This window comes from Tinamus guttatus, unplaced genomic scaffold, assembly GCF_059628265.1.
Source record: "Tinamus guttatus ecotype Peru unplaced genomic scaffold, ASM5962826v1 Tinamus_guttatus_pri_ptg000131l, whole genome shotgun sequence".
Taxonomy (NCBI): domain Eukaryota; kingdom Metazoa; phylum Chordata; class Aves; order Tinamiformes; family Tinamidae; genus Tinamus; species Tinamus guttatus.
Genome location: NW_028288665.1, coordinates 1,312,573 through 1,427,346, shown reverse-complemented (window position 1 = coordinate 1,427,346; position 114,774 = coordinate 1,312,573). Strand labels below are relative to the sequence as shown.

The window sequence follows — 114,774 nt, the reverse complement described above, 5'->3', positions numbered from 1 at the left end:
TGAGCATCTCTGCATATCCCACTTCTTCCCAGCAAACATTAATGTGCATCTGTGTCTGAAGGAGTCTGCCTCCAGTTTCTTAGGGAGCATTTGATTACACGCAAACCCTCCCTTAAGGAACTATAAAACTTCTTTACCAACATTCATTCTGTTTCTTGTGGACCTGTTTATGTTTCTGCAGTTGCAATACTCTAAAAACAAAACATTTCTGGCAATTGGGAGGCCTGCCATCTATTTACATCCCGCTATTAATATGATCTGACATAATTGTCCATGATGAATCAGAGGAGGGAACTGACCTGCCTGAAAACTAACCTGCTAAAGAAAACTCAGGCTAACCATGCGGGAACAGCCCTTCTGTGTCTCGTGCAGCCACACGAAACGTGACGCTGCCCTGGCGCAGCCACGCTGCGGAGTGCTCTGCGGTTCCCCCCGCTGAACGGAGCCACTGAGGGAGGTATAAAGCACTGCTTCTCTTAGGCACAGCAGCGCTTTGTAACAGCCCCTGCCCCAGCAAACTCCTCATCCCAGAGGGGAACAGTAAGGAGCGTTTAACATTTTTCTGATTAATATTTATGGCTCTGAGCCACCCGTTGGTTTTACTCCATAATCAGTAGGGCCTCTGGAAAACTGCACAACAGGCTGGTGAAACATGAAAAGTTGTGATTCTTCAAAAACCAAAGAAAATGGCAGGAGGTTTTCCTCTCACCTAAGTTTCTGCAGTTTTTTTTCAAAAGAGAACTCTCACTTGTGTTCATAAATAGAGACTTAAGGATCTGTCTATGTCGTGACCCACATTTGAAAATGTTTACCTTAGCATTTATATAGCCTCATTAGTGTGGCATTTTACAACCAGATTTGCGCTTACCTCTACAGTCTGGATTGTGCACCATTAACCCTGGAGAGTCCCTGGCTTTCTTTCACAGTAATTTGTCCTCTAAGTGCTGCCTTACAATGAATCCTGTATTTTAGTTTTTGAAATGGAAGTAAGCCTGGTTTTACTATGAGGTTGATGATAAGGATCTGAAAACTCTGTTTTTATTTCACCGGATAATGCCTTAGTTGAAGACACTGACCTGGAAGAACAGAGATGCTGGTGGGGAGGTGGGTTCCACCTCACAAAATACAAGTGTGAAGAAAAATGACTGACCGCGGGGATCACAGACTTTTATGTCTTTATTTGCCATTTAAGATCCTTTTATTCCATCGATGCAAATATGCAGAACAGCAGGAAACCATGTTTTAAGCAGCACATACCAGTTGGCTGAGAATAAACTAGCTACATTCCTCAAGCAATGTAAAACAGCATCTTCCCGGAGAAGAGACAGACAAATATTGCAGCCGAGAGGCACAGCAGGCAGCTTCCGTACAAAGTAGTTTGGCTATTTAAAATGCTAGAACCAGCCCTTGTCCGTGTCTCCAAACCCCAACCCCCGTCCCCAAAAGTCCTATGATAATTTAAACACTTTTTTCCTTTTTTTTTTTTTTTTTGCTATCTACATTATATATAAAATATAGACTCTGGTTACTTATAACACTTATTTTTCTTGATAAATAGCTCTTTAAAATATCTACTGTACATATGTCCATGCGTTGACTTTTATATATATATATATAGCATTTATATATATGTATGTATGAAAAACAATAAATATATACTTAATATTGACACAGCAACAAACTGAACGTATTCTCATTTTTGAAAGCAACACAAAAGAAAGGCAGTACAGAGAGAAACCAGGAGGGTCAGGCCAAGCAGAGCAGGGTGCTCTGCTTCCCGCCCTGCTCCCGCTCCGCCTGGGCCAGCCCCTGAAGTCCTTGTGCTGTTAACATGTTCTGTAGTGACCTGGTGTCACAGGTCACTTCAAGTCAAACGTTAGCCGCCCTGTACGCCACGTGTAACACAGGCTGACAGCAACGCAACAGAGACCTTGCAACGGAATGAAGCACATGGGGACGCAAGTGAGTTTGAAGGACGGTGTAAGAAGAAAATGAAGTCTTTGCTAGCACATGGCTGGGAGGTCACAAATAATCATGGTAAACATGTCCATAGATTTAAGTGCTTTAAAAGACGATGGCTGGCACTGCCGCGTAAAGAATCCTGATTATCTCTAGCTGATGCCGTTGAATGAACCGGTTGTCGCCACATCGCAAGGCAGAACTGAAATCCAGCTGGGCAGGTTCAGAGGCTGGACCAGCCTCCCTGAACGGCACCGTGAGGCCCTGCTCTGAACCTGCCGAAGGCAGCTGAGCTAAACGGGCGCGTTTGAACCTCCCGGTGGGACTCCGCAGAGCGTGAACCTCAAAAACAGCAATGAAAAATCCCAGCGCCTTTCACAAATACCAAAGCACATAAAAAGTGGAATTTTCTCAACTTTCATTTCAAGATAGCATTCTTTAAAATGAAAAAAAAACTTCATTCAAAAAGTCTTTCAATTAATTGAAAATACAAATAAAACCTGTTGCAGTTTGACCTAAGTTGATGCCCTTCATTCCCCCACCCCCATGCTCGGATTTGAAGTGTTCCAAGAAGTCAATCCTTGTCTTGGCCCTGGCTTCCCACACTCAGTAAGTGCAGCAGTCATGAGGTTATGACATCAGTTCATGAATGCAGCATTATGTATGGTCCTGTCTCCTTAAAATTCCTTCTTCTAATGAGCAAATGGAATGGGGCAGTTGTTGTTAGGGGAAATTATTTATACTGGATGGACTTCATTCAGCAGCTCAAGAAAGAGGGAATTATAACGCTGACAGGACTGGCAATTATTACTCAGTCATACTTCATCTCTAAAATGTACAAACTTCGCTTCCCAAATGTAACTTTGACAACAACAACGACGACAACACGAAGAAACTGCTGTCCTGAACAAGCCTGCCATTTCACAACTAGTCCTAAATACCCATAGAGCACTGCAGAGTTCAAACAGGCAAGTGCTGAGTTTCAAATATGCTGAATATCTGCACAAATCCAATAGTTTGATGCGTGCTTTTCAAAAAATGAACAAAAAAACATATCATTTGTGATGCTTTATACTAGGGAAAATAGATAAAAACTAAGTTTCCAGTAACAAGAACTTCTGTCATTAGCAGTTTCAGGATGTCCACAAAGACATCATCAAGCTACTAAATTTATCTTTGACTGCACTGCCAAGACCCCTGTTCCCTCGTGCCATCGCTGTGATTCCAAAGTCATCCAAAAGAAGGAAACATTAAGTCTAAAGTGGAGAGTGCCTCTGATTGCCCTGTCCCATGAGGAATCCAGGCAGGATTCCTCGTGCTTTCAGCCAAAGCAAGGGATGAACTCCACAGCAGTGCATCCTGCACCTAAACTCCTTACGCATGCCCTGATTCTCTGCCGCACTGGCTGCAAGGGTAAGGACGTATTACCTCTACCAGCTATTTGCCAACTATACAACTAAAATGCTACTAACCTGACACATGCATGACATTAGATACAGGAAACCCCGCAGCTCTTACCGAGTTTGCAGGCATCTATGCAGGACTGCAGTGAGCCCAGTTTTGACGACCCACCTGCGTGTGGCGGGAGCGCAGGACGGATGCTGCTCCCCAGGACAGGGCTGCCCCGTGGGCTCCTGAAAACGGAGGCAGAAGCGTCCCCACGGCCGGGGCAGCCCCTGCCCCTTGGGCAAGCAGCTTGTTCTGCCTGTGGGTGCGCGTGGGCAGACTTGCCTGCGGACAGAGCTGCTTTCCCCTCACCGCTGCTGCTGCTGTTCCCCTTTGAGAACATGGAAGGATTTCAGTTGCGCCCTGCTGTGGCACAGGGACATGGTGAAGGGTTGCCCTCACCTTGGCCTGGAGCCCAACCCAATTCCTACTGAAAATCAGACAGTATCTCTCTCAGCTCAATGCCCTGTTGTCTCTGCCCTTTTTGTCTTTGGTAACGGGCCATTACGTTGAGTATCCCAGATGCACCGGTATGTGGCAAAGGAAAGAGCCTCTCCAACATTCCCCTAGGAAGAGGAAGGAACACTTCTTATCTAGTGTATGAACCAGTTCGTTTTGGGGCCACTGGAAATTCCAGCAGTAGCCTCTGCTTGGCTATTAGGCCTACACCCACTCTAGCAGTATTCATCTCAGATCTTGTGGCACAGCATTGAAGAACAGCATTAAAAGTGCAGTTCCAAATATATGTTGCCTGGTATGGTGCCACTTTTGATTTCATCTCTTTTAGCTGCTGCCTAAATTCGTAAACCCAGCGTGATCTCCAGAGGCTACTTAGAGTAATTCAATGTACTTCCAGCTGTACCAGAAGAGCAGAGACCTCGATAATGCCAAAAAGATCCTAGAGCATAAGGTAGCACGTTATCAGAATAGTAATACACATTCTAAAAATAAACCAGTTCCTCCTCTTCTGCACCAGGTGGAAATTTAGTGTCTTTACATCTGACACTTCACCGGCTTTATGCCCTAGAGAATGGAAAAACTGTCATGCAATCCTCAATGTATGCAGTTCCTGCTGCTGTCCCAGTTACATCTCCTCCTGAACCCAGCATAAGGTCTACACTGCTGCCAAAAGAGGAGGTCCCACCCTACCCCTTCTCATCCTGGCTGCCTCTCTGGGGCCAGCACTGCTGTCACCCAGTGAGCTGCAAGGGCGATGACCCATTTGGAAGGTGGCACTTATACTGGCATCAGATGCAAGTGTTAGGTTATCTTTGCACTAAGCAGCAAAATCTGCATCAGTAGGTTTGCACAGAACCTAAGCCTTGTGGATCTGGGGCAGCAAGGTGGAGGTGAGCAGCAGCAGCAGCGCTTTACACCACGTTTCACCCAGGCAATGCGCACCGCAACTGCACGAGCGGGTTCGGTTCCAGCACAGCTTCTGCCCGATGAGCTGGCATCACAAAGAAACAGAAGGATAGAGGGGAAAAAATGAAAATACACATGGGGAAAACTGTCAATGTTTGTGAAGCAAAATGAGGTCTGAGGGCATGAACAGCAATTCCTGGCACAGTGGCCAAATTGCTCATCTGCATGACACTCAGAAATGCTTCAGTCCACATTTAGTTCCAGTTTTGAAAGATGTTTAACTAGACATGGTTAATTATCTACTGGACATGCAGTCATGATTTGAACTTGCCACTGTTGTCAATAACGGGTTTTGCCTTACAATATGAAGTCCCCTTGATCCCTCTGGGGCTAATGCCATTTGTCGAGATGAATGACTTCTTGATCAAACTCTCTTCTGTAGCTATCCATGTGTTTTTTCAGGGCACAAACTGCATCTCACTGTATGCCATTACAGTTGTAACACACCCATAAATTAGGGGAAGGATTCTATTTTCCTAGTTTTAGCTGTCTATATATTTAAAAGCCATCTCAAGCAAGCACCCAAGATCCTTTATACAACTAAAAGAGAAGGGCTGACATTTCCAATGGATACTTCCTTCTGAGTCAACCCTTGAAGATTTCTCCTTGCATTGACTAGTGTGTCATTGCACAAATACTGGGGATGAGATACTTGACTTTCAGCTGGCTCAAGCCAAATGAGATTAACCACAATACTGATGACTGCCCATTCAGAAACATGCAGCACTCAAATGGGGAGTGCCACAGACAGGAGCACACAACAATCTGATGGCACCATTTGCAGGAGCTCTACAGAAGCCCTTAGGGCTCCTAAAAATAGAAGAACTAAAAGTGCTGTACAAAAAAAATCTGAAATATTCTGCTTGTTTTCTTTCTAACCTGAAATGACCACAGTAATCTGATGGCCTCAAGAAAGAAGGTTATATTTTCTCTCTTAATAGCTACTGCTCAGTCAAATGTTTTCTTCTTGCCTCTAGTCAAAATTAACATCAACAAAAAAAAGTTTTGCTCAAGTTTAACAGAATTGAGTGCTATATGCTTGACGTACTATTTTCCGTGCGATTTTTGTATCTGAGAACCTAACGCTGTAAACATTTAAGCATAGCAGCAGCTTTATGCAGAAAAGCAATATCCCAGTTTACTGGCATAATTCATGTGACTTTCACTATATTCTTTCAAGACTGCAATCTAAAATATTAGAAAGAAGGACAAGAAAAAAACATACCAAAAGGATTTTTGCCACCCTTGCACAGATGACAGGGAACAATAAGCACAGTACCAGTAGTCATTTAAAGTAGGTAGAGGTGGGGATCTTTTTTTTTTTCCTCTGTGAGTAGATAGGAAGTTTTCTCATCCCTTGCTTTTCTTTTTTTAATCACACTCACCTCTTGTGGGAGGTGGAAGCTTTTGGGTTGAGATATATGAAATAAGGTGTTGGTGGGTATCAAGTGTAAGTTCATAAAGATTTAAGGGAACACCGACTGTCTAAGCATCGTATTGTTTGGTGGGATTTCTACTGGTTTTGGTTTTCCACTAAAAAGCAGAACGCGAGATGAATTCACTCAAAAGTCAGTCCCAGACACATAGTAAATTGTGTAAACTTTCAAAAGACTAACCTGAGTTCAGCTGTGTAGTAAAACCCCATCATTGTGACTGCATCCTTCCACCTGCTGTTCGTGAAGGTTTTACACAAGCCATTTTAATCAGCAAATCTGTACAGTTAACATTGCAGCTTACCATGAGCTGGTAGGGAACCCTCCCTCCCCCAGTAAGAGGGCAAATGTGCTGTGGTTGAGGGCTGCTTCCTTTGTAAAAGCCACATTTTTTCCAATGTAATTGTGCTTTAAAAAAAAAAAAGAAGAAAAAAAGAAGATAACTAAACCAACACACAGAAGCTCCTCACAAGCTATATGAAAAGTGAGCTGCCAAGATTTTCTGTATCACACCACACACTTACACTAAGTCCTATTATTCTGAGTGTTGGTTAAAGATGTAGTAGCATAGCATGGTGGTGTCAGCTGTCATGGTAGGAACCATTCATGTCAGACACTACAGAAAACCTGATGACATGACAGTACCTTCACAGCCCTCTGGTAGGTTAAGGAAAATCTAAAAGGATCTTCCCAACCTTTCACAGTAAACACAATTGGATAATCTAAAGCACCTGCAAGCAGGAGACGAGTCCATGATATATCTTGCTAATCAGCCGGTTAATACTGTTATTAAAACAGTTAATGTCAGCTCTTAACTCTCCTATCTATTCTGGGCATCTCTTAGAACGTCACCACTTTGGTATTTAGCTGTCAACAGATTTAGTTGATGCAAACACCGAATTTCCTCCTCAGGTGATTTTGAGATGCTCAAGCGCTTCCCAAGGGCTGCGTTACCCTTTCCCATAAGAGCTTTCTGGTTCCTGTTCTCTCCGAGGAGCCGAGTGGAGCTAGCAGTACAGAGACATCCTGCTCTTACGCATGGCTTCGCTGATCAAGTACGCAGGGCTCAGCTCGGGCTCCTCAGTCATTATTGAAATGTTCTGCCACTCCCCCAGCTGGTTGGACTTTTTAATGGTGTCCACCACACACAGGGCATACAGACAGTCGTCAAAGGTGGCGGCCATTGTGAGGGGCCTCCCGTCCCAGGTCCTCCTGTCGTCCTGGTCCTCAAATGCCTGCCGGACGGCTTGAACCATCTTGATGGTGCCACGGAGGTATGGCGACGGGATGTCACTGAAGGCTTTCTCTGGAAGTAAAGAGTTACTGACTGGCGTGGAGTCCTTCAGCAGGAGCTCCCTCTGAGGAGAGCTGTTGCTCTGCCCGTAGAGATCAGTGCCTATCACAGTCAGCCGGCCCGCCGAACCGACCACAATAATGTCTTGTTTGAACTCTCCGGGCACGTTGAAATTGAGCGTCACCGTGCAGCACACGCCGCCTTCCAGAACCATCTGAAACGTACAGAAGTCATCGCTGGTGATCTGCCGTATCCCCTTGATGTGGTCCGTCTGCTTGACGAAGGTCTTGAGCAACCCATGCACTTTCACGGCCTTCTGACTGGTGAGGAAGGTCAAGAGATCGATGATGTAGGTGCCAACCGAGTGCAAGCCCCCGCCGCCCATCAGGTCGTCACAGCTCCAGTTGTACTTCTTGCCCAAGAGGCTTCCACTGTGAACCTGCACCTCACACACCAAGAGCTCCCCCACGTAACCCTCCTGGATCAGCTGCTTCATCTTCACAAAAGCAGGCAGGAAGCGCAAGACGTTCCCCATGATACTCATGAGCTTCGGGTAATAGTGAGCTGCGGTCATCATCCTAAAGGCATCCAGGGGAGTCGCTGTTCGGTCACAGATGACATTTTTTCCAATGCCTGAAAAACAGTTAAAATAAGAATCAATTACAGCAATACATTGACTGAGTAAGCTCAAAGCCTCAAGGCTATTCTTAAAGACTAAAAGGAGAAAAGTTGCTGAAAGAAGAAAATATTTCAATATGGTGTTGCAGGCACAAAAGATGCCCTCTAGCAAAATGTACAGAACTCCCTGGAGAACCGCAGTGAAAATGTGTCCCTTCTCATTGGAGAAATGCACCTAAGCCTAGAAGCTACCATGAAAGCGAGGGCTTCGGCAGAGCAGAAAACAAGCTGAGGTGGGAACAGGCACAAAAGCAACCCCCATGACTCAGCCATCCTGCTGTCATGTTTCTTCTGTGATGACTTGTCTGTGTGAGGACAATGTGTAACGTGCAAGAGTTGAAGCCGAGCTCCAGATTCAGCTTCCTGAATGAGTAACACAAGCTCCCAGCAGCAGTAATTTCACCTAAGTGCACTGAGAAGTCTGGGATTCTCTTGTTCCTTCACCCTTCCCATCCAGACCTTTTAACAGGTTCTGAGCGGGGACTGGATTTGTTGCATGACTTTTTATCCTTAAGAGTCATGTTATTCTCACAGAGGCAGAAATTGCATTCGAAGGAGCTCTGCTGAAGCTGAAATGTCAACAGCATATCAAGAGTATCAAGGGAGAGGCACGACCGCTCTAAAACATCAAACACGCAGCTGTGGGGACCGGTTCCACACGGTATTGACTGTGTGTGCGCGCTGCCTGCCCAAGCTGCTGTTTCATCAGGCCAACAAGGTGTGCAAGTGAATGCAGTGGAGGCTGCCACACCTCCTAATGGTTTTGTTATTGATTCCTCCTTGACAAATACTTTGGTTCTCTATCCCTGCGCACATATAGTGACAGAAAAGCCAACCAGCCAAGTCCTATAAAAGCCACCGGTCTGCATGGAGCAACAGAGTGTGACAACACAGCAAATTAGTTCCCACCTTTGAGGTTTAGCATTAGTTATGCGAGACATCTGTCACTAGCACGAAGGAGTGGTGACAGAGGATAAAAGAAAAAGACATAATTTTATAGTTGTATAGATTTCTTATGCCTGCTGAGCAGTATCCGGTGACCTATTCAGCACCCTGTAACACTAAATACGCCCTTTGCTTGAAAGCGCAGGGCTACAGCTGGCCGTAGCACTCAAAGGATCTGCATCTGGATCCTGTCTCCGCTGGAGTCTAGATGAATACATCCAGCTAAACTCACTAAATCTCTGTGTGTTTTGATTCCCTTTCCTTTAAGATAGATGACTAATTCCGTTTTTTTCTTAAAGGGCTGTTTTCGGAGATAAAATTTTACATGTTTCAGAGCTCTCAGAAAAAGTCACATAAATACAGACAGATGGCAGGGATCTGCCTGAGACCACTTGCATGAATATTTAACAGTCTGACTGCGGGAAGAAGGAGGTCACAGTGCAAACATTCACTAACGAGTTTCTACACACTTTCTATTCATAGTCTTTGTCTGCTGCTATTTGAGTAGCTGAAACTGGAGGGAGGGCTGGCACCATTGAAAAGCAGTTGCAACTAGTACCAGACTAGAAGTGAAAGATCTTCCTTCAACTTGCTCCTATTCACCTTCTACATAATCACTTAAGCAGAGACACACTCATTTTCCTCATATATTAGGCAGGCATCCTCTATTCAGTAGCCATAGTTCTCCTTTCTATTGTTTCTTTTTTGTCTTTACAGATTGATACTGTGACTGAGCCAACATTTTCGACCTCATAGCCCTTCTTTTTCTGCTCCTGAGTAGTTTTTTTTTTCTGCGTTTGTTTGATATCAGAGAATGTATTAATCCACCTGCCCTATATTACCTCAATTGGTAGCCCTCACTATGCTACTTGGTATAGATCCTAATATCTATACCAAGATCCTTGCAGAGTTATATAGGTGCTTTGCAAAGAGATTCTGGCTTAGCAAACTAATTCGCTAAGTACAACAAATGTCTTTGAGGACAAATACCCAAACAGTTAGACATAACAAGACGTTTTTTAGGGCAGCTAAATCCTCAAGCTATGCTGCAGCATGGGAATGTGAAAAGAAATTCTAGATATTTCTCAGTTTCTTATTTCTTGCGCTCACGTTTTCTTTACTCTTTTCTAGAGGTTAAGGAGGTGCTGTTACATACTCAGAGTTCTGCTTTTCTCTCCATTTGTGCCTGCAGTCCAATCTCCCCTGAAATACCCATTTCCGCCCAAATAATCCATATGTGCGATGCCATCATCTGCTCTGCTCACCACTGAGCCAGAAGGGAAAGTTTCTGCTCCAGTTCAGCCTTTAGCCCTGTGCCTCACAGATGCCTTTTGCATTTTATCCGGGGTCCGTGCAGGCAGCAATGTCTCGGCATGTGCAGCTCTCCATCGTGCTGTGCTTTCCCTGGGAAGTGTCTGGAGCCTGGGATGTCCTTCCTGTCATGGGCCCAGCGCCGAGCACCGCAGCTGCTCTGCCACTGCCCGGGGGTGGCAGGGGACACTTGGTCCTTTCAGAGCCACCACTGTGGGTTTTCACGCTGCTTACGCTCCAGAAAAAAAACGCCACCAGGATCAGCGCAAGCCAGGCATATACACAGCAAAAATGGAGGAGCCCTGAATATTTGCATAAAGAGGGCGAAAAGGCAAAGCCTTCTATTTACTCCTTCCCCCATTTCAACCTTCACAGAGACGCTGGAACCTTTTAATGATGGAAAATCCAAAATGCAAATGTCCTACGAGCCTTCCCATCTCTGGGCACCTGCTGATAGTGCATGCTGTGCTCTCATCTCGGTCGGGGATTTAAGCAGATTTTTGCTTAGTGCCCTGAAAGCTTTTATACCCGATTAGAGCTTGTGCAGGTTCTTTCAGCATGACACTATTCAGCACCCGAGCCTGTGCACACTGCAGATCTTTGTCCTCTCTGTAGCTGCAGATCTGCAAGCAGCCAAATTAGCTTCCTCAGAACAGGGAGAGTACATGAAAGGTTTGCATAAATTAATTTAGAGAAATGCTCTGGCATGTTTATGCAACTAGAATAAGAAAACAGGAGGATGAAAATATCATCATTTTCTGCTCTCCTCCCTGTGGTCCCTTCTCAAGGAACACAACAAAAAAAGGCACCAGCCCTTTGACCAAAGCAGCTCCAGGCAGTGTGTGGCCTCTTTCCATATCGGCGGACTCATGCGAACATGTGTCTCTGACTGCAAGCTCTGAAGCGGGACCCCTTGGGAATTAATCCAGGCACAGTATCGGTTTCCTGTTCCCCCTGGCCTAGGGTTAAGGTCTAATCTGGTCCAATTTTAGACAAGATTCTCTGCTAAAGGGGCAACTGCTACTGCTTGTCATTTTAGTAACATGTGTTCCTGAACTGGTACCAGTTTGATCCACACTCCTTTGAAAACCACAGCACATAACGGGAACTTCACTGACTACATAAAAACAGGAAAAGGCAGTCGTCTTGTTTCAGCAAACAGTGCAATTTTTACTGATGATGATAAGCAACAGACTCAAACACATCTTGTTGTATGAAAAGCTACTTATCCCTCCCAGATTCATCAAGAAATCCAGCCTAAGATGCTACAGATCTCAGCTGAGCAAGTTCTGAGTCTTTTCTTCTTGAGTTCTTCAGTAAAATGACAAACAATAAGTTTTAAATTTAAATAAATTATGCTCTCTTTAAGTGCTCAGCACAGCCTTCACCCTAATCTCTGTGACTGGCTGTGCTCCAAATCAAGTGGCAGCCGTGGGGTAAACAGTATGGCACAGGAATAGGGGAGGGCTCACCCCAGGCTAGCCCCAAGCCAAAGCTGAAGCCAGGACAAAACTCCACAGAATGCAATTTAACTCTCTCAAGCCTCTCAAGCTGCCACACAGGGCATCCATGACCTATAATGTCCTTGTGGTGGGTGTAGTAAGCACAATTCCTGGGCCTACAGCTCAGGCAATGTGCAGTTGTTGTAAGGGGGGGAGGCTTCGGCAGTGTTGAAATCTGCAGCGTCAGCTTTTTTCCACTTGGTCTAATTACTTTAAGCAAGGACAGCCGCTCTTTAATTGAAAGAATAATTAAAAAGGACACCCAGACTGGAGCAAGACTAGTCCGCTATCTGTTGCTCAGGCCAAAAAGTGCCAATATGTTATTTTCTCCTCCTTCTATTCACAAGAAAATCAAAACGGGCTTTATCTGGAGTCTGGGCATATCATCAAAAACTTCGCTGTCACCATAAAGCTTCATCAGTTACCAGTCACCACCTAGTGCTCTTGCTAGGAGTGAGAGTGAGAGAAAGGAGAAAGTGAGGTTTTGATGAAAAACTGCTGAATTCGTCAGTAGGAAAATGCATTTTTAAAGCTGAAGAGGATCTGTTAATGCTCAAAGAATACTCTGAGAGTTTCAGCAATTACAGGAATGGTGGAAGAAAATGTGTAACAGGTTATTTCAAGTGGATTATTTTAGACATATCAGATGATCGTATCTTTTAAAAACCCATTTTTATTTTAAAAAAGGAAGCTAATAAAAATTACCTTCCAAATGGTGTCTATTCACATCCTGGTTGTTATGAACTACTAATACAATTCCAATAAATATGGACAAAGATTCCTTCTTATATTACAGTCATTACAGCAGCTTTTGTTGCATTTGGATCCTATGCAGAATCAGTGAGAAAATCATCACTGACACTGGGTTCTGTCCAAGGCTTGCAAACTGCGCTGCAATGAGATGTGCTGCATTATTGCTGTACATATTATTGGTTGTAATCAGATATGTAACGTATGCAACCAGACCACAGTTTCAATTCCAATGCAATTGGACATGAACTGCAAATAAACCCAGTAGCATATACCACATGAATGAGATACTTCTCCTGCATTTTTTTTGTTGTTCAGAATTACAAATCTGAAAAAATAGGATGAGATATACACCTGCTTTTACAAATGTGCACAAGTCTACACACAAAAATACCAAATTTACTTAAAAGGCCAGACCTCACTGCAAATCTGTGGTTTTGGCTATACTGATAATAGACTTTTCTTTGAGAGAATATTAAAAAAACGGACAAAATAAACGGCTTTTATCAAAAATCCCTTCTTGCTGATTAAATGTAGTCCAACTCATTCAGGTAGTTGATTTGCAACAGTTTCCTCTCCTGCAGGAATGTACACTGCATTGTGAGACAAACCTTCGGTGCGGCACAGAAGCCATCTTCAGAAGCTACATAAGGCACCTGGCGCCAGTCTACAGTCCCCTGCAGTTAAATGAACGTTTGATATAACTTCAGGATCACTAGAAGTCTCCACTTTGCCTGTTCCCAATCTAGACAGAACAGTTTGCAGTATTAACCATGTCAGTGGATATGAACTCCAGTGGACAGTACATGGACTGTACTTCTGCAACCCCTTTGCCAATGCGGAAAATGTCCTTCCCTTTCCAACTTGCATAAACACGGAATTCTGATGTATACCTATATTTGACAGCATACAGAGGATTTTTCCAGGAACTGATTAGTGCATTGAGAATGTAGTACTAGTACTAGTCAGTGCTGCCGCTGTTATCTATACTGTGGTGCAGCACCAATTCAAGGACCATCACCAACAGTGGTTGCATGATCAGTCTGTGTGACTTGAAAAACATATTCCTTTTAATCAGCAGATCTGCCAGGAGAAAACTCATGGCAAGATTTCCTGGAAGAAATCTTATTTAACAAAACTTTTGATAAGAGATCACTCTCTAAGATGAATGCCTGACAAGCTGGCGATTAGTCCTGACTTTAAATGTTAAATAAAATATAAATATTAAATAAATATATACCAAAATATTTTAAAGTACTTCTACATTCAGCTGTGACAAGATGCACTTCGCAAGTACTACATGAAAAACTGTATATAGGACATAAACTTATGTTCAAACGTAATACTGCCAAAGCAAGGATTTCAGTTCATGCCTTCGCTTCTAGGCTTGGGGTATTATGCCAAGACATCAGCTTTTAGCCTGATGCAATTTTCCGTTTTCCCACAGAACTGCTTTGAAAATAAATACTTAAGCATTCAAATAAACAGAAAAACATCTGAGTGCCTCAGCTTTGAGGTAAACGAGCATCGTCAAAGCAGAACGAAGATAGTTCAGCAGGGTGAGGAAGGAGCGCATTGATGAAATCAATTCTCATTACATACTGATATTTTATTTGCACTGAGATGCTGTTTAGGGCTATGGATAGAGGCCATCCTTATGCTGCTGCTGTTACATGTGCTGCTGTAGCTATATTTAGGGCACTTTGGAAGAGCTGTAGTTCCTTCCTGTGCTTCGTGTTGCACACACGCAGTACAGATTTGTGCCTTCTGCTCCAAAGAACTCCTGTGTCAATATGGGTTTTAGGAGGAGATTGTTTTTCGAGTCAATCCATACTAATTATGGGTTGCTTGTTCTGTTCATTTGGTTTGCCATGGCCTTTTCGAGCTGCAGTCTTTGATTTAGATGCATAAAGCACGTGTCTCACTGACACAGGGTCTCTCTCGGCAAAGTAAAACTCCCTGGCTCTTTTGTAACACGGGCCAGAGTTTCGTGCTTGGTTTGTGGCCTCCTACCTGGCGCGTCACTGTGATCACTTCTCTGCGGTCATTTACACAAACAGCAACGCAGGAGACTGCAATAAATGAGGCACTGTTAGAGTGAAACTATATATAAAATCCGGAACTGCGGGGAAAGCTGGAGAAGGTGTGAATATCCCCTGAGTAGCTGCACTGCACAGGGAAACGTGCCAAAGATCCCAGCCTGAGAATATCTGTTCAGGCAGCCGAAACACGCGCAGACTTACATCCTCCAAGCCCTACTTGGATGCCTTCCGTCTCCTGTGCACCCGGGACAAACCATGTTGGCTTTCCCAAACTTCCATTCAATCTTTATGTATTCAAATACCTACTGGAATTACAGGATCACTGCTTTGCTGAGTGTTCCCTGTGCAAAATAAAATAAAATAAAATACAAAATCCCCTACATATAGAGATAAGCTGAGAAACAAAAATCATTTTACTTGGACCTTATTCAAACAAACACTCACTAATTTCAATGGGACTTTAACGAAGACTAAATAAACACTCAGTCAAGACATCTGTATTTCTTTCTTGATTTATCCCAATTACTGTCAATTCCTCTACTCACCTTCCAGAGCAAAATGCATGCCATCAGTTCCGTACATTACAACAACCCCCACTTCCGTAGTAATGAAATCACATGGCAATCAGCACCTATGGTGAATCTCTGTTCTCCTGAGGCAGTATTATCCACCTTTAAATATGTTTCTTTTTATATTAGCCGACAACAACCAAAGGCCCAGCTGTGGTACGGGCTTTGGGACGATTAGGAAAGCGGGCAGTTGAGCTTGCTCTCAGCCTGCCTTTCCATCACCCAACTGTTTATGCTTCGTGAGTCGCATAAATTTATGGCCGATAATTAGAGTCAATTTTCTTTATGTTTCTCTTGCCTACCACTTCTACACCCATTAAAACTAGCAAGTTGTAATCTGGTACTAAATAAGAGCCTGACAAAGCAGAAACATCAGACCAATGTTTCTGAGTAATTAACATAGCCCTTATTTTGGCAGATTTGCACAGAATTCATGAAGCCTTCTAAACATTAAAAAAAAAAAGTCTCGACAGCCAAGTAATAGAGAAAGCGAGAGGAAATAAAACCCTACTCGCTGCACTGCCAGGTCACTGTCTGTATTGCACATATCTCGCATCGCTGTGCAGCACGGCAAGCCCTGTATTCTTGCACTTCATATTTTAGGATTGCTTTTCTCCAGTAAACATTCGGTGCTACCATCTGTTTCTGCAAGATGCGCTGCAGCCTCCAGTATGACCCTTGTTACATGATGATTATACGAAGCATCAGCTCCGCTGCCAGTTTGCCCCAACCTCCACTCCAGACATTTTGCTTAATCTTATTTCTCTCCAGTAATTTTAACTGCAGGATTTCTACTTTTTTTTCCTCGAAGGATCTCTGTGCTGAAGCAAATGTGTGTCAGTCCCGCAGTGCTTGGTGGATGGGGCATCCATGTGTCCTAGTTCTGTGATTTGAGTGGCTAAAATAAATTCTAAAATCAGCACTCGCTTTCCCAAATACTGTGCTATGGAAACCTAAGCACCCAGCTGTAAAAGGGGCCATGCTAACTTAACTGGACACATTTGCAAACTGCACCCACTCATACCCTTCCAGTCTTTACCTTCCAGTATAGAACTACAGACATCGAAAACGGCAGTTTATGATTACTGGCCAAACGCTACCGGGACGTGGCCCGAGTGAGCCCAGCAGACGGTGCCTGGCCGTGGAAGGGCCCTTTCTGGGGCGGTCTGACGTGAGGCTGGCTGGGCGCCAGCCGGGCCGCACAACAGGCCTCGGGGGGAGCCCGCTCTGCCGCTCGCCTCGGCCTCCTCGGCCTCCTCGTGTCTGCGGCTCCTCCCGCTGCTCGCAGAGCCCGGGAGGGCGGCCAGGATTGCTCCATGGGCAAGAAAATCCCTCAGCCACAGTGCCGAGGTGCTCATAGAGGACTCGGGGAAGCGTCCACCTCTCCGAGCCCACACTAGGGAGGCTCCCTCTGCCCAGGCTCGCTGCCATCTTGAAGCGAATGACGATTCAGAAGGGGAGTTTTTGGTGGAGTTAGCGCCAGCTCTTAGCAAGCTTCAGGGCAAATTCATCTCAGCTCTGATTCCACTAATTTAAGCAGTGACACAGACCACAGGTTTGGCTCTTTAAGCAGCACAGTCCGTGGAACAACAGTGAACAGATTACCAGCAACCCGCGGTTTAAACAAACCACACCTTGATTAACTTTGCAGCCAAAACTACTTCATAATTTAATAGCCAAGTTCTCTGAGACACTGCTAAATAAATTAAAGGCCAAAAACCAAGCAGTAGCCTTAGAGATGGTGCATTTTCTTGCTTACTATTTTATTCTCGCCAGAGAGAGCTAAGTGCCGTTAAACAAGAGCCATAAACCTATTTGGAAAATTAGCGGTGAGGATGGATCAAAGTGAATCAGCAATTCTAAATATGTGAGACGCTGACACTGTTTTTCCTTGGCTCCAGCTCTGGATCCATAAGGAAGATTGATGCTTGATTAATTACTCCCCAGACTGCAGAGCTTACACAGGGCCCGAGGACTCTGCCGCAGCCCCACCAGCTGCCTCAGACAGAAATAACTCGTTAGGCTCAATCTGCCTGGGTTCCCGACTGCCCTGTCTGCAGGCAATCCGCACGCTAATCCCCTGAAAGGGCTTCTTGGAAAATGCCGTTCATGTTCACGAAGGTTGTGTGTGCCCTGGCCAAGACACAGCTGAGCTACCGTAGGAGCTGAAGCCACATTCGACTGCACTTTCCCATGGCCGGAGAACGCTTTGCCACCACTGGAAAGCTGCTGAAAACAGCGTCGCTCAACACTGGAACATTTTCTCGTCGCATTCGGTAGGCTGGATCTAGTCACTTAGGGTAGTCCCGCACTGCCATTGTGTTCATCATCAGTCAACCTGATCATCATCACCATGATCTCTTTTTAATGTATTGCTTTATAATCCCAGGACCTTTTCATGCTAGATATGCTACAAACACACAGTGAAAAAAGAAACCTTGTTTACAAGAGCTTTGGCTGGATACCCTTGCCAAAAACAAGGGTGAATGCAGATAGTTCCCGCTGCTGCACCATGCTCAGACAGACTTTCCCACGCAGGAGAACAGCAACCCAGGTGCTGAATCTTAGGCTGCTCTCTGAGCTTGCCGCAGGGAAACTGTTCAGCCTGGACCCCAGGCATTGCCTCGGGAGCCCCAGCAGAACGTAAATTTGAAGTAAGACGCTGTGGGTCGAAACTTAGAGGGAAAAGCACTCCTACAGTTCGCCTGTGCTGTTCCTATACCTATAAAGTTGGCTAGTAGTTTCTTAAAAAGACTCTATACTTGCATTTCTCGGTGATCTTCAGGGAAAAAGAAGGAAGGAAGGACAATTCCTTTTCAAGCAGATTAGAATCACTTCATTTCTGCAGGAGAGTATATGTTCAGAAGCCTAAAGCTCTCCAGCTAGCATATTTCCGGATTTTGCCATTTTGACTTAAGATTCCAATGAAAACCAAGTCTAGAAAGATTTAAAAACTAATAACATTTAATTAAACAATAATGTTTTCCCCCAAATACATGCTGTTTTCTTGCCATAGTCCCTGCAGTGGAACAAAAGCTCATGAGCTCATGAGGACAGTCTTCACAGTAGGCACCAACAGCTTTCACATTAGTCCTATTGACATGTTCACTCCAAGTGATCTTTTCACAGAGCATCTTGCAACTCAAACATAACAACTTGCCATGACTAGGAAGCCCAGGGCTGGGATACTAAGAAGGAACTTAAGCTAATTAATCACATTTCTTTTTCTGACTGCTCTGTTTATCTGCTGGATACTCCAGGCCCAGCACTGGCTCCTCTGGCTAGCAGTACCACATCAGGAAACCACAAGAAAAGCTGCAGGCTAACGAAAGCTAGATTTCTGTTAGCACGGATTTGCTCTTGGCAAATAATTAGAATTGACAATGTTAAAAAGGGATTATGAATTAGCTGCAGCAGACATAAAAAAAATACATTCGAAAAAAAGCTTTCAATAATTACAGTGCATATGTCAAATGGAAATGAGGCCAATTTGCATAGCTCTGCAGACACTCTGTGCAATATCTGAAGTGGCTTCATAATAACCTGCTTATATCCTTAAAATAATTAAATATAACTCGAGTTTTAATAGAAGACACTCCAGTAAGTGCAGGCGGAAACTTAGTCCGAAATTCTTCATTTAGGCATGTCTACATACAGTTCATTATCATTTCCTAATGACACATTAAGAAACATACCAACCCCACCCCTGCATAATTTTACTGATATAAAGTGCTTTATAGTGGTTTGGCTCATTCCTGCAGGTCATCTTTATATCAGTATAACCAGTCACATTAGAAGCCATACTACCTTACCTATGTATGCAAAATATCCTACCCCGCATCTTACAACAGGACATGCCAGGCAGGCAGCTGGCTCCTTTGGGAGATTTGAATGATCTGCAACATGCTTCAATTTAGGTGAAGTTCCCAGTGTGGGTGGATTTAGTTAAGAGCTTTTCTCACTATTCCAGCAGAGGAACATGAGCTCGTGGGGGTGATGTTTTGTGGCCAAGGGTCCCACTTAGGTTTTGTGCATTGAGGAGCCGATTACAAATTCACATACTTGTTGGAAAAGGGAGGGAAAAGCATTAAAACCACTCTCTTATTTTCCCCTTCAGTTTATGACTCCAGCCTTTCTAAACTTCAACAGGGAATCCACAGATTTAAGACAACAGGTTCCCTGGGATGCATCAGAGTAGAGTTGTTTGACCTTCCAGTGTCATCACCAACTCTCACCACCACGGAGAGTTTGTTCTTATACCTGTCACAGAGAAAGCTAGGGTCAAATGATCCCTCTGAAGGAGCAAGCATAACCAACAAGGAGCCTCAATGCTACCCAGAGTAATCACGTGTCAGTAACGCACGATCGTTCATCCACAGATCTCAGGTCATGTCACAAAGCTGAGCAGACACCATTCCCTCAATTGCAAAGAAAGTGGAAAGAGTAATCAAGAAGTCTGATTTCTCATGGCAAAACTACTGTGACAGTGGCAAAAGTAGCAATCTTATTCAGCATCTTCCTCTTCTGGTAAACCTTCTGAATCAGGCAGGTATCATGCCATCCTACCCAGTCTCACAATTTTATCAGTGTACCTGATTCTCTTCTAAAAAGACAAAATCTACTTTTAGAAGATTGATTGAGTATCTCCACTTTTTGTGTTAGAAGTTAGTTTCTAGACTTGCAGTTGCGGAGAAAAAAAAGTTTACAATGTGAAGCCAGCATTTTAGAGAAAGTTGAAAAACAGACACTATTTCTAAAGGGGAAACTTTTATGATATTTTAATCATTTCGATACATCATTTTTGAACATCTTGGAGTCAGATTACTGCAGTAGGAGGAGGAGGTAGTAGTGTATCTCTGAGTCACATTAACAGAAAAATGCATTAAAAACATGCTGACCAATAAACTGGTCCACCCTAACTCATTCCTTATAGAAAACATATTTTCTAACATTTAGTACTACAGCATACTTCTTTCCTCCCTCTGTAGACTCCTCCATAGCCAAAGGACACGTGATGTCTCTGCAGACAGAGGCAATGTCCTGCAGAAGGGCCAGCACAGGAGTCGCAGTGAATCGCAGCAGCAGCGCAGATCCAAGGCACTGAACATCCCTTGCCCATCAGTGCAGCAACATCCGATGCTGTCACGTTGCTGAAGGGGGATTACCACGTCCCAGCAGTGGGGGTGCTGGTCTAACTGAAAAAGGGCAGAGATTTTCCATGGTGTGTACCAGAATCACAAGGATCGAGTTCTTGATTGCAGATGCCATGCAGGTCAGGAAAAATACCTACTTTAGGCCATCCCCAGCTATTTTCCTATATGCGGGAGTATAGGGAGAAGCAGGGAGGATCCAGAGGGGAAGGAGACAGGCTCTCATAGTGGAAAGTCTGGATGGAGGAAGCTGTGGGACACTGGCAAGCTGATACAACTGTTTTTAGTGAGGCAGAAGAAAGGTGGCATGGTCCAAAAGAAGGAGGGGATGTCTCTGTCCTGCAATAACAGGCCTCCCGTGGCCTGTCAAGGTAAGATTCTTTCTTACATTGCTGTAGAAAAGCCCCTCAGAGTGAAGTGGCAAAAACTCCCTACAAACATAACGGAAGCAGTACGTGGTTGTGGTCATTCCCACTGGTAATGACACACCTTGACTACAGGCAACCCTGGACTCTGCAGTAAATAATCCCTCATCCCTCTTTCACTCGTTTGTTTTGAATTATGAGAAAGGTGGGGAAAGAGGTCACCTCATGACTGGCTGGCACACAGCAAGCCCACTGCACAAGGGGCAGCAGAAGCACCTGAGAAGCTCTCTGGAGAGCACAGTGGTCACGCACTGCAGTCTCCGCTGTGCCGGCAGGCCTGGCCAAGGGTAACCACTGCAGAAAGCGAGGCGGAGGGTGCAAGAGGTTGTTTGCAGCCCATCTTCTGTTCATCTGTCTTCTCTGTCTAGCTAGGGAGCTAATATTTACCCCACCTATCCAGAAGCAAACAGAGCACCAAAGGCACACGACAAAGGCACACGAGGCTGATTTCTGTACGGGCAGCTCCCTGCCAGCAAAAGTTCACCCAGCAGCTCCGGGCACCGGGAGATGGATGCCAGAACAACTGTTTGTGATTTTTCACTGAAGAAGCTTCATTCAGGAAGCAAGGCTCGAAGGAGCTGTTCAGGAGGATCTGTGTGCTAATACCAGTGCTCAGTAATACCTGACTGAGTGTGCCTAGGTCTGACACACGCTTGGTGGTCGGACTGAAATGCAAAGCTCACCTGCTCTCCCGCTGCCTGTGAGGAATCACCCGCACCACCAAACCTGCCACCCGCTCTAGTCAGTGGTCCCGGTGCCAATGCGGTAGGTAGGCCAGGCCTGAAGGACAGCCAAGCAGCCTCTCCAGAGCCAGGGCACGCTGACGGAAAGGCACATTTTGGACACGCACTCTGCCATGTGCCACACCACACAGGCTGTCCCGACCAAGAGCATTGTGGTTTCTCAGGTTGCTCAGTCTTTGAGCAAACCTTTTACACGTCGTGACATGTACTGAAGAGGCATTTCAATTACAGCAGTAAGTACCTCTTACCAAATAGTGCATTGCCTGGGCAAACCTATACATTTCTGTCAGGAACACTACAAGCACTAGGTTTGCCCCCAACACTATGCATGCTGGAAGTCAAGGAAAGCACCCAAAAAGTCAGTTAGTTCTCCAAAGCATGGACCATCTGAGCTCTTAAAAGACTTCCAAGTGCGTATCAACACAAAGCAACATAAATGCATCTCTTCTCTTCCTTTTTTTGGAGAAATATCTGCACATAGGTCTCCATTTTCTTGAAAGATGATTCAAGAATGAATCAGCAAAACCAGATTCAGAAGACTATGATCATGTGCTGCTCTCTTCTTCAAAAGCTCAGACTACAAGGAGCTTGCTGGATCTTTAGGGACTTCATGGACATCTTGCTAAAAAGCTGCATGCACTCTCTGTGCTGAGGGAATATATAGATTCCTCAAGTGAGTTTTTGATCATTCACTGCAAATATGTTGAGTTTCAAAAACGCCCTGACAGGACATAGGATGTGGCAACATGCTGGAACAGCCTTTCTCTTGCAGGCTCCACTTTGCACTAAAGCAATGCATTTAACAGAGGAGCCTTCCATTCCTATAGCATGTCATCACACCAATATAAGTTTCTCTAGCCTGGACAAGCCCGAACTTTACAGTTATGTTACTGCTATGGCTTCCCTTTAAAAAAAAGGCTTGAAGGTGGGCAAGACACATGCCTATGCTGATGCCAGTGTTTTTACCACAGTAGGTTTCAGTTGGCCCTGTGACATTGAAAAAAATGGCTGGGGCTTCACAGAAAATTGGATGGTTCCCTTCAGTCACATCCAGTTGGGCTATCCTTTGGAAACAAAAAAAAATGTACTGTTTGTTCTCCACAAAACTGGCCCTCTCCCAAGTCTACAGAGTATATTTTGCTCTCCAACTGTATGGTTTCAGGACTTCTGTTGCTGTCACCGTTGTTTTGGCTCATCTAAAATTATCCCTTTCAGAGAATGAATCAACAAACAGAGACATCTGGTCACCTGGTCCCAGTATTCTCGCTGGCAGGAGGCGATGCTGGCTCCAGCTCATCGCTCGCTCTTCTGCTTCCATTCCAGAGAAGACTCTAACGCAACCCCTTCATTTGCAGGGAGCAAACATTCCCAGCGTGTGTGTGCACTGCTTTACTGAAGGGTTCTGGTTGCCATGCAAATAACCCTCCACAGCACAACAAGCAAGGAACATATCCAGACAAAACATCAGCTGCAATGTGTCTTCATTCATCTGCATCTGCTTCCCTAGTTAATTGAGGCACTTGCCCAGGGAAATTTGAGGGTAGGCAGTGCAACTTTGATTTTGGAGGAAGAAGAAAGCTGATTCATAGGCTTTGAGCTTTGCTGTACAAAGCCAGCAAAAGGTGATGGCATTACACAGGATAAAGAAAATGAAGAAGGATCTGCTGAGGAAAAGGAAGAGTGGTAATTCATACAAGCTGTAACCTAAAGAGTTTTTTTTTTTTTTCCAATAAGCCTCTGACAATTTCACTAATCACTGAGAAAAGCTAAAATCAGGAGACACATCAAGCAAGACCTGTCATGCTTTGCAGGAGCCTATCACAGATTTAGCATTTCCCAGTGACAAATACGGAGGCCTCCGCACCACGACATTTCATATGGAAATAATCATTACTGTGAAAACAGCTCATCCTGGGAGGAAACGCATGAGCCTTATGCACGGCCTGCTGAACGACTGCTCCCATGTAGATACGTAAATAACCACATTGTTGCTACCTTAGCCTAGCAAGATTTTAAAGTTACTTATCATTAGTCACTTGTTTACACTTTTCTGATAAGTACTGGAATTATGGAGGGGATCTGGCCTCACATTTAGAAGCCTGAGAGTGTCTGCAGGAGTGCGGAGCTCTGCTGCCCAGTTCCCCACTGTAGCTCTATTAAAATGCAGTATCTTTCAGGTTTCTTTTCTACTTGGAATATGGGATCTATTTATTCTCTCCAACCCAAAGAGTAGCTAAAAAGAATGCTGCTGCCTTCTATACAGAGAATATGTGAGGCGGTTTCCACCTCAAAATATTCCAAATGCACTTAAGAAAAATGACCTCCTATTGATTACAACTACAGGAGAGATCTCTGCAAGGACTGTGTGTCCTGCTGCCTCTGGGCTGGCTGTATGCAGAGAAAATCTTGTGCACACAAGGAGGAAGTGGAATTTGTGCCCCCTGAAGTGGGACAGGCAAAGTTTTCCATTGAGGTACCTAAGAGTAGGAAGCAAGTGTGCTGCTGTGTTCTGAGGAGGAGGTGCAAGTTTCAGAAGTCCTTGTGTAATAAGCCTATATCCTGCAGGTTCAGATCATCCCTTTGAGTATCCAAAGGAGCAGTGTGGGTACCTCCACTGCATGCTGAAAATAGATTTAATTTTATAACCCTCCTTTTTAGCTCAGGTTTGGATGTGTGTGGTGGGAAATATGGCTGGTGATACTGGTTAGAGTTTCAATCCCACTCTTCTATGGGCCAGAATAGCAAAGACATGAGATCATCCTCCAACACCCTTCTGCAAAATGCCCCCAAAGGACAAACAAATTCTCCACTAGTTGTCAGAACTGCCTGGAAAAAATCCTGGAATACACCAGCACAAGGAGCATAGTACATGGACGCGTTACGAAGAGATTAACATGTTAGCAAGGCAGATGCAAGCAGCTGGGCATGGTTTTGCAGTGAGAACTTTTCTACCCCATGACTTGGGTCTGAGCACCAAATAGCTGGTTTTGTTGTAAAATACTGACACAGCTGGGGTGCATTAAGAAGAGCATCTCCAGCAGGTCGAGGGAGGTGATCTTGCCCCTCTACTCAGCCCTGGTGAGGCCACATCTGGAGTATTGTGTCCAGTTCTGGGCCCCACAGTACAAGAGGGATGTGGAGCTGCTGGAGAGAGTCCAGCGCAGGGCTACAAGGATGATCAGGGGCCTGGAACATCTGCCCTATGAGGAGAGGCTGAGGGAGCTGGGCCTGTTCAGCCTGGAGAAGAGAAGGCTGAGAGGGGATCTAATCAGTGTCTATAAGTACCTCAAGGGAGGCAGTGAGGAGGATGGTGCTGGCCTCTTTTCAGTGGTGGCCACCGACAGAACTAGAGGAAATGGCCACAAACTGAAGCACCAAAAGTTCCACAGGAACTTAAGGAAAAATTTCTTGACAGTGAGGGTGACAGAGCACTGGAACAGGCTGCCCAGAGAGGTTGTGGAGTCTCCTTCCCTGGAGATCTTCAAAACCCGCTTGGACGCAGTCCTGTGCCACGTGCTCTAGGTGACCCTGCGTGTGCAGGGGGGTTGGACTAGATGACCTGTAGAGGTCCCTTCCAACCTTAAGCATTCTATGATTCTATGATTTTACAGCCAGTCTGCATAAGCAGCAGCCCCCTACGCTTGCTATGAAAGGAAGAGAAAAGGAATACTGTATCCAATTAAAACTGAAACAACTTTGTCTCCCTGAGTGACCACAGGCAACTTCCTACCAATTTGGTTCAACTAAGGCTTCTCAGTCATTAATCTACATTCCCTTAAGGTCCCACTGGATCGACATTGAGAGCTCTTTGTATTTCCCCCGAAGGAATTGCACGATTAAGTCTTGTCTTTGATGCAGGGCTTTTTCTCTCCATAGAGCATTTCAGTAGCACCGCGGCAGCCCTTATCTAGTCTGCGGCTGTTCATTTACCACAGCAGCCCCTGTGCTCCCAAGGAGGACCACCTCAGCAAAACTGCCCACGTGCTCAAGGAGAAAACGAGCCATGGGGTGGCAGGAGCTGGCTCTCCGCTCCTCAGGCAAGACCCGCTCCAGTTGCCTCGCTTGGGCTTCATTTAATTTTCCATAAAACGTCATGCCCAGCTTCTCCTCTTCGCTTGCCTCAGGAAGCTCTGCTTGTCCCCGTTTGCCCCTCCACTGTCACTCTGGAGCAGGGCTAGAAAGCAGCGATGACGAGAGAAATCTGATATATACAAATGTGAAGAAATTAATGGAAGAATATATGAGAGGGGAATAAAAATTGGCATTTCTTAGCAGCCTGCAAAAAAAAAAAAAAAAAAAAAAAAGTGCTAATAGCAAGGCCCCAAGAAAACTTCAGCAATTCCAGTCTGTATATTCTTGTAGGACAGAGTAAGCTGGGACTGGCCAGAGCATCATAGCCTAAAATAAAAAAAGGCTATTAAAGAAACAAAATGCATGGGATCATGTTTTATATGAGTGTGTGTGTAGTTATGTGAATACACTTGTCCATCTGACCCCTACTGAATGAGGTTTCCCTCTTTTCTACAAAACACAGTTGTTACGATTTTGGGGGGTTAGACGCAGCTTGCAGAGGTGTCGGTCAGTGCAGAAGGTGCCAAGCAGAAAGAGAAAACTACATTCACATCTTCCCTGATCTGTCCTGAGTAACACAAGAAGGGCTTAACAGCAGCCAGAAAGCAGAGCTTGTTGGAGGAAGTTGGTGAGCAGGGTCTGGCTGCAGGGAGCTGGCCCGTGCATTTGGATGCGACACTCAAACCCTGCTTCCAGGCACCACGGTAAGCCAGACCTGCTCAGATGAAAAGAAAGAGTTGGCAGCCACTGCATCCTGGCAGGAGAACTCACACAATCAGCCAATACAAGATACTGACCCTTGAGTTAAAGAGGAAGAAGTGTCACTAAATATTTAAAGAAGGACTTTTTAAAAAGAGTCCAAGTTGCATAAAACAAAATCAATGACATGTAATAGTAATTCTTTTCAGCTTGTCCTAAATTCTCTTTCAGAATTGCTTGTCTCCTTATATATGACTGCATCAGGAATACAATAAACAATAAAACAAAAAAATGTCAATTAGAAGCCAAAATCTAGAAGTGATTTATTCAGCCACAGGGTCACAGAGGGCCTCAAAAGGTTTCGGATTATGGCCAAACTCCAAAGCACATGTTGCATCAGTCCAGCGCAGGCAGGGAAGCAGAAGGAAACTCAGGGCTCAGAGTTCACGTTCATCAGCTCCCCACCCAAGATAAAGACCCACTTCTGTTAAAATAGTAAAATGCATAACAGAAAAAAAAAACCCAGATAAGTGTATGCAATAAGGGTATGCTTTGTGAGACCAGATCTAGTAATGCTTTACAACTTTAATGAATATAAAGGTCTAAGGTGTTTCTAGAAACTGTATGTATGTGAGATGCAAAGATGAATGAGTTCAAAAATAATGGGTTTTATTCAACAAGTACCAGACTGCCTACTCACCCCGCATGCAATGGGTGTTGTTGTACGGGGTAGAGTTGTCTAGAGGTAGGTAGCACTGCAAAAACCTAACAGTAACACACCTGGAGGTCTCTCATGTACTCTACTCAGCTTCAAAACAAACCCAGCTATGCCGAAGGCGGCCATAAAATCAGTGAGCCTCTTTAATGGCAGCTGTTGCAGCGCAAGCACAACATGCACGTAGGAGGGAAAACGCTCCTCTCTCCTGGTCATGTAGCACACAGTGGGGATGTGTCACCAGGAAGGTAAATCGGAGTAAACGAGAATGGTCACGTCTCCCAGTTACTGCGAGGAAGGCAGCACTGGTCATGGGATAAAGACCGTGCCGTGTATAAACCCTCTGCTGGGTGCTAAAAGCCAGTGTGGCAGCTCTCCATGGAGGAGCGCTAGGAGCTGGGCCGCACTTCTGCCCAGAGGTTGTTCCAGCAGCCATCAGAAGGGCGGGTGGCGCAGAGAGCGTGACGGTGATTGCTTTAACTGGGGGAATGAGGTTCAGATGAGGTTCAGGCAGAGTTACCCGAAGCCAATGGCAGTACGGCCATCCCGCTGCTCTGTTCTCCACCGCATCCACATCTGATTTATTATCACAGGGCAGCTGGTGCAAAAATTGAAGCTGTGCTGAAATGACAACCCTGCTAAAGAGGCAGATGGTCCTAGGAGCAAACGTTTCATTGAGGACTAGAGAGATACCATCAAACTCATTTCCCAATGACAGCTGATGTCCCAAGAGGTGAAGAGTGTTACTGTCCTGTGTAGCCAGTGGGCCAGGAGTATTCCTGAAAATGACTTGCCTTAAAAGTATAATGAAGATGTTGAAAGGCAAGTCTGTCAGTAAAGTTAGAATACTTGATAGCAGCTTTTATAACAGTCATGGATGAAATGTGCCATTTCGGGAAGGCAGCCAAACTGCTTGGACACGGAGTGCGGCTGCACAGTAAAGCCACTGCAGTGGACTATCATTCATAATGCAGGGGGAAAAGGCAAAAAAAAAAAAAAAAAAAGAAGAAGGCGCCAAAGCAGACCATACTTCTACTAGAAAGTGTGCTGCTCTTCTTAAAACACTAGAAATCAGACTCCTAAGCCAGACTTCAGGCTGTCCAGCTTCACTGGACAGTGTTGACTGTAAATGAGATCTCCGATTATCTTGATAGAAAATTGGAAATTCAAACTAAATATTGATTTGTACTGTCATTTCTCCCTATACATGAAGGACAGAGAATGCCTACAAGTAATGTGATACCTTTCACAATGCTTTTTCCAATTTTCCTCTTTCCAAATAATAGATCAAACTAGGTATACTTAGTTGTTTATATCTTCCAATAAAAAGGTGGAGATTCTTGAAGCACAGGTGAAGGGGGCAAAACTTCACAGCTGATCTCTGCCCAGAGCTCTGGGCTCAAAGGCTTTCAAGAAAATATCTGCCAAATCCAGCATACCAGTAACCTGGTTCAAAGTGTGCAAACAACCTTCAGAGGACACAGGGATTAAAATTCACACATAGATGACCATCACCCTCTAAGAACACAGAATATTCCTTTACTGTTCCAACCAGCAATGCCAAAGTTGGCAGTGGCTTTCCTTGCTGTGCAACCTTAGCCCTTCCCTTTGTCAACAGTGGCATAAATACCTAGACCAATAGTAAAAATAATTCTCACTACAAAACTCATCACTAAATTAAAAAAAAAAAAAATTACCCATACAGTTAAGCTCAGGACTTCAGATCCTACTCATAAACTGTGTAAAATATTACCTCAACCAAGCTATTTTGTACGTGAAGAAGAAATTCCTGAAAACCTCCCAAAGGGGCCAGCCAGCCTTTATTTAGTCTCTTAGGGAACTGACACACTAACAAAATACAAAAAGCTTAAAAAAATGCATAGGTATATGCTCATATGTATGTACATACATAAGTGCCATGGGTCCAGATGCAATGCTGCTGCTTATTGCCATGGATAGCTGCTGTAAATACACGGATTTGCTCTTGGCAACTCTACAGCTGGAAACAACTGCAGGGTTGGGACCGTGTGTTAAAGCATTTTGTTCAGAAACCATGAGGTAGTGCTGGATTACTTGGACCCGCCCTGCCCGGGTGCTTTCTGTAATGCACCATTCATAGGCACATTATATCAAATATATTATGAGTAGCTCTTGTTTTTTCATGCTTTAAAGATTTATTTCCATCTCTGTGGTCAGTGAATATTCAAACTGGCAGCGTTGGGGGCTCTTCCGTGAAGCGACTACTGCAGCGTTTCAGTTCCACTTGGAACACGAAGACAACCCTGCATCTCTTCAGAAGCCTAGGGAGGAAAAGGCTGAGGGGGCATATGGTCAAGGTTTACAAAATTGTGAAGGCAGTGGATAGAGTACTGTATAAATCCAGTAATGTTAGGCCAAGGAGTCGGTCACTAAAGCTAGTAGGAAGTCATTCAAAATTGATAAAAGAATGCACGTTTTTACTGAGAGGGTGGTGAACTCTTGGAATTTGCTGCTACAGCAGTGGCCTGTAATGTCTGTCACAGGCAGCCTGTATCAGGAGGGACAACAGATCCATACACAAACATTAAAGGGAACACGCAGGGATGAAGCCACTAACATCCCTAATGCAATAGCTGTGGATGCAGGAGACTGCAAGGCAGCAAAGCGCAGAGAGCAGCCAGCTAGCAGCCAAGCGACCCACTTGGGCACTGCTTGTCTTTTTATGCCTGACTGCTAAGCAGCTGCTCATCTGGGGCACTTAATTTGGGGCTGATTTCCACACTATTGACTTCACTTGCAGCTGTGGGTGCTTTAAAATCTCCAGGAATGGGCATCCAAAAAAGGCAGTAGACAATATTCATGAACCCCACTGAAAAATGAGGCCAGAAAGTCTTGTCTCCGTTTACCCCGTCCTAGAGAAAGGGAAATCCCCAGCAGCTGAGCCGTCTTTTGCATGACCTCGCACCCGAGGTTATCCCACTTTCACAGCATTAAGAGCCCTGGCAAACTCCCTTTGCGGCCTCCCCCGGACAGGCTGACATCCCTCCTGCTTCCAGGCCGCTTTTCCTCCCAGCATCCCAGGTGCCGCCGCTCCCCAGGAAGGCTTCCTTGCATTATTCGGCACGGAGACAGGCTAATAACGGAGCAGTGTGAGGAAAGTTCAGCGCTGCCCTAGAGCGCTCCGCGTGACAGCCGCCTTCCCGGGAACACATGCCCTCCGTGGCAGAGCGAGCAGCACCAGGATGACGCTGCACACAGGGACTGCAAACAGCCCTGCCAGGGCTGGAAGTCGTGTGTTCTGAAGAGCAAGAGCCCGAGGGCACCAAGAAGGGACTTCAGCACATGTCGGATGATGTGGAGAAGAGGGTCTCCTGCTGGCTCCTTCTCCTCTGTTCCTCATGCACAGCCCTCGTGAACGCAGCATGGAAACCTAGCGTGCTCCATGCATTAAGGAGCTATTTTACGTTTAGTGGCTGTCTAGTGACAACTCCGACATCAGTGACTGCAACTAGAATTAAGTGTGGCTCTCTATTTTCATTTCAGGTGTCTTTGACCTGCATTTAATCTTTTGGCATATAAGATATATCATCACAATGCCCCTCCTCTTTGCACAATATTAGGGGCACAGAAATAGGTCAGCAGGAGTCTAATTGACCGCAAAAAGCAGTAAGTCAAGAAACCTTCAGCTTATATTTGACTAAAATCATCTTTGAATGTGACCTCTTGCTTTCCGTCTGTCTATTAAATAGATTTTAAAACTGCTTCGTGTATAACATGGTCATATGAATGTTCATGTAAAGTCAATTTGTTAGCACTGAAGAATTCACTGTAAAATCCAGTAAGATCTCAAGCCTCAGCAAAAGGCAAGACTGACTTCTGAGTCATCTGTGAAACGTGTGACCTATATAACTTGAAAACTCTGATTCATCCTATTTTGAACCATCTGAAACCTCAGTGGTTTACTAGCTCGTGCTTGTTCCCATGTGTCTCAGTTAGAATTAATAAACACACACCTTATGGTTTGGAGGGACAGAGATTATTTTAAATTGAATCAGCAGCCTTAGTCTGCAATGCAGGAGTGAATGAGTTTGAAGACCTAGGAAGGTTTATGACTTGCCAAACAGCTAAAAACTCTGTGATCCAGCTCAAATCCACTTGCAAAGCCAGTCTGATTCATTTAATGGGATTTTTGCTTCAAGGAGTTCAGAACTTTCAGCACCCAAACCAAGGCCAAGTTCCTCGCATTTACTCTCTCCTTGGTCACATCACTGTCCCCTCACCAGTGTCCCTAGCAAAGAAGAACGAGGTCGTATGCTCCCTTCAAAATTAACTTACAACACCCTGCTTAATTAGTCCCTTACATTCCTGAGCTGTTGGGACACCAGGGAAACACACATGACCTCCATGGGATTATTACTCATTTATACCCCAAAAAAAAAAAAAAAAACAGGGCTGACTGTATCTTCACATTGTAGAAAATCAGCCCATTATTATTACAAGACAATAAAATGGGGAAAGGGAATGTAGTTTGTTTATATTAGAAACTTTTTTACACTGCTTGTGGCACATGAACTTTAGGTTTTCCATCCATGGGAGGTCTGGTTGCAGCAAACATCCTCATTCTCAAGTCAGCTGTAACCTACCAAGCGAGGCTGGGTAGTGAAAAAATTTACCACGGTTTCTCCAGTGAGGGCTGTTGCAGCCTCTCTCTACCACCATTCACTTTTCAGTGCAGACATCCTCTTTGCAGCGTGCCTGGACCTCATGCAGGCACCTGCACACAGGCTATGGGAGCAGCAGGCTCCAGCACGGGCAGCAGCAGCAGCACAGACCTGCTGGGTGCCTCGTTACACGTCTGCTATCCCGTACCCTGTGCTGGATGCAGCCAACGCTGCTGTGTCTTCGCTGATGCTACTGCCTGTACTGACTAGGTTAGTGCCAGCATCCATCAGGCCGTATAATCATGGAATCATAGAATGCTTAATCATAGCTTCCCAGAGGAAAAAAGAAGAGGGGAAAAGATTTAAGAGTTTTCTTTTTTTCTTTTTTTTTCCCTCCCAGTTCCTCAGTTTCTGCATCGGAGGCCCACTGCATGCATCATCAGCCTGTCGCCCTTATGCAGCTTATGCTGCATTTTCACACAGCAGTTCTGGCAAGAAAGGCATCTTACGAGCACGGAGATGTGACAAATAAGATGGTGAGCTCCCTGAGGAAGGAGTTGTTTTCTTGTTCTGTGTTTGTGGAGTACATAGAGTTCATGCTGAGTTCCCATGTGCTAACACAGTGCAAACATAATAGTTGGAAACCCAAAAGCACCAGCCAAGGGCAAGGCTTTTAAAACTTTTTTTTCCAAGTTGACTCTATTCCAGGGAGCTCGGGCCCTTTTAATAACAGAGACCCTTCTCCTTCCTTCAGAGGAGGAGGTGTGGGGTGTAAAAAGGGCTGCTATCCACTCATACCATGTGAAGATTTACCACCCACTCTACCCATCTCACAGCTCCTCAAGCCGCTCATTGCTGTTCCCAGAATACATATTCCAGGCAGAATCAAAAGTGATTTACATCTCAGCGGGAAGCCTGAGTCGTTCCAGACACCACTGGCTTGGTTCCTTTTGTTTAAACAAAACATTTTCCCCAAAAGCTGCATGGAAAAAGGGGCTCTTTAGCTGCTTTGTTCTGCGGCTTGCTTGCAGAAACTTCTCTTGCTGGAAGCGTGTGAAGTTCACACTGAGGCACTCGAGTTGAAAATGCAGTCTGAAAGTATCTCCTTAAACTTAGTATGTGCTGTTTGAAAAGATATGAGGTGGTACATAATTCAGTCTGTCTGCCTTGTTTTGCACAGTCTTCCTAATGCAATGCCCCCTGAAATGATGTAATGATAAACTATGCCACTGCAAAACCTGAAAAGTTTCCAATTTCTTTCTCCCAGAATCAGAATATGTGTCTCTGCACTAAGACGTTATTGATTTACAACTTCTTCCTGGCCTGTCTTTGTAACCCATAAGGTCATAAGTTTTCAGAGAAAGCAATCTACATTGCTACATACTTCAAATATAGTTTGTCTTTGAAAAGAACCTAAAGACACTATGGAAACATAAATAACAAAACTGTTTAGATCATTGACCTTCTGAATTCACTCTCGTCTCATCTCATCTGCAGCAGATACCCCTGTGCCTTACAACCATGGAAGGCAAAAGAATGAATTCTACTCGACGCTAAAATGCCCTACAAAAGACACCATAATCCGTGGCTGACTGTGTCATAGGCTTCTACATCCTCCCAGCCTTTGCATTATAGAAAACGCTTCCAAAGAAGAAGCAAACATCAAAAGAAATGGGGCCAAATACGACAGTCTGAAATATTCCTGTTCTCTAAGTTCACAAAAGACCTCTAAAAGTCATGTCTTGGATGCAGAGAAGGTGTGCACCAGAGAAGAAAGCAGCACCCTGAGACGTGAAGGGTCTAGCTACAGTCTCCTTGAAGAAATGAACGCACCCCCTTCTTCCCCCAAAAAAAGGCTGTCCCAGACACATCAGAACTGCAGACATGGATGTAAATCTCAGGCCTCTCCCCACCCAGCACTTACTGTGGTACCTGGGTCAAAAGGAGGCAGGTCAAAGGAAACAGAATAAAAAAATTCTTCACTGGGAAGAGAGCACTGCTCTTCAAGCTAAGGAAGTGTCAAGCTGATTTCTCAAACAACAATTTGAAGTGTCAGTAACAGAACAGTAACATTCTTAATGAAGTACATAAAGTGATTACTACCAGAAATCAGAAAGCCTGAAGGTGGCATTTTCATTCCAGCACCTTGATGACACGGAGATACTGGTAACACTTAAGGAAGCAAAAAGCAGGAACAGCAGCAAAGAGATCACTGTGATTTCGTTTTCCCACTTTGTTTCCTGACGGATCTCTGAGGGATCAAAGCATTATGTCTGGTAAAAACTCTGCAGTCTTTTTATTCAAAAGAAATGAAAACTTAGTTTCCTGTGCCAAATTCTGGTTCGGAAAACTAGCATTTACTTCCCCATTAATTTCCCCATAATGACAGCCGGGGTACTACTCTCCTACTTGACTTAACTACAGGATAACATTTCTTTGTGCTGTTCAACAAGTGGCATCTTTCAGTTCTGAACAGCCAGCATTGCAGAAATTGGTGAATGCACCCCTGCTGTCTCTGAGAAAAATCAACGATCAGAAATGCCCTTGTAAACTAACTTACACTTTACTAAATCCGTGCATACAAGATCTAAATGAATTACGAGAAGGATTCATACTGAAAACAGTTTCCAGAACTGTGAATTGTAACTGCAGGATATATTCATTTTGTGCTGTAGATGGTATAGAGAAGGTAGAGAGCAGGGCAGTGGTTTTCCCAGGTTGCTGAGGTGCTGCTGGTGGGACACCTCACAGCGTCAGGCTCCCTATCGCAAACAGCAGCACGCGCTGTTGGACCCCGATGGGCTCCCAGCACCATTTCTCTCAACCACAGCTCGTCTGGGCCTCTGCCTTCACCTGGGAACCGCTGTCTGAGGGAACTGCAAATAGCAGTGGATGGAAAAACGACAGCCTCTGAGGCCCGCGGCAGCGGCAGGGCCCAGCCTGCACCGGCGCTCACGTGAGCCCCACGTACTTCCCCGGAGAACCGCAGACAGCGGTGGCTGCGCAAGCTACGTGGGGGCTGCAGCCACCTCAGTTCCCCTTCCTCCCTCTCTGAACTGGGGCCCTTTGAAAGGCCGCTAGAGAAGGTGGTTTAAGGTGTGAAACCACCCAAGCCAAAGCCAGTGCGCGTGGGTGCAGCTTGCTCCCCTCTTTAGTGCTTCGCCAGAAAAGCCTGCGTGGGCACTGCAGTCCATGGGGCCAGGACCACCATCCTCTCCTCCCACTCTCTTCTGGATGGCAAAGACTCACAAGGGTGAAGGACATTCACCAGAATTCCCCTAGACAGGAAAAAAAAAAAAAGAGAAGAAAAAGGGATCTGGCAGAAGAAATAAAAGCAGATTGGCTGGTAGGCTTACAGGTGGAATGAGAGATTTAAAAGGAATTTAAAAAAAAATAAAAAAAAAAGGTTTCTTCTTGAAGCTTCAGACTTCTCGGCTTACCAGCCAAAACAAAGCTAATTGCTATTTAGAAACCTGTGATAGCTGGATATAAAGACAGGTCTTAGCATTCCTATTTGTGAAGCATTTGACAATGAAATCTGCTCCCCGTTCACCTAATATGTCTTTCCCTCCTCACAGCTCAAACAGCAGCATTTCTGTCAAAATGCAGCAGAGCAGAAAGGTATTTTGGGTATTGGTAGATAAATGAACATGTTAATTAGTTCAGTCTGATGATTCCGGGCCAGGTTTGGAAGTGAAAAATTGCTTTCACAGCCTTCCACATGACTAGCAGACATGGCAGGGGGAGGTTGGGAAGTCCAAAGTGGCACCCAGCAAATGTCCCCTGGTTACAGTGCTGCTGTCGGCACTGTGGAGTTCTGCACTCTCTAGATGATCTGCTCCCTTGGCCACCTTGAAAAGCAGGGGCCTAAGAGTGGTCTCCTCTCTGTATTTCTACCTCCAAAGGTTGGAAGAGAACCATCCTCTCTGCATGGTGGTTACTGTTTGGCCTCAAAGATTGGTTTGAACTATAAAATCACACAGCTATTTTGAGAGTTAGCATGACTCCAGGATGGTTACTAAAGATGCAGCAATTAAAGTAAGAGAAAGCACAGTTATAATTGATGGAAGGATAGTTGTTAGGACAATTCTTTATTGAAAAGACTGCACTATTAGTTCTTTTGCCCTAAAGAATGCTACTGACTACTATACAGGGTCCAAAGACTGGATCGTATCTTATTTATTCTATCTTGAATATCCTTTGCTCCTAACAACATACCTTTTTCTAATAATGGAAAACTGTAATGTTAAAATCAACACTTTCAGGAGTGGCCACTGATATTGGATGACCCTGACTGCATCTACCTTCTTGTGGGAAGTACTCAAGCACTCCATGATTGGCAGCAGTATGCAAGCCTACGGATCAAAAGACAGACAGACGCAGTCATGTCTGCAAGACTAGTCCATGCGTAACAAAATTCCTGACCCCAAATTACTGACCCTAACTATGAGACTATATCTTCCTTTTTGTTGATTTGCTAAAATTAAGTCATGCTATATTATTATCAGTGACGGATGAGATGTCATATTCTCACTGATTCACCAAGGTCTGAAGTGACTCAGATGCTGTAGTTTATATGTGCAGGGACACTTTCTATGACTATATTTAGTTTTAGAAGGGGTCTGGAAAAGTGATATCACCACTGGAATGTGGAAGTGTTTAACCCCCGCTGGAGACACATGATGATGATGTAAAGCAGCTATTTGGGGAGGTCTATTTATATTGTTGTTTCCTGAACCTACCGTGACTCAGAGAATCTCAGGACATAATGTGGTGTCACTACTGTATTCTGCAGGAATCACTGCCAGAGTTTCACAAAAGCTAACACCAACTTACCACTGCACAATGAAGCAAGGCAGAGTTATGCTGAAATTTAGAGCAAGCCTCATCCTTTCTGAGAATATGCGGTTCCCGGGCAAAAAATAGCATTTAATTTGGTTGTTTTTCCCTTTGACTGAAAGCCTCCTGAAACACAAATCAAGTATCTTCTGTGGAATGAAACAATGCAAAGCATGTAGGCATAAACAGAAGCTAAAAACTCTTTTTTTGCTACAGTGAATTCTCCATCAGTGACTTGGCTTTATTATAACAGAATTTAAACTCTATGTTGTTATTGGTGGACAAGTGACAGTATTACACGGGAACCAGCCAATACTGCAATATAATAAGTATGCAAGCACAAACAGTGCGGAGTGGAATTTAATTTTACTAATTATTGCTTGTTGTGCTTGTTCTGTTTTACAGTTCAGTAATTGATTTCTCAAAACCATTTCCTCTTGCTTCTCGACCAGTCAGGAATTTCCATGACAGTCAAGTGTTTAGAAGTACTTTCTGTAAGTTTACCAGGGCTGAGGAGATGCAGCTGCAGAACAAGTTCCCAGGCGCAAATCCAGTGGTTTCAGTCTGAATATTTTTCAGAAGGACTGCAAAGCTTTTCACTTGGACAACATTATGTCTCCACTAAAGGGAATGGCATTCAACCACTTTGCTTTCTTTTTACCCTTAAAAAATTAAGCCACAACTGAGTTGTCTACACTCTGAGAGAAAATAGCTGGAAGCTCTAAGACTATGACCAGTCTGTCTGATGTGGAACACCGAGGAAAAACACCAGGGGAGCTCTTAGAAGGAAGGAGAAAAATAAGAATCAAAATTCCACATCTGTGAGTGCCAACGATCTGCACTGAATTATGCCAGGCCAGTTAAAAACAATGCCAGTTATCAGCTGGCTTTAGCATTCCTAGTCTGGTATTTGTGTACATGACAGACCTTAATCACTCCAGGAAAACAAGAAAAAATAATCAGTGATCACTGGGTCATCTGAGCCGTGAAGTTCCTTGAGGAACTCATAACCTAACTTTGGTAGGCCACAGGGCTCTCTTTCTAAACATGATCTTTGTGCCTGCCTTGTTTCTGGAACTCATCCAGAGCTGTCTTGTCAAGAGCTGCAATTAAAACCCCACAGAGTCCTCTGAAAACTGTGAATTTTAGAAGGGGAAATCGGGAGCAGCTACAAACAATTCCTCCTGTTGCCACTCCAGTGAGGAGCCTGCAGTAACTGCATGCAGCCAATGAGCCACATGGCCCCAGGTTCCCCAGAGCCTCCACAAAGATGCAGAGTTCCCATCACAGCCCAGAACGGTCTAACATTTCTGCTGCCACACAAGAGCTCCCCTGCCAGCCCCCCACTCCCTTGCAGGGCTACCTGGCTACCTTTTCTCTTTCTTACCCTTCAAATACCCCAGCCACCAGGAGGAAGGCAGGATCAGGGTTGCTCGATGGCCCTCTAATGCAGTCCCATGCAAAGATACAAATCCTGGCTGCAGGCAGCACCAGAGGCACAGCCGATACCTGCATCAGCGCCTTATGGCTTAGCCTGGTCAGAGAAGTAAATCCAAGGTCGTACTTTAGTAGGGTGTAGGCTGACTGAAAAATGTTTTTGAAACATCTGCTTATTTACTTTTTCAGCACGAAATACGGCTTTTCCATTAAAATTGAATCCCCTCAGCATAAGACTGCTTTCAGTAAAAGTATTCAGGGTTTCACACTGAGGAACCAAGCTGCATATGTTTCAGTCTTCAGCAAACAGCTTTCTTGCTCCTACTCCCTTTCCTTGTCCTTTTTTAAAAAAGTTTCCAATTATGGCAACCAAAAATTTCAGCTAGTCAGAAGACATCTGCAATACAACCAGAACCAGAAGTGCCCCTTTAGCCATATTTTGGCTGCTGCAAACAGTCAGAAAAACAGATTGGGAGGCCAGAAAAAAAAAAACATTTACAAGATCATACACGTTTTTGTTGTTGGAATCTTTCACAAAAGAAAACATTGCACTCTGCACTAACTGAGCAGCAATCAGTCAACAAGCAGGGAGCAATCAATCAGCCTATGATGCCCTTGTCTTATTACTGTGGCACGCAGTATCAATTCAATTGTTTGCCTCAATTAGAATGCTAATCTATGCACTGATTGCTTATATTCCATATTTCACAAACAATGTAAGAGTATCAGTCGTAGCATCTAGCATCACTCATATAACCTTATAATACTACATCAGTATTAGTGCAGTTGTTTAGGTTGTCTGTGCAAAAGCCATGATTTTAACAACCTGAAATCTGATTTCTCCTGCTTCTTTCCACACTCTCCAATATTCTGCGGTCCTGTTCTGTACAAGATTCAAACCCACTCTTCCCCCCACACTGCTTCTTATCTCTCAGTAATCTTATCAGCAGACACAGTTTTAGCTGTGTCTAAACTGATGACTCGCAGATGTACAACTGTGGCAGGCTTCTCACTTTTGGTACAAAGTACATTCTCGGTTCGTTTTTGGGACAGCTCATCCAGGCAAGCCTGGAGACAACCCAGCTCAGCCCCGTATTACAAGCCGTCACCTTAAACAGGCACTTCCTCTAGGTCAGCACATCCAGACTATGAAGAAGGTCCTTCTCAGACCTTCCGAAAAATGGAACTGTTGCTCCTGGACAGAGCTACCCTCACGTGGAGTACTTAGTAACAGAAAACACACCTTAAATTCACAACTCATTCTAGCCTGTGTTAACATGCAGGGATAGACAAGACATCCTGCAGGTTCCTTTTACACAGCATCTGTGCAGTACTTCCCTTCTAAGGCTTCCAGCGTCTAACATCTCAATTACTCCCACTTTTTTCAAGCTCCCTGAAGGGAAGTTTGCTCTCTCCCACCCTCCAAGCTTCTGCAAAGACCATTTGCTAGGCCTGTCACTCTGCTTACCTCACTCACTGCTGCCTGCTGCCTGCACCAGCTCGCTCCCCACACTCGTGCATCAAATACAGGCTCCTTATCTTTGCTTTCAAGGCTTTCCATCACTTATCTTCCCCCATCTATCATTTCTTACTTGCTACCCTGGTGTCGATTTCTGCTTCTGATCATCCCATGAAACCTTCTGTTATCACCCAGCTATCAGATTTTCCAACAAGCATTTTCTTGCTTTCCTCCATCCTGTCTTTCCTATCCCTACTGTTTTGCGTCTCGATTTTTCCTGTGACAACTTTTCAGTGCCACCTACGCCAGAACTCATGCCCGGCATGTGAAATCCCTTCTCGCAGACTGCTGTTGACTTCTCTGTACTCCCTCGTGTAGCTGTCTATGCCCATCTGCTAGGTCTTGGTTTCTATTAAGATTAAAAGCTCTTCAGACAAAACCACCTTGCTGCTCCACGCTGCTGCAGTGCCGAGCACTGCGGAGTCCTGGTCCTGTGCCAGGCATTGCGGCCCAATTGCACGGGAATGCGTGGCACAGTAATGTGTGGTAATGCAGGATAACACTGCACAGGTCTGATTTCCCACCCTGTGTTTCTTTGGTTCGTTCTGGATATAAGGAGTCTGAGCACCAAAGCCATTTCTCTGCTCATTATCTCCTTGCTCTCCTTGCAAGCAGGCAGAAAATGATTTCAGAATTATGTGTATCATAGGAAGAAGTGACGTGATCATTCCCCTGCTTTTTAATAGAGTAGTCCCCACCCTGTTGCATGGGAAGATTTTACACAACTCTGTTGTGTAAAACCTGAAGTCACTTCCACCCTTCGCCTTTAAAGCAGAAGCAGCATTGAGATATAGAAGCGAGCAAACCAAATATGTCATTACTATGATTGTTATTTTTGGCCTCCTAAGTGTAAATCTGCAATTTTAACGTAAATATTTTAGAATAAAAGCATCCTCACTTAATTAATTTCTTAGTAGCCACCCACAGAAATGGGGAAACAATCACAGTCTAACCTGGAGCCCTTCCAAACACTCAGAGGTTTCCCCTTTGTTGTGAAAACAGCTACACCGGCATCAAGGGCTTTGCTTTCCTATAGCCTATTGCTATAGGAAAATCTCTTCTTACAGAAGCCCAGTGCACTCGTGTAAACCGCTTTTGTATCCAGAAAGCCGAAAGCTGAGGTGAGGGCTGCCCAGGCAGACAGCTTGAAATGTATGAGGCTTTTTTTCCTGATCGAAATACAGACAGAGCCTTCCTGGTCTTCTGCTTGCGCTGAGAGGAGGTGACCAGATTTGAATGTGGTCGTGGGGTACGAGAAGGTCCTAAAACAAGGCAAGGACACACACCCCAGAGGCTTAACAACCACCTACAAAACCGTTCTGCTTTTCCAGACATGCAGACCAAGCACATGTTAAGCAGGACTGTGCAAGGGATTTTAAACCCAGGCTCTTGGGTGACTTAGCAACTTTGGCAAAAAACTAGTTGGGGAAAAAAAAAAAAAGGTTCAGAAAGGAATCATATGGCAGTGTTTGCTCAGAACCACAGAAGCTCTCAGTTACACTTGTCCAGTGTGCACCAGTGCAGTGGAAAGGGCCTTAACGTGGTTCACTGGCCAGGATGCAAAACAAAATGAGAGACCAGAAAGTCTGCTGAAGTCTCAACATATCTATATCTCACCCATTAAAGCTCCTGTGATAATCACATAACACAAGAAAACAAACTTGAAGAAAGCCTTGTGTGCTCGGAAGCTTGCTTTTCCCAAGACCATCAGTTGTTCAACTAGGTGACACAAGATGTTTTTCTATAATAAAGTTTAGGTCACCTTGGACCACCATAACTGCACACTGCCAATAAAAGCATTTTCATTTAAATACTGCCATTCTAGACCTTTTTTTTTTTGTACAATAAACTCAAAAGTGAAAGGCATTCGTGGAAAATGCTTCACTTTCTGCACGCACACACAAACATAAATGTATGTATATTTTTATTTTCTAGAGAGAGGGGACAAAGTTACTGTTACTAAACACATCTTTGTGCCAAATTAGCTGCACTATAGCTGAAAGTCACTGTGCTGATTTCAGCATGAAGCCCTTATGAATCTATGTGTGAAAAGCAACTGTCAATATATGTAATTTTAGGGTCATGATGAAAAACATGTTGGCAACAGAAGAGAATATTAAAAATTAGCTTCTCTCTTTCCCTGAAAATTACAGGGTAAATTCCTTTTGAGCAGCCACAGCAGGTTGAGCAAGGCACCAAGCAAGCACCCACCTGCAATGCATCCTATATCCTTTTACTAATCACCTAATCCCGTGTTTAACCATGAAGCAATAAGCATTTATGTGCTGCAGCCGTGAAAACAGCAACCATTTACTGGATGCACTTTGTTAACATGGGAGTGAGGCCACGCATGTGGCAGAGTCCACACAGAGCAGGAAAACGAGCTGGATCGCATGTTGCACTTGAACTAAGCAGCGGCAATGAATGCAGAAATGACCTAAAAATGAACTCAAAACCTGAGCTCTGCCAAGGCTCTCAGGATTGTCCTGGAAGGCGAAGATGGCAGAAGTGGGAAGGAGGCTGTAGCACTAACTGTGGACCTTCTTCCTGTAACTTCACCCAGCTGACCATCTAACTTAAAACGCTAACTGAACAACACGTTTCCTAAAAAGGGGAACATATTTTTCAGATGCCAATAACACAGCTTCAAAATATTCTGGGCTTGATTCTTCTTTACAAAAAGACTCCTTCACTCCATTTTTAGGGTGTTTATTTACTATGTGTTTATTTACTATGCACTTTTAAAGCATTTTGACAAGAGGAAGTACAGAAGCATAATTGATAATCCTGTCCTCACGGTCTACCTGCTTCAGGCAGATAATCACCAGCAAAAATCATGGGGCGTTTTGAGCAAAAGTGCTAAGAAGCAGAGTCAGTGACCAAAACATCCATCACACGTCCCCCTCCAGAGCTCAGTGTTGGCTCCAACACAGACTTCCACTTGGAAGAGGAACCAAGAATTTCACGTTATGTTGTTGCTACAGTTGGTGTTCTCTGCCGAGGGCCCAGCAGAAGGAATTGATGGCATGGCTGGTTGTCTCTGACAGGAATTAAGTGTGCACATCTCCACAGGGCGAAAACATATAGGTGCGGCGAGAGACAAGATTGGCATTTTGTAAAATTCAGTAGGCCTGAGCTTGCAAACCTAAAATTGCATAGTCAAAAATATAACCTTCCTATTTTATCAAGTGACTATAAAACTTCCCTGATTCCATGAAATTTGAGGATGCTTTCACATGATGTATTCACTTGGCTACCACGAGCCACGTGCCTAGACTCAAAGTTAGACCTGTAAATGTTTTGCCCAGATCTGATTTCCCTGCGTGTTTTTTTTTCAGTGTTTCATCATTAGGCTCACACATGGCTCTTAGTGATTATTTTGCAGCAGCAAAGCAGGATCACAGTATTTATTTTGCCACGCACATTTGGACCTCTCATCAGTACTGGCTGCCAGGACCACTCCTGGCACTTACTTTATCTGGGTTTTCAGTGGCACTTCCAGTCTTGAGGTCAGGAGTGAATGTCAAACCAACACCACATAGAAATGCCACAACTATGAGGACCCAGTTGCTCAAAAGGGAGCAGCAGTCGCGAGTTAGGCTCAGGCTGTAGATACTACAGAGCTCTGCTAGGCTCCATGGGCACACAGCTTGAAAGGACTATCAAGAGACTTGAGGCAGGAATGGGGACAATCGTAATATCCTGCCACCCGACCCAGCTCGCACAGGACATGTTTTTAGGACATTTTAGTTTTTAGGTAGCACAGTAACACCCTATCTCTTATTTTTGCATTCACAGGTCCTAACACATTTTAACTGAGCTGTTAATTACATTGTAACCTAAGTGGATATGTTTAAACAAGAGGAGGTGTTTGCACACGTTTATGAGCACATGGTAAAATCCCCTAGTGCAGGTGGAACTAAGCTGTAGTTTTAGCACATGCAAGTTGATTACAGCAAAACTTACCAAGTTGTCTCAGGTAAGCTTGAGAATTTGTACTCATTATAAAGGTTTATTTAGTTTGTTTGTTTTGAATTCATTATTTTAAGTATGTTTGTATTGTTTTCTAGTCTGATACATTTCGAAGGCTGGGACCATGTCAGTCCTCAAGAGAAAAATCAGTGATTTAGCTCAGAACAAAAGGTCACTTCTTACCACCTCATGAAGATAATGCACTTACTTACTTCCATCCCAGACCAAGCTAGTCTGCTCCAAGGCAAGTGCACTTCTGCAAATGAGGTCACTTTTTGCGGTCCATCAAGTCTATTGTTTCCAAAAGTAAATAGCCATTATCCTTAATGATTGTATAATCATTCTCTTTCCTTAAATCAACGACTTTAAAGATGAAAGGGGAAAGGCTGTCTGGTTCAGATAGCCTCAGTGAGAAAGAACAGCCAGTTTTCATGTTCTTGTACTTGCAGGAAGACTTGCGCTTGTTTTTGTTATTATTGAAAGCTTTTGTTTTGTTTCCTAATGAGAAAAATTCTAAGCATTCAGAACAGAATGAAGAGCAGGGGAGCCACACTGATCAGAGTAGACAGTCTGGTAGAAATAAAAGACAAACATCTTTTCTACACAAGATCACCCATTCTTACTACATTTCGCAGCTCTACCTGGCAGAGACTCAGCCTTATTTTTGCTGAGAGTAGTGGCACCTTGGAGTGCTCAACATGGGACTGTTCTCAGTCCTGCTCCGTACGATGGTTGCCACACTGCTCTTACTGGCTTTTAAAACTTCGTAAATGGCAATCCAAAGACAGCAGAAACAACCAGAGCTCAAGAAGGACTCGTATGACAGAGGCTCATACCACGGCAGCTGATGCAGCAGTGAGGAGACACATGTTTTTTACACAAACCCATTGGCCAGCAGAGAGATGGAGGAAGAAAGGTGCCCTGGGAGGGTTTCCAGATGTTAGGATCTCCTTCGATAGCTCCTTCCTTACAGACAACCATTTCTTTCCCCAAGTGGGCTGTAAGCTCCAGCCAAAAAACCTATATGCAGTAAGGCAGACTCAGCTTTCATTGCCAATGGTTTGGCACATCTCTGTGGAGGAAAAAAAATCACATGGATCGTGTGGTAAAAGGAAAGTTTTAAAGCCAAGCTTTTCAAATCATTTGTACAACCAGTTCTAGAGAGAGATATACACTCTATCTGACTTGATATATATTTTTTTTCCTTTCAAGGCTTTTAAATTACCCCCAAAAGTGTTAGGACAAACAGGCTGGGATAGCTCTGCCACTGTTTTCTCTCTGTTCCAACTGGAGACAGGGTCAATGGAGCTGAGCACCACCGAGTGCTTCCAAAAATCTCATCCAAAGAACAAGTCGAAAGCAAGCTACATTCACTAGAAAACTCCTTTAGCCTCCCTTGGACTTTGGCTCCCAGACTATCTTAGCATCCTATGGACCAGTGTGCTTTAGTAATTTAATGCCTTCAGCTCTCCAAGTTTTAAGCCTCTGTCTGAGCCAGAGTCAGATGTGTTTTGTTTAACATTATTTTCATAGTACCTGTGGTAAATTTGGGACTTAGGCTTTGAGATTTTTCTTCTTCTCTAAGCAGCAGTGGCTGAAATAGGATGTTGCTTTCCTTGGACCATTTCAAAGAAGAACTCATGAACTTCCACGAGTTTGACACCACGTGCAGTTCAGTTCAGGAAAATAGACCCACATCATTCTAGCTTCCAACAGCCTTGGGACAAGGCAAATTCCTATGATGTGTGCAATGTCATGTATTAGCAAGTGACTCCTATTCAGCAGCATGCATGCAAAGCTACAGTCTAGAGGTCATACATATTAACTAAACCATAAATAAATGTGTGGAAGAGCAATCAGATTGCTACCAGCTTTGGCCCACCAGAGGCATGGAAGGCCACGCACTGTGTGGCAGGGAAGGATAATCAAAGCTTGGTGCCAATGTACATGCCTAGATGAAACTCTACACTACTGAAAAGCTAAAGGGCTTTTGGCATCATAATAAGCTGAAAATTTAAAAATGTATAAAGGGGGGAAAAAAGCTTAGATTATATTCTTTTTCCTAATGAAATGAAAACTAATTATTAATCACTAATGTTCATCATCAGAGTTCAGCACTATTTGTCACACAGTTCAGGGTCTGGTTTCAGAAGCTTTCAGGTTTGACTAATCCAAGGGAGAAGGAGCCTCAGTGATAGGTGCCAGAGAGGTATTAAACTGACATATTTACAAAGGCTGTGAATTATGCATGAGTTTCTGTATGAACCAGATGGGTTTAATGTACTGCACACTCTTCATGTACTACATTTGGGTGTCATAATACAACAACTGCACTTCATTGTTCTGTGAATTTAAGGCTGGTGGAAGTGTAAGATTGACTTCCCTGAAGGCTCATACTCTGTGCTCCTGCACAGAGTCACTGCAATTTCTTCCACAGTACTTTAACATCAGCCTGTCCTATCCGGAAAGGGCCAAATACCTGAAAGTCCAGGGATTTCTCTCTCCTTATTCACTCAACTTGCAATCTCCCTTCAGAAGAGCAGAAGAGTTGCCAGCTGAGGTGGGCTGGGTTGCTTGAGTGTTAACTAAATTACGAGATTGGTCTCCCACAGCCTCTCACGGAGACAAGGGAGAGACTCTCCCCACAGCTCAGCGCAGTGTTCGGGGCAGGCTCTTCCGAGGAAACCTCTCACCCCATGGGCAGTCAGGGAGCCAAGGGTGACCGAGCTCCTCACGCGGACACTTGAGCAGAGGGCCCAGTACCAGATTATCCCTCCTAGCAGCAATGCAGGTGAGAAGTCCTACGGCGGGAGCCTTTCTCCCTGGTGAAATGGATGGAGAGGAATCAGCTGGATTCACACAAGCGCAGAGATGTTCGCAAACTCATCAGACACAGCCAACATACAGTCTAGTTCTAGCAGCACCACCTCCTCAGCTGCAACCTTCCACATATTTCATAATGTGCAATATAACTTGGAGTATTCTCCCATCCCGCACATTCTCAGTGTGTAACGCTAAAATACTAACACATTTAACAAAATTCCCTGTACTGTAGCGATATTTCTGCAGCACCCTTAAAGTGTTCACTGACACAGTCTCTGTATTCAAAATACCACGTCTTAATGCACAGCCTACAGGCCCTCTCCATATGTCTATAATGCAAGTAAGCTTTACAAAAAGGGTAGTATCCCTGTAAATTGATATTTGCAGCACTGTTTTTGCAGGTTTTAGAACAGTTTAAATCCTCTGACCAATCTTCATCTTCATGGCACATCAGAATGGTCTGTGACCACACGCTCAGACTCTGAGAAGTCTCACTGAATTATGCAGGCAGCTTTCCCGCTCTATAATACATCATTTGGATGTGCCTTAGATTGGAATTTAGTCCGAGGGATTATGTAACTCGGCTTTTCTGTTCTGACGGCCTAACCCCCTGACCCATTTTAATGCCATCTGAACACAGTTCAAAAGATGACGTGAGTCATTAGTAGCTTGGCATAACTTCAGCAATTAGGCTGAAGACAGGTATGACACACTAATCCAGAAATCTCACTAAAAAGAAGCAATAACTGATAGACTTAATCTTGAATCTGAAAAATGAAGCATTAAGGATGAAAGGAAACTAAGCACTAGAAGTTAGAGTTACATGGAAATAGTGTGATTGAATTAGAAAAGGATAATATTGCCCGACTACAAATGTACCCATTTCAGCAGAGACCAATTTGAACTCCAGTCTAGAGAAGAGGATTCTCACCAGTGAGATTTTTTTTTAAATCAAATGTATGACAAAAATACACTGCAGGGAAAACTGCATTCTCTGCAGGAAATTGCCTAGATGACCTCAACAGTTTTGTCTGTCTCAAATGGCTATGAATTTATGAAGCAACAGGAGTTTATGGGAGAAGTATCACTGTGGTTGGTTTGTTTGTGCGAGGCAAATCCAAACCTGACTAGCTGCTGTCATCATGAAAGCACAGCAGATTATTCCAAAGATGTAACACAACCAGTTTTTCCGGTATGTCTGATTCTGTCATCTCTCCAAACACTCTTATTTCTTTCTAATGAACAGCGATCATTACAAGAACAGAGCAGTCCTGGGACCAAGAGTGTTATTGCACGTCTGTGCCTGCTAACATATCCACCACTACCCAAGTAACGCTAAATACAACCGAGTAGAATACATTCAAATGACAATGTTAATCTAATCTCTGTATGATCAGAGTAGTTTGGAAGTTTTGCTGTACTACAGCATAAATTAATAGGTAAACCTGCTGAAACCTCTGTGCCTAGGTAGCAAAATAAGTAATGGATGCTGGGAAAGGAAGAAATTGTCATTTTAGCACTGTTGCTGGGTTAAAAGCAGACAGAAGCATAACCAGCAAGGAAGAGAGCAGAAGAGGATCTCGCAGGAAGGATGAACACGGGGTGAAGAAAGCAGTTTTTCTTTGTGGTCACTTTAGCTGCTGCTAGCCCACATTTCTGTATCTGCTTCACTTCTTTGTGGCAAGACGCTTCGACGCACAGCACTGAGTTCTTCCACAACCATTTTCCATGCTAACGTCATGGCTACCAGCAGTCCTCTGCCTCTGCTCTCAGGCCAGGTTACGCTCGGCTGAGCTGAAACATCTCACACTAGATCCAGCTTCATAAGGCTGTTAATGGGTTTATTAATTCCTATGGGGTGAGGTATGCTCTCTGCACGGGTATGATTCAGAAGCATGCAGGAGCAGGTCACAAACAACAGCTTCTCATGAAAATTAACATTATTCTTGTTTTCCACGGGTGAGATGCAGGAGGTACAGGGATAAGATGCGTTCGAGCACATGGGGATGGCACACAGGTACACTCCTGTGCCAAGGCAGTCCTTCCTTTCTGCTTTTGCGTGCTTCAAACTTAATGTCCCCGTTGATCATTGTCTTACAAAAACAGCATTAACAGGTCATTAGTGAATTCACATGGACTTTCCCTAACTGCTGCTAAGTCACAGTGCAAACACAGGGTAATCATTTTAATTATATCAGCAGCCTTCCCTGGTGGACTCTGCATTTACTCCTGGTGTAGATCCTGCTGTGACAGAGCGAGGCTCCAAGACGGTTTAACAGAATACCTGGATGTACCAGCAAGTCAGAAACGAGTCAGGAGGAGATCAAGCTGCATGTAATATCATCAGTGCCTTCAATGGCAGATGGTTAAGCAGAAAGAACTAGAGCAAGGGTTAAAACTGCCTTTTATTGCATGTTGTAGAAGCCGAATGCTAAATAATGAACAAGTAGCAAAGGGGGAGATGGGGAAGGAAACTCATAGCGGGTGAAATGAGAAAATATTCCTCTACCCTTCAAAAAAATCTTTTCTCAGTGCTGGCTCTCAGCCCAGAGGTTTGAGCCCAGGGAATATGATGTCAGCAAACCAGTGCAATAGCAGAAGCAAACCTTGAAATGTAATGTCAACTCCTCCTTGTAAATCTTATCTAATCCCAAATATTTCACCTGAGCAAAAAAATGCATAGAAAAGAAACTAGGAGAAGAAAAGCATTGTTCAACTTTACAAAATCATGCAAACTCTAGAAATAGTCATGTTAGAAAAAAGGCTAAGCTGTTCGTTAGGCCAAGTTAAGCACGTCACAGTGACACAGTGACACAGTGACAGTTCCCTTGGCTTTCTGATTCAAGCCCAAGGTTCAGAAATGTGTGACTGTGAGCTCTGAAAAGGGAAATGGGAAGCAATCAGTTAGTCATAACTTGCATGAGTTCTCAAGATTTTTCAATCCATGGTCTGTCAAGCTTTCTGATGACTCCAAACATATGGAGTCATCATGTATCTTGTTCCTCATATGACATTTGCAACTATATAAATACCAAGTTATATACAGAATATTTATTTACTGCATTTCCTCAGCTTATGGATTACCTGTATTTACAGGAGGTTATGTATTTGCAGACTGTGCTTTGATACCTCGCACACCTCAGCCTGAGTAACACTGCTGTCCTGCACCTTTGATTCTTTATTTTTAAGATGAAGCATCACTCACATCTTCACAGCTCTGTTTTTGCTCTATATTTTTGGCTCAAATTATTCCCTGTAATTCACAAAGCTGAAAGACTGCCCCAAGAAAAGAGAAAGCAAAGGGGTTTTGTCATGCATTCCTACACAGGACAGTGATAATAAACAAGAGCTCCAAGAAGGATTCATTAGGACCTAAACATCCTTCTTCCTTCCCCTTCCTCCCCCTCCAGCAATGCAGTCCTGTGCAAGCAGCAAGGGAATAATCTTAAGCCTTGTCTGACCCAGAAGAAATAAGGCCGAGCAAATAAAGCACCACTTATTTTGCTCTCCCTCTCCAGTTGGGCCCTGGCAGAACCACAGCTAACGCTGAAGGCTCCCAGGAGCGACTCGCTGCCTCCCAGCCATGGGCTGGGGGCTGCTGTGGCTCCAGGAACACACTCAGCTGTGGGAACAGCACGGGAAACACCAGCCAATGCCCCAGCCATAAAGAACACGGCAGAGATGCTACTAACAGCATTTCATCGTTGGGGCTTTTTTCTGTGTGCTCAGCTAGGGTGGCGAAGCAGCGTGTGGCTTGGAGCACAGCTGAAATACAGCGTGGTGAGCCCCAGGCAAAGCCGGGCAGCACCTTGCTGCTGGACCAGCTCACACGTCCCTGTGAGCATCCTCGCTGGCAGGAGCTGGGCCACACCAGCAGAACAGAGCCAAGTTCAGCACCAAGATGAAGCCTTGAAGACCAAGCGTCTTCCCGCAGCGTCCCTCCTGCTTCACCCGTCCTTGGTGCAGCTCAAACCCCACTCTAGCTCCTGCCCCAGTCATTCCACCCGCTTCCAGGCACCCTCCATCCCTGCATCCCAGGGCACCTAATGCCCAGGGATGCAGAGAGCAAGGAGGGCTGCGAGCCGGGCACAATTGGGCGCTGACGAGAGGGACAGCGGAGGAGCAGTTTGAGGAACGCTGTCGCCAGCCACACGCTCGCAGCGGCAGCCACCCAGCTGCACCGCTTCCCCCTTCCGCCTCGTGTGAGCCCCTCACAGCAGCACAACCCGCTGCTCCGAACCCCCCTCTCCATCAGTCCGCCCGCCTGGGCTGCCTCCCACCCCCCGCCTGGCAGCCTTGGCTTCCCTGGCCAAACTTGTCAATGTTGCAGCTCCCTTTCAGCTTTCTGTCCCCATCCAGGCTTCTGCCCCCAACAAGGGAGTTGTCCCCAAGAACCTCCTGTCCCCTCTTATGGGTTTGCTGAAAGACATCCTCCTCTCCCAGGCAAACAGTATCTGATGCTCTCTTGCTCTGGGCAAGCGGTGCTTTCCAAGACAAGCAATGCCAAAGAGCGCTTTGCCTCTGTGCCACGTCGCACATGATGCCTCTGGTTCCTCCACCCTCACTTTGCACACAAGGAAGCTGCAGAAGGGTCCTCACTCCTGCAAAAGGGGGCAAAAGGAGGGCTAAAACCCTCCTGTTTTGACTCCTAACCCAAGCCTTTGACCACCGAGCAGGCCACACTCTTTCCCCTAAAGTTCCCCCTTTTTTTTGGACTTCTTCCAAATGAAGGTGACAAGCCAAACGCAAGCCCCTGAATATTAGAAAGCCAGCCACAAAGACAGCATTACAGTAACCTCTGCCTTGTCCAACGCTTGCTGTATCGCCACGCGGCACGGCCACCGCTGCACATACCCATCACCAATTCCACACGCTTCGTGCTCTTGCCAGTGTTTACCCTTTGGCCACAAAAATTACTCTGGATGTGAAACTTAGCAACAAGGCGCCAGCCCTAAAGCAAACACTGCACTACAGGGAGAGAAAAAAGAAAAAAGGCATTTGTTTAAAACATTTGGTCTGGATATTTTTCATCTTGTGGAAGCGCCATGACAAAGCAAATGAATGCTCTGCCTTTCCATTTTATGCAATGCTGTGTTCACTAGAGGACCGGTTTCTTTGGGAGTTTGGGCAAAACAATAACTGCTGGAAAGAGAGCAACTTCAAACGAAGGACTTTCTGCCAACAATGAAATTTTAAGTCCTTCAGGCATGTGAAAGTTCATTTAAGGTCATGCCTGGATGTCCAGACATGCTTGAAACATTGATCAAACTCCAGAGTGGGTCAAATTTGGAAGATTCAAAATGATTAAATGTCAGCAGAGATGATGAGTTCTTCAGGGCTCTGCATCTTTGAAAAGTGAATCTATTAGGGTCTTCCCAATTGACCTCAACTAAAAGTCACCTTTGCACTGATGACTAATGCAAGGCCTATATACCACTCTAATTCGCTTAAATTCTACTTAGGCAGCTGAACTGACTGTCTTCAGGACAATCCTACCTACCCTATTGCTTTCCGCCAAAAGAGATACGAAAGAGCAGGATAGGGGTCAAAAAAAAAAACCCAAAAAACACAGAGATCAGCAACACATGGCATTTGAATGAATTATTCTCCATTCTATTCTTTCTTATTCTCCATTCTATTCTTTCTTTAAATAAAGCATATAAGTCATCCTCTTACTGACACAATCCATGGTATTTTCATTCATATCGCAGCTACTGCCCACCTCAATCCATCTTTGGTAGCCTTTAATTACAGGTGTGGAGACTGGGATAAGACAAGTGTATTAAGCTGGAGCTGAGGCCTGTGGTAAACAATTTCCCAGTCAGAGGGGTACAGACTCTGTCTTAATCTGAAGCTAATTTTATGACTTCTTTTTCAGGGGTCATGCCCATGGTTGGTTGCCAGCAAATCAAAGTAGCAAAATTTATACGCAGCTTTAATTTCCTAATGTTGATTTTAGGACATTGTAAGTAGACATTTTTAATACATGCAATGTACAGGCATGTACAGCATGCATGTACAGCTTCTAAAGCACAGAAATATCTGTCATTCCTGCACTTGCCCAGGACTGCAGTGCAAACACCTGAACTTCCACACGGGAGACCTGAGCAGCCCAGGCTCTAGGATGAAAATACACAGCCCTCTGGAATTCAGGGTGAAAGCAACATACTGCTCCTGTGAGTATCAAGCAAAGGGAATATTTTTAAACATTCTGCCTATTTACTGCCTTGGTGAAATGCATTGAAATGCAAATGCAATCAGAAAGGGAAAGTGGCTCCTCACGGCGCGGTCCCACCTGGTGCACGCCAGTTGTCACACAGTGGCACCGCACGTGGCAGCTCCAGGTGCTTCCACACAGCTTCCCATGCTCTGCCCAGTGCAGGAAGCTCTAGGCAAGTGGAGGATTAAAAAATGCCCTGGCCTTATATTTGGTATCTTTTTTTTACACTTGAACACCTCTCAACAGCAGCTCCAGATCTGAAATTGCTTGCACTGACTTCAGCATGTTCTCAAGGTTGCATTTACAAGCAACCTTACACACGTCTCCTATTGTCTGTCTTCCAAAAAAAGCACTTGCTCCAGTCAGCCCTGGAAGGTCCTACCTAAAGAAATGGCCTTCCTAGTGTGCAGAGAGCCATAACAGAAAAGAAACTCCAGATTTCATTAAAAATAATTACACAAATCTCACTGCTCATAGCAAACTGACTTGATAACAGCTTGGTCATTTCTATTAAATAAAGCTCCAGCATCAAAAGGATGATTACTTGCAATAATAAAAAAAAAAGCATATCCAATGTCAGACATAATCCCAAAAATCAGTGCAGCTTCAGGTCACTCTAAATTTTATTTTGATACTCCTGCTTTCCTCCAAAGTGGCATCCTTCACTCTTGAGGATCTTCCTCCATCTCTTCTACATCCTAGTTATGGTTTTCCTCTGAAGAAAAAGTCCTTCAAAAGCTGTCCCAGAAGCATTATAAAGGGATACCAACCAGAGAAGTCCAGAGCTTATTTTCAACTATCAGAAAAACAGGAATTAGGTTCCCTTGCTCTCCACTTCCCTTTTCCCACGCTGGCTTTATCCCACCTGCAAAACCACCCAGGGAAAAGACGTGACACAAAACCTGCCCCCTTTCAGCAGCCCAAACGCGTTTGTAATCAACACTTTGTACTGAAATGGTGTTCAGTCATTGAAGAAAGCGGGTCCTGTGGTTAAATAACAGGACAGAAGTCAGAAGACCTGGATTCCTGCCTCTGCTACCAGTTTCCTGCACAAACTTCAGCAAGTCTCTGAGTTTCCCTGTGCTTCCACACCCAATCTTTTATTCTGGAAGTCGTGAAAGGCGCAATCAGATCAGCTTCAGGACACGGGTAACTCCCACCTAGTTAAACTACACAATCTGCACTATGGAGAATGAAAGCTCTGGGCAACGGCAGCGGGCCCCATGCCCGTTCTCACCGTGCCATTCTCACTAGGAGCTGCGAGGAGCCGTTTCTTAAGGGCACCCACCGCGAGGACAACACAACCGTTTTCTGCACATCTCACCCCTAAGGCTCAGGTCTCAACACCAAGACCAGAGCAGGTGCAGCTCCAGGGCCGCTGAGATGTCTCTGCCTATCGGGTCTTATGCAAGATCACTGACATCCCTGAACAGATCTGTAATTCCAACAATGACAACAACAGCACCGAGTATAATTAAATTTATATGAAGAGCCGTGAGACAGACAGCCTTATAATCAAAGGCATAAACAAATCTGCCAGCTAACACTGACTCTCGCAGGCAAACATACCAATTTCTGTGAGATGCAAGGGAGACGTCTTCTGTGCATAGCATTTCCTCTTACTTTTGACAAACAGCATGTCAAAATATTTTCTCCAAATAGTTAGATGATGCAGTGTATAAAATTATGGCCAGTTACATTTCAGGTTCACAGTTATTTCAAGCCATGCCAATAGCCATGTGCTATGTCCAAATGCACTTTGGCTGGTCTGGCAATGTAAGATGTTACCCCTACCATACAGGCCATCTCATAACACTGATTTCTAAGTGCCAGTCCTCCCCTACATCAATAACGAGTTCTGCCTCGTAATCCAGGATTCAGGACATCTTCTCATGCACCTGAATAGCACTGTGTCTTGTTTACAGAGCAGAAGCACATCCAAGCTGTGCAGTTGCACAGATGTAGCTCTATCTTCGTTTTCTGCTACAGGGGTGCGAAAGCGGTTTGCAGGCAGGTTTCCCCTTACATGAGTTATAATGCCTGCCATGTATTCTCTGCAAGGAAGCAGGAATTTTGTCTTCAAAGAGACTGCTGAACTAAGTAAGATTTGAAGAACCATGCCCCAACACTCCCTCCATCACTTTCTACATTGACACAAATGCCTTTGCTCAGAAGAGCCAGTTCTGCAAGGCCAAACTCCTCTGCCCTGTTGTGCATCAGACTGTAACGTGTTCCCAGTAACACCAAAGAAAACCTCAAATATTTCCTTGGATCCAGTAGAGTTTTACTTGCAAACGAGTGCAAACGAGATCGGAATCTGGTCTCGTAAACGTGTCGTTCAGAGGGTGTTTCTGGAATGTATGTGAATGTGCACTGGCTTGGCTGGAGCTGCCGCGGACAGCTACGCACTTTCCAGATGTTCCCTATGCTATTCCCTCTCCCCCTTCCTATCCTCCCATAACACAGCAACAATTGCATTGTCTTTTATGGACTAAGGAAGTGAAGGAAGGGGAGGGACTTCCAGGAATTTTTAATACATATATTTTTCACCTTAATGTAACTTCATTTTTATACACACATACATAGAGAACAATGAATACATAAAGGGCATATGTAAAGATATGAAAATAACAAACGCTGAGTGTTCATTCCACTCTTTTGTTTCACATTTTTCAGCAATGTCACTTCAGCACAGCAAGGGTAACTGCTGTTTCACAGTTATCTGTCCTTGTTTGACTCCACTGGCATTTTGAAAAGCTCTCTCTAATAAGGGTTTCTCATTAGCTATGTGAAGCCCAGGACCCCAGAGACTGCATTTAATTCAACCGTGACCTCCCTTCTGGGCATTTCCTGGCAAATAATGACCAGATGGAAGATGTAAAGACAGCCAAACATTCACTGCAAGGAAGTGCCAAAACAGGGGTCTTTATTGCTGATAAAAGCCATGGAAACACAAGAAAGCAAAACAAAGTTACTACCTCTCATCTCCCCCTACACACACACATGCTTCATTAAAGCTGTGATTGCTACCGCTACAGAGTTGCAGGCACCAACTTTCACCTTGCCATTAAGCATTGGCACAGCAGCAAATGACAAAAATAATTTCACTCCCTGTGTTAAATGATTATGTTTATGCCTTTATTGCCACCAGTCATTACTGCCATTCACTGGCCTCATTTGCAAGTTCTTCACACTGTGTATACATTTTCTATGCTCAACACCATGCTTGGACCTAGGCATTAGGTCCGACGAACAACTTTTATCATTAGCGCCGGCTGTGCTAAAATGAAGGACGTTGTCATCTGCTTCCAGACGAAACCAGGGGGCAAGTCTCATCTCCACCTAGATCTTGTCCCAGTTCTGGTTTTGCAGAGCAGTGAGACTGAGCCGCCTCTGCTCCTGCACGTCACAGACATTCATACAAATTCATGGGCCGTTTCGCAAATTAACAGTATGGCCATCTCTGTGCAGCTGGAGCGGGACTACATCCTCACCAATAGCTGCATTTATACCAGCTGAACACTTAAATGTAATGTGCAATTCTCATGTGCAAATGACAGCTTATTTCTGCATGGGAAAAGGAATCACCAGGACCAGGACAGACTCCACTACACTGCAGGACAGCACTCGTATCAGCAGTCACCAGCTGGACCTCTAATGGCTACACTGCAATTATTACATTAAAGAAATCATACCCCTTGCAGTCATAATTATACTGGCACAAAATATATGTGCAGACCAGGCCTTAAATCAATTTATAGAATCTACACAGGGGATTTCTCCAGTTTAATTACATGTCCATTTAAATCAAATTGTTTAAATCAAGACTGAAGACCTGGAACCACTTTGCGTACGGGCTGTGTTCCTGTCGCATGCACGCACAGAGGCCTTGGAAATGAAGCCCCTGACTTTGAGAGCTGACTCATGAGCTACTATAATATGAATAATAAGTTAAAAAATAGTAGGGTACATGCTGCTACTTTTGTCGTTTGAAGGAACCAGAACAATTCTTAGCAACTCCGGATAATGCTGTGGCAAACTGATATCAACAGTTAAGGGTGTTGTTGCATCACACTGGCCAGTGGAAAATACCAGTCTTGGCTGTCTGCTTTTCATACAGAAGCAGAGAGCACGCTCTGTTTTGCATCTTATAGAGTTTCTACCCTCCCTGTATTAGTGGCTGTCATGTGGCTAACCGTGTCCAGAGTCAGACAGCAAATCTTCTCTATCAGTTATGCAGGACCCCAGCACCAACTTTAATCATGAAAGGGCTTATAAAAGAAAGAGACAGAAGAGACAATAGCAGGAAGTTTGAAAGTCTTGGATTTTTATTTGCCCGATATAATTTCTTCTCCTATATTTACCTAGACATCCTTCCTTAATTCCTCTGTTATTTATTATTCTTTCCAAACCTTAAATAGCAGGGAAAGGACACAAGTCCTTCACCTTCAGAGTTCTCTTTCACCATCATTTATCTCTACCTCTGAGCACTCAGCAACAAATGTTTCCAAAACCAGCAACACCAAAGAAAATCCCCAAGGAAGAACTTCTGAAGAGGGATCAGACAATTCGGCATCATAGCAGGTGAGACGGTGGCTACAGCAAGTCAGAATAAAGGTAGAAAGCTATGCAATGAGAAAATTAATAATGAAAGCCCTGTTTTCCCACTATTTTCTCACTAGCAGAGCCAAATCAGTTAGAGATGCAAAATTTTACTCCGGTAGTTAAATAATCACAATACCTAGCCTAGATAGAGCTCTGCTAACATAAATATACATTTTATGAGGACTTTCTTTCATCTTCTCATGGAACAAAACTAAGCTACCCACTGTTTTGTTTGTGTAACAGCATCCGATGTAGAACTGCGGCCCCATCTGAACGACGCCAGTGTGTTTTGTGCGTAGGCACGAGCAGTGTGAGATGCTGTTTAAACTGCCCCCACCAGCCATGCCGATAAGAGAAGCACAAAGGAAACATAAAAGGCGCGTTTGTAGAGCCGTGCTGTCAGAGGTGTATGTTTACACCAGGGAAAGCACAGCTTCAGCAGTACTGCCTGCTTTGCTGGTGAGAGGTGATACTAACTAGTCCCAGCTTTTCCCATTTTTTTTTTTTTTGTCAGCAATGCCAAAAGCAATGCCTGAAAGAACCACTTAGCTCTTTTAGTCATTTTCAACAACGAATCAAGACATTGCAGCATTGCTAATGCTAGTGCACTGACAAGGCTGCCCTGGAAACATCTGTGGGGGGGAACAGCCCTAGTGAGCTTGGACCAGCAGAGTTTTTCCAATACCACCCATGGTGGGGAAAACGTCTCACACTGTTAATCACATCAGTAAGACCTGAACAGTGCAAGAAAGCGCTGGCGCACAAAAGGGCACCTTAAACTTTTGCTTACGTGAAGATTTTGTTTTTAAGAGAGTCCCTTTGGTCCATCAGCACCTATGGAAGCACATGTGGGTGCACACAGAGAAAAGTCCTGTCCTACCAGTCTCACACACGCTTACACCAGACTGGTGTAACCAGGTCTGGTGCTCCAGTACCTCAGACAACCTTTCATATCAGGCTAAAGCCATGGCAAGCTGCTGCCAGTAGAGCAGTCTATACAAAGGGCAAAAAGCAAAAACTTGACAGTATCCCAGCAGCCCTAAAGCTTCCCAAAGTTCTGTCACAGGCACCTAAAACCAAGCATTTTAATTGCACTGCTACTATACATCTGCATTTTATCCGCCAGGAGTATTCTCATACTGTATTCTCATACAACCACATTCAATACAACTGCTTGTTCCTTGGTCTAGACAAATGCAGGTACTTGATGGCAGTATAAGCTCAGTGCCAGACTATCCAAAATCTGGTGCATTCCAGGCATTCAACCAACACAACCACTGCAATAACTGACCTAGCTTTTATTTCCATCAAATACAGACAGAAATGGGCAGCAGGAAAACTGAGGAAGTGCCTTCAATTTGAGGGGCGGTCCACTGTTGGGAGGACTTTCTAGAGCAAAAAAAAACGTATCATAGACTTTTCCAGCTCTGCTGATTTAAGATAGACAGCACTTCACCTGACTTGCTATTTTGCAATAAGATTGGCCTTAAACTCACACACCTCACATTTAATATGTTGCAAAGTCATCTGCCTTCCACAGACAAGAGCATGTTATGCTCAATGTCACTGCTGTTAGGACAAATTTAAGCTCAATATTGCAGGACAACTATTACATTTCTATTAATAATAAATGGTCATTATTGTATTTTACCTTAGCAGAACAATTCATCCCAGAGGATCCTAAACTACTTTACAAAGTCTGGACAAAATTCTGGCCCTTGCTACAACCCTGTAGTCTCTTAATGGTTTCCACGGGTGCAAGAGAAGGCACATATTAATTATAGATTATATAGATGCAGGAACCACTTCCCTGCAGCTCCCTCCCACTTTGGGGCAGATCCCCAAAGTGCTATAACAAGGGATCCTTATAAACATCTTCCTCACGACAGGCCAGTCTATGCGATGCCAGCACTTCTGATAACATGTGAGAAGTGAGCCTCTCAGCAATGAAGTTCTTGGGGTTCCTCCCTAAATAAAGATGTTCTCTCAGGACCGCAATAAAGTGTGGAAGAAGCACCAGTCAGCAGCAAATTTAAGTGTTCCTTAGGAGAAACAAACTCCGAAGAGCTTGGCAAGTCACATTCTGTCTATATAACCCTAAGCAGAATGGACTCCTACCATGTGCTACTACAGTATAAACTTTAAAAAATAATACTCCGTAGACATGGTTGTGAATATGTACTGTGAATATTTAGTGCATACTCAGTGTTTACCACCCAATACTTCAGAGAGCAAGAAAAGCACTGCAAATAGAGCTGAAGGCAACACCTTCAGAGACGTGTTCTAAAAACATCTGGCACTTGATTTTGCTCAAAACCAAAATGTTTGCTTTATGTGAACTTCACGGACAACCTCTCTTTAGTGACTTGATTAGAGCACCAACAGAGCCAGAAACATGGAAATGACCACAACTTTCCCTTCAACTTGGAGATGAAATATTATCAAGGTTTTCTCAGCATCACCTGCACCTTCGCGTTACGTGGCAGCTACTTAGTCACAAAGGGCAAAAATTACCGTCAGAATTTGAAGAATGTCAAATTTAATTGAACGGAGAGAGAAACAATACAGTGCAAATTAACATGCTGACAGTTCTGAACTAGGTAGAGGTTTGTACTATGCTGTCTGCAGTAGTAATTCCTGTGATGCTAAAGACAAGTGAGAATTCAGGGAACATATTTCGTCTCTACAAGCAAGTGCGTCTCCTGCTCCCGACAGGGCTTGGGATACAGTGACTTTGCTGATGTGAGTGGACAGTGGAAAAACAGGCCATCTCTAGCAAGTACACCAAGCTCTTCAGCTCACTGAAGAGAATACACTCATTTTCAACACCATATCCATATTCTATGCTCACCCAAATATTTTGCCACTGATTTTTCTCAACTCACAAGCGGGAAGTCAGTTGAGACATGACCTTTGCATTATCCAAGCAGCACAGCAGCCACAACTCCCACAGCTATAAACAAGGACTCCTAAGGAAGATGGGTAGCCCAGAGGTGGGAAAGAGAAAGGGATGATTAGCCCAGTTTTGGAAATGCAGACAGGGAATTTGATACCTTTCGCACAGAAAGTGGCAGAGACCACCACTGCATTCCGCGGGGATCTCCAATCAGCTCTGGGGTTCATTACTGCTTTTGGTCACTGCCCAAGCCAACCTGGCTTCAAATTCTCCCTTGAATTTGCTCTGCGCCAGATGTTTGCCCAAGATGAGCCTAAATCATAAGAACTGTTGTACTGAGTCTGACGCAACTCACAACTGTGTTTCTAACAGAGACAAGTAACAGATGCTTAGAGGAAAAGGTAACAGGGCAAGTTTAAAGCCTTATTTCTCACATTTTCTCCCTCCCAGCTTCCAGGAAGCTACAGTTTGGGGACTTTCCAAGCTGAAGATGCTGTTCACACATCTGTGTTTTAATAGCTGTCAATGGACCATTGTGTGAAAAAAAAAGGTTTAAAAAAGCAATATATCTACACTTTGGATACACTAGTTAAAACAATGCAACTGATTTTTTCCTATTGTAGTGTCTGCGTTAAACACAGCTGCAAGGACATCCATTTCATCCCGTCTCTGTGTCCACAGCCTGCACGAGAAATAGGCCTGAATATGTGAAATGCTGCAAATTCTCTGTGTAAACACAGCTCCAGGCGGGAGATGGAAATACTGCCAACTGCTTCCTTATGTTTTTACTTTTTAAGAATGATTTTTTTTCCAAATTAAAACAAAATTTGGGGAAAAAACAAACAAACAGGTAACAAATAAAGTTTTGTCCTGGCTCTTCTCAGGTCAGATACACCTCTCTCCATATGAAAACAAGACTAGAGTTTACTAATGAATGACCTATGTCTCTCTCAACTCTTCCTGCTGCAGTGCAGCATAATATCATTTTTAGTCCTCATGAAGGCTCATTTTATTAGTAAAACTTCTGTATCACTGTCCATGTCCTATCACTAGATGCCATACAGTGCTTCTTGTACTAAACCTAAAGAGAAAACAAACAAACCAAAGGGAAAAGTTAAAAAAAAAAAAAAGGTTAACACCCATATCCCTTCCTTATCACAGAAACTAATGATTTTCCAGCTTTTGTTTTCCTCAGCCTACACACTGCCAGAGCTTACCAGAGGATTTTGAAATCCCCACTTAATGAATGCGATTACGCTCCCCACCTCAAAACAGAAAATCTAGTGACTGAAACAAAATAATCACTCCTTGGCACAGCAGTCCCCAGGCCACGAGGCACAGGAAGGACCAGGAGAAGGTAACAGCTCTGAGATAGCCCTCTCAAAAGTCTGGGAGCTGCTGCTCTAGTGTCTTGTTTGTGTTTGTGCAAGTGCCCAAGAATTTATATTTGTATAGATCTAATGCTTGAACTCAAAAAAAAATCAAAGAGTAAAAATTTAACTCTGAAAAAATGGAAGGGTTGTTTTTGTCCAAAAGATATTCACATAAATAACAATCTTTTAAATAATATTCTTTAAAATAATCATCATATATTGAATGTTATGACTTGCCATATGCTTAATCCCTATATAATGATCATTCCATGAGTTTTCTTACATGTTTTACTAAAATTGCAACATATTAATACTGTCATATTGGGAACTGAGAAGAAAACAAACTAACTAGAGGTAATAGAAAACTGAGAATAGTATAGCATCAATCAGGATAGAGAGAACATCTTTCTTTTTAGTCTATTGCTAGCAAATTGCATCAGCAAGTTAGCAGGAATGCATTGGAGATATATATATATATAATATATATATATGTCAGTGTCAGCATCATTCATAAATACAGCAGACGTTCAAGAAATATTTTTTCCCTTATCTGCAAATATTCGGAGGGGCAAATCATATTACTTCAAAAATCACATCATTTTTTTTCTATCTTATCTCAGAAGTTTTGTTCTTGCAAGAAATGCCTCATGTCTGCCTGAAACATCAAGGGATTCTACCTCCAAGAGCAGGAGTGAGCTGGGGCACTTACAAGAGCAGCAGCTGCAGAGAAGTGTGGCATATGAAAGAGAAATAACTAAATACTGAGAGTCTGCAGAACTTTCACAACTGTCACCACACACGTTCACTTGTGCCTAATGTGAAACTCAATAATCTGGATATTGCCTTTTAACTCCCTGATAAATTACATTTTAGGGGATACCTATTTCTACATTACAAATCTATTGATGTAGCATTTTGGCTAGCAAGGCAACCTTCTGGCATAAATGTATCTTGAGAAAAAATCGAAAGTACACCTTAAAAACGGGCAGGGTGTCTTAACTCGGGGACGAACATTTCCAGACATAGGCATTAACACTGCGCATGGTTTCCAGATAGATGCCTACATTACAGTTAGGTCATTTATACAGAACTTTGGGGGCTTTTGGGTGCTCCTTGAGTTGCCATTCAAAGGCTGAGAACACCAAGTGGCCGCGACACCGGCAGCGCGTGAACGGTAACTAAACCTGGCGAGGTAACACTACTACCCACACGCACATCTGTGAGCAGCGATAGCAATCGGCCTGCGTAACTGCAGCCACAGAGCTAAACCAGCAGCTCTCGGACTTCACCTAACCCCACGGGAGCTACAAAGATGACCCGCTACACGGCCCCCTTCCCTTTGCATTTTCCCATTTAGGCCCAAATTAAGATCTTCCTTACACTCGCACAAACCTGGAGGGCGCTCCCACAAAAATCCATCAGAAATCAAAGACTAGATATATGCTCACAGCAGTAACAGCAGACTATGGCCCTTTTTTTTTCCACATTAAAGACACATTTATAACTACAAAAGTCTACTTTTTCAGGGCTGTCCTTCATATGTGATGCCAATTAAGCATCCCATGTAAAATATTTCCTCTCTTGCCACCGTTTCCTGCCCCAGGCTCTGGTTTGCACCTCGCGACCCTGTGTCCCAGTGCTCCAGCTGCATCGGGAAGGTGGCCAGCATAAGATCCCAGCCTCCTCCTGGGATCTCCAGCACACAGACTCCCGAGTGAGTAATTCCCCCACTTCAGCGGTTCCCACAAGGCGAACAGGGAGCCGCTGGACAAATGTGCCCTGGATTATTTTCTCCCTTTTTTCTCTCTTGAACTTGAAGCAGGTGAGAGCTGTCCCCTTGGCCCAGACCCGCCGGTTTGGGCGACACACCAGGCCTGCTCCTGGCGATGCCGTGGGAGCATCGCGGAGAAGCCGTGGTGGGACAGGAGAGGGACAGGAAAGCGGGATGGCACACGGGCAGCTGCCGCAGAGTCATTCATCTCCGCACCAGGCTGAACACCTCGTGGGGGTGGTGGGAAATAAATGATAATAAGAAAGAGGAAAAAATAAGCAAGACAGATGAGGGGGAATTGCCAGCTCTGAGGCGGGGAGGGAGATGGGTACAAAGGAGCTGCGGGCACCCAACCCTCAGCCTGCAACGGCTCCGGCAACCCAAACCCTTCCTCCAAATCAAGGAGGCATCAATGAAACAATAAATAAAAAAATGGAAAACGAAGCGGCCCCCCAGCAGAGGCAGAGCCCAGCGGCGGCCTCGCCGACTCACCGAGGGTCTTGACGGCGACCTGGCGCGTGAGCGGCGGCGGCAGGTTGATGCAGACCAGGTCCACGTCGTGGTGCAGCAGCACCTCGTCGATGCGGCTCGTGTGGAAGGGCACGCTCATCTCCTTGGCGAGCTCCTCCGCCTCCTCGGCCGTGCGGCCCCACAGCGCCTTCACGGCGAAGCCCTCGGCCTTCAGCAGCGGCACGATCACCCGCGCCGTGAGCCCCGTGCCGAACACCCCCACGCCGGGCAGCATGGCGGCGGCGGGGGGCCCGGCTGCCTCCCTGCCCGCCCTGCCTCCCTCCCTGCCTCCCTCAGCGCCCGCGGGCGGCGGGAGGCGCGCGGAGCCCCCGGGCGCTGCCGCCGCCTCCGGCCGCCCCGCGCCTCAGCGGCGCCGCCGCGGCCCCCGCCATGGGGGCACCATCACCCGCGCCGCGCCCGGCAACGGCAACGGCAACGCAACGGGAGCGGGCGGCGAGCGGGGCTGGGCAGCAGCCCGCGCGCGGCGGCGGCGGCGGCGGGGGAGGGCGCTCGCTGTCACCGGCGCCCGGTTCCTGCACCGCCCTCGCCAGCCCGCGCCGCGCCGCGCCATTGGCCGCCGCCCGCCCGCCGGCCCTGGGGGCGGCCCGCGGCGGCGCCGCCCGCCCGCGCGCGCCTCGCCCGGGCCCCGCGCCGCCCTCCGCGCCGCCCTCCGCGCCGCCCCGCGGAGCGGCCCCGGGCAGCCCCGCGGCGCCTCCGCGCTCGCGCCGTAGCCCCCGCGTCCCGGTGCCCGGCCCTGGGTGCGCTGCCGCCTAGGGGGGTTGTTTGAGCGTTGCGGGGTTATGTATTCGAATATCTGGGTTTCCGTGTGGAAAACGTACCCCCCTGGAAGAACAGGGCAGCGCTGAGGTCACCCTCACCCCTTGTGCGTGCTGCATGGTGTGAGCAACCATGTTGGCCTACACCCAGCTGTCAGGGCCCTCCAAAGGTTTCTGCGTCTCTCCAAGGGTTTCTGCAGAACCAGATGCAATCTGTGCACACACAACCAGCCTTGTGCTTTGGCCTTGCCAACTGTCCAAATGGCCTCTTTCCAAAGCATGGAAAGAGAGCACTAGTGCAGAGTCAGAGCAAGGGTCACCTCTCTAAGCAAACAGAGGTTTTGTAGAGAGCTGGGCGGGTGTTGTTTGGCGTTATATTTTCCCTGTCACCATTTTGCAACAAATGCTTCTTTATTACCAAAAAAAAAAAAAAAATGCACCAAGATTTGCCATAAGTTAAACATGTTCTGCTTTCCATGCACTATTAGCATTGAACCAAAGGGGGTGGACTGGATACTCTGGCTTCTGACAACTGAAATGTGATCTAAATCCATTTGTCCAATAATGGCAGCAGTATTGCCTTTCTGTAAAATACCAAGACTGCAATGGTATTTTTTTCAGACATCAGACATTCAAAGCTCTTTTCAGGTGATGCTCCCAGGATGAGCAATTTAGAATATATTTCACGCCTTATTTGCTACTTCTCTGCACATAATAATAAACTCCAAGAAACTAGGCAAGTTATAGGGACAGAATAAACATGTGAAAGCTGAATAGAAATAGACACCAAACCAAAAATCACTTACCTTCTAGCATTTTAGTAGGCACAGTCTTCTTTATAAAGATACGCATAAGTTCATTGTTTGGAGAAATTTTTAATTAGGCATACAAAATGGGAACTAAAAACTTAGGATTGGAATTAATACAGCTTGTTAAGTCCATTGTTTTCCTAGATAGACTTTTTTCTCCCTTTTTTTATAATAAATTTATCTTTTTTTTTCCAGTCGGGTTTACATACTTCTGCAGAGTTCATCCAGGCAAAGAGCGGCTATTTCTGAGCGCTTGCTTAGCCCAATCAACACCCAAGCGAACATATTTCAGTGTGAAAAGCTGCAACTGCCCTGGCGCTGTGTTCGCCCTCAAGTGTCCTGGGGCCATTGGGAGACATCCCCCAGGCCCAAGGGGAGGTCTTTCCTCGGTTCATAGTGTGAGATGGGGCTCACCTGGCCTGTGAGTGCCCAGGCGATTTGACGGAAGAGGGGAACGGCAGACGCCCTTTGAGTAATTTCCGCCCCACAATGTAGACAACTGCAAATGTGTGAAAGTAGAATTTGTGCTTCGATCCGCAGCGCTAACCCTGCCAGTCACTCCTAACTTCAAGTACTGCCAAATCTGGACAAGATTTTTTGTGCAAAGCAAGAAAGGTTAAAGCAGCACCCAAGTGCTTTGCTTTGAAAACATGTCTGACCAGGACTAGGACTCCCTGAGCTATTCAAAGGGCTATGAAGCCCGTCATGTTCTGTGTATTATATCTTTCAATTTCTAAATCAGTCTTGTCAAGACAGGAGACGTTTTGTTCTTATACGTGCTGGAGCCTCTTTCACAGTTTTCTATTGCAGAGACAATATTTTGTTCTTCCTTGATACTTGCCCTAACCTGAAATACGTTATCAGCATAAAGTTGCACATATAAATAAATAAATAAATTGCTCTTTTGTCTTTTTATTTTCTGTTTCTAAATTTTGTAAATGAAAGCAACTAGCAGGCAACCAATAAAAAGGTTACTACACTATCTTTTTTCAGTTTTATTCCTACTATATATTTCAGTTGGATTTGGCCAACTGAAATATTTTCTGTTGTATGATTTAAATGAGTAATTTACCAGTTGTGAGATAAACTTTGATTAAACTCTTGATAAACTTTTTATGATCCAATCTTTCTTTCTTTCCTTTTTTTTTTAAACATTTATGCTGTCAGACTCCGCAGCTGCATTTCTCAAATATTTCATGCATCAGTCTGAGCAACAATGGAAGGAACTGAGTAATACATAACTTCTGCAAAATCATGAAGTAAGAACTTACTCTCTATCCAAATGCTTCTCAAGTTCCAGGATTCTAAGATGAATAAACTGATTCCCTTTTACATAAATCAGTGTCTCCAAACATGAAGCAGCTGTGAATTTTCATTAGGCAGTTCGCTCTGTCAGGGTTATAAGGTTTTTGATCACCACCAAGACTTGAAATTATTTGTGTGAAAATAAGAGTGCTTCAGAGACAAGGAAAATGGTGATTCAGACCTGTCTGTTTCTCCCACTCAGCCTGAGTCACCCACAGCTTTAATATGCAGCATTAGAAAAGATGTGTGAACTGAGCTGCTAAAGTCCCCTTTTTACATTTGATGCCTGCAGTTTCCCAGGCTGATAGGAATAACTCTCTATGCAAAGAAAGAGACATACAATCATGTCAGTATCTCTTTGAACGCGCTGCCCCTGAGACAACCCGCAGAAGTTCCTGCTCCATGAGCTGGAGGTGGGAACTGGTTTAACCTCCATAGCACCAAATGTTCCAAAGCGCAACGGAGAGCTCTAGAGGAAAGGAGACCGTCTACGCTAACACAGAGTTCACAATGCTTTCAGACCTGCTTCGCTCAGTTTCGTGGGGATTTTCCCCATACCTAGTTTCTCTGAGTCTGTTCAGTACTTTTTCAGAGTAGGCTCAGAATATGTTTGGTTTTCTGTGTCTTGGCCATTTTCTTGGTGCATCTGCACTGCTCAGCTTAGGCTCCTTCAGGCATCTGGAGATCCTGGACAAATGTGGCAGACCGGGCAGAGGTATCTAAAGGTTACTAAGCTGCCTCAGTAAATGCATGGTTGCTGGAAATACTAAGTAGGCCATGGAGAAGGAGATTCTCTTTTTAGTACCCTACAGGAAAAAATTAAAATAAAATAAAATAAAATAAAATAAAATAAAATAAAATAAAATAAAATAAAATAAAATAAAATAAAATAAAATAAAACAAAACACAATACATGGCACGCGATCCATATAGGAATTCTTAAATCTGAAAAATGGTTTTTGAGCCTAGGCAGTGGTTTGTGTCATATCACACTTGTTAAGTGCTATGCAAATAGCTGAAATATGCTGCAGAATTGGTTATTATTTTAGCAAGAGAACATTCAGCTTTGCTTGCAGGGTAGCTGAGACGGTGCTTTGGGATTAAAATAGTACAAAGTCATCACTTTGCTAGTCATGCTGAAGTGTGTGAAGGAGAACACGTGTGATTCAAGAGTTCTGAGGCTTCTCATACAAAATGTCTCCTAGAAGCGTTCGTTCAGTTAGACAGAAATCCACATTTTCATAGGAATGTGTTGCAAGAATGCTCTGTTCTGGGATCAGTCAATTGTTCAGGACCATGTGGTTCAATGAAACATGCAAGAAGCCTTGGAGGAGACAATTATGGAATGCATTTTCAAGACCGACGTGTCTATTATAGGAAGTATTTTAAAATATCAGACATGTTAAATACTTCTAAATTGAAGAGCCTGGCAGGATGCTGCAAATCAGTTACATTTCACAATGGAAAACTTGCTGCTGGATAACAAAAGCTCAGTGATTCAGCCAGAGCAGGCCTGAATTTCTTTGTACATGTTGCAACAAGCCCATATATTGTGTGAGCTGAGAAGATACTGAATTTCAGGAGTATCTCTTTCCTGGGAGGAGATGAACCCAGTCGTTTGCTTCTGAAGAGCACTCTGGTCTAACCCAGTGTTGTGTCTTGATGCTTGTTTTCTTTCACACATACACTTTTCTGATGCTTAGAACAGGAACTTGCACTTGTCTGCTGATCTGTCATAACCAAAATTTGTTAGTGCAGGACGCACTGAAATGACACTCTTTTCTTTCTCCACCGAAGGATGTTAAGCAGGGATGAACTGAGGTAGTTTTACGTTTACTAGATGTCCTCCTGAGGTCCTTTCCGATTTGAATTATGATCTTGTGATCCTAAGCAGGCTCCCTCATTTGTTTCCATTTGAACGTTGAACTTAGGGCACATGTATTTCGAGCTCTGAACTGGCGCTATGATTATTCTTACTCTGAACAAATAAATATAAATTAAGAAGTCTTCCCTTTTTTTTTTTTTTTTTTAATGTGCTGGAGAAAAGAGTGCCACGTGCTCTAGGTGTCCCTGCCTGTGCAGGGGGGGTTGGACTAGATGATCTCTAGAGGTCCCTTCCAACCTTAACCATTCTGTGATTTTGTGATTCTGTGAAAGAGAAAGAACTGCTAGAGACAAAAGAAATAAAAAACTTAGTGAGCTCTACACCAGTACGGAAACACAAACATGATTTTTATTGTTGGCTTCCAGATCTTTTTTTTTGTCTCTGCACACCTATTGCTCCCTTAAAATGGTGCTAATTAGGTCTCTAACACTCTTAGATCTCAGGCTTTCCATTTGCCAAGTGTACTGATGTGATCATGCCAGAGCCTGGCCAGTATTACCTCATGTATAACATTGCTTCATTAAATCAGTAATAACAGCCAGTCATGGGTCTGCTGACCAAAATCAGTCACATTTGCTTTATTTCATGTTGAAGGTACATTTAATCCAGTTCAAATGGATTTCAAGGCTCCCGGCTTTTTGAAGATTCTCCCTTATCTGGAGTAATAAAATCAAAAAGCAATCCATAATAAAATCAAAATTAAGGATAGGAAACTTGCAACACTGGTTCCTTAATGGTGTGGGGATTTATTTTAAAGTAGGTGTTATTTCACCACTGTACTTTTCCACACCAGAACACTTCTCAACCCTTCCTAAAAGAAGTGCTATGTGCATCATTCAGTGTTGCACATAAGCAATATCCCACCTCTGTGCCATGTTCCCGCCTAATTCCAAGTTAAACAAATTAAGAGGAAGAGAAATGTATGGAAATAAACAAGCAGCTGATTTTTAGTTCTATCCCTTCCAACAGCCACAGATGATTTTCAGATTTTTCAAAGCTGAAAAAAATAGACTTAATTGTTTCCCCTTCCTCTTTTGCCTTGCTCAGTGTGTGCTGTCACCCAGAACAGCTTGTGGATGCTTTGGGGCACCCCTTTTCCCTTGAGGAGCCTTAAGGAACACTGTAAATATAATTTCTTATATCTAGTTCTGAATTATGAGTATGAATGTGAAGAGGGTAGAGCTTCTCATTAATGAAACCTGCAAAATAAGGCACCAGTTTTAATGAGGTTACACTTAGTAGATGTTCTTTGAAAGCATAACAGCTAGAGGCTGACTCCCAACTCAAGATAAGCAGATCGTTTCCACAGCAAAAAAATCCTGTTAATATTTAGGCAAGACATAAATCTTCCTGATGAAATGAAAATGCACTTCTTTTAAAATATACTTTCCTCAAAACTATTTTAATAGCTCAGATAACTAAATATTGTCAAACTTTAAACAGCAATCATTAGGAATCTGTCAATACCTGCTGCTTTAGGAACTGGTGCAGCAAACACCATTTACAAATAAGCCTTCATGAAAGAGCTTTGTGATTTCTCACTGCACTAAAGGCTGCAGTCCTGGGCTTCCAGTTGCCACACATTTTGCCTGTAACGTGCATGATAATGTTCCAGCTGCGTGCACATTGTTCAGTTGCTTAAGGACACCTCACCTTTTACTGTCTTTTACTTCGGCTGAATGACTGAAGGTGGATGGATAAAGATTACTTTGCAATATAAGACTTTTTTTTTCTGCATACTGATGAGGCTATGTTTTGGCTTCAATATTTCTAAGACTAGAAAAGCACATCAGCAGAGATGTAAGTAGGGCAGCTTTATTAAGGGCATTATGGAATCATGAAGCTAATACTGTACACATCAGGCTGTGTCCCACATACTGTATGTGGGACACCATAAGGTGTGCGACTGTACTCCTATTGGTCCAAAAAGAAACAGGACAAAGGAGGGCACTGAGGAAAACAGCGCAGTCGCAGGGAATGTTTGGATAAGTTTGACCATCCGAGGCATAATTTTTATCATTTACCATGAAAAGCTAGAATTGGTTTATTTGCATTTGCAAACCACTTTACAAATCCAGGTTAGCACATTTGCATTCAATCTTTGGACCCAATTCATTTTGTTTGCCCAGAGAAATAGCTTTCAAATGTAGTAAATAAAGACTGTGATTGAGCAAGAAGCAAAGAAAAGTCGAAATTAAGCAGGAAGAACTTGCATGAAGATATGCAAAGATGCATATCTTAAAATGAGAGGTGCTTGTCTTTTGTTTTATTTATTTACGTGAAAAATACGAACACTTCAAAACACGCTCAAGGGAAGGAGAACCTCTGCAACTTGTATGCTGGAATGTGACATTTTTGTCTTTGCACTTTTTTAATCATTTCAGATATCTGAGTAGAGAATCACTGTACCGTTCATCTGGGACATGAAATGGCTAAGAATTAAATTATGACTCATTTTCATGAGAATTAGGGAGGAGGAAATATTAGCTCTTTTCCCACAGCTAAGTCCTGGTAAATGCCTTAAGCCTAGATTCAAAATAGCCTCATGTGGATGCAAATCCTTCTCTTCCCCCTGTTAAACTCCCTGAATAAGGGTAGATGCGAGGCTTTACAATTCAGCAGCTATTCCTTTCATTTGAGGCAAACAAATCTGCCTTGAGGTGGTTCCCCTTCATCAGATTTACAGCATAGTAAACTGGTGGCAAAGAAGTTTTAGCAGCCTGAATGTCGTCTTCTATTTCCCTTTATTCCCTAGGCACTACGTGTAGTGATATTTGATCGAGATGTTGAGGGCTGCCAACACACTTTGCCTTTATTTTGCAAAAATAAAAGAGCAATCACAAGCAGTGACTTAATCTTTCAGTGGCAATGGCTGAGATTACAGGGGTCAGTAACTTACATGCAGGGCAGCACCGTCGCAGAGGGACGGGGCTGCCCTCAGCAGAGCGGCAGAGCTGGAATCCTGAAATTCCTGAAAGCAGATCCAGCTGCAGGGAGCTGGGCAGTGTGAAACTCACCCTTCTACATTCAGGCGGCTCCTGATCTCTGCCTTTGGGCTGGCTTTGGCTCAGTACCGTGTATGGGCAGGACGCGTATGCTGGAGTGATTCTGCAAGTGAGAAGGAAAGGAGGGAAGGAGCAGATGAGCCCAAGTTGAGGGGCCCTTTGCCCCGGCTGAATTGACTTATTAAGGCTCTATCCCTTTTCATCTCCCAGCCACCCAGGTTGCCAGCCTCCAGCTCTAGTCCTTTTTTTCTCCCTTCATATCCCAATGGATCCCACTTCTCTACGCTCCCTGGAAACATGGGGCTCCATCAAAACCTGGGGCTCTCTGGAGCTTTTCTGGTGCAATGCTCATGATGGCTTCAGACTTGCATCTCTGGAAAGTGAGCTCTGTGGGGAATATAAATGGGACAAAACAAGGGTAGTGAGATGCGCGTTTGCAGAGGGGAAAGGCCCAGGAGAATGACGGAGTCCCTAGCATGGCAGAAACATGGGAGAGAGACATGTGAGTAAAAGCAGATTTGCGAGGGAGGCCTAGGAGTGAATGAGAATGAGAGTGAGCTGAAAACATTGCCACCAGTGGAGCGGCACAGCTAGCAGATTGCCTTTCCCCTCTCCCTCATGACCACACGAACATGTGAGTTTGCTACCTTCTGCTGTGAAAAGGGGGCTGATTTATACCCAAGGGTTTTGGGGGTGATTTATACCCTGGGTTTTAGACAATCTATTTTAATTCTTAAAGACCTTAATGACCTTGATTAAGATTATCTTCAATTCCTCTCTTGTGTCTGCACTTAGGTTATGCTAGACACTCAAATACTTACGTTTTAATTCAGTGCTTAATGCTTACCTCTTATTTTATTAGAAAATGGCAAATCACATTTCATATTTACTAAGTAATTCTTTTTTGTTTTGTTTTATTTTTCCTTAGGAGTTATGTTAAGCTGCCTCTGGATAGAAATCAGGCTATAATAACATACAAAAAAAAAAAGGCAGCATTATTTTTCATTATTAAATAAAGTTTTAAATGTTTTGGATATGCAATAAGAAAAATGGATCAAAACATGTTTTGTATTTAAAGTTAACTGAATTATTACTCAAAGTCAATTGTAGTACATCAAATAATAAGCTGTCAACCAGTGGTTAGACAGTCTAGAACGAGTAAATCCCAGCCACTCATGTCCGTATTTATTCATGGACTGGGGCTGGGAAAAAGAAATTTCCATCTTTTTTTAACCTCTGATTAATTCCTTGTTTGGAATGTACAAGTTAGTGACTGAGCTAAACTGAAAAAAAAAAAAGAAATGAAATGAAGGAAATATGTTTTCTTCACTTGCAGTCTCCAAGTGACAAAAAGGTGGTTCCTTGCGTCAGCAAACAGCTGTTCTGGGAGGTTACTTGTTCAGTGCTCTGCTTTTCTTTAAAAGGTTGTTAGCAAACCCAGTACTCAAACCCTGGCAGTCAGTTCTTTCCTCTTCCTCACAAGCAAACACCCGATTTTGTGGGCTGTGGGAGCGTAGTCAGCCTAGGAAAGGTGCAAATACTGCATAGGGGTGGGAGGACTTTGCTGGTAGGGAGAAGCCAAGAGCTGCAGGAGCCCAAATGCCAGAAAAAACCTCCTGGAAGGTGGGAGAAGAGATTTCACACTCCCGCAGGGCAAATGAGGGGTTTGAATTCGATTATTCCGCAGTCTGGAGTAATGCCCTAACTGCAGAGGCTGTGGATGGAAGGGAAAATACCAATCATCTCCTCCAAACTTGCTTTGCATGGGCTGAAAAAAACATAGGCGTGATGTAGCCCCTGCATGCAGAGCAGGCTCTATTGCAGCACTCTGTGCATCCTGATGGGATCTGTACACAAGGTGAGCAGCTCAACCTTGTCAGAGGGTGCATGGCAAGCATCAAAAACCCAGGAATTAAGAATGGTGATCACAAATCCAGAATACCTTATTTCTTTCCATTAGAAAATAATAATAACAACAACGACAACAACAAAAAAAAAAATCCAAAGACTGTTTTGTGTAGATTCACCACAGTGTTTTTATTTGCAGCCAAGTACGATTAGGGATGTTTATTACTTGTGTTTTCCCCATTCTGTCTGTTCTTGCCTTCACATGTAACCATTTCGCTTTGCTTTTAAATTGCAGTGCTTCCACGGATCACCTTCTAATGTTCTACAGAGCGGTAGTAGTTCCCAGAACAGAGGTTAAAAAACACTGACCTCAGAGACTCAACCACTGGAAATCTGACAAAGCAGAGGAAGCTTTGTAGCACAGAAAGCTAAAACTGGATTTTGTGACTGCCAAAAATATTAAACTTAGGCAGTCATGCCTCTCCTAGATCTAGCACAGTGTATTTTCCCATGTCAGCAGATCCCAAAACAAAAACCAGATCTTCTGAGCTCCAGCCCAAAACCTGTCCAGACTATGATTACTGCATCTGCGTTAATTTTGCAGTCCCAAGTCAGGTGGAAAAAGCACCGTTTAAAAGTCTTACAAGCCCAGTGAAGCCTTCCTTATGACTTTAAGAAGCTGCCAAGGCATCCTCATCACTCACTCCTGACTGACTACGTGTTTACTCCTCTTGGATTTTATTTGATTTGTTACACAGCTGGCTTGTACGTGGTTCATACTGTAGGACCTTCTTTTCTATATAGTTTGGGCTATTGACTACTTCCCTCTGCTGGAGAGATTCAAGTATTAGTGCTGGAAACGCAGTATAACCTACTGACAAATCCCTGGTGAGGTCAAGGAGACTTCTGGAGGTGCCAGTTAGGTTGTATTCAGCACCTGATACCTCTGTATTAAAGCTCAGCATAGGACAAAGTAAAGCAAGATGCTTGATTTCCAGTCTGTTACCGCATGAAGATTGAACCCTGCTGCGCCAGGAAAATGTTTTCAGCCTTAGTGATGTGCTTACTTGCTTGATTGAATACAGAGACTGCTTAAATGCTCACAGATCTCAGAAGGAGCAGTAAACTGAGTTTTAAATAGTTCTGAAAGTACAAGATAGCCTCATTTCCTCTCATATCACAAGACATTGAACGTTTCCTTGGACATTTCTCCTCTGCCTTCCTCTAATCCCCTTCAGTTGAGTCCGTGTTCTTAAGGCTATATATTTCTTTAGGCCAATCCACGAATATGCAAATAATGCCACATTAAGTAGTCTGCAAATTGTGGTTTGTATGGCAAAACTGTGATCTGGTCAGGTTCTGTGCCTGTAACTGTTCAGTGCTTCAGCAACTGACTTCTGAAAGCCTGGCTCAAATAGATTGATGTTTTACATTCAGTTCATCTTCAAGATTGGGAGCTTTGCCATACCCAAAATACATGTAGATATATATGTATAAAAAATCCTTGGTAGGAGGATAAGTCACTAAGCAGAAATAACATAGTGAGGACAGACATCACATTTTAATCTCACAAGTCTGCTGAGCTGCCTGAGACAAATCAGAATTTAAGCAGACAGGGAATATGTGAGGGAAAATTTTCTGTGCTCTTTACAAAGACACAAAGGAAGGGGAGAGAGAGAGAGAGAGAGAAGCCGTATTTGCTACCATAGGAAAGGGAAGACATTCAGAAGAAAAATCAAGTAAGACAGGAAAAAGGTAGGGATTTTGACGAAACTTAAACAAAACTTCGCAATCGTTGTCCACCAAAAAACAAACAAACGAAAAACAAAGAGTTGGCATAAAACAGAGAAAGCACTGCCAAATGGTCATAAGCTACCTGGAGAACTGGTGTGACATTTGCTCACTTTTGGCTACACAAGAAGCAAAACTCCAAACAATTTCTGGCAGAACTGAGTGTTTAGGGCATCTTGTCTCTCTTCAGGAATCCACAGTGGCTTTAGTGTCTCACAAGCAGCTCCTCCAGTTACCAGAAGAATCATGGAAAAATGCTAAAATGCTTCTTTTTAATTATTCACTGGAAGCTTTTCACACTGTTTATCACAGAGGTCCTGTCAAATCTCACAAATCTCCAGGCAAAGTTGGACTCTTTGCTGGTTCCCTGGGAAAGAAGAGAGATTCGTGCTTGCTGCCAGTGAGTTGCACTGCAGACAATTTCTCCATTTTGGGTCATTTCTCATCCCTGAGGGCTTTTTCATCCCTTGTGCTCCCACTGGTCTCCCTGGCTGCAGAAGCCATGTGTTGTGCACCTCATTCTGACATCCCCAGCAAAGTAGACTTCAGAGGCTCTACCAGAGCTAGTGACAGCCATCCATTTTTTTTCTAAAACATGTGATTTCTGATCAAAAGCCAACAGCTTGGTTGGCAGGAAAAGCCTGAAAAAATATCATTGCAATTATTGTGGAGAAACTTGAAGCCATAACATTATCAGCAATTTTGTAGAGTGAAATATAAAAGTGCAAAAAGACTAAGCTGTGCTTTGAAAGCCATATGCTTTCTCAGAGAATGTTGGACAGTTTTTAATACACTGGTTGGATAGGCAAATTTGTCTGATTTTAGTTCATTATGTGAAATGACAGAAGCTGCTAGACTGATACACAGGAAAAAAAAAAGAAAAAAAAACAAGGCATTTCAAGTTAGATATCAGAACCACAGAGGATCTAATAATGCTGGGTTAATGCAGCCCAAACGCTTTCATGGCAATCTGCCTGTGTTAGTATGGCAAAATGTAAGTCAAATTCAGCAGCAGGAGAACGAGATCAATACAGCTCAGAGTACCAATTAGCATCCCCAGTTTTCAAGAACATCCTTCATTTGTCCTCCAAATTTTTCTTTGTCTCTGCTGTTACAACTCAGTCATTGCCAGCACTGATCTTTTCCTGCAAGTTAAGAAGCAGGCTGCAAGTATAGGGAGCAGCCACACCATATACACCAGAATTCTCTATTAATTTTACACAGGAAAGCAGCTTTTAAGCTTAAATACAGGTGGTTTCTTTCATTTAGATCAGAGATTTACTGAGTAACAGATGTGATTTTTTAAGTAAACTCTCTTTTTATTACCCTCACAGATATATTTGCTTAAAATATAGTACATATTCTTGTAATATAGTCATGTTAGGAAAAATAAAAACTGAAATAAAGATTCATTTTCAAAAAAACTTCAAATGCTTAGACCGATGTCTTGCACAAAGAACCAGCTCCAGCATCGCTCTTTGCTCCCTCTTCCCAAGTGCCCCCGGCAAACATTTAAAATGACAAAGCCTCAGCCCGGCTGTGGAATGGGAGGATTTTGCTTGACTGTCTCACCTCTCTCGGGCTGCAAAGTGAGAGATATTAGAGGAAGAGGCTGTACCCAAGAGATGCTCCCTCTGCAAATGGGCAGGATGCCAGCCCCAAGGCTGAAAGCACCTCTGGAGGCAGGAGGGTCTGTACAGATAGCAACAGGGATGGGAAAATGTGGGATGGGAAAATACCCTGCTTGTAGCCTTGTTGGTCCTGGAGTGGAGACATACCCTCAGGATATCTAAAGCAGGGAACAGGTGTCCATTTTTTAGTTCCTTGCATGTTGATTTTACTCTCCTTCTTGCACCAGCCCACTTGCTTTCCTGAGCAGTGCAATATGCTCACGGTGTTTGAGGACGGGGTGCTTTAGAGCTTGTACATAGCCTACCAAGCCAGTGTCACCTAAAGCAGTGGCTGCTCTAAGGAGCCCCAGGCCTCCTCTCAGAAGACCATTTTCTCAGAGCAACGTGGGTCAAAGCTCTGCCTCTGATGCCTCCTCACCCACTCGTGGACTCCCTGCCTGGCGCCCAGCTGGTAGTTGGGTCCCAAGCAGCCCCGCAGCCTCCAGCCCATGGGAACATGTCCCACAGCTTCTTTAAAAAAGGCGCTATTTACCTGGCCGGGGTCCAGCTGTGCAAATTCTTGCATACACTTGCATAGCTGGGCCAGTCAATGTCACCAGACTACACGTATAAGAGACTACACAAGAAATGCACGGATATTGGAAGAGCAGAAGATTCATTTTTCTGCAAGCTGTCAATTTCTCTGCTTCTTTGGGAAAGAGGCCTATCTAAATAGATAAGTGCTGTAGGTAAAATAAAACAGCGGGAAGAGGGAGCAAGGAGTTACCATATCCATTTCCAGCTTCAGCCTGTGCTATCCCTCAGCTGGAGTACACTTTGTTTCATGTGGCTGCTGTCTGAGATCCAGCATGGATCCTGTAGCAATGTGCTTGTAGTACTTATAGTGATTCATCTAGAAAACTAACATTCAATCAAACCTGGTAAGAGCAATCTTATTGGTACATATTTTTCGTTCACTGCATGACCTGAGCAAAGTCACCTTTGCTTTTTTCCCCCACATGATATTTTGTCTAAGTTCATAGCTTGTTATTGTGGTTCCACAATGCTGCACCCATCGTATCATTTTCTGATCCTGAAGAAATGAATTGTATTTGCTTTTGTTGACTGAATTTCATTTCTCCCCAGAGACGGTGTGCTGGCACTTGTGTGCTTGCATGTACATTGATACAAAAAAGGCTTTTGAGACGAGCAGCAGTGAGGGAGCAGGATCTTCATCACAAGCCAGCTTTTCAGAGCACTTTACCCTTTATAAAAATCCACTCTTTTCAAAAAATAGGTTATCTTTATTGATGCAGTTGGTACAATAGGTTCCTCCAGCTGACTCTGAGGGTTGGTGAGGCAGCCCTGGCTCCATGCTCAAGTTCAGCTGGCCGCCAGGCTGCATATGTAGTCCCTATAGGCACCCACACAAGCACACATACGCAACCTGTATACACTGGTGGCCACACAGGTCAGCACACACATGGGTGCCAGCCAGTCTAGCTGCTCCTTCGCAAACAAATCACACCAATGTGGGACCTGGTCACTAGACACATGGGCCTTAAGACCCATAGACCTGCATCAGAAACCTCAGCACATGCGTGCACACAGCATAGACATCCCCTGACCCAGGAAAATCACCAGACATGGGGTTTCATAAGAAAATAGGACACACTGCGCTGATGTGGCATGGGGCATGGCCAGGCAAACCTATTTCCCAGTATCCCATTCCCATGCTATTGGCTTCTTTCATCCTCCTATCCCTCTCTTCTGCCATGCTTTTTCTTTCCCGAACCACTTCCAACTCACAGTCCCTTTCACTGCTTTTGCTTCCTGCTCTAAGCATCCACAGCAAATCTTGTGTAACCTCAGGGTGCAATCCACTAAGGATTGGGGACTCCAGTGTGTCCCTGGAGCAGTAACTCTTCCCCCAAACGTCTTCCTGCTCCAAGGAGGGTGTTATCTGGGTTTCCACACTACCACTGGGCCTGTGTACCCTTCTGCATGTCTAGAGAACAGCCTTTTTTTCATAAAACCTTACAAAGGTGGCAAACCAAAGGTTCAAAAGATACTAGGGGAGAGGCAAAGGAATAGATTATTCCAGAGGTGACACCAATAAAATGCACAGGAAAGATCCATTCAGGCAATGCTCATGAAGTTCTCAGCTTCAGAGCTTCCAGTAGTTGGGGGGAGACAATACAGCCCATTGGAATAAAGTTTAACCCTCATGACTATAGAGTCTGCAGTGAGCCAGATAATACACTTTTCTGTAGTACAGACTGTTTTCCTTTCAGTCTCCAGTCAGGGCTCTTTCTGGACTTGAGACTAGCAGTGTCCCCATGCTCCAGGGTCCAGACCAGTATCCAACTCAACAGTTTGCCAACTCCCTTCCTTCCTTCCTTCCTTCCTTCCTTCCTTCCTTCCTTCCTTCCTTCCTTCCTTCCTTCCTTCCTTCCTTCCTTCCTTCCTTCCTTCCTTCCTTCCTTCCTTCCTTCCTTCCTTCCTTCCTTCCTTCCTTCCTTCCTTCCTTCCTTCCTTCCTTCCTTCCTTCCTTCCCTCCTTCCTTCCTTCCCTCCTTCCTTCCTTCCCTCCTTCCCTCCTTCCTTCCTTCCTTCCTTCCTTCCTTCCTTCCTTCCTTCCTTCCTTCCTTCCTTCCTTCCTTCCTTCCTTCCTTCCTTCCTTCCTTCCTTCCTTCCTTCCTTCCTTCCTTCCTTCCTTCCTTCCTTCCTTCCTTCCTTCCTTCCTTCCTTCCTTCCTTCCTTCCTTCCTTCCTTCCTTCCTTCCTTCCTTCCTTCCTTCTTCCTTCCCTGCTTCCTTGCATTCCCTGTGCAATACCTTGTGCAATACTCCCCTATCCTGGCCAGACAAACTTGTAAGCCAAAGGGGTGTAAGTATCATTTCCCATGCAGAAGAGCTCAGAAAAGTTTCTTGACCAGAAAAAAAGCCTGGAGATCGCTCTGAGATCTTCCTTGTGCCCTTGAATGAAACTGTGTGTGTCCTCTAAGACAGGTGGGGAAGGCATTTGGTCTGATCCTCAAGCCAACCTGGGACTTCAGACTGACATTGCCCCAAACTGGTGGAGCAAGTGCAGAGTTCCCCCCAGGCCTGCTCGAGCTGCCACCCTTTCACTCAGGAGAGGTGGGATGGAGGGTGACTCAGATTCTCCTTAACCTGTAGGGAGAGGATCCCATAAACACAACCATTTTGTCCACAGTTTTGAGTGGACTGGTGAGTATTGGCTTACCTGTGCATATTGATTAAACGAAGCCCCCCCACAGTCTCTTCTCCAGAAAAAAAACTCGAGGAATGCCTATTGCCTCATTTTTCTCCTCTTCCGTAAATTTCAGAGCAACCTCAGGAACAAAAATAACGCAAAAATACCTTCTCCCTGGGTCTTCTCTGCAGGGAAGGATTTGGGTCTTTTAACTTTTTTTTTTTTTTTTTTTTTTTTTAAGTCTGCAAATAGATTTGCAGCTGACTACAGTCTTCTGTCTTGTCTATCTTGTTTTCAGGAATTTCTATTGGAAAGCTAAAAACTAAGGACAGAAGGACAGAAGCTCAGGTGGAATCAGCTGACATAGCACTTCTCAAGCCAGCATTGCCTAGCCAATCTTCTCACAGATACCCTTCTCCCAGGGCAACGGCACTTCACAGCACTTCCAAAATGCTAGTAAGATATTTCACACATCTTTTTTTTTTTCTTAATCATTCGTCTTTTATTTTTTTCCCTTCCCTCCAAACATGCAAATATAAAAATACAAGATGCATTCTACCTCTCAGCAATACTAAATCTGAACTTTAGTTTGTAGCTGCATATCAAGAACCTGTTTGAGAAAGAATGAGAGAATAATGATTAGAGAGAGAGCACAACACTTTCATGGCATTGCCATCTTGGATTTTAAACTAAGATGTCAATTAAAGATTTGAATTAGGTCAATTGAAATGACCCAGCTAAACGAGATGCAATTAATTTTAGGTTGACCTCTCTTATCTTATCCTTCTTCCAAAAACCTTCTGTTCTTTCTGTACACCTATTGCTCCTGGGGAAGAAAAGAAAAATGGGGATTAATTAGGTCTTGCTTAACAAAGTTGCTTAAACAGCTAACCCTTTCCATTCCCTCCTCTTTTATTTACACATAAAACATACCTCCTTTTATAGTTCACAGGAAGGTTTTGGATGCTTTTGAATCAAATACGCTTAACAAAATCTATGGTTATTTTCTTTCTCCTTACAGCACACCATTCCCTAGTGAATTTGTCAGTCTGGTTAAGAGCTAAGCAAAAGGGGAATTACTGCAGACGACGGCCACCTCTATCTCAAGAGGGCTGTAGCCTTTTACCACTGCCTATAGCAGAAATTTGGTGGATGGTATGGGGATGGGATGCACAGAAATGAATGGTGTATCCACTGGTAAGTTGAAAATACATATAGAAGAAAATAAAATACTGAAGAAAGCATAAATAAAACTGTGGCACTGCCTGTTGCTGCGTCCATATGGCCACATGTGCTGAATGCATGGCAGTCACTGTAAAATATTTCTATAACCAAACCCCATTATTTATATAAATAGCAGGTCCTGTATAGTTTTGTGGTGGTCAGAACTGTTCTGGATGCTTTCAGGTGACACCATGAAGAACTACAATGGTTTCACAGTGTGTGGCTCCCATTCTCATTGCTGGTTCATGTGGCCAGAATAGTCCTAAAAAACATGGTCATCACTGGAGTTCATCTTGCACATGACCTTGTGGGGTTGAGGGCCCATCCATGCCATGACAAACCAAACAAGAATAATGAGCAGTTAGAGTGCGGTGGAATAGGAAAAAAGAATAATGGCAGTTTGTCTACATGTAGGACAGAGGTGCTGGGGACCCTCTTATGTCACTTCTATATAGAAGCAGAAACAGAAGTGAGCAAAAATTGCTAACTTACTTACTGTGGTTATCACAAAAGGAAGGGAGGAAGGGAAAGAGGAAGGGAGGGAGGAAGGGAGGGAGGAAGCAGGGAGGGAGGGAGGAAGGGAGGGAGGGAGGGAGGGAGGGAGGGAGGGAGAGGAAGGAAGGAAGGAAGGAAGGAAGGAAGGAAGGAAGGAAGGAAGGAAGGAAGGAAGGAAGGAAGGAAGGAAGGAAGGAAGGAAGGAAGGAAGGAAGGAAGGAAGGAAGGAAGGAAGGAAGGAAGGAAGGAAGGAAGGAAGGAAGGAAGGAAGGAAGGAAGGAAGGAAGGAAGGAAGGTGCTTTCAGCAAGCGAGTGGCTGAAAACAAATAACCGGCGCAAGGCAAATATCTTGAAAAAAGTTATGAAATACCTGGGAAGAAACACATAAAACATGGAGATGATCTTTGCTGTTCAGTAGGATTGAGGTGATAGTCACGCATATGGGAGCAAACCTTGGGATGGGCCCTCAGCTGATGCAAGTGCTGCCTGGGACTGATGGTGCTGCTGGACACAGGACACCTTGCCTTAAAACACTAATTGATAACCGTACGATTACTTCTGTTTTGTACCACAGCGTCTCTTGGTCCCACACCAGGTCTAGGTGCCCATCATCCTTGCCATCAACCACTGAGACCTCTGTGGAGCCATCTAGTATGGTTATCTATGGCCCACTTGCAACGTATCCTCAGAACACGGCATATACCTGTTCCTTTATACAGTGGGAGGAATCTCCGCAGAGAGAAATTTCAGTCCAGAATTTAAAAGCATTGACTCTGCTCCTGCTGCTATTCATCCTTTTTCTCTCCCGCTGGTGTGTATTTTTCTGCCCTGCTGACTGTGGTGCTGCATACTAATGGAGCCAGACTTGGCCTGTACCCAGAGGAAGTTATGTTCAGATTTACTGGGGAACAGAGGAGGGGGAGAGGGGATTACAGCACATAATTTTCCCGTGTATGGGATGCTTACATGTGGACAGTGGATATTTGATTCCAGTTATTTCCTTCTGTTATTACATCACTTTGCAAGAAATACATCCAGCAACCTCTCCCCGATGATACGGCGCGATGGCATTTAAAGCTCTGCTTTTTCTATGGCTTTTATGTGTGCTTGGAGAAAAAGACAGGTCTCCCTAAGTCTCTGCCCCAAGCTGACTGACCCTGCACATCGTATGCAGGTCAGTTTTGCTTCTTGATGTAAGTTGGGTTAAATTGAGCAAGCCTGAACTGATCTTCAAATGCAGTTAGGAGGTGACTTCCTTCGAGCAACATAGGAAGAGTAGCGGGAGGGTTTCATTTTCCTCTCAGGAATATGCTTGGATGTACAGATGCACTGGTTCGGCTTTTCCAGCGTGGATAACCAAGGGTGCTTAAGCACCACATGGCCCAGCTTAGAGGCAGGTAAGCGCTGGGGGTCTTTGGTCGCCCTCCCTGGCGCGGTGCCCTCCTGCCCGGCCTGGGCTGCTCTGCCCTCGATGATAGCCACTGCCGCCCTCCCTTGGCTCCGCATGCAGCCCAGTCGGAGCCACCAAGCCCTCCTCTCCTTCCTTCCCAACCTCACCGCCTTTCCAGCACCGTTGGGAGGAATAAAACACTAATAAAGACAAGGAAACCCTGCAAGACCACAGTCAGGATGCAAAGGTACGCAGGGAATAATGTGCTTCATTGGGTTATTGCGCTCGGGTACAAACGGAAGCAATTTGGAACAGAGATACAGGGCGTTGCCTATTTTGATGATTAAAATGTGCATTTTGGTGATTAACGTGTATTTTGATTATTAAAAAATACTAAAATCAGGAAGTTCTGATCTTCATTTCTAACTGCATTTTTAGGGTCACAGGAGTGACATTTCCATTCATCTCTATCCTTTTTGCTGGTACATTTGCAATAATAACTAAACATTTCCTCAACATTATGGTTCCTTATAGGAATGACTCTGAAGGTTCATGTCCTCTATCCACAACAGCTCATGAGAGGAGGAAAAAAAAAAAGCCGAGAAATGAGTGCAGGTGGGATCATGTAATGTCCAGAAAGATCAAGTGACACCTTTCTAATGACAAAATAACCTACTCACATTCCAGCAATGACAGTTTGCTGGAGTTCACCTCCCCAGTATAACCTGTTATTCTCCCAAATCCAAATTTACTGGCCAAATCACACCCCTGATTCTAAGAAAATATACCATGGTCCTACCATAATTTTTCTCTACACCTTTTTTTAATAACCTAGAATTAAAACGAGGACAGACTACCAGCAATAAAATAGTTTTAGAGAATTATTACTTCTGTGGTGGGGAACACATTATACAACACCCTGTATAAGCCCCCAGTAAAAGACAGGAGGGTAGGACAGAGGCAAGCTGTGTTTGTGGTAGATGATAACGGGAACATTATCTCCATTTCACAGGTTCAGAAGGGAGGCATAGGAAGCATAAAAGGAACATCTGGAGTCACTTGTGCCACTGGATCGAGCCGGGGTTGTGGCACCAAAGCGCAGGCACTTTGACCTACTCCAGCCAGGCTTTTCAAGGAAATGAGAGAGAAGACAAGACATCTGGATGTTTCGGTGCTATTACTGAAGGGACAATTGCAATTTGCAATTATTACTGGAGGGACTCTGGAGAAGCAAAGATTTTCCTCCTTCTGTAATAACCGCCCGGGGGTTCTCCTGCCCCTGTTTTCCCTTCACATGTTTTTTTTTTTTTTCCAGGTAATTAAATTGCTCAGGCAGGAAGCATGACTGCAATGCCAAGGAGCGAGGAAACCTCGTGCCGCAGAGCGATAACTGCTCAGTACTGCGGCTGTGGGAGCTTCGCAGAGACCGACCCGCAGCCGGGAATGACAGAGCCAACAGCTCCCAGCGCGGTGAGTGACAGAACTGGGACACGGCAAATTGCACTTCCGAAGCCTGCGGCAGAACGAGAGCTAAGGGAAACACTGTGCATTAAAAACAGTCATGTGCCCTTTTCCTAGAACAAGGGATAAGTAGGGCAGACAGCCCATGACTATTTCCTTTTTTCATAAGCTGTTCCTATATGTTTAAACATTTTTTCTTCCTCCTCTCACTCTTCTTTGCCAGTTCTTTAAACGACATCTTTTTTTTCTGCCTGTACTAGTAGTGTAACATCATCCTAATTAATGGTACTCTTACACTATTACAGCAGCACATATTTGTATTAAACCAAAGGGATTTTGTGAGCTGTGAGTCACAGTAATTGAAACAACAGCTTGGGGTGTGACATCTATTGCTAGCTTGTCCCCTCCTGGGTTCATTGCAGCAATTGCCCCTCAGTGCATCGTTGCCAAATTAGATGGCCCCGTGCCGTGCCCATAAGGACACAACTGAAGCACTCCTGTGTGCAAAATTATAACCTCCAAAATACCTGTGCTCACATCTCCCCTGTACAGCATTTCCACCTTGCATGTGCCCGCCACTGCCCCAGTGGGAGCTGCTCAGGACCCTTCTTGCATCTCAGCCAGAAGGCATGGTTTGAATAGAGGAGCCTTAATTTGAGAATTACTTCAACAATTAATTTCCATTAAAAAAAAATCACTCTCACAAAATGTTACACCCATATATAATTTGAATCGCAGCGTGAAGTTGCACTGAAGCTCTGACAAAGTGATTTCAACACAAATGTAATAATCTTAATGAGACAAACCTCAGTGGAAAAAAAACCTTCAGAAGAAAATCAGAAAGAAAACTTATAAGAGTGTCTAAAAAAAACCCTAAAAGCATAAGCAATCTAGAGAAAGGATATTAATGTCTATTTTTTGAATAGCTCTAGAGAATTCTGTAGTATAGACAGAATAATCTATTTAATTACATAGTGTGATCTAAAATCACATAAATGTTGTTGCAAAACTTCTGCTGGATTTTGACTACAGCATTGTCGCAAGAGTCTGATTTACCTGAGACTAGAATTTCAGACAGGTGTTTGCATGTTTTTAATAATTCCTCTACTATACTCAACAGGATATTTATGGTAAGTGTCCAGAAACAAGAGAGGTCACAATATGAAGCATGTTCAAAACCTTAGAACAAGTGTTATCATTTTGCAGCTTTTTTTTTTAAGATTGCAAAGAAAATTAATAACAGGGATATCATAACAGGCCCGGCATTTATAGATACACCCGTATTTTTTTCTTTCTATAGCCAAGTTTAAATCTGCTACTACAGGGATTTTCATCAATCTAAGCCAATGGAAATGTCACTATGGCTCAATACTGGTAAGCAGTATCTTTCAAAGAGGAAATACAAGCTTTGAAGTGACCAATAAAATGGAATAGCTACATACTTTAAAGTTTACTTGACGTAGTTCCAAAAAGAATAGCTAAAAGTTCCTTTAAGTACAACAAAATGGGATCTATTTTATAGGAATGTGATTACTGTGCATAAAGCGTAAGTTATGTTTTAAACCTAATTTGCCATAATTATATGTTATATAATTAACAAAGGATTGATATAATCAATGGTGTATGAATGCCCAAATAAAATTCTGAATAGTCACTAAACAAAGAATCTTTTCACAACATAAGTAGAGCTACAAACAGTGAAAATCCTCGTAAGCCTCTAAGGACTATTTAAAAGTTACGTGGAAAAAGCATTTTCTTTCACACGTTTCTTGTAACTCTTTTTCACTGCCATGCCAAGACTCTACCAGCTGGGCTTGTGCCGAGGGAGGCGGGAGACAGAGCAGCAGAGTTGATTTAAAATGAGAGGCTCAAATGAGAGGTGCTGCTGATGCCTTTTCTGCACTTGGATCCTTGGCCACCCCAGCAGTACCAGGAACTCTCCCACCCTCAAGATTTCCAAGTAAAAAGAGATCTGAGGGGCATAACCACCACCATTTCATGTGATAAGAAATTGCTGATGCATTCTGTAGTCCACTAAACCTGTATGATCAGAACTGCAGGATGTGTATGTTATTCTGTTCGATTCTGGTTATATTGTCCTTTAGACAGCTCACATTTAGCCTAACACGTATTTTTCTCAATTAATCCATGGTGTAAGCTCCTTTCTAAAGAACACTTTAATACAGCATTACTGAAGCAAAAAAAATTACTTTTCTGTTACTCCGATTTATATATATATATATATATTTATATATATATTTTTATATATATATATAAAAATCAAAAGACTGCACTTATCTAACAGTCCACTGTAAAGAAATCCATTGAGAAGAAATTACGAATGTAAAAAATACCCCCACCCCCCATACACACAGAAAGGGGACAAAAACAGGCCAATAAAGTTTGGTTATAAAGTTTATTCATATAAAAAGCCATTTTTTAAAAAAAACATCATTCCATAATTAAAAAAAAAATCTGTTTTCAGTTATATGCTCATGGTCTTACAACTGCAAATACAAGCAGGTAAAACATCCTGTAACACACAGTATGAAAGGCAGGAGACACCACAGCGTTGTATTTGGCCAAATACTCCTGGTGACTTTGTGGATACTTTCTTAATCACCAGTCTTCCCTGCTGTATGCACGTCATTTGAAATCTAAAAACTGGAAGAGTTAAAATACACTGAAATGTGTATGGAAACAAGGACCATTATCTCACCACAGAGCAACAGCTCTGCTGGATCTTTGAAACAAATCTCAAACCAAACAAACAAAAAAAAAACCTCTCTCATCATTTTCTTCCCTATTACATTTTTTTTGTCTTAAGATAGAAATCTGTTTCATTCTTTTTCTTCTGCATTCCTGCATCTTCATTCTCAGGTTTCCTTCTCTGGATATTAAGTTGTAAGGTTACTTATCATGCGTTTTTTCCATCATCTTCAGTGCTAATCTTCCAACCATTAGCAAACTGTTTATGGGGGAAAAAACAAAACAACGACAAAAAAACACATTGTAAGTGTAAGTGTAAAAATAAACAGTAATAAAAAACTGTCAATTCGCTATCAAATACTTTGCACATGATGCATAGAAAACAAAAAAAAAGCATATAAAATATAGTTTATTTGGTCACAGTTGTACCTGACACCAGCAATTAATCCTGCAGGCATGAATTTTCCAGAGTTGTAAAATCTTGCTCCCATGACAGCAGTCAGTGTTCCAGATGTAACTTAAATGAGAAATTAAAGAGCATAGTTAGCAGAGATGCATGTGGGAGAGATGCTTGTTCAGAATTGGAGGAACAGAAATAAGCAGTAATATAAATTAAAGAGTGAAACAAGATTATTTTATGTAGTGGACAAAAAGAGATAATAAGTTCTGCAAACTTTTGTATGCCTTAGTATAGAAAGAATAAATATTCAAAATCGAGGTCTAGCACACAATACACTCTGTTACTCCTGTCCTCCCTATATTTCTTTGGTAAAACATGCTTCTTTGGAAAAATGTGCTTCTTTGGAGACTGGGAATAACTTACACTGCACTACTCTGGAACCAATTCCTTCCTAGTGCCCTGGTAAAAATGGGTGAACCTGTGCATGTTACTCCCTCACTTTTTCTAAGAAGGAGATAGCATTTTCTTGCCTCACTTCTAATGTTCCAAGGATTAACTGCTTGGCAGAGGGCTTTGAAAAGCTCTCGTGCTGTGTAAGTGCTAAGCATGGCCAGGCCAGCTCCAGCCCTGCGCTGCTTCTCGCGATGCTGGATCAAGGCGCGAGCGTCGTCCATCCTGGCTGCTGGACGCGGAGGCAGGAGCCAGGCAGCACCGCGAGCCAGCGGAGCAGGAAGGGCAACCCCTGGGAGCCCAAAGAAAGACTGATTGCCACAAAAACTATACAGAAAACATAGTGAGGAAATCCTTGGCATGCAGCTGCTATCCGGTGGTAGCAGCAACACGCGAAAGAGCGGCTGGAACAGGGATCCCCTGTTACTGCTTCCTACGTGCAGGAAGACTGCAACGCTGCTGCAGGACCCAGGCCATCTTCAGTCCTAGCGAAGGAAAGGCCTCAAGAACAGAGAGGATACAACTAAGGCACAAATAGTGGCCAAGGATTACACAAACAAAATGCACACTTGCAGTCCAACAAGTGGCATACACCAGAAGCTGCAGGAATTATCTACATGCATATTCTCAGCCTACTTCAATTAAAAGTTACCCTAACTGATTAGTGAATGAGACTTAAGTTATTTTGCACCTAGCATGGGCTTTTTGCACACACGGGTTAAAGCAATGGATGATCCCCTGCTAGACTGTCTTAACTTTATTGTACCCCCGAGCCCTGTATGATAAATGGCATAAATGCATTTAAGAGATTGACAGCATAGTGCATATCATTTTTTAAAAAACACAAAAGGCGTATTTCATTTTTTGGTAAATGAAGTGAAATAGTGGTGTTAGTTTCTTTTACTAACACTATGAGTGTCAGTTTATCGCACCACACATTTTCCTTCATAATCAGTATGTTTTTCAGTGTTCAGAAAACCAACCATCCTGATGAATAACAGATATTCTCCTCTCCAGCTGCTCAGAGGAACAACAAGTTCTAACTATCATCCAAAGCATTTTATGCTTCTGGAAAAAAGGGATGCAAAGAAAGAAGGAATATACTGAGGAACTGCTGATCAAGACACACCAACAAGTGCTTTTTAAACGTGCATTTTTAACTCATCTTTAAAATACCAAAAATGGTGTTAACTGTTCCTGTTTCAGGTGAAGCAGTGGAGTTTGACCACTAATGAAGATTTTCACTAAACACTAGTTTAAAGATCAAATTTAAACTAAATGTGTAACACCATCAGATTAACTCTTGTGCAGTGGCTACTGTACTTCTATGTACTCACTTCAAGTATTCAGTTATTTTACAGCAAATATAATCCCTCACAAATAAAATTCCAAGAGACTTACTCAGAGAAATCCACACATTATTTGGATTCTGTGAGAGCTGATAGGCACCCAGTCCTGCAAAACTTCCGAAGAGAAGGCCAGCAGCTAGAGATGGGACACTACCTGCATAGATCAAAGAAACTCTATTTATTAGAACCTCAGAAAGAAGTTTGTTCATTTGTTTACTTGTTTTGTAGAATATCAGCAATAACAAAAAAAAAAGGACATTTGCTGTTATAAAGCAGATTAGGGAGATTTTAAGTTATTAAGAACATTCTGATCTGAACCAAGGAGCACGTTTAAATACCCTTTCACAAGAAAGAAACAGCATTCAGGTTTGATTCCTTAAGAGCAAAGCCATCAATTATACTTATAATGAAAAGACTAGCAAGAAAAAACAAAAGAATCAGTGTTATCTTTGTGTGAAATTAAGCAGGCTGTTTCAACAGTGTGATTTCAGAATTAAAATGGAGGAATTAAAGAGCAAAGGGGTAAGATCAGAGAAAGGATGTGTAAGCTGAATGGGCAGGAGGGTATTCAGATGAATAAGAAGCTGCCAAAGCGGCATGGGGAGTCGAATAAAACATTCCCTCTTCTCTTGAGTATGCCTCAGATTTGATCCAAAGATTTGATAAAATCCTTAGTATAAACAATAATCCTGAACTACCAGAAAATAGAGGATATCATATTCAAAATGGTGATTCATGGATGACATCAATCAGTGAAATGCCATGACCACCAAAAGTGACAAATATCCTCAATTAGGCTAACAGAGAACTCGGATCTTATTGCTCCTGTGGGTGGTACTTTGTATATTCCATTGCTTTAAGTCATCTTTAAGAGGAATGGAGATCGCAAAGCCAAGCGGATAAATATTTCCTCTCAGTGTTACTGGAAGGAAGAGTGCATGCTACTGTAAGAAAACAATCATTCCTCAGTCATCAACGAGGCAGCTGCAGTGTTGTTGCAGATCCTACTTTTGGCATAAAAAACAAGAATTAAAGATCATAAGACAGCACCAGCTATACTCGTACATGTGCGAGGAAGAGATATGCACTCTAGTAAGTGGCTAGTGCAGATCCAGTGCAGTTCAGCAACCAACACGTGGTAACTACAATTCTTTATACAAGCCTGGAACTTCACAAATGGCTCTCATACCTGTGCATTTTACCCCAAGGCACATAAACTCACTAGGACATCATCTGGCTTAGGAGCTCCTAAAACACTGGAGATCCAGAGACCATATTAAAGGGGAGAGGAAAAAATAATAATAATAAAAATAATATTAAATCATTCTGTGCTTGCCCTATTCTCATATTCTTCCTAAGACATCTAGTGCTGGCCACTGCCTAAGACCTAGTTAGAAAAGAATAAATTATCTTAGCTTTATGGATGAAGGTTTCATTTACTTTTACTTCCTCCAAGACATTTTCGTGGCAAATTATTAAGCAATTTGGATTATGAAAACATAAAGCATGTCTGTTTTACTTCATTAACATACCACCAACATAGAAAGAGGTATCATCAACTGCACAAAATCATTAGAGGTCAAATCTTTTCCTACTGATGATTACATTTAACAACTTCTTTGAATGCCCCAATTGCACCTCTTTTTTGTTTTTGTTGTTAATAAGGATAGGAAAATGGTCACTATTCAACAATTAGATTGACTGTGTGCTTACAGATATATGTTTATGAAAAGCAGAAAGGGAAGAATAAAGCAGTTATATTTCTGGAGTGTGCTCTGTTCTATCATTCCTCTCTATTCTTTTAGAAATGCTTATTCAGTGTTTGGCATCAAAACCAGACAGTTATAGTAGGACATGACAGTTTTGTTTCCAATTTCCCTATAAGCCTCTACAAACTTCTGTTCCCCTTTCAGAAATCTTGTGAGTCAGATTCTCTTCTTGCCTCTACATGACCTGTCCCATCTGGGAAAAGTGGATAATATTGTTAGTGACAGTATCAATAGTATTGCCTATTGCTTCATAAAGAGCTCAGAAAACTACGCTGAAAAATATTTAAGCTCTTCAAGTCATCTCTCTTGCCCTAAACTGCACCCACAGCCCAAAGCACAAAGCAAGCCAGCAGAAAGCAGCTGGGAGCAGCAGCATCTATGCAGTTGGATATACTGGTAAACTTCCTATTGACTTCGGCAAGGCAGGACAGGCCCTTGTACGACCAACGCCAAGACAGCCCGGCGATTTCCGAAACCGTAAGGGCCAGCATTACAGCAGCGATAGATCCCCCGTTCTGCTGGAGCAAGGGAAACTGAGAAGCAGGTCCAGAAGGGGAAGGAGGAGCTTGGGACGAGTGTTCAGGAGGAGAAAGAAGCTCAAAGAGGGATGTGCGCGGTTCAGCTGTGCTGGCAGAAAGGCTCCCCCTGAAAACTCTCTGCATCCCGCAGAGCACTGGCAGTGCCAGGCACTCAAAAGAGAGTAAATCTGTAAGCCGGGGGAAAAAACCTTGTGCTTTGTGTCACTTGAGAACACAGAACATTTCTAAAATGCTTGTTTTTAAAATAATGGGTAAGAAATGGGGGAAAAAAAAAAAAGCCTTTCTGAAGCAAACCTCTGCTGGTTTTCCGCAGGAGCCCGGCAGGGAGGTGAGAGCCACCAGGCAGCAAACCTTGGGCTTATCAACCCCGAGCAGCAGCTCAAGCAGGAGGGCCCACACCTCACCAGGCAGCTATCGCCGCAGCCCAGCCGCTGCGCAGCCGCTCGCCTTCCAGATCGGAGGCTTGCTTAAGGAGCCGCCAGCTCGGGCACGTCCATTTTACCCTGAGGGGAAGGGAGGAGGGCAGGAAGGAGAAGGTAGGAGAAACTGGGGGGACACCAGAGGAGCACCTTGCAGAGCGTACCTGCTTTCGCATAGCCGATGATGCCGCCCGACGCCACCAGCGCGGCGTAGCCAAAGCCGAGCCAGTCCACGGACATGCTGCAAGCTGGAAGAAGGACAAAAAATCAATCAGCGCCACGAAGGGAGCGGAGGGCGCGCGAGCTGCCTTAATGCGGGGCAGGAATCGCTGCATGGGGACGGGGGGGCGCGACCACGACGTGCCTCAATCCGCCTCGAGCCCCAGGGATGCGGAACCAGGAGCCGAGGGGCTGGGGAGGCCGCGGAAGGGGAGGCAGCGAGCGGCGCCCCGCCCCGAGCCTCCCCCTTCCGGCTGCTTTGCGGGGGAAAACAATTAAAAAAAAGGAAAAAAAATATATTAAAAAGGGTTTTTTTTGTTTGCTTGTTTTTTAAAGAAGCTAAACACTATAATTTTGCAAAACTTAAACAAGGGCATATTGCAGGCCCTACACACCACGGAGGCTTAGCTGCCAGATAAAGATCTGTGCAGGCAACTTCCTGCCAAGCCTACAACCTGTTTTAGCGCTTGTATTACTTGCCAGTGTCGTGTAGAAAGCAAATGCCTTATTTCAAAAGAAAGAAAAGAACATCTAGTGCAACTGTTCGACCTTCCTCTCTCCATCTCAACTTCGTTTTTCCCCACTGCATGTCTGTATTGAGACTTAGGATGAAACTCAGTCAGTGGGAACAGGAAATCACTTTTTGTTAACAGATGGGTGACATTCATCCAATATGAAAACTTAAAATATGTTAGATAATTTTATTTATTTATTTATTTATTTTTCCCTCACAGTACAGCTCAGATCAAAGGGAAGGTGTGGGGGGGAGAATGGAAAAACCTATTCTATATAAACTCTTCCTCTTAAATATATAATCTTCTGAAAATAAAAATAACGTGCCCCCCCCCAGCTAATTTATCAATATTTTGTAAATATTAGTATTTTGGAACTTCTTGAAAGTATAAGGCGAAAACTTGATTCAGACCTCTTATGAGTATTCATTTAAACCAGGAAAATCAGCTCGTGGAGAAAAAGGGAGCTAGAGTCTATGTATGGGCGTAAGGACTTTAAAAACGTGGCATAAAATAAAAGATTAAATTTTATATATAAACCCTACATCTATGACAAGAAGTAAAAAGCAAAAAGTATGAATAGAATTTCATCATCAGATTTTCAGTAATTTAAATGTGTTCCTTCTCAGAGTAAGGAAAGTAAAGCATGGTAAAGGCATATTGCTTCTATGTCAGAGGAACAGTAACAACAAAATGAAAAATTGTAGGTATTTGCAATTTGCATTCAGTTGAGACACGAACATGTAACTGATGCAGATACAGCTATTTTAATTGTTTTAGTTGACATTTTCAGAGAGTTAAAAAGTGTGTGCCATTTTTAATATAAAAATATAAATATTATACTTTATGCATTTTTTGCCTCATTTACTTAGGACAAATTGCCACTTCTTCTGGTACTTTCCACAATGATCAAGTCAGAGTAAAAGACGTCATGACTTTGAAATATGAGATAGCTTCAGAAGTGCACATTCTGTCAGAGGTTTTGCACCTTTGTAAAAACTGATGACAGAAACACCAGCATTTACTTTCTATTCAAGAGAGAAGGTATTTTTCTTCACTCTGAGCTCTTCAGTTTCTTTTTCTTCTTTTTCAGTGGAGTTTCCAACTTTCGCTTCTCAGGAGTATTTTTTCCATCTGTTTTTGCTTTTTTATCATTCTTATCAGTCCAACAATCTTTCCTGACTAATAATGACTTCTCTTCATTTGCTGAAAAAAAAAAACAATCTGTGTTTACTTCCAGTCTTTGTAGCCCAAGGTAGCAGAGAGACTTATCTGTCCTTTAAAAAAGGAGGGCTATAAAACCATACTGTATTTAAAGTAGAGTTTGCGCTTTATGCCAGTTCTCCCTGTGAAATGAAAATAATCTGAAGATCAAGTCTGTAAACAGGTTACTATTTACAGTTACTATACAGGAAAACAAAATGAAATATGACCTGGACTTAGAAAGGTTCAACAACTGTATTGGCCTCAAATCTAATTTTGTTTATGTGCATACAAGAAACGTAGTTCTATCAAAGGTTTATTTTTTTCATACCTGTTTAAAATTTCCCAATGCATTCCTCAGTATGTTATTTAGGCAAAGAGGAACAAAACTTTCATGTAACAGAGGTGCAGCGAGGCCCATATCCTCCAACTAGGTGACAATACATCATGCAAATGGTTACTAGATGCAAATGAACAATTGCTTATGCCCAAATCATCGCTCAACCTCTGCACCTTTCTTCCTATGTATATTTCTATACTTGTGGCATTGCTATGTGCAGGCTTGAGACAGTATTAGATGGGTAAAGATATCTGTGTCGCTTGCCAGTCTGGCATCCCCAGTTCTTCAGGCTATGAAACTTTTTCCAATTTATGTGTGAAAAAGCCTCCCACTCAGTATCCTCCATTTCACAATCACATTCACAACTGAAAAATACACACAATTCTATTACCTGGAGATGTTGTTGCAGCTTTATCAGGATTTTCTTTCACTTCCAAAGCCTGGTCAAACCACACTGCCAGACATGTCAGCCTAGCTTTGGTATCGACTTTGCCTAGTAAAGATGGCAGATTTTTAATCTGAAAATAATACAGAAAAAAGCCCAACAACATTACTTTAAAATTACTTAAGTATTTAAATACTTTCTGAAATTTTACTGTCCAACTTCCACTTCTTTCTGGAGAACTGTAAAATGTGTAGATGCTGTGCGGGCTAGTGATCAGATTCTTACAGTCCTGGTATCCTCACACCATTCCTCACTGGTGATTCTATACAAAATTCCCAACTACTTTAAGAGGATATCTTGATAAGCATGATTGCTGGCTTTCAGGCACATGGAAATAGTTTAATATGAGGCACAAGCAGCTGAAGCATAACAATAAAATTTCTTAATGATTCAAAACTTAAGTACCAGAGTAATCACTATTTTTTTGGTGCAGCTAAAATAATTTAAGTGATTGTATCAGATTATTTTTTTCTCTCACAAAGACCAAACTTCTAATTTTAAATACTATCTTCAAGGTGTGTTCCCAGCATAACCATCAGCCATTACACAATTTCTTAACTACTCTGTATCATGGGAATACTTGGACAAATAACCCATTCCATGTGTAAAGTGATAAAGTGTCACAAATATGTAGAGAGTATCAGCATATTCTTCCTCACAGAACTAGACAGAGCAGCCCATGCAGTTACAAAATCAGTTTTACAAGACTTTGCCTGCATGGCAAGAAAGAAAAAACAAGTCACAAATTTAGTCAAAATAATTACAAAGTTGCAGAGAGGGTCAAAGACAATGCCTATTATGTACAAGGGGAAGAGAAATTTGAGACAAAAGGAAAAGAGCGATTTAGGGATATTTCACTCTAGCTTCATTACATATACTTAATTAAACTTACTATATATACTTAAATGTATAAAGACTGTCAAAGAGGTTGAAATTATACATGGGCAAATTCAGACTAGAAATGTAATGTACTATTAAAATGTTAACAGATATATATTTCATCTTATATGCTTATAACGGAGTATGAGAGACCCTTATGATTAGGCATTAAACAACTCTGATGTTGATTAAGAACAAAAACAAACAAATATAATACACATATATAACTGTTTAGACAAGTCATAAGCTCAGCCAGACAGGTCTAAAGGGAAGCATGACTTTACATAAAAGAGAATATGAGAGTTTCATAATTTCATCAGGTTTTATAGTTTGCTAATAAATTACAGAGATACAAAGATACACAAACATACATGAATCTACATTAACATATACACATCTGCTGAAAATAGCATAGAGGAAGATCAAGACATCCAGATTACAAATGAAGTTTCCTTGGTAATTTAAAATTTGTCTTTAAAATGGAACCACCTACAGTTTTAGTTGCCTGATGTTTTTCCATAAATGAACCAGACAGTTAAATAGACTGACCTTATTAATATCCAAATTCCACATTTTAATGTAACCGTCACTGGATGCAGTAACAATAACATGTTGTCCTTCCCTTTCAAAACTGTAGATATCTTTTATTCTGTGAAGAAAAGGTAATACTTTGTTACTTTATAGTGTGGTAGCTCACTTTAGAACAGTAGGCTGATAAAAAATAAAGATGACTAGGCAACGGTCTAAAAAATATTTTAAAGAGAAAAACCAGAAATGACAGGCTGCAACTGGGAAAGCTCATCTCTTGAATGTTGTCATTTAGAGTTAGGAATATCTTCCTTTCCGAGGCTGCTAGCATTCGATTCCTAAGAACACTACTACTTCTAAGCATACACTAACATTTCTCCACATCAGTGACATTTCATCTCATGCTTTTGTGTTTTAGTGAATTAGAATAAGCGTTTGGACGAATATTTGGTATTCAGCAACAACAATAATGTGTAATTGCCCTTCTATTGTCTGCGCTGAGGTCAACTAGTTTGTTTTATATAAGTATCCCACACAGATTCTGTAAAGTCTGGTTATTCTTCAGTCTTTTCAGAAAATACTGGTGCCCAATCTCAGGAATACACAGATCATAAGTGCAAAGTTTGCATATTCAGTACTCCAGGGCTCGCAGCAGGGAAGGCTGCAGTATAGTCTGGCCTGCTGTGTAAATCAGACCTTAACTGTGCAGGGAGCAACTGTTGCAGGGATTAACTGAGACACAAGAGGACATCACCACATGTCTTAGAAACGAGTTTGCCAGTCCACTGGAGTACAGCTTTGCAGCAGAACAGTGGGAACCACAAGGCCACTGTCATCTGCTGCCTCAGCAGCACTACAGACTCTCTCACGGTCCCATTAAATTTTGATGTTGTAACTTTTAAAAGCGTATCATTCAGGGAAAGAAGCAAGAGGAAGGGGATCCTCCTCTTGAAATAAAGATTAACGTCAATCCATGCCACTATATTTAGATCTTATTTTTGAGGCACGTATTCAGATATGATCTATACTGAGACTTAGATCTTTAAATCTGTAATTATATTTTATACTTAGATCTAAATATTATAGACTTTAGATCAAAGCTTAGACCTGCAATGTTTCTGATTCTATACCCTACTGGTTTTGCAACTTGCATGGAAGCCATAGCTCATAATAAAAGCAAATAAATCTGTCTCAAATTTGGAATTTTGCACTTAGCAATAAATGTACTTTCTAGGGCATTTTCTGTTTGCATTTTGTTCTAGAATCAAAACTAAGATATGCTGAACATTACAGTTCACTGGACTGTACTGAGTACTCAGCATTGCTATAAATATTTAAGTAGTGTAAGAGAACAAATACAAAATACCTGTTTTCATGAGCTTTAAATTCACATAGGCATTTTTGAGAGTCACAGTTGAAGAGTCTTACAATTTCATCATCTCCAGCAAGAGCAAGGATAGAATCCTTGAAACAGGAGAAAAAAAGCGAGTGTGATTAAAATAATGTGTTTCAAGCCAATTTACTTCCCAACTTTCTTTTTGTACTTACTGTAATAAATGTAAGCGAAGAAATTCTCTTCTCTGTTGTGATGGTGCCAGTGATAGAGGCTGTGTCAAGTTTGTAGACATCAACCTTATTTGTTATCACGGTCACATACTTCTCTCCACTGGGAGACCATTTAATTATGTGGGCATCTATACAACAGACAGAGTTATATATACATATACACAGATTTTGCATTTTATATTGCATATGAACCTAAAAGTAAGCACTTCTAAGTTAACCTGAGGAAAAAACCAGGAAAAAACCCTAGAGTAAATAGTAACAGGTAAAAATATGTTTTAAAATATTTATTTTTCATTATCAGAAGTTATAAAGAAAATAAATCATTTATTTAAATGTCTTGACATCAACCTTTAAGGAAGAAAATACAATTTTTACTTAGCGTCACTCTCTTTTCCTTTTCGTATATAGTTATAATTAAGTACATATGCTTGCCTGCATGTGCAAAATAATTAGTCTGGAATTAACTGGCTTGTTGATTAATTCATTCTACCGACCTTTGCTCATCTTTTAAAAATTAAAAACAAACAAATACATCCACAGAAAAAAAACAAAAACAAAACAAACAAACAACAACAAAAAAAACCCCAAAAAAACAAAACAAAGCCATTATCTAATTCCATCTGTTTAACAGATTTAGACTCACTTTGCTTCAGGTTTTTGATAAAGGCTGATCGTCCTTCTACAAGATTCCAAGTTCTGAAGGAAAGAATAGACAAATAGTTAAAAACAGCATCACGAAACCTACAGTGAACTGCTATCTGCTGACAAGAGACATCAAAAAAGGGCTTTTAAGTATCTCTTTGCATTTTACTACCTTCTTAATGCAAGAGCAATTGACGACTTGGTATTTTGTTTGTGTACTACATAGTCAATGTTTTTAAACACATTTTGCAATGCAAGCAAATCACAAAAGGAGCTAAATTACTGATACGCTTTTTATATGTATTTATATAAAGCACATATACAGCAACATTTCACACTCAAAATGAGTGCTCTCACAGGGAGCAAAAAAACTTCTGAGCTTTCAGAAGTTTAAGCAAACACTGTTCTAAGACTAAAATCTGTTATATGTCTACTGGAGATTATGACAAGCTAGAGTACACCAGAGGGCTAGGAACAGCAAGAGTGATTCTTAAGAAGTTGCTATTGCCTAGAACTTAAAAAGACAAACCAATAACCTTGTGGTGCGATATATTTCATCAGGGTTTTCCTGGACAGGCCTAACATGGGATTGATGTTCAAAAACGCAGTATTTACTAAGTACTTAACTGTGAAACTCAGCATTTCTAGATCCGTTTTGACTCACCTTAATGTTTTATCTGTCCCTACTGACAAAGCTAATTTCCCAGAAGGATGAATAGAAAGAGATGTCACGTGTCCTCTGATAAAAAACAACACAACATATTAGCCGTAGGTATTACATATAAGGAAATTAAACATGAAAGCATGTACAGATTCAAGACACCCACTTATGTGCCTTAATGGATTTCAGGCACTCCCATCTCTTTGTGTTCCAGATACAGATTAGCCCGTCTTCAGCCCCACTCAGCAGATGAGAGGTTCCATAGAACTCCAGACAAGTTACGGTGCCTAAAAGCAAAATCAGTGATATAAGCAATGCTGCACATATTGATCACTCACAAAGAATGCAGTAATTAACAGAGATGCTTCTAGCATCCAAGCATGCCAGCTACTCTTGGGAACTTCCTTGTTATATTCAATCTATGTGCTCAATTTGTCCCCCTGTAGCTGTATATATTTGCACTTCATCTGATCTATCCTTTGAATAATCAAGAATTGTGTCCTGGGTGACATACACCTTCCATCAGTGGTCACAGCCTTGCATCAAAGCCCCCTTTTGGCACACAGCTCAGTCTGGAGCACATGCTGCTTCCCAGAAACACCAGGTTTACCAAACCTAAATTGATTGCATGTGTGTACTATGACTGCTTAGTTCGATTCCATGTACTCCTTGTTTGCCAGGAGTAAAAGGACAGTCAGGAATGAGCTACAAATCACCCACATGTGTTGAGTTGAGCTGTCATTAGCTGTTTCTCCGCCAGCTCCAAGAAAAGAAGCTCCCTTACCGTTGTGCTGCAGCAGCGCCCCGTGCTCTATCTTCTTTTTCATATCATAAATATGTATTGTCTCATCCTTGCTCCCAGTGACCACGTATCTGCTATTCACTGCTATCGCTGACAGCGAGGCAGTGTGGGCATGATGTGTAAAATCAGGGACGACTGCCCAGCTCTGTAAATGAAACGCAAAATAAACATGGGTTTCTGAAGCGCTCTGCAGTGAGATTTTCTGTAGTCTGTTACTTTTTATTATTTTTTTAAGCATAAGCCAGAGATGTACAGGTGTCAAACGCAAAGGAGCTACACGCGGTTGTAAGCAGGAGCGGGGCCTGCGGCGCGGCACGAGGCGCGCAGCTCCCGGGGCCGCGCCGGGCGGCAGGGGCCGAGCCCGCGGCTGCGGGAGGCGGCACCGCCCCCACTGCGCGGCGCCTTAAACGCCCCCGCGGCCGCCGGCGGGGCGTGCGGCGGGGTCAGGGCCGGTGAGTGTTTCTGTGCGCGGCGGCCGCCGGTAACGGCCGCGTTTCCCCCTCGCCGGCGCTCACCTGCGCGGGCCGCGCGGCGAAGCCGAGCAGAATCTGCTCGTAGCAGCCCGCCACCAGCTCCATGGGCGCCGCCGCCTCGAGGCCCTCGCTCGCCTGCGCCGGGGCCCGTCCCGCCGCGCGGCCGGGGCGGAGGCGGGGGGAGGTTTCCTCGTGGAGGAGCCGCGCGGCGGCGGCGGGAGGGAAGGGGAGGGGGCGGCGCGGCGCGGCCGGGGGCGGCGGGGCGCAGGCGCGGCGCGGGCAGCCCGCGCGGCAAGTCCCGGGGCGGGGCGGAAGCGGCGCGCGCGGCTCGTGATGGCGGCGGCGGCGCGGACGGGGCGCGGAGACGTTAGTGCCGGGGGCGCCGCGGCGGGGGGAGCGGGGCGGCCTCGCGGCGGGGAGTCGCCGCCGGGAGGAGGGGGGAGACCGGGTCTGTGTGCGGCGCCCTCCGAGGTGCGGGGCGGGGAGGGGTGCGGCACCTTCCCCCCCCACCCCGCCAAACGACTCCTCCGCGGGGCGAGGAGGCCACATCGTTGCCGGCGCCTCCTTTGTTAGCGCCGCGCGGGCCCTTTTGGCCATTTTTAATTTTCTTTTAAATTGACTTTCCTCTCGATTCCGCGTGGCACGCGGAGCGGAACAGGCGGCCTAGCGCCCGTGCGGGCGGGGCGCGGGGGGGTGGGGAGGAGGCCGGGCCTCGCCTGCCGCTGGGCCCAGAGGCCCGTGAAAATGCGTCACGGCCCCGGGCCTAGGCCCAGGCCCGGGCCCGGCAGCGCCGGGGTCGCCGCAGCGCCCGGAGGCGGCGCCGCGTCGAGATGGCGGCGGCGGCAGCGGCGGGGGACGGCGCCGCCTCCGCCTTCCTGCGGGAGGGCGCGCGGCGCTGCCGCTGCAACCGGAGTAATAAAGCGAAAGAAAAGGGCCCGTGTGATCTTACTCAGCAGCTGCTTGGTTCTGGAGGTTAAAGCTGCTCTGCAGAGCCTAAATTATATATATATATTTAAAATATTTTTTTTTAAATAGGTTTAGAATAATTAACCGAGATAATCTATGCATACATGTGGTTCTGATTTTTTTTTTTTCAGTGAAAAGATCAGCTGAGATCAGAGGGAGAAAGACTACAAAAACAGCGTTGTGCTTAAGAGGCTGTGATCACTGACCAAGGAGCTGTTGCATCACTTGCCTTCTGGTAGTTTTCGTTTTCTTTTGCAGTAGAACCTCTGTGTGGTGTGTGGCCTCTCCTGTCTGCACGAAGAAAGAGGGGTAAGTGTTTCTTTTTTTTTCTTTTTTTTTTCTTCCTTTAAAAAGGAAGGTGGGGAAAGAAGAAAAAGGGGGAAAATCCCAAAGTATTCTGTAGCTATCAAATAAAGAATTAATATTCATATGTTAACATATGGAGGAGTTTGCAATTTCCTTTTAATAAAATTTTAATAAAATTAAGGTTAGAACTAGAGGCTTATGACTATGTGGGTGCTTCTGTCACATTTTTACTTTAAATAAAAAAAAGCTGTTGATAATTCTTTATCATAAACACAGTCCTCATTATGAAATCATGTGAAGCTTAGTACTATCTGTATGTTTAAGGACTTCCGTCACTTGAAAGACTTCTTGGCTTCAGAATGGATGTGGAGGTGAAAGGTGTCTTGTTCTGAATGAGACCATGCATGGACATTCTAGTATTTGGTTACTTTGTGTCAGGTTAGCTTAAGCCATTTCACATTAATTCTGAAAAGGCATTATATACTCTTAATTATTGTTTAAAGTGAATGTGTGCTTCAGTAGCCACTACGTAATAGTTTGTTGCATGGAAATGGGAATTGAAACTTCTACAGTGCTGCTGTATTGAAGCAGCAAGATTGGATGAAAAAAAATCAGTAGTCAGTGAATAGCTACATGTGTGGAAATGGATGCAAAGCAGCACTTTTAAAGAAACTTTCTACAGTGATTTATATCAGGTGTGACTGAAGATTAAAAAAGAAAGGCATCTCAAAGAAATGGTAAAGGAGTGGTGTGAAGCATAGCCATAATTTTAATAATATTAAGAAGACACTCTGGTAACTTAACTGAGTGAGCTAGCAAGCAAAATGTGTATGTAAGGGGGCAGAAGAGATGTGTAAGTAAACATGCAGAGAAAGATCATGCTCACCTTGTTGTGCCTTCTTCTCTCTCCCTGTTTCTCTTGCTTTTCAGCATGTATGAAGTACCACTACTTGTATTGCTGTGTAACTTGCAGCACAAGAAAATTGATGCTTAATTTGGCTCAAAGGCAAGAAGAACTAAGGGGTCCTATGCTGTGTGTGGAAGTCTGTATGTTTAATAAAACATACATGGTGTTTTTCAAATTTAGAAGAACTCTCTTAAGCCACTATACTCTCATATGTATTCTAGTAATAATGGTAAGGTGTGGATGACCTAAAAGTGTTCTCATTTCCCACTGCATCTAACAATGGGGAAAAGTTGGCAGGCCATCCCCATGCAAAACTAAAACGTGAAGATACCTCCTTTAGTCCAGTTGGCCAAACATTCTTTTTAATCTCTAAGCTTGGTTACTTTATGATGCAGACCAGTAGTATTTTGATCTGCAGAACCTCTGTTTAATGGGCTGTTACACATAATGAGGTGATGCTTTGGCAATGAAGTTCTGGATTAATAGCTCTAAAATCTTAAGGCAGGGTAAACATCTATGAAAGCAGTTAATCTCAAAGTAAAAAGACTATTTATCTTCTTGCACTTCCCCTCATTTTTTTCAGCTGAAGGGCCATAGTAAATCACCTGTACGGTTCTCTTGCTTGAGAAAGAAAACTCTCCAACCATGGCAAACCAGGTAAGATCACTTGGTGAGAAATTCAGGTTGGCAGTGCTAAAAGGGATCCCAAAACCACACTGAGTTCATAGTAAATGTAAAACTGAAATAGCTAGTTTGGTCTGAGTTGGGTATTTTTCTAGTCCAAGGATTTCTTCAGGTAATTTGGTAATTGCTCGTTGTCCTCTGGATTCTTAATTGTATCAACTGAAGTAGGCTGGGGTGTAATGGCAAATTTTGCTGTTTGGTTTATTTGAGTATACTTGAGCATGAGCTCTGGATCTTGTGCATAACGCACTCTATATAGAGAGGTGTTCTAGAAGAAGAACATTAAAGTCTGCGTAAGTAAAAGTTCCTGAAAATTACTGTTCTTATTTTTGGAGCCCTGTCCTGGAAGTCTTCGTTCCTCAGAATCTTAAGTGAAGGAGGCAATTTAAGTTAATGCTGCTCTTGGCTCGTTCTTTTTTTTCTTGTAGATGTCTTGGTTTCTTTTGAACTCCTGTGGTGTGAGGGATTATTTATTTATTTTGCTTTTCGGGTGTTTTTTGAGGCACTTTTTTTGCCTGTTTCTTCCTGGCCTTGCATCTGGGTTTGAGTTTTCCCTCAGCCAAGCTAGTGTGTGTTCCTGGTCTGCCTTCTCCTTACCTTCCATTAACTCCCCCCATCACATGTCAGTATCCCTGGCCTGGGAGAATTGACTCACTAGGTAGTAGCAGAGAGGCATCTCGCAGGGGAGGAGGAGAATTCATAGGTGAGGTGAGACAGGTACAGCCGAGATTCCCTTTAGGCAGGAGATGATTTGTCTCTGCCTCTTCATTGTTTCTGCAGGTGCTGCAGAGTTTCTTCTGAGTCTTAGAGCTCAAGTTGTGCACAATCCATTCCTTAAGGCAATATATAGGATTGGCCAACATCAAGGGCTAACTATTTTTTTTTCCCCTAATTCCAAGAAGAAGCTGTCCATCCTTTAGCCAGCTTGACAAGTCAGGGGAATATGGCTGTTCATGCAATCCTTTGGCTCTGTTATTTTTGCCAGGCATTTTCCCCAGAGGCTGCTTTCCCTCATGGGAGGCGGAGGGAGAAATGGGACCCCAGGCTTCTTTCAAGGGCAAGGTGAATATGGGGAAATCACCTGTGGTGATGGGGAGTGGGTGGGAGGAATGTAAATGAGGTTAAATACTATAAAGGTGTTTTCTTTTTATCCCAGCAGGATTTATTGGCGAAGAGAGAAGCTCTGCAGGCCTACAGCTGGTGGAGAACACCACAGAAAAAACGGAAGAAAAAGAACAAAATAAAACCGGGAAGAATAGAGTTTGTTCCTAGTAGCACTAATACTTCATCCAGGTAAAGTATTCTCAAAAAGGGAAGAGCCAATTCCTATCCAGTTAAATTGATAGTGAGCAGTGAATGCCATCACTTGCCTTTAAAACGTTGACATGGTGCTTCTGGTGCATTTACCAAATACAGCTCATACTAATATACTGTCAACACAACAGCTTCTGTGGTAAGTTCATCTCCTGCTTGTACTGAGAAGCAGTGGTGCAATATGCTGGTAGCTTTTTTGAGTTATTTTTGTAATTTGAGGTAATATTTTGAAAGACTTGCACCTCATTTTTATTGCTTGCAGGTAGTAAAAATGGTCTTTTTTTAATCCTGCTTCAAATTTGAAGCATACTTTGCTAAAGCAGTAAAATGGACCCAGAGAAACAGAGCTTTATGCTGGAGTGATGGCATTGCGTTCCTCAAGATAGTCTTCTCAATATTTTTGTCGCATTTGTCTCCTTGTCTAGTGATAAGTGTCTGTATATTTATGTAGTATCTTAGTCTCAAAACAATAAAATTGATTTTTTTTTTTATTAAATAAAGACCGGATTATTCAATATTTGTTGGGGAGCTTACCCCGGAAGTGGATGACTTTCAGCTCTATGACTATTTCCTGAAGAGGTACCCTTCGTGTCTTGACTGCAAGATAGCGACGGATCTACTGGGATATTCCAGGTAACTTCCACACAATTTTGAAGTGCTATCAGTATGTCTGCTTCTGAGTAATGTATAAACACTTGCATCTGAACTTTTCTGCCTTCCTTTCCCCTTCCCTGCACCCTGAGGCAGGGAGAAAGCAGAGCAGAGATCAGTCTTTAGCAGTACTTTCTTTTAACAACAAAGATGCTCGTGTTCCAGGAACTTTGGAGTTAGGGTTAGGAAGTTGTAAGATAAACTTCAACTTAAACATCTGCATGCCTGCATGCAAGGAAATAGGAAGTGGTGGGAGGGGGTAGAGCCATGCATTGAAGTCAGTGCTGCTCTGCTCACATACAGCAGTATCTGCTTACTCGTCTGCAATACCCAAGACAAAAATACCCATCTTTCACTTGGAAGAAAAGAATGGCCTGGCAAATTGTAGATGGGGTTGGAAGGCTGAACCTGGTAGGCTTTATTTTCTACTCATACTAGCAGAAACTAAACTGGCTGTGCAGTGAATCAGGCAGGAATGAGAGAGTTTGCTTTTTTTTTTTCTGACAGTGCTGGCTGCAATAGGTACACTCAAACTTAAGAGAAAGCCCCTTTGAAGTAAAAATGTTAGTAAAAATATAGTGATAGCTGGCTAATTGCTGTATATGCAGAAGTGTAGAATCTGATCAATTACACAGTGCAAAAGCATATATTGTTTGTGCTGGCTCTCAGCTGGTTACATCTTAATGTTACCAAAGAACAAGCTGTTTGCTTCTGGCCCAAGTTTTTGATTTGGTGAAAACTGTGCATGTGCACATGCTGGAGAGGCTGAGTTCTGTAACAGAAGCTCTAGTAGAAGCTATCGTAACTTTTTTGTAGAAGACAAATTGGTTTTGTATCTGTTACGCATACTAGAATTTTTGTTTTCTCCCTTTTGAAAATTGTAGAGGGTATGCCTATGTCAGATTTGGTGAACAAGGTGATCAGATGAGGGCACTGCAAGACTGCCAGAATGCGCCAGGTCTGGGGGGAAAACGAATTCGGCTGAGCATAGGAATTTCTAAAAGGTAACAAACCAGCTGTGCATTGATACAGTAGTTCTAAATCAGATTCTTGTAGCTCTGCCTTCGTAAAACCTGTTTCACTTGCTGTAATGACTGTACATGTGATGCAGTCTACTGCTTTTTTAATTTATTTTTTATGTTCCATATAATGTTTTGAGTCCCTGGATTCATCTACCCCTCTCAGGATTGTTGGGGGAGAGGTAGATTCCAGATTCTGGAACATAGGCCTAGTTGTTGCTGTGACCAGTCTTATTTCTTATAGTAGCAAAGATGAATGCATTCATAAATATTCTCAGGGTTTAGGCATAAAGAAAGCAAAAGGGTGACAAGTTAATGCAGGGTTTTGTATGCTTGAGACTTTTTTTTATTATTCTAAATAGTAGCACATCACTAGTTTCCCAGCAGGCTAGGGAAGGAAGGAACTCTAACTAGAAAAATTATGTATTTAGGGGAAGCAGGTGGCAAAGGAGGCTGTACTCCACACAAACTGTTCTGGTAACATTCTTTGCTTTCCAAAGCTGGGCCAGTGGGACTTGAAATTCACATTTCTGTCATTTGAGAGGCTTCTTATTTCGCCTTCTCAGTTCTTTCAGTCAGTCATTTGAGGCAATCTGACTACTTACAGAATTGAGACCAAATTTGATAAACTCTGATCCAGGATGCAGACAAAGTGGAAATTGTTCATGTGAAGTTTGGAGTCTTAAGAGATTAGATTGTATGTATGTTTTGTTTAAACAATAGAAATAAACTCTTTCTGTCCTTACCCTGTATAATACTGCAAATGTTGCCTCTGTCCTTAAGAATGGAAATGCTCTTATCAAAGAGGGCACTGTCCAGAAGTGGTCTAAGAGATTGAAAACAATAGGTCATGAAGAAGCAAGTTTCTCCACTTCTGCTACTCAGAGCAATGCTGCAGTGTTTAAGACTTTTCTTTCTTACAGAAATGGATGTATGGGGAGAAGTTAGAAGCAGAAGATTGAGAGGCTATGTTATTTAGCTGTTTATTACAGTAGTAAAATAACAAAACGCCTCTTTCCTGTAAAGCTGTCTTTGTAGTCTAATAATGATATAAGTTTAATGTTATAGATACAAATTAATAATGTAGTTTTTACTATTTCTGAATGGCTGAGTCCTGTGCTCTCCTGGCATCACAATATCCAGCCATCAGAGTTTATTACAAATGTTCACTTAATTTGAAAAATTGTGTGAATTCTTTTAGCCTGTGTCCTTGACAAAAGACAGGTCTAAGCCTGTCTCTTCTGTTGGGGATGCAGAGAAACTGGGCACTGGAAACACAGGAGGTCTGCTTCTACTGAATCAGTGGAAAAATGTCTAAGCAGGATTTTATGGAATGTGCAGCTGAGTTATCTGAACTGACTTTATTCAGTATGCTTGACTTCTAGTGCAGATAATGTTTGTGCCTTGATTGCTGTCAGTCTGAAGCTGCCTCAGTCTTTTGAGGATACGAGTGGTAAAAACAAATGAACTGATTCTTTGTTCTCAAGAACCAATGTATTTGGTAACTTTACCATTGATTTAGCTTCCCACTGGATAATGGCAGGGAATATTATTTTAAAAAGACTGATTTTTTTTTTTAATTGAAACTGGCAATTACTGAAACATGCTTTGGAGAATAAAACAGAAGGTGTGGAGGCAGACATGGCACACTGGCAGGTAGTGTCAGATGCTCCTCTGAATCAGATAATCTAATTTGGCTCATTTGTTTTTGGAAATAAGATTTAGTAATTAAGCAAGCAAAAGATAGAAGGGCTAATTATGAATGAATGTACTTTTAAAGCAGCTGTGCTTGGTAAATGCTGTCTGGTTTTAATCAACTAGTTCTTAGCAGAGCTTTAAGACTTAGCAGCTTGCTTATCCTGGTAATAAAAATACTCTGAATAGAGATGTGCCATGCATCTAGAGTTAATCCAGGAAAATGACTTCTGGTCTTGGCTAAGGTGAGAGTTTAATAACTTCTCTCTAAATGAGGCATTTCTTGCTGTCAGCTAGGCAGCTGTTTTTAAGAAATGTTTTCTTTTAAAGCCTGAAGTGTATAAAGTGGAAAACTGTTTTATTTCAGATTTAAAGCTTGTTCTCAAACTCTAAATATATATAACTTTTAATGTTTCAGGCTGAAAGCAGAATTCCAGCGGTACCCGTCATATAACTATAACGATTATTATCAAGATTATCAGAACTACTACTCACAGTGGAATTATGATCCTTATGCTGACTACAACTATAGCTCCTATGCTGCTTATGATAACATGCAGGCTGTTGGAGACTGCTCTTTAGGAGATGCTGTTATGGCTCCAGCTGTTTTTGAGGTAAAGATACTACGAACTTGTTTTAAATAATAGATTCCACAGATATATGAATCGTGTAAATTGGAGTACAAAGTCCTAGAATTGAAATTTTGCCTTTTTTTTCCTCTTGGTGTGAAGTAGGGGTAGAATAGCTGCTTCTTTCTGAGATTATTTGTGACTAAGTGCTTAAGCAGTACACCTGTAGTTAGTTATACACTGCTACATGCTACTTACATGTACCAAATAATGGTTTTGACATGCAAAATTGTGTTGTTCCTGTTGTCTCTGATGTGCTTTGCTTCCAGCAAATTAAAGAGCTAGTGTAAGATGGTTGACTCAGTTGGGTGATCTAAGGACCTCTGGAGGTCCTTTCCAGTTTGAACTATACTTGTGAGTTTCTCTTGTGAAGAAGTACACCTGTAACTTACAAAGAGGGAACAGTTTTGGATTAGGAGGTGACTGGTTGTGTGAGCATAAGTACAAAATTAGTTGGAAGCTTTGGTGTGTTCTGATATGATAAATTCCAATACGATTAAACTTTTGATGATCGCTTTCTTGTTTGTTTCAGGATACTTCAGCTATGGTTGAAATCAGTGATGAGCTAATAATTGAAGGTAATATGGCTAACAAATTCAATACTAGTCATTATTTATGTATTTTTAACAGTCTGAGCCAACTTCTGTTTGAGGTATGTCCTGGAAATCCAAGAAGGTAACTCACGCCCTGAGGTCTTTTGTGAGGTGTAGCTAAGTGACTTGGCATTGCCAAGTATAATGATGTTGTCAGTAACACAGTAGCACTTAATGCTACCATCACTCTGCTTCCAAAATGATCTGATACAGAATTTGTCATCTCTGTATTGATTCTGCTAAACAGACTCTGTATTAAATATTCATTAGTAGACAAAAGTCTTATTTCCAAACCCTGAGATAAAAGCATGCCTTGCATGTGCTAAAATGAATATCCAGCTTATACTAAATTTGTACCAAACTAATTATTTGGCTGGGAAGCTTCTGGAACAGCACTTCCTACTCTGACTAGTAGAAATGACTTAACAGATGTGGGGAAAACCTTCATGGATTGAAAATAATCCTTATGTTTAAGTACTAATGTAGTCTTAGCATTCTAATACAAGAAATTCTAAAGATGCTGGAATTGTGCAAAGTTTTGCCATAATTCTGGAGGAATACACAGTTTTATAGAATTCATTTAATAAGTACTAACTACAAAACATGTTTTATTTGTCATTTAGTTCCATTTCTCATGTGCCTCTCTGAGACTGGATACCTGTACTTACCAGGCTTTTGTTTTCAGATCCCCAACTTCACCTGGATATTGATGAAATGAACAGACAATTTATGGAGACAAGTGAAGAATTCTATGATTCGCTCATGAATTGTCACTGGCAACCTCTGGATACGGTCACTTCTGACATCCCCTTTGCTATTTAAGTGTCTTATATAGCATGACCGTTATGACCAAGGTGCTAAAACTACATTTCTTCTACATTACTCTAGATCATAAGTTTTAAAGCACAATGATAAGTTGGGTTTTTTTGCTATGCTTTTGACAGATTCTGTAATTTTTTGTTCATCACTCTACTCTTGGAGCATCTTGAAATCATGTAAATATTCTAGAAATGTAAAGAGTTAAAGGGGGTCTAAAGATAGACTTGCCTCTGTAAATAAAATTTTGTTTCTGCAAACCTGCCAGTAGGGGATCTTACTCTTACATGTGTGCAGCACATTCTCTTCTGGCTTACAGAATCTAATGGGGTATTTCATTAGCCATTGATTTGGGATGGGCATAGGTAATGACAACCTGATTTTCTATGTTTCCTAGGTTATGTTAAGTGCTTATAAAAAGAAATAATCATTTGATTAGATAAAGTACACCTAGAGACATTTCTGGGGCTTGCTCTGGGGCCACTTAAGCCCACTGCTCTGCAGCCACCTTTTAATGTAAACAGGTACCTATACTTTAGCATGTCACATCTGCAAAGGTTCTGTGAAGTAAAGATGTTTTCAGATGACCATCTAAGCCCTAGTATACAGTTTCTCCATAAGGTCTTCTCCTGTCCCTTCTTTAAGCTTTTTAGCTGACACTTTACAACCACAAACTAACATTCTTAAACCTAAAATTCATGGATGAAATCACCACCACCAGACTTTAAAAGCTTTGTGCCCTGTCCTAATCTCTACAACAGGGTCAATCCTGGTGCTGCTCAGATTCTGTGTGCCAGCATCAGATGGGTGGTGGTTATTGTTTGGTTTTGTTTTTCTAAATAACCTCATCCTAAAACCAACAGAAGAAACAAAAACAAAACACACACAACAACAACAAAAAAAACCCTTTTAAGTAAGGTGCCTGCCTTTCCTGTTAAAGGAAAAGGGGAGATGATGAGCAACTGCTGCTTTAATAGCCATCTACCTCTCACTAGGCTTCCTTACTCTGGAGCTGCCCTTATTTTGAAGGCCCTGAAATATTTTTGTGGTCACAGACTACTTAACAAGGCTCAGGCAAAAGTATTCACTATTGAAACACTATATAGTAATAAATTAGGCTGGAAGCACAATGCAGCATAAGTAGTAGCTGTGGAAACAACTAAAACCAGTCAGGACACTTGTCAGATGGCTACTGCCATGTGTTTTGGAGGCAGTCTTAAAACAGGAATCCATTTTCCTGGCCCTATAAGAATACTATTTTTTAAATGTAACATATTCTCTGTTGAATCATTTTGGTAATACTGACCAGAAATTCCTACCTTTTCTTCATTATTCTAACATCTGTTAGCAAATTTTTTAATATGAAAATATTCCTGTTGGTTACAGAAATTTGAGAAGACAAGTCTTGGAGTACCCTAGGGCTCTCTCTTCTGCCTTGCTTTTGTAGAGTTACATGTAGGAACAGCCAGAAGGCAAAGAATTTCATGACCCCTGGATTTGGGAAGAGCTAGTTCCTGATAGCTGGGAAGAGGGATTTGGCAGTTACCTTGGGCAAACTGCTGAATCTTTGGAGGGTGATGGGGGCGTACATATGAGAATTGGATGGAATGTGGAAGTAAAATGCATGGAGCAAACAATGGCAGTGGCTGGGAAAGGGATTGCCTGCATCCACGATTTTTTTAAGGAAACTGAAGCATGGGGAAACTGCTGAGCTGCTAAATGTAGGCTCCTTAAATTTGAATGGAGCATGAAAGCTTTGAAAAGGGGGAAAAGCCACCTTTAATGTGTATCTGTGGTACCTGTGGTACCTGAGCTTGGCAGTAAAGGCAGTCAGCTACACCCTGGCTTTTGAAGCTAGTAGGTACTGTCACCATGAGTAGCAAGGGTATGTAGGAAGCATGGAAGGCAGCATTCAGCTCCATGCCCCACTTAGGCTGCATCAAGTGCCCCATATAACACTATTTAACACTGCACTTGCATTGCAGCAAAAAGTCTAGGGAAGTCTCTTGTGTTGTCCCTCAAAAATTATGAAAATAAGAATGTTGGCCTGTAAGAACCTTAGACTGGCTGTTCGGGAGTACATGTGCCAAATACTGGCAGTTTTGAGAGTTCAATCCATAATGCATAAACTGTGTAACATAGGCCCAGGTGGCTACGTGGCTTCACTTAGTGTGGCAGCAAAACACCATGCTATAGGAACTGCAGTACAGTCACAGCCCCTAGCTACCATTTGTCCAGTTCTCCCTGTCTTCACACCTGCATGCACCTTCTCTTCTAGAAATAAAAACTGCTTAAATAATGGAAATATTAAATTTGCAAATTCACTGAAAGACACTGGGCTGCTCATATGTTGTCCAGCAGTCAATTGAAAAAAGAAAAAAAAATGTGGAAGAGTGTATGAGTGTATGTTGGTTGCGGCTATGTGATGCTGTTCCAAAATGGTTCTCTAATCCCCCTCGTTTTATTTATTTATTTATTGTCTGTCCTTAAGCTTATTAGCTGATTCTCTTTTGCAGTCAGGAATACATACCGGAGCTTTAGAACGTTACAGTGTTTAGGGAGAGATACAGTGTTTATACTGTAGGTTTTTGACAGTAGAAGCAAAATATCTTCCCAAGTTGGATTTACCTGTAAACCCCAAATATAGGAAAGGTTGTTTTCATTACAACTATAGGAATGCATTGCTGAGATTTCCTACCAAGTTCTACAACTACCAACATGTTAGCTGGCTTACATAAGGACCTGAATGCATCATGGGGGTGTCTGCCGTCAGTTCCACAAAGATGCAATTACAGTGGGAGCATGGGAGCCTTCCTAAAAAAATAACCATAGTTAAATGCAACCTTTTCAACACCACCAAATCTCACTTCTGGTGGTGTTTTATCTCTATTTTATCCAAGTGAAAGATTTTTTCCAAGCTTAATGGAGGGTTTTTTTTTGGTAAGAATATCTAGTAATAGCGTGTTTTTTTTTTTCTCCCTCTCTCTCTGAGGGGTTGGAATAGATAGTGCTTTTACTCAAGATTTGCTGGGGCCTTTTTTTTTTTTTTTCCCTCCCCCTCCTGGTACAGTAGTTTAAACATTTTCTATCCCTCCTGTGAAAAGAGTAGCTTCAGTACAATGGTACAAGAGGCTACTGATCCCACAATTGTGTGCAGGGGAAAAAAAGAAACAGGTGAACAAATATTAAAAAGTTACTTAAGTATTGACTGTTTTTTTTGCAGGATGCTCTTGGACCAACAGCTTCTTTCTAGCACTACCTCAAAGTAAACTTGCAGATCTAACTCACAGGGAAGACTCATCAAATGCTGATGATCCCTCTCATTCGGCTGGAGATATATATATACATATATATATTTACCTTTGCCTTTTGTTTTGGCTTACTTTTAATGATGCATATTTAACTTCAGTGACTCCTGTTAACAGACATTGTTTGAGTATAGCTGGAAGCATTTCTGAGTGATAAGTGTCATTAAAGGCGTGTCATTATATAGAAATGGTTCTAAATAAGTAAAATGTACGTAAAGTAAGTAAATAAAATAGCATATGAATTTACAGAGAAAAGTTGTAGCATAGCTGCCTTTGACGTTCATCTGAAAGAAAATGTCATTTCAGGTTATCCTAATATACTTAGTATACATCAGAAAAAGAGAGTGTTGTTTTAGAATGGACCAGCTCTTACAAGCGTCCAGTGTAGGAATAAATTTAGTGTGGATAGGCTTTTAGAAGTTGGCATTAATACTGATAAATGGCCATTATTAAAAGGGACAATTTATATCCCTTTGTGAAGCTTGTTATTCCCATAATGCGTTCTTCTGGTGGAGGACAGTTTTAGCACAAGAATTGATTTCTTGGCTAAAACAAGAAAAAAAAATCAGCCTCAAAGGTTGCCTTCTTAGTATTTTGATGTGAACTTATTTTGATTATATTGATTAAAAACAAAAAAAGTTTGTTATGGAAATAGAGCCCTGTATTAGAATTATCCTGCCAAGGTATTGCATGCGATCAGCTTACAGGAGATGAGGTAGTTCTTACAGGCACCTTCCGAATCTGCGTTCCTTTTTCTGGCTGGCACAAAGATCCCACTAGGTCTAAAATGGTAGTTTAGCTGCTGGGAGGGGGGAGGAGAGGAGCCTGGAGTTACGAAGGTCAATTTTACATGGAGGAATACCTAGAAGGTAATTCCAGAAACTAAAGCCAGAAGCAGCCAACTCACATAGTCCTGCCTTTGTGGCTGTCTAAGGGCTCAGAAGGCCACCCTTACCGGTGTGAATTCTCCAAAAGCCTTGCATTGGACATTTTTTTTTCCCCCTCCTTTTTTTTTTTTTTTTTTTTGGGTGGAAAGGGTCAAAAGGCGCTGCGAAGTCCCACATTACGGCTCTGCCTTCCCACGCCGAGCGCCTGCCGCGCTGCCCTGGGCCGCGGCCACCGCTCCTGCCGCGGCACGTGCCCACCCGCAGAGCCGCAGACCGCCCCCAATCCGGATTTTCAATAGCCCAAGAAACCAAAGGGCGCTTTGGGCGGAAAACCCACCTGCCCTGGAGGCGGCAGGGCTGAGGCCCATCCTTCCCGCGCGGCCCCCACGGCGGGACCCAAGCGCGGAGCCGCCACCGCCCTCCCGGCACCGCGGCCATTTCACGCCGTGGGCGGGTGCCGCCCCCTCCCGCCTTCCCGCCCGCCCTCCTCTCCGCGGACTACACTTCCCGAGAGCCCCC

General features: G+C 43.3%; 4 protein-coding genes across 4 annotated transcripts; 1 reads left to right on the top strand and 3 right to left on the bottom strand.

Annotated features, from left to right (window-relative positions):
- Positions 1 to 6,248: 6,248 nt before the first annotated feature.
- GFOD1 (Gfo/Idh/MocA-like oxidoreductase domain containing 1) lies at positions 6,249 to 63,997 on the bottom strand. The gene is made up of 2 exons (XM_088521737.1): positions 63,745 to 63,997; positions 6,249 to 8,190 (listed from the first exon to the last, which is right to left on the bottom strand). Exons 1-2 carry the CDS (start codon positions 63,995 to 63,997, stop codon positions 7,271 to 7,273), a joined length of 1,173 nt encoding a protein of 390 aa, XP_088377863.1. The 3' UTR covers positions 6,249 to 7,270.
- A 23,146-nt stretch (positions 63,998 to 87,143) lies between these two features.
- Positions 87,144 to 92,498, bottom strand: LOC104568632 (transmembrane protein 14C). Its single transcript, XM_010215535.2, has 4 exons — positions 92,375 to 92,498; positions 89,536 to 89,637; positions 87,714 to 87,801; positions 87,144 to 87,543 (listed from the first exon to the last, which is right to left on the bottom strand). Exons 1-4 carry the CDS (start codon positions 92,448 to 92,450, stop codon positions 87,486 to 87,488), a joined length of 324 nt encoding a protein of 107 aa, XP_010213837.1. The 5' UTR covers positions 92,451 to 92,498; the 3' UTR covers positions 87,144 to 87,485.
- Positions 92,499 to 93,689: 1,191 nt separating this feature from the next.
- On the bottom strand, positions 93,690 to 100,601 carry PAK1IP1 (PAK1 interacting protein 1). Its single transcript, XM_088521740.1, has 10 exons — positions 100,523 to 100,601; positions 99,990 to 100,152; positions 99,372 to 99,492; positions 99,209 to 99,283; positions 98,546 to 98,598; positions 97,885 to 98,030; positions 97,703 to 97,800; positions 96,358 to 96,457; positions 94,876 to 95,002; positions 93,690 to 94,147 (listed from the first exon to the last, which is right to left on the bottom strand). The coding sequence occupies exons 1-10, from the start codon at positions 100,583 to 100,585 to the stop codon at positions 93,996 to 93,998; spliced, it is 1,098 nt and encodes a 365-aa protein (XP_088377866.1). The 5' UTR covers positions 100,586 to 100,601; the 3' UTR covers positions 93,690 to 93,995.
- A 979-nt stretch (positions 100,602 to 101,580) lies between these two features.
- LOC104568637 (tRNA selenocysteine 1-associated protein 1) lies at positions 101,581 to 110,320 on the top strand. Its single transcript, XM_088521743.1, has 8 exons — positions 101,581 to 101,755; positions 103,243 to 103,316; positions 104,503 to 104,636; positions 105,159 to 105,290; positions 106,193 to 106,312; positions 108,441 to 108,636; positions 109,184 to 109,229; positions 109,930 to 110,320. The coding sequence occupies exons 2-8, from the start codon at positions 103,305 to 103,307 to the stop codon at positions 110,064 to 110,066; spliced, it is 777 nt and encodes a 258-aa protein (XP_088377869.1). The 5' UTR covers positions 101,581 to 101,755; positions 103,243 to 103,304; the 3' UTR covers positions 110,067 to 110,320.
- Positions 110,321 to 114,774: the final 4,454 nt, after the last annotated feature.

Coding starts and splice junctions, on each gene's coding strand:
- LOC104568632 (XM_010215535.2), bottom strand. CDS start 92,450: ATGTCCGTGGACTGGCTCGGCTTTGGCTACGCCGCGCTGGTGGCGTCG. Junction 89,638..92,374: donor CATCGGCTATGCGAAAGCAG/GTACGCTCTGCA, acceptor TGATCTATGCAG/GTAGTGTCCCATCTCTAGCT. Junction 87,544..87,713: donor GGATTAATTGCTGGTGTCAG/GTACAACTGTGA, acceptor CCCCATAAACAG/TTTGCTAATGGTTGGAAGAT.
- GFOD1 (XM_088521737.1), bottom strand. CDS start 63,997: ATGCTGCCCGGCGTGGGGGTGTTCGGCACGGGGCTCACGGCGCGGGTG. Junction 8,191..63,744: donor GGTCGCCGTCAAGACCCTCG/GTGAGTCGGCGA, acceptor ACTGTTTTTCAG/GCATTGGAAAAAATGTCATC.
- PAK1IP1 (XM_088521740.1), bottom strand. CDS start 100,585: ATGGAGCTGGTGGCGGGCTGCTACGAGCAGATTCTGCTCGGCTTCGCC. Junction 95,003..96,357: donor GGAATTTGGATATTAATAAG/GTCAGTCTATTT, acceptor TATTATTTTCAG/ATTAAAAATCTGCCATCTTT. Junction 94,148..94,875: donor AGCTGCAACAACATCTCCAG/GTAATAGAATTG, acceptor TTTTTTTTTCAG/CAAATGAAGAGAAGTCATTA.
- LOC104568637 (XM_088521743.1), top strand. Junction 108,637..109,183: donor TGGCTCCAGCTGTTTTTGAG/GTAAAGATACTA, acceptor TGTTTGTTTCAG/GATACTTCAGCTATGGTTGA. Junction 109,230..109,929: donor TGATGAGCTAATAATTGAAG/GTAATATGGCTA, acceptor TTTTGTTTTCAG/ATCCCCAACTTCACCTGGAT.